The sequence below is a fragment of the Episyrphus balteatus genome, chromosome 2 (genome assembly GCF_945859705.1).
Source record: "Episyrphus balteatus chromosome 2, idEpiBalt1.1, whole genome shotgun sequence".
NCBI lineage: Eukaryota > Metazoa > Arthropoda > Insecta > Diptera > Syrphidae > Episyrphus > Episyrphus balteatus.
The window spans coordinates 14,033,568-14,177,746 of record NC_079135.1 but is presented as its reverse complement, the minus strand read 5'-3'; the positions used below and the strand labels follow the sequence as shown (position 1 = coordinate 14,177,746).

At 30.1% G+C, this 144,179-nt stretch overlaps 3 protein-coding genes and 1 long non-coding RNA gene across 5 annotated transcripts; 2 read left to right on the top strand and 2 right to left on the bottom strand.

Moving 5' to 3' along the window:
- Nucleotides 1-2,340: 2,340 nt before the first annotated feature.
- Nucleotides 2,341-4,437, top strand: LOC129909240 (adenosine deaminase 2-like). The gene is made up of 3 exons (XM_055986291.1): nt 2,341-3,237; nt 3,302-3,484; nt 3,546-4,437. Exons 1-3 carry the CDS (start codon nt 2,404-2,406, stop codon nt 4,176-4,178), a joined length of 1,650 nt encoding a protein of 549 aa, XP_055842266.1. The 5' UTR covers nt 2,341-2,403; the 3' UTR covers nt 4,179-4,437.
- Nucleotides 4,438-28,424: 23,987 nt separating this feature from the next.
- Nucleotides 28,425-142,032, bottom strand: LOC129910812 (CCN family member 4). Of its 2 annotated transcripts, none has more exons than XM_055988382.1 (9): nt 141,602-142,032; nt 61,492-61,584; nt 61,297-61,324; nt 43,699-43,778; nt 43,014-43,158; nt 38,501-38,718; nt 38,184-38,336; nt 37,863-38,045; nt 28,425-28,873 (listed from the first exon to the last, which is right to left on the bottom strand). In XM_055988382.1, the coding sequence occupies exons 2-9, from the start codon at nt 61,579-61,581 to the stop codon at nt 28,778-28,780; spliced, it is 993 nt and encodes a 330-aa protein (XP_055844357.1). In that variant the 5' UTR covers nt 61,582-61,584; nt 141,602-142,032; the 3' UTR covers nt 28,425-28,777. The 2 variants fall into 2 exon arrangements, with proteins under 2 accessions (XP_055844357.1, XP_055844358.1); XM_055988383.1 differs by having other exon boundaries at nt 61,297-61,321.
- Nucleotides 126,171-127,440, bottom strand: LOC129908179 (uncharacterized). The gene is made up of 2 exons (XM_055984525.1): nt 126,450-127,440; nt 126,171-126,295 (listed from the first exon to the last, which is right to left on the bottom strand). Exons 1-2 carry the CDS (start codon nt 127,438-127,440, stop codon nt 126,171-126,173), a joined length of 1,116 nt encoding a protein of 371 aa, XP_055840500.1.
- Nucleotides 140,205-141,752, top strand: LOC129910819 (uncharacterized). Its single transcript, XR_008771554.1, has 2 exons — nt 140,205-141,007; nt 141,082-141,752. It is a non-coding gene; the product is annotated as an uncharacterized LOC129910819 (long non-coding RNA).
- Nucleotides 142,033-144,179: the final 2,147 nt, after the last annotated feature.

The following is a 144,179-nucleotide window of genomic DNA, read 5'->3' as shown; positions in this document are numbered from 1 at the left end:
AATCGGGTAAATGTTGTACGAGATATTCAGAAACGAAAAAAACCGTTCTATGACAGGTACCATTAATAACGGTACAAAAAATATTTTTTTTATTTAAAAAGTTGGCTCTTATGTGTAGTACTACACACAAAAATTTTAACCAAAATCGTTAGAGCCGTTTTTGAAAAAAATTAACTTTTCTATTTCCGTTATATGGCAGGTACCGTTAGTTTTGGTCATAAAAAAAAATTTCAATTTCCCCTCTAGGGAATCACCAAAAACTGCTAACTACCAAGTTTGAAGAAAATTACTTCACTCGTTTAGGCTGCAGCTCCAGATAGAGACAGACAGACAGACAGACAGACAGACAGACAGACAGACAGACAGACAGAATTGCCGGACCCACTTTTTTGGCATTCTCTATCATCGTAATGTCATGTAAAATTGTTATCTCGAGTTCGATTTTTTTTACGAATCCTAAACTTGCCCTATAGTACCTATATCGCAAGTAAAAATCAACTCTTTTGGGTTAATTTGTAAGTTTTATTCCTGACCGAAAGTAATTTGTTTAGTTTATTTTTTGACCCAATTTGTTACACAATATACATTCTTCCAAAAGTGTCAGCGCAAAACGTCCTACTAAATTTCTTCGACAAACACCCTGTCTTTTAATGTCGAAATTTCCAGAAAAATCCTGATTTTGTTTGTTGTTTTAGAAATCCGGGCAACTAAAAAATGTATCAAGGCTTATCAATAGAATGGCCTTGATTAGAACAATAAAGATAAATTTATCTGGTAGCATTCTGGTGTGACCAACATGGCTTGAAATCGACCCAAAGATAATTTAAAAAATCAACTCGTTTGGGTAATTTTGTAAAATTAATTTCTAACCGAAAGTAATTTATAAAATTTACCTTTTGATGCCATTTGTTACATAATACTTCCAAAACATTCAGCGCAAAAAGTCAGACGAAAATTCTTTGAAAAACACCCTGGTAGATAATTTTAAATGTCGAAAAGTTCTTGCTCCTAACTTTTTAAGTTAAGTCATCTAAAGAATGTTTAAAGGCATAGAACTAGAAAGATCTTGGGGAGTTAAATAGGAATAAATTTAACTGGCAGCATTTTGGTGTGACCAACATGAATAAAATACGACCCAAATATGTAACAAAAATATGGAAACGTATTTTTGTTCATTATAAAGTGTGATTCAAGAGAAGAGTGCCAAATAGCTTAAGCGTGTAGGTTGGGCAATTTTCTAAAACATTGACTTAATTTAGAAAAAAAATATTTCAAATCAACGTTTATACCTATCTACAATAATGTGCTATACCTTTTTATAAAAAAAAGTGCAAGAGAAAATTTCAAATTATTTTGTTTCAAAATTTTTTGTAATTAAGTACCTCCTAATTTAGTTTTCCAAATTCAATGATCTTATTTGTTTTTAAACAAAAACAGAAAACTCTACCCAAAACTGTCTTGTCGTTTTCGACAAATTAAAAACCACAACTACTTTAAAAAAAAGCCATATATGTTTTTTGATTAATTTCTCAAAAACTGCGGTACAATAAACAGTACAGTGTTGTAACGTTATTGTTTATGAAATATAATATAATTTTTTTTCCAAACTACAAGATAAAACTGAGACAGAAAACTGTAAAAGCCTTTGCAAAAAGCGAAATTGCACGGGGTTCACCAAATGGCAGTGCAAACATCTCTTGCAGCCTTAAATAAGAAAGCGTACTTCGTTCGGAGCTGAAGTTCACTATTTCATTGTAGTTTGAAAGAATTTTTTTTCATTGCGTCCTCTTAGTTCATGAAATATGACTCCAACTCCACGTGTTGTAAATATTTACCTTTATCAGCAATAAACTTTGTTAACTTTGAATCCACAAATTAAAATAAAATATGAGAGCTGATAAAATCGATATCTCTATGATTAGGGGAAGACCTCAAGTGTGCCACTTAAGATAAACCTTTTGATTTAAAAACTTTTTTATCATAAAAAATGTAAATCAATGTCTAGACCAGACAGAAAGTTACACACGCAAAAGTTACATTCATTAATTTTGCAACAAAAACTAAAGCTGTTGGTTTTTGATAGGTACCAAGTGCAAGCTATTAAAATGTATCACAAAAACGTTTTTTTTTTTTTTTCATTTTTATTCCCTCAGAAACAATAAAAAAAAAAAGCTCATTAATAACCCACTCCAAAACAAATCAGTAGCAACATTTCGCTTATCACAAGTTTTTCAATAGTTTTTTGCTTATACATATTTAATTGATAAGTTTCTAACTCTTTTTATTATCTTATCACAAAGATCAAACTAGATTATAACCTTTTTTATTTTTAAATTCCAGATAAAAAGTCATTAAAACCCTCAACCATTTGGTCAGAAGAATTCCATTCAATAGTCTATCAACATGAATCGATCACTGTTGATCACATTCTTCTTCTGCGTAGTTTTTACACTCGTTTCCTCAAATCCATACAATACAAGTCGAACATTTCAAAATGCCAAACGAGACATTTATCATAGTTTTGGTTTTGGCCAACCAACTGTGATTGAACGTGCCACATCGAAACGACCATCTTTGGAAGAATACAACAAACTTCGCAGTCAATTGGTAGAAAATGAAGAATCACGTGGTTTCGGCTCGAAAATCAAACTTAACGCTGATGAAGTTTTGGCAAATAAAATCATAATGGCAGCAAAAACTAAAGAATTCGAAGAAGGTCTTCAAGTTCCTCATCTTTTTAGTCCATCTCAGCATTTTTTTACGGTTTTGGAAAAAATAAGGGACTCTGAACTTTTCAAACTTCTGGAAGCTATGCCAAAAGGTGGTGTTCTACATGCTCATGATACCGCTTTATGCAGTACAAATTATATCGTCAATCTGACTTATAAGGGAGACCTTTGGGTTTGCATAGATAGCGATCAAGATGCTAAGTTGTTCCTTTTTTCGAAAACAAAACCGGCCAATGAAAAAGGTTGTTCCTGGGATTTAACATCAAACGTTCGTGAACAACAAGGAGCTAAAAAGTTCGACGAATACCTCAGAGGCCGATTGTCACTATACCCGACTAAAAAGTTCGATGATGTCAATGCTGCATGGCAGGAATTTGTGAAAATATTTGGTCTTCTTAGTGGACTGCTGTTTTATGCACCCGTTTGGGCTGAGTACTACTATCAAGCTTTGACCGAATTCCACGCTGATGGAGTCATGTATTTAGAGTTCCGAACAACTTTACCTGTGGTATGAAACTTTTTAAAAGTCTAAAAAGTGAATTTTTGACTAATTTTAATAACTTCTTCGACAGCTTTATGATATGGACAATACCGTTTACACCAACATTGATACAGCTCGAATCTACGAGAAGACCTTAAAGTCCTTCAAGGATGCTAATCCTGACTTTATAGGTTCCAAACTTATCTACGCACCTCAAAGAAAAGTCAAAGCTCTCAACGTCAAAGAGTATATTGCAACCGCAATTGAACTAAAGGTAAGTCAAAAACCCCCTTTTTTCAAAAAGTCTTATACTCATGAATTTTCCATTTAATTAGGAGAAATTTCCAAATTTCTTTGCCGGCTTTGATTTGGTTGGACAAGAAGAACTCGGCAAACCACTAATCGATTTCCTCCCACAACTTCTCCAAATACCCGATGACATCAACTTCTATTTTCATGCTGGCGAAACAAATTGGTTTGGTGCAACCACAGATGAAAATCTCGTCGATGCCGTACTCCTCGGCACAAAACGCATTGGACATGGTTTCGCACTAATTAAACATCCTGGTGTCCTTGAACATCTCAAAGAAAATAATATCGCTGTCGAAGTGAATCCAATTTCCAATCAAGTACTACAATTGGTCACCGATTTGAGGAATCATCCGTGTTCGCATTTATTTGCGGACAACTATCCGGTGGTTATATCATCGGATGATCCTTCATTCTGGAGGGCTTCACCACTATCACATGACTTTTATGTTGCCTTCTTGGGTATTGCATCAGCTCATGCTGATTTGAGGTTACTCAAGCAATTGGCTATTAATTCAATTGAATATAGTGCCTTGAGTGTGGATGAAAAGGAGCAAGCATTTGCAATGTGGCAAGTGAAATGGGACAAATATATTGATTGGGTGAGAAATTCGGCTGGTTCAGCAGGAGCGGCAGCGTTGACAAATAATATCGATTGACTGGGGGTGGTGGTGCGATTCGTACCGCCATTGTTTATAATTGTTGCCAGGTCAACATTTTTGTACAAATAGAGAGAAATTACAATACTACTACAATATTTAATAGAAATTGCTGATAGATTAAGAAAATTGGAAAAGAAGAAGGACATTCCTGGGAGTAATAGAATAGAAACAGAAGGACATCCAGAAAAAGAGAGAATATATAAAAGGAACTGCATTTTATAAGCTTTAATTAAAAGAAAGTATTTTTTTTGATTTATTTCTACTTTTTTTTTTGTTTTATTGGATATTTCTGTTTCTTATTACGATGAAGGACATCACAGGACATCATTTTTGTGCAAAGGAGAATTTGCATTCTTCAGTTGGTTTGGTATAAATGCAAACTGGGTGGAAAAGATTTATACAAAAAAAAAAAAAAGTGGAACTATGGGGAATAAGTAATTAGAATGTCTTTGATCAAAGAGGATGTTTCTTAATTAGATTAAATACATTCATGGAGTTTCTATCTTTTTCTTCCTACACACTGTATCTTTTTATCCTGGAAAAAAATAAATTAAATACTTCAGGTGGCCGCATTTTAACTTTATAGAACATTAATTACAATTGGAAGTAGTATAAAAGTCAATTATATTGTTGAGTTGAGTTCGACGAATAAAGAAGAAAACGATTGAAGTGGTTTAATGGAAAAAAAAGTATCTTTTGAAATGAAAGTCAATTATAGGGAATTTGAATTCAAGTGTGTAAGGATATAATTATTGGAAAGAGAGTGTATTTTAAAAGCTTTGATTGAAAAGAACAGTAGGGAAGAATTTCTTATTATCTATTTGATGAGTAGCTACTTTATTTAATTTACTTTTGATCTAATTTTTACTTGCTCTATAGGGCAAGTATTGGTTTCGTGTCGAAAAAAAAAATTGAGGTTTTAATCAAAACCAACATTACGATGATGGAGAATTCCGAAAAAGTGGGTCTCGCAATTCCGTCCGTGCGTCTGTGCGTCTGTGCGGTTGTGCGGTTGTGCGTCCATCTGTACACATTTCCACAGCCTAAACGGGTGGACGGATTTTCTTCAAATTTGGTACAGATGATTTTTATGGAATTCTGAAAGTTGGTTTTTTTTTGTTTTTTTCTATCTCGTATAGAACGTATACCTCCCATACAAAAAAATACGATATTGCAAATTTCTCGAAAACGGCTCTAACGATTTTGATTAAACTTTGTATACGTAATATTTAAAGCAGTGGCAATAAAACTGCATTTTTATTTTTTCTCAAAAAAGTCAAATAACAAAAAAAAATTTTTTCATTTTACAAAATTTTGCCCTAAATGTCGGCTCTTCCCCAATATCTTTTTTTTTTAATTTAGAGGCAGCTTTTAAAATCTACAAGTAGACTAACATAAAAGTGCTTTGAACTGCAAGAGCAAGTACGTGCGACCCCAGTCGTGCATTTTATTTTTTACAGAGTTCAAGTGGGTGCAATTTAGGTATCTCTGTATGTGTTTCATGCATATGCAATAGAGATTTACTGGAGAAAAATCTTCAAAGAAATAATAGAAGCTTACTTTCGAGGAAATTGAAAAATGTAATTTTGAACAAGAAATATATTCATTTTTTTCATTTCTTTGGAACATTTTTAAAATTTTTTATTACCTTTGAGTCTTTTGATATTATTTGATTGATTGAATTAGACATTTCAGATAAAAAATACAGATGAAAAATAATCATCTTATCTAATAACTTTTCTTACCAAATTCCCATTCACTACCTACTTGACAAAAATCATTAAGCGTTCAGAAAAATAAACATATTTGCTAATAATATTAATTTGAACAGAATTCATTAAAATTCTTTACGGCAAAATCAATTTTTTTTTCAAACATAACACTGTCATTTTTGAAAATAGATAAAGTGGCATATTATGCACTAACTTCAAAAAATTAAAGGAACAAACAAAATTAGTGATTTTTTATAGACTGCATCTCAGTAAAAAATGATCGTATCATGACAAAACAAAAAGCTACATTCTTCTAGTATTAGGATGTTCTTTCAAATCTTAAAATAGTTAAATCATTGCAATTGTTCTAAAACAAAAATTTTTAATTTTTTTATTGTTTCTTATTAATTATTACAAGAAAGTGGAAAAATCAAAAATTTTCAAAGAAAGGATCAAAAAATGGTATGAACATTTTTTTTTCAAAATTTCAATTTTTTTTAACTTTTAATTTTTCTTTGATTTATCTAAAATTTAAACGATACATTTTAATAAAATGTTGAAATAAACTCAAAAGAATTTGATTTTGCTCTAGAAATTATACATTTACAGCTTGAAAAAAGTGGTGTTTTTTTTTTTTTGAAAATTGTAGAAACTGTTTTTTTTTTTATAGTTTTTATCAAATCAAAATTTTCAAAAATTATTTTAGTATACTATTTTTATGAAATTAATATTAAAGTAAAATTTCAAAAATATTATCAATGGGCACGTTCAGGAAATATTAGGGACTATATATTTAGGAAACGTCATTTTCTGAACGGAAATTTGAGTAAATTGACTAAATTAGTTTGGATGTGATGCTATTGTTAAATTTCAAAATTTATTTAAGAATTTTACCGGTCGCATTGGTAAGACACCAAATTTCACTAAACTGTAATGAATAAATTAAGTTAATTATAACCGATAATGCACTTTTTAGTTGTTTTTCACACAAATAAATTCAATTTTGATAAATTAATTCTTTAATTAAAAACAAACTGCTGTCATGTTGACAGTAAAACTTTCCTAAATTTTTAGGGACAATTTTGTTGCCTAACTTTCCAGTCAGCTTTCCAATAAAATTACATAAATTGGAAGGATTTTTTTTGACAGCTGACCAATCAGAGACCGTGTAATTACCTAAATATTTAGTCCCTAACGTTTCTGAACCTGCCCAATCTCTTTTTAAAAAAATTGACATTTCCAAAAAATAAAATTGAAACTTTTTCAAAAAATCCTAAAACTAAATTCATTTTTGAATTTTTTTCTCAATTTTAACATTAAGGCTGATAAAAGGTTTTTGTAAAAATTTTTGTTGAAATCGGTTAGGTCGTTTATGAGAAAGTCCGAAATAAAAAAAACGGTACTATAGCAGGTACCGTTAATAACTAAACGGTTGAAAAAATATTTTTATTGTTTCAAAAGTAGGACGTTGTTTGCCAAAATACACTACGCATACTTTTTTAATCTTGAGAAAAACAAGCTTTTCCATTTCGGTCCGTTAATTTTGGTAAAAAAAATTCAATTTACCCTTACTAGGGAATCGCCTAAAACTCTTAAATACAAAGTTTGAAGCAAATCGCTTCAGTAGTTTGGCCTGTTGTTCTAGAAAGAGACGGACATACAGACAGACAGACAGACAGACAGAATGGCGATACCCACTTTTTCAGCCTTCTCTAACATCGTAAAGTCATGTTTGATTGTTATCTCAAGTTCGATTTTACGAATCATTAACTTGCACCTATATCGCAAGTAAAAAACGGAACTTAGATTTTAAAACTAGCAGAATTAAGGTTTCAAATGCTTTTTAAAAAAAAATCAGTTTTTTTTCTTTGGTCTTTTAGTTTCCCAATTTTTTTTTTAAACCTTTTGTATGGGATTCAAATCTCTGACAGGTACTCAGAAAATAAAGTTGTGCAAAGAAAAATTATTTAGCTTTAATTTCATGTCTTAAGACCTTTATCCTTAATTTTAAGGCTTCGGGCACAGTGCATGAAACTCTCACAACTTTAACATTTCGTGCTAATTTGCTCGTGGCTCAGTTTCTTAAAAAAAGATCCTTGTATTAAAAATATTGAAAAAATTCAAAAAGATTTTACTTACTTACTTGATCAATTAGAAATTCTCTTCTTTCCTTTCCAAATTCCTTAAACACCTCAAACCTCACATTAATGAATAATCTTAATTTCAATATCAAAGACATGAAACTTGCCAAAAACATTCACTCGAGATACAACCATAATAAATTTCTCAATTATTTTGGGCCCGTATTTCATTTGGTCCTCGCTACCCCTCGCATATAGCTTAATTGAATTTTGTGAAGAAAAGTCATCAATCAGGATGCGTACGTAGGTATGTGTGAGTATGTTGGTTAGGTACAAATGTTCATTTATACAAATATCTATGCTTGTCGATTTTGAGCCCATCTATACCATCACAAAAACACCATCTTCCTTACCTCGGCACGCATCCAAACTCCATTTGACATTCAGTCTTCATCTCGATGTTTGGATATGTCATCACCATCTGACCACAAAATGTAGTAGTTTGTCTGTTTCCGTTTCCTTTTTTTTTATTGGAATAGTACAGACTTGTTTGGTTGATATCTTCCCGTCATCGATTGGTCCATATCGTCATATAGTCAAGTCCACAGTCAAGTCAGTCAGTTGGTCATTTCTGATGGACATTTATGGCTTTGCTTTATGTTTTATATGAGTTCTGTACATGCCATTTTGGACTTTTGTCTCCAGTTGTCATTAATCTTTTCTCTGTGCAAAGTTTGCTCATCTGTCTGACTTTTTGTGGGTTGTTTTTATGAAACTTGAAGTTGGTATGGGTGGTGTCTAATAAATCGATGTGAGACTTCTTTATCTTTGGCATTCAACCACAGAAAAGACAGACAGAAACATACACAATGAAAGTTCACAAAAAAAAAAAGATAAAAAAAACTCTCGAAAAAATTATATTTGCTCGCTATGTGGCTTTTGAACATTTGGCGTTCATTTTTCCTCCTGACTTTTGGCTTCATTTGGAATTCTGCCGAGTCTGCAATTCTACAATGGTTTTTTTTTTACTACTTTTGGGTTAATTTTGTAGCTGAAAAGAGAGTTGGCGGTTGTGACCTAATTAAAAATTAACTGAATTGTTGGGATTCTTTGAGGTTTGTCTTGTGTTTTTTTTGTCTTGTTTTAAACAAGCTGATTGCTAATTGAAGTGGAAACAATGTCTAGGAGGAATACAAGTCACCAGAGATGGCGTTTAGGAATTAAATAACACTGATATAACTGGTGAATTTATCACTTTTTCTTATTTGATGAAATCAGATAGTATTTCTATTCCAAAGTGGAACTGAAAGAGTTTGTTGAAGTTTAAAAAGTGCATTTTTTAAACATCAAATTGAAATAGAAAATGACTGATAATACAATCAAATAAGGTGAAAAAAGGGGTAAACCTCGGAATGAATGCTAATTTTTATTCTTAATGATAATGGATATTAAAACCTTCATGCAAAAATTTGGTTCCGCTACCATAACTTTTAAGGGTTTTTTGGTAGTAAGTTAGCAACTGTTATAATAATATGGGTTGAAAGATGAAAAACAGGTATAACTTTTTTCTGAGATGTCAGATAGCCTTGATTTTAGATTTTTTGGCATCAGCATTAAAAAATACCTTGAAATCATGTTTCATATGTGTATATATTTAGATCTTCATTTTTTGCTAATTTTGAAAAACCCCATTTCGCGATTTGACCTTGAAAATCGCGACTTGCGGACATGGCATTTTTCTAGACTTTTGAGGTAGGTATGTTATAGAATGCCAAAACGAAGGTATTGAGCAAAAAAAATTTCTAGTAGCATTCATTCCGAGGTTAAACTCTTATTTGATTGGAGGAGCTACAAAATTTAATGTTTGCGCAACAAATTTTGGTTTTTCAAAGCTACAATTTCGAGAAAAGAAAAAAAATTAAAAAATGCAACTTATTTGAAAAAAAATTTGACCGTTTCATACAAATGAGGTTGGGTCTTATTTTAGCGGAATATTGAATAACAAGAAAACTGATCGAGCTACAAAACTGAGGTTTTCGTGTTTTACATGGGTCTAGGTCACTTCAAATTTCTGCAAAAAAAAATTGAACTTCGCATTTTTTTATATTTTGAGAGCTTTGTTTTGAACTAATTTTTTTTTAACAAAACTATGAATATTTTAAAGAGTGTTGGAGCCTCAAAATTAGAATTTACATCAAAAATTTAAATTTTGCTTTCAAAAGCTTAAATTACTGGCAAAAGAAAAAGTTTAAAAAAAGTTATTTTTTAAAAATGTTTCCATTGGCCTGATCAAAATGGAATCAAATGCACTTTTGAAACATTAAGTTGAAATAAAAAAAGACTTAATGGAGCTACAAAATTAATTTTTGCATTAAGATTTTGAACAAAAAAAAATAAAATTTTCATATTTTCATCCGCTAACTTCAGTCTTATTTTAGCGGAATTTTGAATGGCAAAAAAATTGTTGAGGCTATCAAATCCAAATTTGTGGAATTAAAAAGCATTTAAAAAGCTACAAATTTGGAGGTCAGTCAAAAATATATCAGACTTATTTTGGCGGAGAATTCAATAACTCAAAAACCATCTTGGTATTAGCTACAATTAATGTCACAAAGTGTCTGCCAAAAAATTGTTTTTTTTTGCAAAAAAATTAGCTTCATCGAATTTTCACCAATTTTAGATTATTACCTATTTGTTCAAAAGAAGAAATTTAAGTCTTTTTAACAATAAAATATGTGGTTTGGTAACACTACCAAGATTGAATAAGCTTAAATTCCATTTTTTTTGTCATCTACCCAATTCCGATATCATTTCAAAGAATATATTTAAGAAACAACATGAAATATGTATTTCAAAATATATTCAAAAATAATATAGATTTCCAAACCAAAGTATTTTTATGAAAATCGGTCGAACATTGGTTATAACTAATAACTTATAAGAATAAAAAATTTAAACGATTTTTTTAATTCTGTTAAAAAATCTAAAATTAATGACATTTTGACGAAGCTAGGTAATAATTTGATGTCGATTTGTGAGGAAAAAGAAAGCTATAAGGTAGGTCGGATACGATTTTATAAGACGATCCTTTCAATCAATACTTTTTGTGCTTGTGAATACTCCCATTTTGACAGCACTGTCTACAACTACCAGTTAAATATCATAACAATTTAAGGACCAAATTCATGGGCGAGAAAATAAAAAAAAACTATGTACCGCTAATGAGGACATAGTCAAACTAATTAGTGAAGCTATTTAATTTTTTTCTATACTTGTTAAATATTATATAATTATGAGATTTTTTTGGACACCATCCGCCACCGGTCGGTAGTGGAATCTGTATAGTTCTTCAAATAAACCAACATAAAAAAAAAGTCACATCCATTCTTTTTAATGTTTTAAAAAGCAAAAATAAATATAATTGTGTTTTGGCCACTGTGATAGCTTTGTTGCAAATTATACTTCAAATAGGTCAGTTTGGGTGAAATTTGGTAAGAGTAACATTTTTGTGTCTGCTTTTTTTTGGCAGTTTTCCCCACATTAAAAGGAACTTCTTTGAATTCTTAGAAAATACAAATATTTCTCTATTTTACTTGTTATTTTCCCATCAACGAACTAATTTAATCAACACACTCAAAGATAATTTCAATAATAACTCGCCCTAATCCAATTTCAATTTAATCAAAGTCAATTAGTGCCAAGAATTTCCATATCTTTACCCTGCTGAATATATCTTACAGAGAGAGTGTATGTTTAAATTAACACACAGACACAAACCTACTACTTGTCTTAGGTATACTTACTCATCAATCGAAATAAATTACCAATCTCATTAAGTTCACACTATGTTACCATATATATGCAATGGGAATGGTGACTTCAAGGATTTTCATTTGGACACATGGAATCTCCTTGTCTGATGTAATGCATCTAATTTATCCATCTAATTAGGTAAATCTCTCTCTCTCTCTGTCTCTTTCTATACATGTGGGTGTTCTTTGATCAAATGCATTTCATTTCCAATTAAGGAATTTTCCTTTGGAAATTAATTAAAAAACATTCATTCCATTAGCAAAATGTAAATCCTTTTAGAAAGTCTCCAATCGTAACTGAGTAGGGGTAATGTTTCTCAATTGAAGCAATACAATTATAGTAGTTTGAATTAAATAAAATAACTAAACAGTTTGCATTGCACTGATTTTTTCCTTAATATCAAAATCTCTGAAATTTAAGACTGCTTCTAATTGGAATGGATCCTACATATATTTTGTTAAATTAATTGAGATGATAGAACTGGTTGACAAATTCATGAACGGCATTGTCAAAATTAACCAATTACATATTTTATTAGATCACACTTTTAACGTAACTTCTTTTTTAGATCCCTTCTTGTTCTTAGTGAACTTGAAATACTTAAAAAAAGGACTTGAAACTATAAATTTTGTCTGAACCTAATTTAAAGAAAAAAAATCTCATTTTTTCATATTTTTTTCGTTTCATTTTTTTTTATGAAAAAAAAAAAAAATTAAATTATCAAAGAAAAATTAATTTGAAAATTAAAAAAATAAAATGCACGACTGGAGCCGCACGTACTTGCTCTTATGGTAAAAGTAACTTTTATGTCAAAGCTTTTTAAGAAAAATATTTTCAATTAGGTAGTCAAATTTGATTTTTTAACTATTTTCATAAGAAATGCAAAAATATGTACATTTTTTGCATGGTATTTCTTACGCTATTAGCTATAATAAAATCACTTAAAGCATTATGTATGTCAGATTTAGTCTAAGTAAATCGTTAGACCCGTTTTCGAGAAAATTATAATCAACTTATTAACGATGTACGGGAAGAGCCGACATCCGCGATTAAAAAAAAAGTTAGTGTCATATTTTCACTATCCGCATTTTTTGAGAAAAACTAAAAACGCAGTTATGTTAGAACTACGTACAGCATTACGTGTGTTAAATTTAATCAAAATCGTTAGAGCCGTTTTCGAGAAATTTGCAATAACTCGAAAATTTTGTATGGGAGGTATATGTTCTAAGCGAGATATTAAAAAACAAAAAAAAACCAACCTTGGAAATTACGAAAAAATCATCTGTACCAAATTTCAAGAAAATCCGTCCACCCGTTTAGCCTGCAGCTTCATGTACAGCTTTTTTTGACGACGCACCGACGCACCGACGCACAGACCGACGGACGTCATGACGAAAACTACTTTTTCGGACTTCTCCATCATCGTAATGTTAGTTTTGATTAAAACCTCGAATTATTTTTTTGACACGAAACCAATACTTGCCCTATTGAGCAAGTAAAAAGCTGAAAAGTTTTCTAAGTTAACATAGTCGAGATAGTCGAATATACTAATTAAGTGGATTGCTTAGAATACAAAAGTTTTTGACGTGATAACGTCTTATAAATCGATGAACCATGGCAGCCACCACAAAAAAGTGACGCCATTTTCTAACGTTACACTCTCGCACTTTCGCAGTGCGGCAAAAAATTTCAATTCAAAATTAAAAAAAAAAAAACTATTAGAGATACAAAAATCTTCTATAGCTTATTTGAAAGATAATAACCTAAAGCTTAATCCGAATGAAGGATTTTTAAAAATTCCGTTTTTTTTTGCTATAGATAGATGAGATTAATTTAAGAATAACTGCATTTAAGGAAAAATTCTAAAAAATTTTGAAACTCAGCTATAACGTTTTGTTTGAACGTTCAAAAAATCTCAAACTTATAGAACATGTAGGTTTTAGCCTTATGCATACATGTGCAAAAATCGTTTAGTGAGTTTTGACGGAATAACGGAAGAAACAAGTTTTTAAAAAACACGTTTTTTAACCGTTTTTAACCGATTTTCATCGTTTTTATTTTTATCTTTTTTTCTTTAATAGAAACAGGAATAAAGTATATGGAGTAATGATAGACCATGACCTCAAATTTGTGCGAAGTTTCAATCATTTTCGTAAAGACAATTTTGAGATAACGGTAAAATAAATTTTTAGAATTCAACAGCTTATAACTTTAGACCAAGAGCAGATAGAAATTTAAAAACTTTTATGAGCATCCTGATACAATTACCTTTCATTTGGTATATCACACATAACGGTAGAAATTACAAGCTACACAATGTAAAATCAAGAAACTTGCGAAAAACCTCAAAATACCAGTGGAGATCTGTTGCCCATCGAACAGCCACCAGTGTGGGTAGTACCGTAATCTCAGTCTGGAAAAATCACATGGTTGACTTTAAAAAATTCTAACTTCTCTTGTAGGCATCTTTGAAATGAGATTGATACGTCATATGAAAGGTGAAATAATAAGCTTTCATAGGTATATATTTTTTATAGGTTGTCAAACAAATAAATTGATTACATAGCCTGAGAACATAAAAATAAATGTTTTTTTTTTGCTTTTTTTAATGAAATTTGATCGAGTTCAAAAAATTCTAGATCTTTTTGTAGATGTCTCATAGACCTGATCTATATATATATTTTGAGCTAAGACAATGAGCTTTCAAATGGTATAAAATTTTTAATATGTTGTTAGGGAAAAAAATGGAATTAATGACGTGAGAAGATAAAAATTCATGTTTTTTTTGCTTTTTTTGATGAAAATGATTGTTTTCAATAAATTATTTTTATACTTTTTGAGCATTGTAAAAATTTAAAAATGGTTTTATTCTTAAGAAGAAATACTTGGCTTTTAAAATGCATAATTTTTTTTGTAAGCTTTTAAAATAAAAAAATTAATAGGTATAATGAGAAAATAAAAAAGGTATTTTTTTTTAGCTTTTTCTTGTAAATTATGATTGTTTGAAAAAAGTAAACGCTTCAATTGACTCATTTTAAACAAAAGCACACAACCTGTTTTCTGACTACGTTATCACGTAAAATCATCGTCCGTAAATCGACTTTACAGACAACCTCTTTTTTTTATGTAAAGATTTATAAAAGAATATTTTTAATTTAATTTTATAAGAAATTATGTAAAAACTTAAAAAATAATATAAAATTTATAATTATTAATATTACAGAAAACATCTTTAGTACAAGTAAAATAGGCATTTAAAAAATAAAAAATTGTTACACTCATGAAACTTGGCAAAAAGTTTGATTTTGGGGAGAATGGCTAAAAAAGGGCTATACAAAAAAGTTGGGTGGAAGGGTGTTTTTTTTTTGCGGACAAGACTGAGGGGGTGAAGGTCAAAAATATAGTGAACAAAATTGTTTGTGGAATATCATCATATGACACATGTTTTTATTTTTATAATGACAGGGTGCTTGTTTTTTGACCTCAACAAGTAAAATATAACCTAAATCCATGTGAAAAACATGCTACACTGATAAAATTCTTGATGAAGGTTTTAAATAAAGCAGAGTTAAAGGGTGTTTTTTTTTTTGGGAAATAGGGAACATATTAAAAATGTTGTCTTTCCCATTGGAATTAAGAATAAAAGGGTGTTTTTTTTTAGATGTAGATGAGAATATTTGAAAAAAGTATTTAATACAAGGGTAATACTAGTGGTACCCTATTGAAATTCAGCAATTATGTTACTTTTGAGATTAGAAACAATAATGTAAAGTGTCTATAAGAATATCATGGGTGTGTGAATAAAAGGGTGTTTTTTTTTTTTTTTTTTTGAGTGAAAACAAAAATCATGGGTCACCCTAGTGAAATTTAGTCAAATTGTTGAATTTGGGATAGAAAGCAATAATAAAGAGTTTTAATAGAAACAAATTAGGTGAAAGGGTGTTTTTTCGAAGAGACACTAGAATCTGTAATTGGTCCTAAAATCCAATATTTCGTGTAAAACTTCTAAGAACTTAAGTATAAACGTTCAATTTGTCATTAAAACCAAAAATAAAATTAATCCTATATGCTTTTGCCTTTTATATTTTAACGTTTAAGAATTCTTAACTACTTCTTTAAGTCAATCTATGCTACTTAAGAAATTAAGTATAGAAAGATTCAAAGGATTCTTATTGAAATGGGGATTTCAAGTGTAAAAAAACATAGCTTGTTCATTTTAAATTTTTTGTTACGTAATTTTCCTTAAACAATGATTAAAAAGAAATTTCACATGTAGAAAAGACAACAAGCAATTTATTATTAAAAACTTCTTTTCATTAAAAAAGTTAAATTAAATATTGACTCAAATTACTAAATTCATTACTTTTGTTTAAAATTAAACAATCAATTTATCCAATTATGTTTGTCAACCACACAGAGCCTGCCTGCTTTTAAAACCAACAACAGTAGCAGCTAAGAGATCCTTTCTTATTTTAAACATATTCAAGCTTATCAACCAGAAGCATGCGAAAAAAATAAAGTGAATTCTTTTAATACAATTACCTTGTTAAACTCATTAAAAACGCACAATATCCATTATTCTGTTGTGTGTGGAAACAACATTGGACTTTCTGTGCTGACGACATATCCACCCACACATAATGTCCTTTAGCAGGGTTCTCTTTTTCATTTTAATTTTCTGTTTTTTTTTTTGTCAAAATATAAATAAGTTAAAAAATACGGAACTCTTGTTATTTGCCACATACGTTGTGGATGTGGTGGACATGTTGTAATATGCTTACGCAATATTTGCTGACATCCTCTCATCATAAACGTTTAATGTCCTTGTTGTTGGGGTTGCGTTTAAATTACACGCCCTCTCTCTGTCTGATGTCCACCAAAAGCAGCGCATTAAAAGTCTCTCCTTATTCCCCACAATGACTGCCTATATCGTCATCAGCATCAAATGCGTTGTGGGCATTCTGTGTGGGTAACATGTACACTGCGTGTATACATGGTGTTGTTAATGTTTGCCAAAAAATGTGAAAAATCATTTGCAAAACAAGCCCGGAGGCACGGACAACTTGACACTTTAATGGGCCGGGATTTACCACACCCTCATTCCCAGATACCATTGAAATATACACCTACACAAACACACATCCGCAAAACCCATCAGATTAAAGCCTTTGTAATGATTTTTTTACAGTGGGACAAATGAATTCAAAAGTTGGACTAAAAATAAAAATTTAGTTCAATACAAACATGCTTGAAAAAAATATAAATTTGAATTTTGGCCAACTATCAACATAAAACGCCCCAAAGTATTTCCTGCCAAGAGAACGATTCAAACATAAGAATGAAAAACAGATGGAGATCGAAAAGTGCTGTTGTTATCTTTGAATCGATATTACCCGTAAAAGTTTTTAAGTTTTTCTTTTGTTCAACAGGACGAATGAAATGAAAAGATGGACGAGAACGGGCAACATCAGCAGGATGTTAGGGATAAAAAAGGCTTTTGGATATGTATTTTCTTCAATAAAAGGCTAAGTGGCCCCTGTTTGGCACTGACCCGAAGAAGAATAAGAACAAAGTCGAATAGCAAAGTCCCCAACGGATTGACATGGGCAACAATTTCATTGAAAACTTTAAGTGCCAAACAGAGAGTGGATCTATAATTCAATTGCAGGTAATATCAGTGTCAGCACGAGAGAACAATCTACCTCTATATAGTGAGTTGGATTTGTCCTTTTTTTTTTTTAAGTTCCCTTATGTTGTGTTGATTCGCGCATGGTACGAGTATATTATTTCTGTTTTACCTGCTAAAAGGTTTTTATTTTATTAAGAGAGACAGACTCTTAACTCTTTTTATTTTATATTCGCTTTGTGGTTTGTCCCTTTTTTTTTTGCACATCATATATTTTATACCATAAGCTGTGGTAAAATCACATTTAAAAGGATGGAAAATTATTTTTGTAAATATAATTTAAATGTCTATGAAAAGTTAAATAAGTGAATTAACAAAGTCAAAAAATGTTAAAACTAGTTTATGAAAGATTGACAGGTTTTCACTTTTGAACTTTAGATATCATTTAGTTTTGTAAAAGGCTTTCATTTTGTTTTCTATTTTGGGTTTTTTGAAGGTATTGTAGTTTTTTTTTTCTTTAATAAATTATGAGGTGAAAGGTAAACTATTTTTAATGACATTTTTCCAACAAACTAATAAAAAATGAAAAAATATGTTTTAAATTAAAAAGGTCTAAAAAAACTTAACTGACATTTTAGTTCAACACGAAAAGGTTTTTAAAATATCTGAAATGAGAAAAAGAAAGTTACTCATTTCGGTGAAGGCTTTTCAAAATAGTATTGAGAAAATAGTAACAACGTTCACCTCTCAATATTTTGAATGAAATCAATAAAAAAACATATTTTTAGCATCAGTTCTCTAATTTTTACTGCATGCCCTACCATTAAATATTTGAAAAATTTCCCTATGCAGGTCATTCAAATGACAAATCAAACTATTTGCGGGTCACTGTGGTGTATACGTAACATTTTTTTGTATGGACTTGTAGTTCATATAATATTTCTGTCACTGACCCAATACCTAACTTTATGAATTGGTATGATAATTTTCCAATTTTATATACTCTTCATAACTTGTCAGATTTGATTGGTTTATATTCTTATTAGTTATAGAAAAATAAGATTTTTTGTGGTTATACAATAAATTAAAGTATAGATTAGGGTGTAGCGTGTCTACACGGCAGTTTTTACCTTTCGTGTAAACACACTACATCCCTGCCTAAGCATTCAGTTCGAAATGTACATAAAATACATACACATTTTCACTTTTAACTGTACGTTAAGTTTGACATGCCGCCATGGCATTTCCTTTTTTATTCATTCATTCATTCATCGTGGATTTGGCAAGTTGCCTTTTTCTTGTGCGCTAAAAACTTAAATCTAAAACTTAAAACTAAATTATATCTAATTAAAATTAACTTAAGAACTAATTAATATTTTAATAAAGATTATTTTATATTTAAAATTAATCATTTCGCGTTTCTTAATTATTAAAAGTATTGTGCCTATAAGAGGGCACAAATTGGTGACCCCGAAGAAAAAAATTCTTTTTATTAAAACACGCACAAGTGCACAGGAACAGCAGTCTACCTATATACATCTATATAGAAAAAACATACCAGCAGCCACAGCATTCAACTGGACGTCTTTGCTATATGCATCGGGTGTACATTGCTTTTTTCTATTTAAAAAAAAAAGCCACCACCTATTGCATCGCAAAAATAAGCCACCACCACCATCCACACAAAGTGCCACTCCAACAACAACCACGTGGGTCGTGTACTCAGTCCATCATCATTGCCATTCAAGATTGAACTCAGTGGTTTAAAAGTTGTGGGTACTCCTGCGTACATATATATAAATATATGTATGCATACATACATATGTACATCAACGTACGTACCTAAAATCATCATCATCGTCTCATCAGTCATCACTCGTCCAAACAACATCATCATCATCTTCAGTTTGTGTGTCGCACAGTTCGACATTTTTGAGGGATACAAAGTTTTTATTATCCACACGCAAAACTGAACAACAACAATACAACAGCAATCGCCTCAGCAACCACCAAAAGAACGGAAGAAAAATCTAAAAAAAAGTGCATACACATATGCATACAACAGCACCAGCGGTGTCATCCACCAGTGCCGCCTACGTATTAAAAAATTAAAAAAAAAAAAGTACAGTGAGTAATATTTCATACTTTTTATACATTTTTTCTTATTTTATTAAAATATATTATATTTTCATACATTTTATATAAAATTCATAAAATATATTATTTAAATGTAAAAAATTCTGAAATTTTAAATTCAAATTATTAAAATTTTATTTTCGACACGTGTTTGCGTAAGAAGTATTTTGTTTTTGCTGGTTGGATAAATTACGGTTATCCTTTTACGGTTATCATAGAATTTTATTTTACGGTTGTTTTGGAATCCCGTTTCTCTCCTCTCGAGCGTTACACATATATTTCGGAATAATATATATTTTGCCGCGGAATATTTTAACGGTTCGAGTTCAATTAAATTTCATTTTTATTAAACGAATTTTGGATTTAAATTTTTTTAAATGCCGGACGATGATAAAAGTACTGGTGGCACCGGTGGTGGAAACAACGGTGTTACCCCACCTGCCCCCCCAATTCCAGCCGCTACTGATCCGGTCCAACAAACGTCATTAATTTCTATAAAAATTCCACCGTTTTGGAACAATCGGCACGATTTATGGTTCCTTCAAATCGAAACTCAATTTCGATTGAAAAATATTACCGCAAGTAATACTAAGTACGATTATTTAGTGGCGTCACTAAATAATCAAACTATGGAATCGGTCGCTGACGTTTTGATTACACCTCCCGCGCAAAATAAGTATGAAAACCTCAAAAAGGTTTTACTAGAACGAAATCGGGATAGCGAAGAAAGGCGGCTGGACGCTCTGTTAAACAAAGTTGAGCTCGGGGACATGAAGCCATCGGAGCTGTATAGGAGCATGGAGAGTCTCGCAAGTGGGAACGACCTCGTAAATTCGCCATTAGTTATGAAGCTATGGTTAAATCGACTTCCGTCGAATATTCGCGTTTGCCTCATGGCAGTTGAGAACTCCCAGACTCAAAGTGAGCTTTTTGCCTTGGCCGATAGACTCCATCACTCCTCAGCAGCTTCGCATGTCGCCCAAATTAATTCTCAAGTTCCTAGTTCTGATTCCGAACTTTTACAAAAATTAATTTTTAAAATCGAACGGCTTGAAACAAATTTTTCAAGATCCAACAACAACTTTAACAGAGCGTCCAGAAGTCTTTCTAGAGATAGGTTTGGAGGTAGACCCCGTTCGCAGAGTAGATCCAAAAGTGGAAATAGTTCGATTTGCTGGTTTCATAAAAAATTCGGGAATAACGCGAGGAATTGTTCAAAGCAATCGTGCACATTTCAGTCAGAAGCTAATAAATCGACAAAAAACTAATTCGCCAGATCTCAAATGCGGCTTTGAGTGAGGCAAATTTTTCACGCCGTCTATTTATTCGCGATAAAAATACAAAGTTTCAATTTCTAATCGACACTGGTGCTGAAATTTCGATAATTCCTCGCAAATTCTGCCAGCAAATCACACAACCAAACGATTTCATTCTACTTACTGCGAACGGTGGAAAAATTCAGACGTACGGTTGCAAACGATTAACAGTTGACTTGAATCTTAGACGCGCTTTTGATTACACTTTCGTTATTGCCGACATCGATCACCCTATTATAGGAGCTGATTTTTTACACAAGTTTAATTTGATCGTCGATCTTCGAAGTCAACGAGTAGTCGATAAAAGCACTAATCTTCAAGTCAGCTGTCTTTTCAAATCCGCGAACACCAGTTCTCCAAAACTATTTTCGATTCCAAGTGAATTCGGCGCTATCCTTGATGAGTTTCCCGAGCTTAAAGCTCCACCAGACTTTACGTTACCGGTCAAACATGACGTTGTCCACCGGATACAAACAGATGGTCAACTCCCTGCAGCTAGTGCCCGAAGACTCAATCCTGAGAGGTTAGCAATCGCGAAACGTCAATTTCAGCAAATGATCGATCTTGGTATTTGTCGCGTCTCAAAATCACACGTAGCTTCACCACTTCACATGGTTCCGAAAAAGAATTCTTTGGACTTCAGACCATGTGGTGACTACAGATGGTTAAATAAAGCGACTATACCAGACAAGCATCCGATCTCCAACGCTCAAGATTTTTCCGCTAACCTCGACGGTTGTGTAATTTTTTCAAAAATAGATTTGATTCGCGCTTACCACCAAATACCGGTCGCAGAAGAGGACGTTCATAAAACAGCGGTTATAACACCTTTCGGGCTTTTCGAATTTTTACGAATGCCTTTCGGGGAGTGCGCAACGGTGCGCAAACTTTCCAACGTTTTATGAATAGTGTTTTAGGTGACCTTTCATTTGTATTCGTGTACCTAGACGACGTTCTCGTTTCAAGCAAATCAGTCGAGGAACATAAAGCGCATTTACGTGAAATTTTTCGAAGATTGCAAGAGCACGGACTTAACGTTAATTTAGCGAAATGCGAACTAGGAGTAAGCAAACTCGATTTCTTGGGATACTGCGTTTCCGAAAACGGAATAATTCCTTCGCAAGAACGAGTAAAAGCAATTAACGAATTTCCTAGTCCCAGCTCCATCAAACAACTTCAGCGCTTCCTCGGCATGATAAACTTTTATAATCGTTTTATGCCAAATATGGCTTTCAAAGCTAAAGTTCTTTACGAACAACTAAAAAATATCAAAGTCAATAAAAAAGAAAGTAAAAAAGCAATTTTTCAGTGGTCTGACGTGTGTGAAGAAGCTTTTCAAGTTCTCAAAAGAGATTTGTCCGAGCGCACTATGCTTTTTCATCCAAAGCCTCTAGCGCACATAAGCATTATGGTAGACGCATCTAACGACGCTATCGGAGGAGTACTCCAGCAATACCATAATAGCTTTTGGGAACCTTTGGGTTTCTTTTCAACTCGTTTGAGCCCGGCCGAAAGAAAATACTCGACGTTCGATCGCGAACTTCTCGCAATTTTCAGAAGCGTTAAACATTTTCGGTATTATGTGGAAGGTAGACAATTTACCGTTTTCACCGACCACAAACCGCTCACAAACGCAATCTGTTCAAAAACTGAAAAATCACCTCGTCAAACGCGCCACTTAGAATTCGTAGCAGAGTTCACTACTGACATTCGTTATATCAAAGGTATTCAAAATATCGTCGCCGATACTTTATCGAGATCGTATGTCGAATTGATCGATTTTAACAATGCCAGCATTCCAAGTCTTTTAAAAGAGCAAGAAAACGACGAAGAGCTAAAGTCAATTTTAAAACTGTCAAAAACTTCTTTTAAGCTAGAAAAAACTCACATCCCAATAAATGATGTCGAAATATGGTGTGAAACTTCGACTGGAAAAACTCGTCCGTATGTGCCTGAAATTTTTCGACGAACAATTTTTGACAATCATCACAAACTTTCACATCCAGGTTCAAAGGCAATGCGTAAAATAATTACGGCAAAATACTTTTGGCCTAAAATGAATAGTGATGTAAATAGATGGACAAAAAGTTGCATTTCTTGTCAAAAGTCAAAAATTTCAAGGCACACTACGTCAAAGCACGGAAATTTTCCAGTTCCAGAAGGTCGATTTTCTCACATCCATATGGATCTCGTTGGTCCATTACCACCATCTCAAGGTTTTACTTATTTGCTTACCATCAAAGATCGATTTTCTTCTTGGCCTGAGGCCATTCCGCTGAAAAATATGAACGCTCCTACTGTTGTTTCTGCTTTTGTTCAAAACTGGGTTTCAAGGTTTGGAGTACCTCAAACGATCACGACTGATCAAGGAACTCAATTCGAGTCAAGTCTTTTCAAACAAATCTCAGAAACCCTCGGAACAAAACGAATCAGAACAACAACATACCATCCTCAAGCGAACGGATCAGTAGAACGGTTTCACCGACAACTTAAAGAATCTCTTCGCGCTCATGAAGATAAACAAAATTGGTATTCCAATTTACCTTGGACTCTTCTCGGTATTCGTTCTACTATAATCGACGACATAAATGTTACTCCCGCTCAACTTTTGTACGGTCAAAATTTACGTTTGCCAGCTGAATTAATTGAACCCAAACCGTTAAATCCGATTTTGAATTCAACAACAGCTAAAGAAATTACTCAAGCCATATCGCAAACTCGGCCATGTTCTAGTAGAAATCGCGAGCAAAAATACATTTTCGTTCCAAAAGATTTAAAAACTTGCAAATATGTTTTCGTTCGAGAGGAGGTGAATCGCGGAAGTCTAAACCCACCGTATAAAGGCCCATTCGAAATTATAAATCGTTTTGAAAAAACTTTTTCAGTGCTCATAGATAATAAAGAGCAAATTATATCTATTGACCGAATAAAACCAGCTTTTTACGCAAAAGACAGTGATCCTCAGCCAAAAACCAAACATGTAACTTTCAATTTGCATTAAAATTTTTTCAAAAAAAAAAAAAAAAGAAATATTTCAGATTTTTCGATTTTGATTACTTATGAATTTATTGTTTAATCAATTATGTAATTCTCAAACCAAAATTTAATAAACAAAGTCAAAAATATTGTAAGGCCTTCTGCCAAAAAACTCACTGTACAAACAAAATAAAAAATGTACAAGAAATTTAAAAATACTAAAACTGTAATGAATTAAAAAAAAAAAAAAAAACTTTACAATTATATAATTTGAAAAAAAGTATTGTATTAGTAAAACTTTCAAATGTAAATTTTACAAATATTATCAGTTATAAAACAGCCACATTTGCATTATATAAATAACTTCAATTTTAACTTAATGTAAACTTTTGTACGGCGGGGAGTGATGTAACGTGTCTACACGGCAGTTTTTACCTTTCGTGTAAACACACTACATCCCTGCCTAAGCATTCAGTTCGAAATGTACATAAAATACATACACATTTTCACTTTTAACTGTACGTTAAGTTTGACATGCCGCCATGGCATTTCCTTTTTTATTCATTCATTCATTCATCGTGGATTTGGCAAGTTGCCTTTTTCTTGTGCGCTAAAAACTTAAATCTAAAACTTAAAACTAAATTATATCTAATTAAAATTAACTTAAGAACTAATTAATATTTTAATAAAGATTATTTTATATTTAAAATTAATCATTTCGCGTTTCTTAATTATTAAAAGTATTGTGCCTATAAGAGGGCACATAGGGTGTTTAAAAAATCTAAGTTAATACTTTGAGACTTTAAAGAAGTACATACTCTTCTATGGAGGCTCACTGCTGTACCGAACCAAGTCACAAAAAATGAATTTGGAGAAATAAAGAGTTAAAATTAATACGTTGTCTTTAATTACTGTCTGTGGGGTCACAAAGCCAAACAAAAAAAAAAAAATTATTTACTAAATAAATGTTTTATAATATTGTGAAAAATTATGAATATAGAAAAATGATGTTAAAAAAATAACTTTTTAGCGGGGCTAGATAAAGCTAGCAATACGCTTCAAAAGCTGTCGATTTTAACCTTTTTTTAATACATGGAAAAATAAACTTCCAACATTTCAAAAATTCAAAAAAAAAAAAATCAAAATAGGTAATTTCCTATTTTTTCGATAATAAATATAAACTGATGATATCTCATGTAAAGGAAAACTAAAAGTACCATTTCAATGGAAAACGAAAAATTTCAAAACAATGCCGTATTGGCAGAATTGATTAAAACATACTTCTAACGTTTCACTTTGGATTCCATCGTTTGAGAATTGGTAAAAGCTAAGCTTTTTTTTTGTTTATCTTTTTATCCATTCAAAGTTATTTTCACCGGAGCGGGGTAGTAAAAAAAATTATTTTTTTAAAAGAATTTGCCTTTCATTCAGATTAAATAAAAAATATTTATTGCAAGTAAAAAAAAAATTTGCATTACAAAAAATGCAAAATGTCTTTATGGGGAGTTTATATTTCACTCTGAAACCAAACGAGTAAGCCTAAATAAACTCAGTTCAATGTTCAATTTAACTCAAATTCACTGTGAAAAAGGGTTCAAAGATTGATTTTATTAAAACTAATTCGCAAAAATCTTAAAATTGAATCTCATTGAATGCAAGCTTACTATCTATCACTTTCAAATCGAAACTCAAACCACACTCTCTAAATGGGTGCTCGAAAAAAAAGGTAAGTTCAAAAACATTCCAAAACTTTTGTAAATATTTGATTTATGTGGTCCTTAAGTTATACATATTTCCTTATACCTAATTACAATTTGAAACTCAACTCTTCATTCCCGTTAATTGTTATCAAATTCTTTGAGGAAGTCGAATAATCGGTAAAAACTTTTGAATTATTGATTGACAGGCAATTAACAATTATATTTTTTACTGTTCCATCTAATTATACCTTTTAGAGTGGTCCTTAACAGAAAACTCGGAACGCCCACACAATTGGTAGTCTAATCCGTACCTATTTTATTTTTATTTTTTTTTTTTTTGTCTCTTTTGTGTCTCCTTCCTTATCCCTAACTCACCTTGTTTTAATAAAATTGCTATGCAATATTATTTAAAGTTTCAGATAATGGTTCTAGATCAGAAAAAGGTTTTTTAGTTTAGTTCTTTAAGTTTTACTTCAAAAAGACATTGATTTCTTTGTTTAGTTTTTTAACGCTAAAAGTATAAATGTGCAAATTGTAGTGAAATCGGTCTATGTTTTTATACAAACACTTATGGAAAAGGAAATACTTTAATACTAAATACTTCAAAATAAACTAATAGGTAACAATATTATCCAACTGAGAATTGGTCTAATGGTAAGGCACTTGACCTGTAACTCGAATAGCGCAAAATTAAATCCAATTTTTCGTTGCGTTGAATTGTTTTTTTTTTTATTTTTTCAAAGATGAAATACTTTTGATTTAAATATTGCTTTCGAGTAAAAAATTCACTTTTATTTTATAAATTTCACCTAGCAAAAATTTAGATTTGTCTGTAAGTACCTAATGTATATGATGCTCTTTCTCCAAACTTCGCTATAGTATACAAAGGAAATGAAAACACACTTACCATGTTACTCATTTTTATCAAAAAAATAAAACACATTTAAAATTTTCGTGCTAAAATGTTTTTCCATTATTCCATTTTTTTTTTTTAATTTTTATTTTTTAAAATTACATACGAAATGTTAATTATTATTTTTTATACAATCTTACTTGTCTACAATGTTTATTTTTTTCTTGTTGTTTAATATCTTACATTAAAAAAAAACCCTTTCATTAAATTGTAATTATTTATTTCCTTAATCATCTTTCCCACTTACAATTGAATACCATTTTTTATTTTTGTTTTTGAAATTTTTTATTAATAACTATTTAAATCACGTCCCTTTATATTTTTGTTTAACTATATGCAATAAGATTTACATTTAGAAATTCATTAAATTTTTTTTTTTTGTTTAAAATTTGATTTTGGATTTTTTTTTACATTTTTTTATTTAAGGTTTGCTTATATCGTTTTGTTTTTTATTTTTTATTTTGATGAAAAAAAAATATTTTTTGAATAGGGTGGTAAACAAATCATCATTTTTTCTAATAAAGAAACGACCTTTTGGAACGACCTTTTGGAACTCAAAAAAAAAAAAATTGAAACTAATTATTTCTATTTCTTGTCTTCTGAACTACAGGAACAAATTTGATAAAATTGGGTAAAATAAAGCAACAAATAACTAATTCTTCACTTAAAGTTCCCAAAATTAAAAAAAAAAAAAATCGAATTTGTTTTGTTGTATGTTTGTATTGTAAATTTTTAAGGATTAAATTTAATTTAGATCTTTACACGCTTTTTCCTGGTTTGGATTCAACAATTTACATTCATTTTTTTTGTATTTATTTTTTTTTATTTCTCGGAATAATATTGTGATAGCTTAAATACCTAATTTATTTTTTTTTTTTTGTTTGTTAAAATTTATCCATTTTAATTCTAGGATATTGTATATATAATTACATCTATTTATGTCCTTTTTTTTTGTTTAAGTCCACTCAAAGTGTTGATATGGATATCCTGTGATGTATTATGTTAAATTGTAACAATTTATTTTATTAATTTTTTTTGTGTAGAGTTTTTTTTTTTAATTTTTTTTTAATTTAAATTAATTTTATTAACTGTCGGATATGTTTTTGTTGTTTCACATTGTGCCCTTCAATATTTGAAAAAGGTGATATATTTACGAGGGGATAGAGTCCTTCCCGTTCTATAGATATGCTTTTTGTTGTTGTTGTTGTTGTTTTTTTTTTTTTTATTGTGAAAGCGAATTTTTCATTTTGCGTGTGCTGATATAAATAAAGCTTCGATACAAAAAAAAATAAATAATTAACTCCCCACGAATTCAATCTGAATATTTCTTCGCTCGAATCCTGTGCCTTTCCACTCTACATTGTTGCTCAACCACAATGTAATGAATAGAAAAAAGAAAAAAATCATTTAAATAAAAAAACCAATTCTATGAATGAATATACTCGAAAATGACCACTTTTGCCCCCTCATTAACGTTCCAAACATTCAAATAAGCTCATCCGCCCTTTTGCTTTAGCCACAATAAGGACCTTTTCCCCATTATTACTTTGCTATCTCCAAAAACATAATATAAACTCTCATCCGTCGTACACTCAACTTATACAATAAACTATAAAGAGAGTGTAACGGAGATTGTGTATAACTGTGAAATGAAAACATAAAACACACATCGAAATGGTCAATAATGACCACTAACACCCTGACCGCAAAACCATAGCTGCCACTGTTCGGTTCGGTTGCCGCACTACTCAATCCACTTCCACTTCCAGTTCCAGTTCCGGTTCAAGTTTCTCTCTGCTGTTGTTGTTGAAAGAATAGTGTTTTTTTGAGGGGGGGCGGGGAGATGTTCCGGGCCAGGCTTAATTTTCATTTTGTGATGATCCTTAACCGAAATATCCTGGTTTCACTTTTATGCATATACTCGTTTTCTAGTTGTTGTTGTATTATTCCATTGTTTTGTATCTCTGATGTGTATCTTTGTGTGTGTCTGTGTATAGGTTTTGTCGTCCTTGTGTTGTTGTTGAATGTTGAATTGGTTGCCCCTTGCCACAAACTATATATATATTTATCTATACAAAGCCATCATCGTGTCCTGGGTTTTGGATTCTGGTACTAATGGCTTCCTCCTCCTCCTTTAGAGAGTCCTTTTCTAAACTCCTACTCCAACACTCGAACTCCTTTTTCTCATCTCTTCTAAATGTCGATATAGGGCGTTTTGGTTTAATATATTTTTTTTATTTTGTTGCTTGTTGTTAGGGGCATAATGTAAATTGGAACCTTGAATGTGGTCGGTCCTCTATACCCGATGACGAGTATTGTGATGCTATGTTCGGTTGTGAGTCCTTCGACGATTTGTGGTCGAATCGTGGTGTGAATAGCTTGTTGTGCGATTATTATTGCTTTGGTTGCAGTATTCCGCCTGAAAGTATACACATAGAAAAAAAGGATACAATTGAGTATTATATAGATATAGACTATAGATGGATATATGTTTTGTGTGTGTGTTTTTGGAGAATATGGGATATAATATAATCGATACAAATATAGTTAACACAATCCTCCCAAAATTTTGGTTTTGCATATATACGAGCAATACGAGCATGTATTTAGATGTGGTTATGGCCAAAAAGTATCTGATAAATATTTATGAGAAATTATTTTTTGGGATTTTGAAGGAATTGTTGATATATCGATAAGGTTGTTTTATTTTGTATGCAGTTTTTTTTAATTTTATCCATAGAATCACATTAAAAAAAAGTGTCTGTCTAAATTTTTTAGAAATCATTCAAATTAAGGGTTGCCACTTTTTTCTTTCAACTTTTATCACAAGTTTATTATTTATTCATCAATTTTCTGTCCTCACTCTAAAACTTTGCAGAAAAAAAAAATACATGTAGTGTGTTAATTAATATCGTACTTTTGAAATATCAAAAAATGTTTTCAAGGCCGTTATTAACGTTACTTGCCATAGAACCTTTTTCTTAAAGTCTGATTTTCTAGAAAACAACACGACCGATTTCAATGAAAAATATTGTATAAAAACGTTTTAGTATCTGCAAAATTAAAATTAAAAAACAATTTCAATAAAACTATTTTTTGGATTTTAAGGGGTCTGGCCGCCCTAGAAGACCGAAAAATTAACTTTCTTGTTTTTAATTAATTAATTAAAAACTATAGGCAGGAATATTTTTTAGCTCAATATCAAAAAGGATTTCAAGAATAACATCAACATGGTAAAATTGAATTTAAAAATATTGGAAAAAGGCACCTTTTTATAGTAAGCCAACAATTTTTTTGTTGGCATTTTTGACCAACATTTTTCAAGAAAAACATTATTAAAAAAAAAACTAATGCAGCTATTACAAAAAATCTACTTTACAGTTTAGATATTTTATTCAAAAATATTTAGTAAAAATTTAAAAGCAATCGGATAAGTAGTTTTCGAGATCTCGAAGGTACCAGGTCAGAAAATGTAGTTTCGAGATAATCGAAAAGAAAAAAAGTCGACCGCCTGTTGTAGTGGCGCAATCTTCCTTTCGAAAAAGCCCAATTTTGAAAGTTTCGATACGCAATAGGTCTTAAAATGTTCATTACAGTTAAGGGGTTAATTGAAAATAAATTAAAAAAAAAAAAAATGAACAAAAAAATTATAGGGTGGCCTGACCCTTTAAAAAAGGTTAAAAATTTTTGTTTGAAATTTTTTGAAAACGGACCGAAGAATTTTATTGAAACTTTGTTTTTATGTATTTTACTAAATGGTGTATTTTTTTAAACTACTCTAACATTTTTCAAAAATGTTTGCTCTCAAAATATTTTGTTGTACAATAATTTGAAAATCGAAACCTTTTAAAGGGGTGTTTTTATAACTTTAAACAAAATTTTATATTAATTTTTAAGATTTTTTTGTTTAAATTTCTTTTAAAAAAAAACTTTTATGAATTATTATTAAAAAGCTAAAATATTCCAAGCATTTTTAACGTAAGAGGAAGGCTGTGCTACCCAGTCGTGCATTTTATTTTCTACACTTCTTAAATTAATTTTATAAAATATACATCATCTTTATAAAATGAATCAAATGCAACACCGAAAGCAGGTTGAGGAACCCATTTTTGGCTTTCAATTGATATTTTCTCAAGAACCTTGAAAAGCCAAATATCATATCTTACCAATTTTGAATATAATTTAATTTGGCTTTTAAGAAATTTTGGTTGAAGTGTATAGTGTATTTAAACATCTCCAACATCACATAGTTTTAGAAGGATACCTACAATTTTGTATTTAAAAAAAAAAAAACATTTAGAATAAGATTTCGCTTGAATAATCATCTTTTGCCCTATTTCATTAAAGTCTTTTAAATGTCTTACCTGAGTTTCCTTTATCCTGTTAAAAACTCACATAACTCTAACTCTCAGATATCCCATAAAACAATATAAAATTATTCCTTCGAACCCAAAATAATGTTAAGATCTTTTAAGACTGACATTCCTTCGCCCAAGAGAATATAATATATTTTCTATTGTCCTCTCAAAACAACACTTTACGAAAGCAATAATTTGAAATTCAAATTTTACTCTCTCTTTCCCATCATTGATCCAACAATCATAGAAATATTTTATACTTCCATCCCCCCAAAAACATCCTTCGCCCTTCTATATCTATTTCGAAATATGAAAAACAATAAATCGTTTGGCATGTTGAAATGATTTAAAATTAATAACACAACAAAATGCCAAGTTGTCCTGCCACTGCCACACCGAGAAACCATTATAGCCACCAAAACACACACACACACACAAAACAATATCTGAAGTCATAGCTGTCGCTCTGCAAACTGCAACTTGAACTGCCTCTGACAATGTTGCAGATCCTAGAAAATTGATTATAATTTTCTGTTGGTTGCTTGTCGGCCATCATAAATGTCTGTCCGTTCGTATTATAATTGTGTCGCAGGACTTCTCTGCTTCTACCTCTCTGCCATGAAACTATAAGGACTGCCCGGAATCATTAGGAGACCACTCTTGTACCGTTCCTGCTTTTTGCTATCATTACACAGATATTTGTTTCAGTTGCAGCTGCATTATGAGGAATTAATGTGAAACTATCCGAATCCGTATCCGGTGTTGCTTCTGATGGCGGGCATGATGGCGGACGGATGTTGATGGTGCTTCCATGACCACATTTTCACCTCTTTGCTTAGAAATTATCCTGAGTGGAATGCTTGCTAATGCTTTGGCACACTGCTACGAGTACTTGGCAGACAGTTGGTACCGTTAAGGACTAGGAAGGTAGGGAGGGGTGGTGTACAACAAGAAGTGAATAAAATATGAATATTTCATATTTTCGCTGTTGCATTTGGCTCTTTTTATTTTGTGCGAATGCTCTCTGCGATTGCCCCACGAACGAACGATTCTGATTCTGGAGCATCATGCACAAGTAATTTTGCGGTCATTCGTTAGAAAGGAGATTGGTGTTGCTTTCACCATCAAACCCCTTCTCCTACTCTTCTAGATTGAAATAGGTAGTCGTAGTATTATATCCTTTCAGCTTGACTTTGATGGGTTTTCTGTGTGCGCATTAGGAGTATAGTGGGATTTGTTAGTGTAGGAGTAAGGAGTTCTTATGATATGATGAATGGGAATTAATGAGTTGCTTTTGGAACGTTTTGCGGTTTGTGTTTCCATCAGGGATATGAACCTACCTCACAAAACCACCGCTAGTGTTGTGTTTTCCTTAATTAAAAAAAAATACCAAATGGAAGAACTATTGAAATAACACCGAGTAAAATGGAAGGAGGAGAAGAAAAAATTGAATTATAAATGTGAGAAATCTATGTGAGAACTCTTTTGAAGAAAGTGTAGACAAGTTTGAGTGTTGGCGTAAAGGAGCTCTCTGTTGCACTTCACTTGGTTATAGTTGAGGTGGTGTTATGTTGCACATTTTTATGGATGTTTTTTTCTGTTATTTTTCGTAGAGCATAAACATAGATTAATCTCGGAATGCGAAAACTTTAATAAATAATTAATGGACTTTGCTACACTGAGTGTCGGAGTAGCATATTGCTACGAAAGATTAATACAAAAATGAATTAAAATTTTTGATTTATTTGAAAATTTCTGAAATTTTGACATTTCAATAAGAACAAAATATACATATACACATTAGGGCGTTCGTTATTTAGGTTTTTTTCGGGAATCAAGTTCCTAAGTGGAAAAACTATTTCTAAATACCTAACAAAAAAAAATCCCGTAATTTTTTCAGATTTTTATTTTGACGCTAGATGGCGCCCCAAGAGGGTTAAAGTTTTATCTCATTTGAAATAGGTATATGTTGACTTATTAGGCCATTTTTTTAGATATAGCCTAAATTAAAAAAAATATTGATGAGGTTCTATTTTATATTAAACCCCTAGTCCTAGATAAATGATTTATACCTTTTTGAAAAGGGTGTTTAATATAGAATAGAGTCTCATCAAAAAATTTTACATTTAGGCTATATCTAAAAAAATAGCCTAATAAGTCAACATACCTATACCTATTTCAAATGAGAAAAAACTTTAACCCTCTTGGGACGCCATCTAGCGTCAAAATAAAAATCTGAAAAAATTAGGGGAATTAGGGGATTTTTTTTTGTATTATTTAGAAACAGTTTTTCCACTTAGGAACTTGATTCAAAAATAACGAACGCCCTAATACACATACATATTTGGTTCCGTGTCGTTTGTGACATTCTGTTTAGTGAACATTTTAAACATTGGCAATAAATATAAAATTGAAGCAATACAATATAGTGTGTGAATGAAATAGTGAATATGATGAAGGTTTTTTTGGTGTTAACCATCATTTCTTGTCAAGTGAAAATTTTCAAAGAAATAGTAATTTAAAAAATGCCAAACACACATGAAGTTCCTTGGAAATGTTTGAAAATATTTTTGATAAGAAACGAAATAGCTTTCAATATTTTCTTGTGATTATTCAAAATGTTTTTTTTTGTTTTTTATTTTAAATGAAGGTACTCATTTTTTGATGTTTAAGTAAAATCTGAAATATTCAGTGGAGGTTAGTCTTTCGTACACTTTTATTCTGAGGTCTTTTCTTTTGTTCTTTTATTTTGATGAAAGGGTGTTTTTTTTTAACATTGAGTGTGAGAATTTTAATTTAATTTTTTCTGTAAAATTTTAGTAAAGCAATAAATCATTTAACACAAACTACACAAGTTGTATAAAACTGGACTTAGAAAATCCTTTTTCTTTTTGTATCTTTTACAATATGCACGAAAAATACTTTTTTATCATATTGCACATATTTCATTCGTTCGTTTCGTTTGTCCACAAAACGAAGTGTTAAATTTGTTTTCTTTGATAATAATGAGTTAAAAAAAAAAAAATTTAGGCTTCTTATTGCATTTTTTTTTAAATAATAATAGGTACCCATAAAAAATTTTTTTTTTTAATTTTTTGAAAAGAAACAAAAATTGGTATAGCGGACCAGTGAAAATAAAAAAAAATTATAAGCAGCATATGGATGGTTGGAAAATTTAGGACAAATGGTATATGAAAGTGGAAACAAAATTGCCCACAAACAGATCAGGGGAAAGGGAGACGGGTGTCAAAAATCGTGGTTTCTTACGATTTCTGTCAAAAGTAGAACTTCTATCGCCAAAAAGTTTAATACAAAAGTTGTAGATAGTAAAAGTGTCTACAACTTTTGCTCAAACCATTTTTTTTTGTATTACCTGAAAAATATTGAGAAATATTTTTATCTTTTACAAAAATAGTTCTATTTTAACAAAATTTTGTTAAACATACTTTAAAATGTTTTGTGAGCAAAAAGTTAATTTTTGGATTTTTGACGAATTTAATTTGAAAAAATAGGCTATTTTTCAACCAAAAAAGTTTCCAAAAAATTGTTTGATTTTTGAAAAGTTTGGAATGCGTTTATTTATTCAATTAAAAACTTTTATTTAAGATTGTGTGGAATAACTATACTTTTGTTTTAGAAAATATTGAGAAAAGTTGAAAAAAAAAAACGATTTTTCGGTAAATGACAGTAATATTGGGGAGAAATAACTTTCTATAGAAAACAAATTATAGTTTTCTAATGGCCTTTGACCTTTTTAATTTGAATCTAACATAGCGCTAACGTGCAAGGTTTTTGAGTTATTGAATTTTGAACGTCCAAAACACTATTTTTTTGATGTTTTGGCATGATAATATCTTTAAAACGTGATTTGATAGAATTTTTTTGATTTCAGATTCGAGCTCAGAGCATAAATGCTATTAGAAAATATACTTTGATTTCCATAAAAAAAAAAAACTTTTTGACCAGTGAAATCGAACAAGGAATTCGATTTTTTCTGCCCTGTTCGATGAAAAAAAAAATCAAAAATTGGTACCGGTGGTAAATACCGTTTTTAAAAAATTATATTATCAACAAATTTTGTTTTTAAGTGTTGATTATTTTTTTATCCTACCTACATAAATAGGTACAATTTAAATTTTTTTTTATCCAAAACATGATTTTTTAATTTAAAAAAATTTGTTTAAATAAACATTAACATAACATAAACATAAACATTTGTAAATGCGTTAAATAAAAATGCATATTTAAAGAATCTGAAAGGCTTAAAAAACCATGATCCTGAACTTTGCAGACAATTTGTCTGCTGAGGTTTGGACAGCCACCAAAGTCGCAAAACTGGTCTGATTTTGAAAAATTAAACGGCATTCGCTTCGTTAAATAAAAATCTAGGGGCGATATTTTTTAGTTTTTTTTATTTGTCTTAACAAAAAAGTTATGGCCAAAAAACACAAAACCCACCAAAAAATTAATTTAAAAATTTTTGGACTTTCGTCACCACTGTAATAATAGACACATTTTTATAAAATTAACGCCATTCGCTTCGTTAAATAAAAATCTAGGGGCGATATTTTTTAGTTTTTTTTTTATTTGCCTTAACAAAAAAGTTATGGCCAAAAAACACAAAACCCACCAAAAAATTAATTTACAAATTTTTGGACTTTCGTCACCACTGTAATAATGGACACATTTTTATAAAATTAACGCCATTCGCTTCGTTAAATAAAAATCTAGGGGCAATATTTATTAGTTTTTTTTTATTTGCCTTAACAAAAAAGTTATGGCCAAAAAACACAAAACCCACCAAAAAATTAATTTAAAAATTTTTGGACTTTCGTCACCACTGTAATAATGGACACATTTTTATAAAATTAACGCCATTCGCTTCGTTAAATAAAAATCTAGGAGCGATATTTTTTAGTTTTTTTTTTTATTTGCCTTAACAAAAAAGTTATGGCCAAAAAACACAAAACCCACCAAAAAATTAATTTAAAAATTTTTGGACTTTCGTCACCACTGTAATAATGGACACATTTTTATAAAATTAACGCCATTCGCTTCGTTAAATAAAAATCTAGGGGCAATATTTTTTAGTTTTTTTTTATTTGCCTTAACAAAAAAGTTATGGCCAAAAAACACAAAACCCACCAAAAAATTAATTAGGAAATCAATATAGCCATGGTAAAATATGACTTAAAAAATTAGACAAAATTATGGAAACCTTTGTTTTTTTTTTGAGCTCCCCATCCAAACGAAACGAATAACTCAGCATATACCAACATATACATACATATGTAGGTACCTATCTCGCAAGTAAACATATTGTCAATTTTTTGTTTATAATACGATATGAAAAATAATAAAAAATTTCCAGCAAAAATCTGGGAAATTAAATATAATTTGAAAACAATTTAAAATTTTCTGAGAACTCAAGAAATATGCATAAAGTGTGATATGACTCTGTTTTTCATTTAAACTCATTAAAACCATATCGACTGATTTCCGACAAAGTCAACACATAATAATGAAAATTCTCAACAACAACCCAGAATCAATAAAATCAAACAATTTCCAGAAACAATTAACTAGAAATTCCCTTGATACAATACAAACGTGTTTTGTATTGACAAAAAAACAAAAATAATTAGATTCATTTTCAAAACCAGCTGTCAAAAATCTCATCTCATTACTTTCAAAATTTAATTCCTTCCAACCGCACAATTGCATTTCTCGCATTTGTTTATACCCACAAACAAAATAATAATAGAATCTAAAATTGGATCTCATTTTCCTTATTCTCATCAAAAACACCCCCAATTCACCTCCTTACCACCCTCCCTACATCCCTTTTCTAAACTTAATAAACAGAATTGAAGATTTCTCTAACAACAGCAAACTTCCTTCGACAAAATTCAATTTTCCGCCAAATTAAAATAAGCTTAATAACTTTGTTCGAAGATTATACACACATAGTTGAATATAAGTAGAGTCCCCCGTTATACTGGAAAATTTCTATTCTACTAGTTTCGAAAATTCAGCATCATCTCGATGCTAGAAGGAAGAAAGTAAAGGAAAGGAAGAAACAACCTTCATTTCAATAATTGGAAATCAGGAAAATTGAACCACATTGAGTTCATCATTTTGTGTTCAAACAAACAAAACGCTCGCAATTCTCGGGAAAGGGCACCAATGCATATCAAAGAATGACTCAGAGAGAGAGAACTATTAGGGTATATGCAATTGCATGAGCTACATTGTCGTACAGTCATCGTACTTGGCATGGTTAATCTCAGAGTGCACCCAGGAAAACAATGATTGCGCGTCTAATGACTTTTAAATTGATATTTGCTATCGTTTTACAGTCAACGCCCGCAAATTGCTCCATCCCCAAAACCCTCCAATTTCTACCCATTAATATGAACGTACACATCTACCGCAACAACCTCATCATCATCATTCGGATGCATCACAAACAGATGATGCAATTTGAAGCAAGCAAACTAATGCCTCGAAGGACCCAAAGCAAGCAGAAAATGCTTACAAAGGCGAAAACTCGCGAATATACTGGAGGAGGATATAGGGTTTATATTGTTGCTACGAAACGATGTTAAACAGAGTACCCTTTTACACACACACACACACATACAAAAAAAACACACAAATTGAATGATTTTGCAGAAAGTGCACCCAGGAATCTGGGAAAAACTATTATTTCAGCCAGATGCTGACTGGCAAAACACAGGTTCATTACTTTGGAAAATACGAACAGAAACCAAGGAACCATTGGGAAATTATTTCTGAATCTAGCGGAAGGACTCTTGAGTCAAGGACCTCTTTTCCCAACCAACTTCAATGTCATCATATAGAGTAGGAATGGAGAATTTTGTTGCTGCGCTCACTTACATTCATCGGTAATCACGGTGGAAAATGTCAGTAACAAAGTAGTTTTCTGCAAAAAAAAAACACAGCCCCAAAAAAAAACACACACACTCCAATACACCGTCAAGGACATTTTATACTATACTTTTATATAGGTTTGATGGGAGTACTTACATTCGTCCTGCATTCACATTTGAGGACCCACTGAACCGCAATGAATTTATTTTCGATTTGAATTTGCCGAGACTGCAGCATTTCCTGATCGATTGGCTCCAGTGATTCACTGTCCCAAAGATCCTGTCCACTTTCAGCAAATCTAAAAGGGTCACCAGCTTTAAGTGGACATAAGACTTCAACCTTGATAAAATAGAAGAAGAAAAAAAAAATAAAAAAAAAAATCAATTTGATTTCCTCAAAGGACATTCAAAAAGGATGTCATATAAGATAGTATGGATTCTATGTGGAAGGTAAAAAAAAAAGGACGAATGTACTCACTTGTATTGTAGTTGACACAGAAGGCACACAACATTTGTTTGAATGATGACATCGTCCGCATGTCTTTGGACGATACAATTTCCTTGAGACACATGGTCCCAAGCGAATTCTCGCAGGACCTAATCTTTGTATACTTCGGCACTCGTGTCCTTTCTAAAAAACACAAGAAAAAAGGATGAAAAAACAAATAGAATTTCAAATTGATTTAGTTTTTTTTTTTTTTTTTGTTATTGAAATTTACATTTTTATTGGGATTATAAAAAGAAAATGTCCTTAAGGATATACATTTTATATAATTTAGGTACATATTGTCTTACCCTTATTCTATGCTCGTGCGTTGTCAGTGCAGCAAAACTACTATCGACTAAATTACTAAATTTATTGTCATCACATTTGCGGTTCTCACAGAAACGGATATTGCTCAACTTGTGGCATCCGGCTGTTGTGCTAGTCACTCGAGTTGATATACCAATGCCGCAGGACTCTGAGCATGGTGTCCACGGACTTGATGATGTGTTGTGGCATGTTGCGGTAACTGGTGAAAAAGAAGATAGGAGAAAATTCTATACATACTTTGAAAGAAAAATCAATAATTTAAAAGAGTTTAAAGTTTAAAGAGATTAGGAAGATTAATTTCAATGCATTTTGGTTGGATTAAGATGGAGTAAAATACTTTAAGGACTTAAATTGAATCGTCAGTTGTAAGAACGGAACAAGTCCACTTTTCTCCAAAATTGACTTTTTTAAGAAAATATCATCTTTAGGCCTAGACATATCTTCCAAGTTGAAAAAAATAAAAAAATTATTTTGGGTGTCAAAGTTACAGGGGTTTGAAAAATTTTATAAGTTGGAAGAACAGAATAGATACAGGATTTCAGGCTATTGATTATGTCTTAACTAAGACGTTCACGAGTTTTGATTTCAGAAAACGTTGAATGGGTTATAAGAGAAGATAAAACTGCGGAGTGCTATTAAATGAGAATGTGGAAATTGAACATTTTGGTTTTTTCAATATATCTCGTAAGCAAAACATAATTTTGATAAATTGATTTTAAAACTTGTTGTAGAGAATCAAAATGTTTTTAAAAAATTGAAACAAAAAAATTCCATACCAAAAGAGGCTAACAAAATATGAGAAAAAGTCAAGAAAAGCGATTATTTGAGTTTTTTTTTGCTTTTTTAACGGTTTTTTTTTTCGGGCTGAGATAGTCATATGTATTGCTCTAAATAAATACAGAAGATTGAATTTATTTCAAAATGCTGGGCTGAAAAAGTTTTTTCATTGAAAATTAACCGAAGAATGACCTTTCGAACCTATCTCTATTTTCCTATTTGATTATTTTATTTTTTTTTGCGCCCTTCACCCATTACAAAAGTTCTAGGGTTATCAATTTTCAACCGATGAAGAAGAAAGAAATGTAAAAAAAATTGTTTAAGAAAAAAACAGTAGGTAGGTACTTTGAAGTCGTTGCAATCATCATATCTCGCGTGTGTTTACATTTCAAAAACTGGGTTAGAGAATATTGAAAGCTTAAAAGCCAAGAAAATTTTAAAATCGGTCGAAGGAATCAGCTAATACAGTTAGTCAAAGTTACTTTCTTTTAAAAATCAAAGAAATAATTTTGTTTATGAATTTATTTTGTTTATGACACCAAAAAGTTTGGCAAAGTGGGTGCAAAATAAACATGTGTCAATATGCTGCACCCATTTTTTTGTTTTTCGATCGTGTCTTGCTAAAAAAATGAGTTCAAAGTTAACTGTTACATCTACCTCATTTTTATTTGAATGCGAAGTATTTTGGTAAGTGTTATTCTATATGCGATATCGATTAGTGTTGTGATAGAAATCTAAAAAAAACTAAATGGAGAATTCTTCTTCAGTTATTTATTAACGATATTAATAAAGTTTTGAAAATATTAGATGGTTTTTCTATTTTATTTCGGGCTAAGAACTATTATCTAAAAACTTGATATTTTTGGTAAGTTATTATTTGAACTTTAATGATTTTGTTTTAGTATACCCCGTTATTCTGCGATGAATTGAAACTTATGAGTTAGTTTATATATTCTTTAACACAATGCAACAAAAATTGGGTGCTCTTAGGTGCTCTTTAGAGAATTGAAGATCAATTAGTTTTTCACTTTCTGATAGAAAATACTCCTTAGTTTATGCAACGTTTTTTTATTTTTAAATTAAAATTACTGATGTTATTATTGTGTTTTATTTTGGGTGATCTTAATTAAGGTTGGGGAAGAGAGAAAAGAAACTGAGAATTGCGTATTAGAGATGAGGAAAAAAATTTGCGAAAAATAATGTCGACAGTTTTTGGTAAAAAATAAAAATAACAAAAACTAGGTTTATATTGTATTTTCTTGTAGGAATACTCATTTTAAACAGAAATAATAACAAAAACCACGAAAAATAATTATGGCCAGGTTTTTGATGACAATACTCCTATCCGATTTTTTTTTTTTTTTTTTTCAAAAATCCCCCCAAAAAAAATATAGGTACATATATTCGAAACATATGAAGGTGCATAGCACACCAAGGGCAAAGAGACTTGATTTTTTATTTTTAAGTTAATAATAAGTAAGTAGTAATGTGTCTGACATCTGTAAAATTGAATGACAATATATCAATAAATAGTTGCTTTTTTATCGACAAAACGTGAATTATGCATTCCATTTTTATAATGCCTGATTTTATTGGGGGAGGAAGTTGCTGAAAAATTTGACAGCGAATTTTCGGGTGCCGCAACTGTTTCACAAGGTCTTTGCCGACCAGGTTCCATCAAAAAAATTATAAAATAAATAATAGGTATACACAATTTTCAAAGAGGTTTTTCAAAAAAAAAAAAACTCGTTCAAAAAGAATTAAAAAATTATTATAAATTGAACTCGTAATTCAATTACTCGATTCAAAAACCATTTTTTTTTTTTTTTCAAACAAATATTTCGAGAACAGGTTAGTTTTTTAAAAATTTGAATTTTTCTTTCTTTGTTTTAAATTTAAACTTTTTGTTCAAAGAAGCTAGAGTTCCATAAATATCTACCATTGTTACTTGAGCTGACATGACGTGATAGCTCCGATTTGTATGAGTTGTTTTTAATGTAAAATATTAATTATTTGAATTCCGAATAATTAAATTTCCTAAACTAAAATTTATTTGTATTAAAAAAAAAAATAGTTACAAAATTTTTAATGAAAATATGTAAATATGTACTAGGTATCTACTAAAGCACTATTCACATGAGCACCAACAAGGACCAACGAATGCCGAAATATTCGCGGTTGAAGATTGAATTTGATACCGTTCACCACCAAAACAAGAATGGTTTTTGAGGTTAAGGACGCGTGAACATTTTGTTTGTTGTAAATGCAGATTGTGTGGAACGCAAATTTAGTTCGTACCAACTAGAATTTTTTTCGCGACGAATACATTTTTTTTCTCAAATTTATTTACATTTTATATTAAAAAGTGAATAAATGCACCATAAAATCAAATATAAACTATATTTCTATTGATTTGTTGAGAATTTTTGGGCTTGAAACGTTCTTAAAATCACTTATTTTCATTAATTTGTAGATCGTTGGTCGTCCTCATATGAACAATGCTTACCTAAAAGTTTTTTTCTGTGTTTAAATAAAAGAATAAAATCCAAAGTGGAAAACGGATCTGTTAACTCCTATGTTTGAGTGGCAAATGCAATTTCATCAGAATTTAAAGATTTTTAATGTTAAAGGTTTTTTACATAAAATTCAAAAATTATTTGCAAAATAATTTTGTTAATTCGAAACTAAATAAAACCAAATTCACCTTATAAAAATCAAATTCTTGAACTTTTCAGCTCATTCATATAAATTCGCATTAAAAAATTTAGGAAAGAATTTTCTCTCAATTGCCCTTAGCCCGAATACGAATACCTCAATCTTGGTAAAAGAAGTCAAGATATAAGCTTTTTAAACGGATTTTCTTGGTTGTCTTGAATGATTTTTTTTTTTCGAATTTCAAGAACATTCATTTAAGAAATACACTTATCATAAAAACTGGCCAATGTCAACAAATAAAGAATATTGTTTGGCTATGAAATCATCGATTTTTTTCTGTAGGTGGCAAGAGTTTTAATGTAAAACCAACTTCACAAATTCTTTCATACCTGATGCCCCTTTCAAATGTAACTGTTTTTCAAAAACATCCATTTTATCAATGTAAAAAAAACCCAACCTTAAATATTGGCAAATCAATGCAAAACCTTTCACAAAACCCAACCTGCAGCAAATATTCACCTTCAATCTGTCAAAGCATACCCAAACCACACACAAACAACACCTTTATAAAATATCCTTTTACCACAACTTTACTCCTTTGCAACTTTAAATTGAGTCATCCTTGTTCATAGACCATCAAATCATATAACTCTACCAACAAGAACAAAAAATCTGTTGGATATTTTTAGGAATTACTTAAATCTCATCCAAACAAAATATGACGTTGAGGTTATGTAAATACACCAAGAGCTCCAAGCTACAACAAGCTCTCCTCTAGCTACTAACTACACATGTATGTTTTAAATCATAAAATGCAGACGGTCGTGTCGGTTATGGTGTGTTCTATCTAAGGAACAGAGTGCACGTTCCTGTGTAGCTAGCAACTAACCATCATGTTATTCCACAAATACGCCATCTGGTGTGAGCAGACCATTTTGATGCCAAAGCGTGTGCATGCATTCAAAATTTAAGCACCCTCTTTTAGGGATACGGGTTATTTCCCAGAGAAAACATAGGAACACAAAAAAAAAATGAAAAAAAAAAATACTTTCTCTCTCTTACCATCAGCTGTTGGATTCTCACAGAGCCACATTTTACAACAATGGCCAGGCACTTCGACAAGACGTGGTGATCTGCATGAAATTGTATCCTCCGGCGCTGGCAGTTGCTCCTTTGGACATAGCGACGAGCAAGCATGTCGTCCATTCTGTACAGGAAAATATAAGTATACACAGTATAAAGTAAAAGAATGAAAGCAACAAATTACAGTAAAGGAACAAAATAAGGAACACTCTGTGTACTCCATAAAGGACGCAATAAAAACGACATCTATCGAGGAGAAGAGCTCTCTCTTTTTCGTTGAGAACTCTGTGAATATGGAGACAGACGTTGTTTTTACTGCCTTTAGGCTACCCACATAGCCAGAACAACAGAGTGTGCAGGAAAAAGGATACAAAAAAGGACCAAACTCAAAATGTTAAGTCAATCCAATGGTTGAAATGGCAATGGGAGTGGTTTTTTGTTGGGAAGATGGTTTTGTTATTCAAGAACTCAAAAAAAAAGGAGTGATTTCTTCACGCGGAAGACTACAAATTCATAGAATATCATACCATGTTAGAGAAGGACTTTTTATAATAGGAGAGAATATGGAGACAAAATAAAAGAAGGAAAAAGAACATAAGGATTGGAAGGACGACGACTCTTTTGGCTTTTGTCCGTTGCGGAATTGGCTGCATATAAATCTTACCTCGCAGACACATTGTGTTTTACAATCCAATTTGAATGTCTGTCCATGTGAATAGGTGATGCTTCCAACTGTGCAGTTCGCTATTGTTGTTGTAGTTGTTGTCCAGGAATCCACCGAGAAGAAAGACAAAACAAAAAAAAAACATACAATAATAAAACATTTATATACCATATGATGCGAGTACCGTATAGGGGCGACAATAATATGCAAATTTTTTGTGAATAAATTTCTTAGTCTTCTACAAAAAAAAAATAGAACTGGAACACGAGACGATAATTTAGCAGTAAATTGGCCAACACCACAGAATGATATGTGGAGTTGAAGGTATAACTTAGAGATATTGTGGAGATGGTAATAGATGAGAAAATTGGTTATTTTTTTTGTTATGACCATATGAGTCTCGGGCTGTAGGGAGATTGTTATTTAGATATTATTTTACCAATTTAACAAAATGAGAACTTGGGACTGGAAAATTGGAATAGTTGTGTGTCCACAAATAATGTTAATAAAATAGTAAGGAGAGAAAGTCATCAAAATTATTCTGTGAGTATCAGCATGAGTTTAATAAGATACTCCCATTTTCTACAACACAAAACTTGATTTTCTATATAATAGTATACCTTGTTATGGACATTGGGTGGCTGATAATGCACATACGAGCGCATAAATTTTTCTTTTATAGCAAGCAATAAACTTAAATACCACATAAGATCAGGTTCGTATGTCAGCTCTTTTGTTTTCTTTCCAAACTTTTTCTAATGAGAGTAAAACTTTTTTTATAATGTAAAATTACTGCCTAAAACAAATTGATATCAAGATGAAATAACATTATTTCTGTTGATCTACACAAAATATTGCTAAAAGCTTCAATTTCCATTCTATGGTTGTTTTTTAATCGAGTTCAAACCTATTTTCAGTGCAAACATAGTTGTATTTATCTAATATATTCAACTAGTTTAAAAGATCAAACCAAAAAATTTAGCAAAAATTCAAATTCAATAGCGTTTAGCGTGGTTATTAGTCTTTCAATTCAAGTGTAGTTAGTTTGTAAACAGGCATAAAGTATAAATATTTGTTAACTCAAATTACTGTAGAGAGTTTAGCTTGTAAAAAAATAACCGTCAGTACCATGAAATCAACAAAATTGAAATTTTCGTGTACTCATTTAAGTTCTTAAGATATTTGCAGAATTTTGAATTTTTTTTTATTATCTTTTACTACAATTTTAAGCAAACATTTGAAAACTACTTATTGTTTAAAGATATCTTGTATGGAAACATTGAACATTTTGCTCAACATATAGTGGAAAACCTGATAAAGGTATAAAACTATGTAGCCTTGTACAAAATTAATTTCTTTTTAAAATGCTTCTTGAAATAGGATTCAATAGCCAGATTTAATTTTAAATGACTTAGACCTCTTTTAAAAAGTGTCTTTAAATATAAAATTAGTTATTATTTTTTTTTTTTCCTAAAACTACCGATGGGTGTTTAGCCCTCTGTAGGCACACCTCTTTTTTGCGAATTTGGTTTATACTTTTTCATGGAGCTAGAACTTTTTTCGGTCTCACTATTTTATGGAGAATCATACATGAAATTGATGTAAAATTTTCCGAGGAATTCGAATACCTACTGTATTCACAATTCCAAAAAAATGTATTTTCACTCTTATAAAGACACTTTTCTGTGACCACTTTTCATTTTCGTCCTGCCAAATTCGCACCCGTGTGCCGACAGAGGGTTAAAATAAACGTTTTTAAGAATAGACTTCACAAAATCACCTATCCTGTGGTTCTAGCTGAGTCTAGAGAGAACTAATTCATAGGACTCCTTAGAAAGTTTGGACATCTTGTAGAATAGCTTTATGAAAAAATATTCTCAGCAATTTTTTTTGAAACGTTGGCTGATGACAAACAGAGTTGGAATTTTTGAAAAAGAAAGCAATTTTTGAAGAAAAAAAATAATTTTATGGAAAAATATCAACTTAACCCTTAAATGCATGAATTTTCCAATTTTGAAAAAAAGTTACTCAAATAACACTGGTCAACAAAATTTGACTTTTTTTTTTGCCACAAGAACCAACATATCCTTCTCTAGTAGTTTTTGGGGTTCTGAATCCGTATCTGAAAAATTTTATTGGCCTCCGTTTTTGAAATATTACAGTTATAAAATGCTAAAAAACGTCATTTTGGCTATTTTCGAGTTTTTTTTATGTGGGGTAATTCATTATAAACAGATTTGTAACAGTGATTATAAGAACAGATATTCTTCTTTCAAAAACTGTTTAAATTTACCCGATATCTCTTTTATTGCTCGAGATATCTTAAGTTTCAGTTAATAAGCCAAAGAGAAACTAAACTTAATCTAAAGTTTGAGTCACTGGTCACAGAATTTATGCCACAAGAACCAAAACATACTTTTCTGAAGGTTTTTGGGTTACTGAATTCGAATCCGCAATCAGAAAAATTCTATTAGCCTCCGTTCTTGAAGTATTACCGTTATAAAAAAAAACCTTTTTTTGCATTTTATAACTGTAATATTTCAAAAACGATGGCTAAAAGAATTTTTCTAATTGCAGATTCGAGTTCACCAACCCAAAAACCTTCAGAAAAGTATATTTTGGTTCTTGTGGTAAAAAATGTTTAATTTGGTTGGCCTGTGTTTTGTTTCTGATTCAAAACCGCTACTTAAATTTTAAATATCTCGGGCTGTAAAAGAGATATCGAAAATATTTAAACATTTTTTGAAAGAATAAAACCAGTTCTTATAGGCAAATTACAAATTAATTCATAATGAACTACCCCACATAAAAACAGAGCCTCGAAAACAGCCAAAATGACGTTTATTGACATTTTGTAACGGTTATATTTCAAAAACGGAGGCCAATAACAATTTTTTGACTTCAGATTCGAGTTTGGTTGTTGTGGCAAAAACCTTGTTGACCAGTGTAATTAAAAATATTTAAAAAATTATTTCGCAAAATTTCATTTGTTTGCCCTTTTTATGACCTTCAATAAAATTCTCTTGCATTTTAATATTTAAAATTTTTTTGTTTCCATATTTAATAGGTTATATATTTACGATTTTTTTTCATATTTTTGAATTAGAAAATTACGGATAAAATTACTCTTTTTAAAATTTACAAAAAAAGTCTGGGTTCCAAAATCAAAGCGGTTTTAGACAAAAATCGGTTTAGGTTGCTTAAAAATTAATAAAATGTTTAAAAAATAATTAATAAATGTTTTTTTATCAACAATATATACCCCAAACAATTAATTCATTCACAAAAAAATGATATATTTAATCAATTTTATTTTAAATTACAAAATTAATTTTTTAAAGAAAAATAAAGTTTTTGAAGAATACCAATTTTGGAGAAATATGAAAGTTTGAAGAATAAATTAAGTTTTGGAAAGAAATCACATTTTATGACGCAAAATGAAATTTTTGAAGAAAAATCAAGTTTTTTTTCGAAGACAAATGAAATTTTTGAAGAAAATCAAATTTTTGAAGAAAAACTAAATTTTTGAAAAAAAAAAAATTATGCTGATTCTCCGGAGAACTCTCAAAGAATAAAATCAAACATTCGCAAAAGCACTGTCGAGAATGGATGTCGAATGTTAACATAACTAAATCTAAAGCAATGGTATAGGTCTAAGAAGGGTAGTAAGAAACGAAAAATCGTTTTTTTTTGTTTTAAGAAATTATGAGTTGGAAACAGATAAGTCTTTTGAACATTAATATCAGCAGTAATATAATTATGAATGAAAAAATGTAAAAATTTAAAGTTCTGGACACAGATAAATATATATCACAAGATCTGTGAGAATAATTTTTTAACGAAATATACTCAAATGAAACAATTCAATGCTTTTTAGAACTAGAGCTGAAATATTGATATTGAACTAAAAATGTAAAAGAAAACCCATACAAAAATAAAAAATTCTTTTTAAAATTAATACACTTTAAGTGAATTAAAAACAAAAATGAAAAAATACAGATGCCTTCAAGGACTTTATCCATATTTTCGCATTGTCTGCTTAATATCACAAAACACTTGTTTAATTACTATATAAATCACATCTCTCACCAAAATGCTTCAATTAACAATTATGTTGCAAAATTCTAACACTTTTATGGCTCAAAGTTTATAAGAACCTTTAAATCTAAAAAAAATGAACCCTTAAACCCTTTTAACTTAAAAGATTCAACCATAAAATAAAATAAAAAATGTCCTGCGAGTATTCTCATAAAAAAAAAAAAAACAAAATTCCTTATTTTTTTTTTTATATTAACTTAACTCCAAGATTATAAAGTGAGACTGAGAGAGAAAACCCAGTCACAGCATATTCATTAACCCCTTTTTTTTTGTCCTTAATAATGAAGAAATAAGATGAAAAAGTAAATATAATTCTTGATTTGGCAGTCAAATTTTTGCTGTTTCCAGTGAAATTTTGGTTTAAGCAGATTTTCCTTTTAGAATCATTTTGCCAACAAAACTTAAAAACTTTTGCAATAAAAAATTTATTTTTATTCTAATTTAATTATGAAGTTTCTTTTGCAAAGTCCTTTAAGCTAAAAGAGAGAAAAACGGGGCCAAGAGTGAAAATTGTTGTGTCGTAAAAGGCCTCTCAGAAAAGAGACTTTACATGATGGAAAATCACATCTTGTCCCCTCCTCCGTGAATGTAGCAACTTTATTAAAGTGCTAAACTGCAAATCACAGTCTCATACCTATAACACATAAAAAAAGGTCCTTCCATGGATCACACAGAAAGGAACAGAAATTTGTACGTTGATTTGTTGTTTATGTGAATGATGGTCATAAGAATCTGCCATAAAACTTTAGCCATTGATGCCCTTTACGTTCATTCCTTATATACCTACCTACCTCCTATACATTATACCCAAGTGAATTTGTGTATAGGGAAAGATTAAGATGAGAAAATGTGTGTAAATCTTCTTCCAGGTCATGCCTCTCCAGCATGTCATCATCATCGCTTGTAATTTTGATCCTTTTACTTCGTTTTTGTTGTTTTCGACTAAGGACCAAGACGAATAGGTGGAGGAGCAAAAAGTTCGCATTTGATATGCGGACGAGGTCATCACTTCACTAAACTTTTTACATCGAAATCTTTTACGTATATAACGGTACATACGTTATAACTTATAATACAACATGATAAGTTGCTGTGGACTGAAGAAAATACAAGCTTTACCTTGCCTATACTAGTACCTCTATATTGAGTTCCTTAGAGAAGCATAACACACATCACACAAGAGATGGGGCTTTAATAAAAATTGACTGGCATCCGGTATTCAGGACATGCACAATGAATATATTCCCTGCATGACCAGGATAAAGATTCCTTCTTTTTGTTTTCGGTTTTTTTTTTTCTCAACATTTTCTATATCTCTTTACACCTTCGACACACACACTACTGATAGGCATTTCGTGTCCTCTTATAATGTTGTGGTCCTTAAAAAAAAAAACGAAGAAAAAACATAAAAGACCAGATATCCTTTGAGTTACATTGAGAAGAAATCCTTTCACTGCGGCAGAGGAGATCTAATGTCCTGATAGAGTGTTGGAAGGACTAAATGGAATCCCACGTGAGAAAACAAAATAAAAAAGAGTTACCTTTGATAGGCAAAATGCATATAGATATGATTTCTAAGAATTTTCTAACAAAGGATTCGTGACTTTATGTCTTAAAGACCACTTGGAAAGAGGACACACACTTGGTTCAATATTAACTTTGTGTATCCTTTTCTTGGTCATGTTTTCTTTTTTTTTTAGAAAAATTGCTTTGAAACGCATTTCTTTCTTTACTCCTACGTAAACCACTTAATTTTATAACACACGCAACTTTTGTATTATAAGATGTAAAAAGGATCGTATTTATCCTCAAGATTCAGACAGAATAGTATGCTTTCAAATGTACCTCTCAGAGTGAAAGTAGTTATTATTTCTTTTTATATCTGAATAATAACCTCTTAAAGTCCTTAAAGCCTTTCATAACATCCTTTTATATTATTAAACAGACAAGTAGTAGCTCTCTATATGTAGCAAGTGTAATTTTTATCTCCTTAGACACATTTCCTATTTTTAATATTATATGAATATTTAAAATTTATTTTTTTTTCATTCACAATTTTTTAGTTTTGCATCATGTAAGAGTAGATACTTTATCCCTGGGCTGGCGCACTTTGTGTATGAGTTACAAAAGGATATACAAAACTTTTCTACATAATATTCTTGTGTTCCCCTTGAGGCAATATCCTTTCAATAAAAACCTTCCAGCTCCATCACAATGTTCTTACTAATACTTATCCTGTTTTCTTTTTTGTTTTTAATTTTTTTTTTCTTCTTCTTTTACTTTTTCTTTTGTTTTTGTTGCTACTTCTACAAAGATATTGACAAAAAGGTAATTTCCGGATTGTTAAGACATGTAAACGACTTTTCAAGTAGAGAATTCTTATTAGAAAAGGATTTCTTTTTTCTTAAGTGGAAGTACTAAGACGAAGAGGAGAGTATTATGTTTTGTTGAAATGGCATTTTTATAGAAAAAACGTGTGTGTTTTGTTGTGTCATAAAAAGAGTAGGTAATTTTTATTAATATAGTTAAAGGATTGTACTAGATTGTTTTCATAGTGCAATTGAAAAATAATAAAACCTTCCAAGTAAAGTGTTTTATAACAATTTTGAAAAAAAAAAAAATATATGGACTTGACAGCTGTTTTGACTGAAGGGGTTAAGTTGAAAAATTATGTGCTTTAAAGTTTTCATAATATAGAGAGGAAGTCAGTTGGCTTTATGTAGGTAATATTCAATTGAAATTCTTTCAGTTCAAATAAAAATATACCTACTATTTAAATTTTTTGGTTTCTGAAAATAGATGATATTTCCTTCAGAAAATTATTTAAATATTGTGATGAACATTTAGCGATAAATTGCTTTATAGCCATTCTAATGGAAGTTAAAGTAGAAATATAAAAGATAAAAAAACAAAATCAAATAGAAATAATTTTATAATTGACAAGATATATGATTAAATATACATGTAATATTAATGTTATAAAACTTATATCATAATATTTGAATATGTTTGTTAACAATCAGAAAAGAAAGATACAGCCTGTTAACCAAAATAACATAGAAATGGGTCACTATGGTGTATGTGGAACATTTTTTTCTATGAAAAAACTTTAAATGTCAAAAACTTGGAAAAAATATTTAATCCAGTCAAATAAGGGTTTAACCTCGGAATGAATGTTAGTAGAAATTTTTTTTGCTCAATATCTTCCTTTTGCCATTCTATAACATATCTCAAAAGTCTAGAAAAATCTCATGTCCGCTTGTCGCGATTTCAAGGTCAAATCGCGAAATGGAGATTTTCAAAACTTGCAAAAATAGGCTATGGTATTATATACACATATGATACATGATTTCAAGGCATTTTTTAATGCTGATTCCAAAAAATCTAAAATCAAGACAATCTGACGTCTCTGGAAAAAGTTATACCTGTTTTTCATCTGTCAACTCATATTATTATAACAGTTGCAAACTTACTGCCGAAAAACCCTTAAAAGTTATGGTAGATGAACCAAATTTAGCATGAAGATTTTAGAATCCATCATTATTAAAAATCAAAACAATCCATTACAAAAAATATATATACCTACGAATTAATGGTATTTTTTGATGGAGCGGCAAATTTTGGGATATGCACTAAAGAAGATTCTTGTTCATCTTAGGAATAAGTGCAAATAGGCTAATTTTTTCATTTTAATCTTTGTTTGGATATTCTTTAACTACCCTCAAAAATCTAAAAAAATCTCATGTCCGCAAGTCCTAATTTTCTTGGTTTGAAAATAAGGTGCAGATTTTAAAAAATTAATAAGAAAAGTTTAAATTTTTATATGTATACCAACATAAGCGACATGATTTAAAGGTATTTTTTAACACTTCTTCCAACAAAACTCACAAACAAGTCAACCTGACCATCCCTGAAAAGTAATGCACCTTATTCATGTTGATCTGACACAAATATCTGAAGTGTAGTTATTCAATTTTTTAAAATCTGCAACTTATCTTCAAACCAAGAAAATTAGGACTTGCGGACATGAGATTTTTTTAGATTTTTGAGGGTAGTTAAAGAATATCCAAACAAAGATTAAAATGAAAAAATTAGCCTATTAGCACTTATTCCTAAGATGAACAAGAATCTTCTTTAGTGCATATCCTAAAATTTGCCCCTCCATCAAAAAATACCATTATTTCGTAGGTATATATATTTTTCGTAATGGATTGTTTTGATTTTTAATAATGATGGATTCTAAAATCTTCATGCAAAATTTGGTTCATCTATCATAACTTTTAAGGGTTTTTCGGCAGTAAGTTTGCAACTGTTATAATAATATGAGTTGACAGATGAAAAACAGGTATAACTTTTTCCAGAGAAGTCAGATTGTCTTTATTTTATATTTTTTGGAATCAGCATTAAAAAATGCCTTGAAATCATGTATCATATGTGTATATAATACCATAGCCTATTTTTGCTATTTTTGAAAATCTTCATTTCGCGATTTGACCTTGCAATCGCGACAAGCGGACATGAGATTTTTCTAGACTTTTGAGATATGTTATAGAATGGCAAAAGGAAGATATTGAGCAAAAAAAATTTCTACTAACATTCATTCCGAGATTTACCCCTTTTTTCTCCTTATTTTACTGTATTAATTACAGTTTTCAGAATTTGGCTCAATATGAAAATTAATACAAAAACATAATATTTGTAGGAACTATTAAATCGTTTGAAAACAGTTCAGTTTAATAGAGTAACTTTAGAGAGGAGCTGATTTACTGTAGTGCAATTCTCATATTTTTTTTTAATATTGTTATTTAAAAATATAAAGCATATTTTAAAAATATCTTCCTAAAACTTTGAAATGATACTCGTATTAAAAGCAGTTTTTCTGAAAAGCTGCAACTCTATAGATATAGTTTTAAAGTACTTTATTTTTGACGTGATAACGTCTTATAAATCGATGAACCATGGCAGCCACCACAAAAAAGTGACGCCATTTTCTAACGTTCCACTCTCGCGGCAAAAATTTCAATTCAAAACTAAAAATAAACTATTAGAGATACAAAAATTTTCTATAGCTTATTTGAAAGAAAATAACCTAAGGCTTAAGCCAAATGAAGGAGTTTTAAAAATTCCGTCATTTAATAGGGTAAACAGGGGTAAAACGGAAATATGAAATTTGGGCTAAAATCTAAACGCGAAGTTGTAGAGACTTGATTTTTTTGTTAAAGATAGATGAGACTAATTTAAGAATAAATGCATTTAAGAAAAAAATCTAAAAAATTTTTGAATTAAGCTATAAAGTTTTGTTTGAACGTTGTACACGTGTTGGGGCTATGACAAAATGATGATTTTGGGTAGGGAAAATTTTTTTGACAATTCTAAAGGTGCCAGGTGAAAGATGAGGGGAAAAAAAGTAGGCGTCTGATACGGATTTTTTTTCCAACACTCTGCGTCTCGAAATATGAATTTTTGAAAAACACCTTGTTTTTTAGGGGTATTTTTGGCTAGTTTTTGATTTTTAGCTTTTTTTGGAGCGTTCAAAAAATCTCAATCTTACAGGACATGACATGGTTTCGGCTTTATGCATACATGGAATCATTTAGTGAGTTTTGACTGAATAACGGAAGAAACAAGTTTTTAAAAAACACGTTTTTTAACCGTTTTTAACCGATTTTCATCGTTTTTATTTTTATCTGTTTTTCTTTAATAGATTCAGGAATAAAGTATATGGAGTTTTCGTAAACAAAATTTTGAGATAACGGTAAAATAAATTTTTAGAATTCAACAGGGTATAACTTTTGACCAAGAGCCGATAGAAATTTAATTAAACTTTTATGAGCATCCTGATACAATTACCTTTCATTTGGTATATCACACATCTTTTTGTAGATGTTTCATAGACCTGATCGATATATTTTATATATATATTTTGAGCCAAGACAATAAGCTTTCAGATGGTATAAAATTTTGTACAGGTTGTTAGGGAAAAAAATGGAATTAATGACGTGAGAAGATAAAAATTCATGTTTTTTTTTACTTTTTTTGATGAAAGTGATTGTTTTCAATAAATTATTTTTATAATTTTTGCTCATTGTAAAAATTTAAAAATGGTTCTATTCTTAAGAAGAAATACTTGGCTTTTAAATTGCATAATTTTTTTTTTGTAAGCTTTTAAATAAAAAAATTAATATAATGAGAAAATAAAAAAGGTATTTTTTTTAGCTTTTTCTTGTAAATTATGATTGTTTGAAAAAAGTAAACGCTTCAATTGACTCATTTTAAACAAAAGCACACAACCTGTTTTCTGACGGCTTTACAGACAACCTCTTTTTTTCCATAATTATTATTGTCCACAAAAAAGTTCAAAGTTTTTTTTTTTTATTCTCTCCCAAATTATATGCTCTCAACTTATACCTACGTGTATTAACTCAACAAAAAAAAAACACAATTTTAATCTAACGACCTTACATTTTCCCAAAAATTTAACCCAAAAATAGAACTCAAAATTGTTCTATGTTTTTTTTTTCTATCTTTTATTTTTATTCTAAACCACTACCTCTCTTGGTTCATTTCCATTTACAACCTCTAGGAATTGAACACTAAAAACAAAACAAAAATAATAAAAACAAAAAAAAAAAAAAAAACTAACAAAAATTCCATTAAATCCCTAAATAAGGAAAAGAGTGGGGCTAACTTAAAACAACCAAACCTCATCCCACACTCTGGAGAATAAAATAACATAGAAACGGATATGATGAAAGGAAAATACCACCACAGAGAGCCAAAGAGAGTGAGATGAGGTAAAACGGAAAGGGAATTGAAAACTTTCATACATATCCCCCACACAGTGACCAAACATCTCCATGTCCTATATATGGTACCTCTCTCTCTTTATACAAAAGGATAATCCTTAAGAACACACTAGAGGTGGAGATAGAGAGGTTTTATACATTTATCTATATATTTTTTGGTATCTTGTTTTTTTTCTATGTGAGAGTGTAACCAAATTCATTTGAGCCTTTTTACACACAAAAAAACCTTCATCCATAGATGAAAGTATATAGATATAGTGGCAAATAGTGGCTTGTAAAGGTTGTGATTTAAAAACCATCTACATACCAGAATCTTCTGAATCTCCTGAATCTCCATGACACGCAAATGAACAAAACCTTGGTGTTTCTTTGAGTAAACTTAGGCCACGTCAAAGTATAAAGAGACAACGTGTTTTCTATGTAAATTGAGTTTTCGTCCTTTTTGCCAGTCAACTTAGTATATTCTAAAAAGGCATCTCATTCGTTCCCCCCCTTTTCTAAAACCAATGGCTTATCGGCGTAATACACAATCAACATTATCATTAGCCTTGGTTCTAGGTATCGTAGAGGTGTGTGGTATGGCTGTGCGGTGGGTTGGTTAGGGATTTAAGTGTCACACCGAGAGAGAGAGAGTGCTTGCAATATTATTAAATTGTATCGAAGAGATCTTTAGGGAATTTTCGTCCTTTTTTTGTTGTTGTTATTTTTTGCAATTTGACAGACTTTAAAGTTCACAAACTATCAACGAAAATATCTAAAGAATTTGAGCAGTTAGGATTTCGACAAGTGCCTTTGCTACTTTGAAACAATATGAGTAAAGAAAATGGTTTAAAATAGTCCTCCCCCCGCAACGCTGAAATGGAATTCCTTGTGGAAGGATGTTCAATGAACGAAAACTAACTAGGTTTCCGTTCCATTTTCATTTTAGCAGTCAAAGACAGGAAATTTGATTTTTCAATTCGATGATAAAGTGGATCGAACACAAAAGTCCCCGAAGGAATGTGTGTGTGTGTTTAGGTCCTTTTTGATTGAACCATCATATAGCACGATCCTTATTTACTGTATCCTCCGAAATTCACTTTGAGTCTGTCGTCGCGTAAGTTAATGAAAATTAAATTAGAAAGTGTAAATTGAAAAACACTGGAGCAGGATGTTTTATGGGAGAGGGATAGTCGTCCTCTCCTATCTCGTGACTCATAAAAAGGACGACAAACAATAATGTCTTTTGAGATAAAAAAAAAATAATAATAAATATATCTGGTGGAGATTAAAGGATTCCCTAACGCGACAGTATCTAAGAATTTATGTGACTTGAAAGTGTGGATTATTTCGTATTTTATTGTTGTTGGTGTTTTCTTTACAATTCAGCAGGAAATGTTTTAGACACACGTGCATTTAAAAAATGATTTAAATCCTATTAAGGTGTTTTAATGGTTCATTTTCTTTTCTTTTTTTATAACAAAAGAAAAGGATTATTTTGAACTTTTGAGGATGTGGTACATAAGTTATGGTAGAAATTATTTTATTATTTGTTTTTTTTTTCTCTTTTTTATTTTTTCTTTATCTAATAAATAAATAAAACACTTTTATATTAAGTGGAACACTTTACTATAGGTGACAGAAAAAAGTGATTTATTTTGTTAGAGATAAGGAAACACAAACAACAGAGAAAGGATAAAGAAAAAAATCAATTAAGGGTTGAAAAGAAGGTTGATTTTCTATAAACAAGAGGTTAAGTGAAAGGATTGTTCTCCTTAAAAAAAAAAGGGTTATAAGTCAATAAAATAAAAGAATATTATTTCGATAATAGAGATATAAAATATTTATGTCAGAAAAAAGATTAAGTACCTACTATGACAACAAGAGACTGCTAACAATTCATTTTAAGATAAAAAGGGAGAAGCTTAATTGACTTCCTTTTAAATAAGATATAAAGCAATAATACATGTGTTATTTTTTTATTTGAAAAGTGGAGCAAAGAAGCTCGAAAGAAATCCACAAAATAAACATTTTTTTGTTTTTAACATTTTTCGATCAAAACTAGACTTGTGAGTCAAAAGAACACATCGTCATAAAAATCATGATAAAAACCTGGGTAATTGATTCAATAGTAGGTACATACCAATAATTTTCCTTTATGAAATTATTTAATAAAAATTTAATTTAGAATATTTGTATTTTAAGTGTTCACTAGGGAGATCATTTTGTTTGAATTTATGATACTTTCTCATTTCCCAAACGGACTCACAGAAATAAATGGAATATGTATTTAGCAATAACGCAAATATTTAAATTTAAAATGTTCTTTGAAGTTGAACAAATAATTTTTTATATACGAAAGCATTTTTTTGTGCAATTTGAAAAAAAAGTTAATTTATAAATAGTGTTTTGGTATACCTACGGAATCAAGCAAATTAACTCGGGCAAAAATAAATTAATGCAATAGGGACAAAAGCATACACACATACAAACAGCTCCGATTTTGATAATCTTTATCTTAAAACGTCAAATTTTTGGCTTTTTTTAACAATAAAAATATTTTAATTATACTTATTTAAAAATTATTTCTACCACTTAAATGCTGCAAAATGGTCCTGCATTTTTCGAAAACAAATCGTTTTTGTTCACAATTTTTTTAATTTTAATTTTTCAAAACAAATATGGCCAGATCATTGGATCTATTGATCTGTTCGGGTGGGTTTCGAAATGATTTGTTTAAGTTACAACACTAACAAACGTTTTTATATAAAAAAAAAGATGTTGTTTGTAAAGCCGGTTTACGGACGATGATTTTACGTGATAACGTCTTAAGAAAACAGGTTGTGTGCTTTTGTTTAAAATGAGTCAATTGAAGTGTTTATTTATTTCATAATTTACAAGAAAAAGCTAAAAAAAAATTTCCCTCTTATTTTCGCATTATATTAATTTATTTATTTTAAAAGCTTACACAAAAAAAATGATGCCATTTAAAAGCCAAGTATTTCTACTTAAGAATAAAACCATTTTACAATGCGCAAAAAATTTTAAAATAATTTATAAAAAACAATCATTTCTTATAAAAATAAATTGCACGACTGGGGTCGCACGTACTTGCTCTTATGGTAAAAGTTACTCTAATGTTAAAGTTTTCAATTGAACAAAATAAGGGAAAAATTAAAATTTGATATTTTCACTGAATTTCGTTAGTGGTGCAAAAAAATAAAATCTATTTTTATAAATAATTAAATACCGTTTTAAATGCTCTTTTACAAAACACTAAGTATGCCATTTTATTTCTAGTATAAAAAGGAATTTTTAGAAAAAAAATTTCGAAAATCGTTAGAGCCGTTTTTTAAAAAATTAATTTTTTATATATTAAAATTTCCTAACATTTGTCAAAAAAAAAATTGATATGCAATATTGAATAAATAATTAATTTACACATAAAAACGAAATTTCAAAATTTTTCACCAACCCGTTTCCAAAAAATTGATTTTTCAAAAAAAAATTTTGAAATATTTTTTAAAAATCCAAAAATGTGTTTTTTGAAAAATTAAAAATTTTTTTAAATAATGATTGTTTAAACGTTTCTGTATTAAAAATTTGGTCGAAATCTGTTTTGTCGTTTATGAGAAATTCATAAATCCAAAAAACCGTTCTATGGCAGGTACCGTTAATAACGGTACAAAAAATATTTTTTGTATTATAAAAGGCGGTTCTTATCAATAACAGTAAGCATAAAAATTTTAATCAAAATCGTTAGAGCCGTTTTTGAAATAAATCAACTTTTCTGTTTCCGTTATATGACAGGTACCGTTAGTTTTGGTCCTAAAAAAAAAAATTCAATTTCTCCTCTAGGGAATCACCCAAAACTGTTAACTACCAAGTTTGAAGAAAATCGCTTCAGTAGTTTAGGCTGTAGCTCGAGGTTCTTACAGACAGACAGACAGACAGACAGACAGACAGACAGACAGAATTGCCGGACCCACTTTTTTGGCATTCTCCATCATCGTAATGTCATGTAAAATTGTTATCTCGAGTTCGATTTTTTTTACGAATCCTAAACTTGCCCTATAGTACCTATATCGCAAGTAAAAAGTGAAAAAATCACTTCCATCACCCAAAAATTCATTTTTTTGATATAACATAATTTTATCTTCTCACGCTATTGAATCAATTTTTTTCAATGACAACCTTTACAAAATTTTATGTCATGTCAAAGCTCATTATTTCACCTTTCATATGACGTTTCAATCTTATTTCTGCGATGCCTAGAAAAAAAGTTAGAATTTATTAAAGCCAACCATGTCGAAATTCCAAACTGATATTACGATACTTCCCACACTGGTGGCTGGTCATGATCAACAGATCTATACAGGTGTTTTGAGGTATTTCGCAAGGTTTTTAATTTAACATTGTGTAGCTTGTAGTGAATGTACAGTTATGTGTAATATCAAATGAAAGCTAATATCACCAGGATGCTCAATAATGTTAAATCAAATTTGTATCTGCTCTAGATCAAAAGATATAACTTGTTAAAAAATTGAACTTAATTATACCGTTATCTCAAAATTATGCATACAAAATTGATTAAAATTTCGCGCAAATATAGTCCTGTCTATTATCTATCTGCAATATGAATTTCATTCATTTATGTGTTGAAGAAAAAAAAGATAAAAATAAAAAACGGTTATACGGTCAAAAATCATTTTAAAATATCAATTTTTTGTACATGTATGTGCACGGTCATAGCCTACATGTTCTATAAGGGTTGGGGTCAAAATTCTTTTGTCAAAATTCTGCTTTCAAAATTCTGCTTTACAAAATTCTGCTTTCAAAATTCTGCTTTTCAAAATTCTGTTTTTCAAAATTCTGTTTTTCAAAATTCTGCTTTTCATAATTCTGCTTTTCAAAATTCTGCAAAAAATTAAAAAAGGGTTTGGAAAATGTTAAAAAGCGCGCGCTTTTAAACATTTTCCAAACCCTTTTTTAATTTTTTGCAGAATTCTGTAAAATCATCTTTTTGAAAAGTTATCTGCTTATTTGATTACTTACCTACATAATTTGTCATTTTTTAAATGCGAATTAATTTTTGTTTTATAAATGAATAAATTTGAAAATATTAAGAAAAGGTTTTTAATATTAAACATTTCCGAAAATAACTAAAAATTTATTAATTTATCAAATAAAGATGAATATTCAAAAATTTGAATAAGAAAAGGAATGTACAACATCGGTTCCAATTAGTATACATATTTTATTTGAAAGAAAGTCAGTATATGCATTTCAAAAAATATTTGCGACACTTAAATAAAAAAATTTAGGAAAGTACCAATGTTGAATTACATTAATGAGGTGTATTTTTCTTTAGCCAGCGCATATGCTATAAAAAAAAAAAACAGAATTAGCAGAATTTTTTTGTTCAAATATAATGCTGGCAGAATTTTGAAAAGCAGAATTTTAAAAAGCAGAATTTTGAAAAACAGAATAGAAAAAAGCAGAATTTTGAAAAACAGAATTTTCGCTGAAAAAGCAGAATTTTGAAAAGCAGAATTTTGAAGCCAGAATTTTGACCCGATCCCGTTCTATAAGTTTCAGATTTTTTGAGTGCTACGAAAAATTTAAAAAAATAAAAACTTTAGAAAAAAATTTATTACTTAGTTTTGAAATTTTTTAAAATTTTTTTCAATACCATTGTTAATCTTGCAATGAATTTATCTATCGATTAAAAAAAAAATTCAAAAATTGTCGCGTTTAGAAAATATCCAATTGTTTGCAATTTTGTTTTACTCCTTTTTACCCTATTAAATGATGGAATTTTTAAAAATCCTTCATTTTAATTAAGCTTTAAATTAATATCTTTCAAATAAGCTATAGAAGATTTTTGTATCTCTAATAGTTTATTTTTAATTTTGAATTGAAATTTTTGCCGCACTGCGAAAGTGGGAGAGTGGAACGTTAGAAAATGGCGTCACTTTTTTGTGGTGGCTGCCATGGTTCATCGATTTATAAGACGTTATCACGTCAAAAAATAGGACTGATTTCGAAAAAATGTTTGTTTTTCTAACATAATATATTTGTATTGTTAAATTTATATAGCAATTCAATTATTACAAATAAAGTAAAAATTGTAAGCTTTAAAAAAGGAAACATTAATGAACTCATAAAAATACAGTTTTAAAAATGGATTTTTCAAAAAAAAATATTTTTTTTAAAATTGTTTGGTCTTTTCCAGTCATTTTTCAATATTTTTGGAATTATTCAAAAAAAATTAGATTTGCGATTCCATTCAATACTTTAAAATTGTATACAAGAAAATAAGTAGGAAATGCTTTAAAAACTGACCTAAAAAATCGAAAAAATCATTTGCATTTTAATATTTAAATGTAAACAAAAACAATCGAAAGAAATATTCAAATACAAAGATATATGTAAGTTCGGGAATTCAGTCGAATTAAATGTTTTTAGATACCTAGATTACACCCAAACATATTTTGTAGTAATAACCCGCGAACCCAATAGGTCACATTTTTTCACCTCAAATTAAATAAATTCACACGTCTTATTGTATCAAAAAATTATCATAATTCGCTATGTTCCAACAGTACATTTTAAAGTACAAAGTACGAAAGAATCACCTTCTTGTAGTTTGCAAGATCAAACCTTTTAATATTAAAGTAAATCTATGTAATTCAAATAATTGCCATCTCCTTACCAGGATAATATCTTCCATCTGGATGCTGCTGAAAAGAAAAAAAAAAAACAAAAAAAAATCAAACTATATTTTTTATACCAATTTGTTTCGAAATCCTAATCATAAAAATATATTATACAATTTTTTTTTTTCTGAACACACATATGTTCCCAAAAAAGTAGAAAAAGAAGTAAAAAAAAAAACAAGCAATCTTACCTTAATGTCCTTGCCGCTTATCACATTTGCTTCAGCCCAATTCAGCAAACTGTTGAAAAGTATTCCAATCAGTGGCAGAAGTATAAGCATTTTCTGCAAATATATGAAAATAGAAAAAAAGTGTGTGTAAAAAAAAATTGGATACAAGAATACATAAAACCTTTTTATAAAAAATAAACTCTAACAAAAAAAAAATAAAAAGAAGAAGAAATAAATGTATCTTAAAGCTTTACCAAAAAAAAAAAACGTGTTAAAAGATAAAAATTCTCCCTCTCCTCAATCTTTACTCGGCCCCCCCTTTCTAAATGTGTCGTGTAGGTATTCTGCTGATGGTCCTTGTGCCTTCTCGAATTTATTATTACAAAACGAGTCACAAAAGAGCTGAAGTAGAAGAACTTTTTTACTTTGGTTTCTTTCTTGTTTCTTTTCAAATAGAATAGAAAGCTATAACTATCCCTCAGGGAGTAAGAGACAGCCAGAGACCATTACCAATACAAAAATGGCTAAAAATAAATTGCTTACGTTCAACAAAAAAATCAAAAAAAAAAAATCTTGGTAGCAATGGCGAGAAGAAGGATATTCAGTTGGTTTAGGATTAACCCCTGCGGAAATTCTAACCACCACCATCGTCTCCCGCAATCTCCCAATCCAATCCACTTACCAACCTAAAAAAGGAAACTTCTCTTGAATGGAATTGAAGTTTCTGGTCGAACGCCCGCCATTCCTACCGTACTTCTTCTCTGATGTTTGCCTTATAATTTCTAAGAAGACATTGTGCTGGCTGGTACTATTTTCTGAAGGAGGACCAACTATTATGGTGCCTTGAGGGAACTTCTATGAATACCTTTGGTCACGGTAGAGTTGAGAGTATATCGCAAAGGGTGTTTCATAATTACCCCTAAAAATAAATACAAAACTACCAACTTTAAAAAAAAAAAATTGAAATTTTGCAACTTTGTTTCTAATTATCTCCAAAACTACTGAACTGATTTTGATAAACTCTCCAATCATCTCTCCATTTTGACTCTAAGAATGATATAGGTTACATAAAACACCCTGTTAACAGGATACATAGGACACCCTGTCAAAAAACTCACGTACTCTATTGAATAGCTCATTCTTTCACCTCTTCTGCACCAATTTGGAGAGATGTTCCTTAATTTTAAAACATTCAAAAAAAAAACTACAAGCGTTTGACAAAAAATCGAAATTTTGCAACTTTGTTTCCAAATATCTCCAAAACTACTGAATCGATTTTGATAAACTCTCCAATGATTTCTCCAATTTTAGTGTAAGAACTATATAGGCTAACTAAAACACCCTGTTAACAAAAAATCACGTGCTCCTATTGAAGAGCCCATTATAATATTGAAAAAAATTAGCTCTGCTCAAGCCCATCAGATCAACCTTCGTTGAAGTCGATATAAAGATGATGGCCCAAGGGTTAGGAGTTTGTTATGGCTTTCATTGAATCCAATGTATTCCCTGTCGATTAATGGAAACATCTTTTGAAGCACACAGCTCACCAAAAAAGAAACTTATATTTCGCATAAATATTGATTGTTAGGAATCTTTTGTACACCAAAAGCAATGGGTGAGCTCTATCGTCAGCCGCCGCGCCGCACGCTTGATGGAAGAAGGAGTAAGATGTTTTATTTGAGGAAGTCGTCATCGTCCTTGGAACAAACATCAACCAACCACCAACAACATTGCGTTAGCGTTGTATAAAATTTGATTGATTGCCTGAACTTTTCTCATTTTGACAGACAAGCTAATGGAAATATTCATGACGATGTCCGATTGGCAACAATGATTGGCTTAACACACACACAAGCAGAAAATCCCAGGTAAAAACTTCCTTACTCAAGTATACAATATGAAGTTTCCGATTGATGATGATGCCGGGCGTCAAATCCTTGCAAGGAAGTATGGCAAGTCGTTAGAAGAAGAAGAAGAAGAAGAAGAAGAAAAAAAAAAGATTTGCAAGCAACTAATGAGACTATTGTGATATTGATTTTTATCTTCTGATAACGTGTGATAGGTATTTGGCCTTGTCGTTGTCAGTCATAAAGGATTTCTAATGATGGATCGTTATATACTTACACATACACAAGCATATCCCTGTTTATAGAATTGAGATTAAGAGTCTCTATTATTTCCGTATTTCCGTGCCTCGAAGACACGGCGGCCGACAAGTTAGGCTTTTTTGGTTGATGTAGCCTTAAGCAGGAAATGTGCTTAAAGTTGAGTATTATAGACGTGTTACTTGAGGCTTATTTTAAATTAGTAAACATTACTACACACACACTCATAAGCCCATATTCACATATATATAATGTTACGTCAGCAAGAAGTTTTCTCTGAATGGTGTAGTAATGAGAAAAGTTTATCCAGCAAGCAGCTTCGATGTTTTGAGAGAGGGGATTTATGTTACTGATAATAATATTATAATGCTCACATCCTTACTTTTGGTTTTGGTTAATAATATAAGCAAAGCAAATGTTTGTATGATGAAAATATCATATGTGAAGATGGCTGATGGGTGTTATTGTAAAAAGTAATGAATGTTGGTTTTATCAAATATAGAGCTTTGTAATATACATAAATGGGATTAGATGATACAGGGTAGGTGTAAGTGGAGGTACTTTTAGTATAAATATTAAAACTGCTTAACGTAAGTTTAATAGCATTACATTATAAGCCTTAAAATATAAAATCACTGTGAATAGGAAAATGTAAGGATTATTACAACTTCAAAATTGTTATTTTGATGGGTGTTGATATGGAAGGTTTTTTTCTTTTACGCTTTTTAAATGCCATTTGAACTTTCAATTATTTTTGTATTGATTAACGTTCTGCTTTAAACATACATATATCAGAGTTTGAGGCATTAACAAGGAAATCCAGTTATTGTGTAGAAAGTTGAAAATGTTTTTTTTTTACTAACCTACAATATTTCAATGGTTTTCAAAATCAGGAATTTATCTGATTTATTTATTGAAGTCATCGACTGTACACTACATTTATATAGACAGGAAATCATTAGTTAAACGGTTTTAATAATAATAATAACCTAGTGAAAATTTTCAACAACACATTTTAATGTAAACTTGGGGCACCATGGCGTATGCGTAACATTTTTTTCCTTAGAAAAACTTAAATGGTTAATACAAATTTCTAGTGCTAACCGATTAAGCGAATCAATTTAGTTAGGTATACAATTGATCAAATACATTTATTTTTTTAAGAAATTTTTTAGTTTTAAAAATTTGTATGGGTACATTTTTATATTTTGTTAAAGATGGCGAATAAGAACTCAGGTGCTATTATAGAGAAAAATACTGTCGAAAATGAAACAACCAAGAAAACGCATTTTTTGATTTTTCAGTAAATTTTATAACAGAATATTATTACTAGTCCTAAAAATTACAATAACTATTAAAATAAAATGCACGACTGGGGCCGCACTTGCTCTTGTAGTTCAAAGTATCTATATCTTAGATAACTATTGGAAATTAAAGATTTTCGTTAAATTTTGAAAAAAAAATAATAAAAGTAAAAAAATTCCATTTCAACTTTTTTTTTCAAAACATTTTAGATTTTTTTTTACATTTTACACTTCTAAATGACAAGAAATATCTGTCTGCAAATTTTGAATAAAATTGGCTTAGCCTTTGATGAAATATACGACATTAACTAAAAAATGCATCAATTTGGCAGAAAACGACAACTCCATACCGTTCTAGGAAATTTTTGTGAAAAACTAAAAACGCAGTTTTGTTAGACTCATTAAGACTATAACGAATACCAAATTTAATCGAAATCGTTAGAGTCGTTTTCGAGAAAATTGCAATAACTCATTAACGATACACGGGAAGAGCCGACATTAGCGATTAAAAAAAAAGAAATTGTCATATTTCCACTATCCGTATTTTTTGAGAAAAACTAAAAACGCAGTTATATTAGATATACGTACAGCATTACTTGTGTCAAATTTAATCAAAACCGTTAGAGCCGTTTTCGAGAAAATTGCAATACCTCGAAAAGTTTGTATGGGAGGTATACGTTATAGGCGAGATATTAAAAAAAAAAAAAAAATTCACCTTGGAAATTACGAAATAATCATCTGTACCAAATTTCAAGAAAATTCGTCCACCTGTTTAGGCTGCAGCTTCTTGTACACCTTTTTTTGACGACGCACAGACGCACCGACTCACAGACCGACGGACGTCATGACGAAAACCACTTTTTCAGACTTCTCCATTATCGTAATGTTAGTTTTGATTAAAACCTCGAATTATTTTTTTGACACGAAACCAATACTTGCCCTATAGAGCAAGTAAAAAAGTTGGAAAATATTTCATTTATTAACGGAGATAAATCATATATTTTGTCAAACCATGTTTTCAACCTTAAGGCGATTTAAAAAGTTTATCGTCATCAGACTTTTTTAAAGTTCTATAAAGTATGTAGTTTTTGTTACTAACCTAGACTTCATAAAATGAAGAATTTCGAAAATACAGCTTTTTCTTCATTTTTTCCACTTTGACATCTTAACGATGTTGAGCTTTAACATTTTCTTTACAAATTTTTAACCGATTTTTATATAAAAAAAACACACACATGTTCTAGTTGAATTTTTGTTAAGGATACAAAATAATTTTGAAATTTTTTTTTAATTCTTAGGCAAAAGTATAAAATGATCCAACTCCAAATGAAACTACAACTTTTAGATATATTTTTTGCAATAAGGGGGGTACTTTTTACCCTCACCTCTTTCCTTCACCTCTTATATCCCATTTCCAACTTTATGTGGCGAGGTGCAATTCAATAGATTCAATAAATGCTAAATTTTCTAATTACTGTTTTTGGCGAATAATTTTTTAGTTTTCTAAATTTATAATGGCTCTAATATAATCTACAAGCATTGATCAATTTGATAAAATTTTTTATATTCATACAAATGAACGATTTTCTTCAAACTTGGTGTTAAAGCGTCTTTCAATTAACTATTTTATGACCAAAATTAACGATACCAGTTATTTTTTGATTTTCTCGTAAACGAACTTAACTGATTTTAATGTTAAAATTTTGATAAAAATCCGCTTCTTTTAAAAAAGGTATTGAAACTTTATATTTATTTGTTTTTATGTTTATTTGTTATAACATAACAATTTTTTTTTTATTTTAATATTTTTACCTTTTTTTTCTTAATTATTTTTTATACAAAACTTAAAACCATATTTAAAAAAATGGTTTTTTGAGTTTTATAAACAAATTTTTATATTTTTTAGGATTTGTCTGGTAATTTATTTAAAAATTAAATAAAAAAAAATAAATTCATGAATTATTATAAAATTAAAACTTCAATATTCTAAACAGTTTACCCTATGGATCAAAAATATGCGACCATTTCGTCTACTTTATTTAAAGGATAAACTCGAAAAAAAAATACCTACTATTTCTGACTGGACAAACGTGGGCATACACCTCGTTATTTATTAGGTAATGATAAATCGAGATGTCATGGCAATCATTCTTTAATGAAATCGCATTATAAAATTTAATAGAGCTCTAACCAAATGCTGAAAATTCTAAAATCAATTTGATATTTCCGACAAAATAACCAAAAAAAAAAAAATCCAAAATTATAGAAATTTTAAAGCAAAAAAAAATTATTAAACAGCATGGCATTTAAAAGTGTTTTAACTTTGTTCTTTATTAAGTATATTACAGTAATTCAATTATTTTGTTTAAAATATTTACAAATTGACAGTTGAAAATCACTTTCTCATAACAAAAAAAAAAAAAAAAACACCCACCAAACCTAATGTAATTAATTAAACTATTTTATTGCTCCATACATAGTAATTTATATTAATAATAATAATCAACAAACATTTCTCTCTTGCATTAAATTCAATTAAATTTCATTCATATGTATATTATAAGCATTGTATTCAGCAATGTGATTTAATTGAATCACTATACACACAATTAAAAGCATTCATCCGTATTTTTGCACAAATTTGAAATTGATGAATAAAATATAGATGAATAGAGACCATTACACATATATGTATGAACGAATGAGAAACATGAATACCTATATCATAAAATCCTGTAACAATTTCAATCATGAAATTGAATTGGATTTAATACATTTTTGTAAGAGCTATTTATAATCCCTTTTACATTCAGTTAGGTTGAAAAAAGTAGTAAAAAAAAAATGAACAAAAATAATTGGAAACTTCCAGCATAATTGGTATATATAGGATATAGCCCATGAATGGACTCCTTTTGGGGTTTCAAATTTCATAACCGAGTACTTACTAATTGTTCAATGTATCAAATTGCTATAAGTTCAAAATAAACACCTTCAATATTTCTCATCTGAATTTAACTTATGCTAATACAAATACCCCCACTTCCATAAATATTTCAAACACAATGTTTATCCTTATAGCCCACCCACACTTGAGTATAATACGTTTATGGCTTGTACAATTACCACACACAAGCACATACACGTACAACCAATTAATGTGGGATTAATTCGTCCTAGAGCAAGGTATTATCCAATTATAAATGCCGCAGGACATATTTCCCATTTCATCACAGAGTTTCACCAGAGTTTGAGAGTATATGGAAACCAAACCAAACCAAAAACATGGAATTAAACCCGACTATGTAATTATGTGTCACTTTGATTCATCGTCATATAAATCAAAGATTTTAATTTCAACACATTGTAGCTGTTTCCATGATGCTTTTGTATACCTAAATGGTGGCATACTGTCATGCCAAGGTGTTGTCCTTAATTGCAAAGATATAATCTTCACACGATTAATTTCATTTCTCTCGCAAGGAAACCGAGTATAAGTATACTTAACCTTTAAATATCAGCCAGCCAGGACACACAGGACTCTGTGTTTGGTGTGTGTGTGTGGTGTGTCGTAAACAACTTATACTTTTGGCCAATAAATTGCCATCTATTCGGGCTTATATAATTAAGGCCACGTTCATATAGTGGCCCATTTATATACCAGAGTTAAGTAAGTGCGTTTTATTATAACAATTTTCGATGGAACCCTCAAAATAACATAAAAGAGTCTCTTCCCTTTTTTGTTACCTTTTTTTTATACTTGTTTGCTGTGTCCTGGGCTAGTTAAAAGGACATTTTGATTTATATCCCACATCAAAATTGGCGATTTTATACCCAAAACAGAAAAGGAGAGAGAGAGATAGGTCCTGGCCCAAAAGACTCACAACACTGTTAAGGCCAGATTTATTGCTCCCCATTGAGGAGGAACTATATACCGAGAATAACGGTAAACTGCGTAGGTTTTTTTTTGATGAATGCGTCAAGGATTTTCTCTCTTACAAAAAAATACCAGGAAGGTTGATGAAAAAAAAAGAAGAAACGTTCATGTTTCCTTCGATGTTCGATGAATTTAATGAAAAATACACACATGAGTTGTTGTTGTTGAGGGAGGATGCAAAATGAGTTTGGGAGGCAACTACTCCACTCTATTGTGTCAGATTTGTGTATGTGGCCCCTTATCAAAAAGGGTAACCATGACGAGGACACGACAAGATGAATTCACACAGATAACTCCGAGAAAAGTCAAATCAAATACTAGCAAAATGGGGTGAAAAAAAATTTCAGTGAAGAAAATGTTTTGGGAAAGCAAACAAATCATCCAAAAACGACACAAGGATAAACAGCAAAATCGATGGAGAAAACATTTTACTTTGATAAAAATGACATTTTTTCTGTTCGTTGGCATTCTATCGAGGATCAACAAGGATGTTCTATGAATAAAAAAAATAGTCGAAGATAGAAAATAAGAAAAGAAATTGTAAAGTCAACGTGTAGTTATCGAAATCAGAAGAAAAAAATATCTTGAACTGTTGGAATATTGAAGCAATCTTTGATGCGCGTTCAATAATTGAGAGGTTAACTTGTGTTGAAGTTCGATTATCATGTACATTATATTATTGAGGATAAAACGTGCCATTTTTTATTTGGAAAAGCATGACTTCTCTATCAAAAACGGGTTTGAATTTAAAAACAAAAATTCGAATGAATGCCTTGAAGTACGCAGTCAAAACCTAATATTTGAAGTTTTTATTTTATTTTGCTGCGGTTTAACTAGAATAACTTAACTCGTTAATGAAACTCGCTGAAGTCGCCGTAAAAAAAGTTGAAAAAATTTTATATCAAAAAGAATTGATTAGGTTAAGGATTAATTATTTTATCGGAAAAATTAGATAGTTGCTGATAGATGGCTCAAAATGAGGAGGGGGTTATGAGAAAAGTTATGTGTGAATATTAAAATATCCAAAAATTTTCTTTTTTTCATTTTTAAAACCTGTCAAAACTAAATTTTAAATTTCTTATTTAACAAAAATAGTTGGATTTTCATAAAAAATGTTTATAATTTTGAATTTTGGTTAAACCAAACATTCAATTTTTGATAATTTTTTTTTTTAATAACTTAATTTTTAATCAAATACGTATGTAGAAAAATATTGTCAAAAACGGGAATATAACCAAAAAACGCATTTTGGTACTAGATTTTTAGTAAATGCATGAGTTTTTATAACTTTTAATATATTTTATTTTAGCATCATAGAAAGTCCTAAAAAATACCAAAATTGTTCACTTTAAATAAATGAACAAAGTTGGGAAATTTTCGGATTACACTAGTTGACACTCCGTTATACTTTTCGTATAGATTTGACCCCAGAAAACAGAAAAATCTTATCTAAAAAAATATTTATGGATAGGTTTTCGAGATATGATTTTTCAAAGCTGAAAGCTTTGTAAATAAGCAACAAACACTATTACAACTTTTCTGGGTCACTTCAGATGTTTAATGGTAAAGTATTAAAACAAAAAAACTTTATTACTGAAAGAAAAAATCAAAATCTTTCGAATCCTCATAGTTTTAAATTTTCTGTCAGAGATTTCTTCAAAATCTATGCATAAAGATAAAAGATATGACCATTTTGGTAACGATCAATATTTTCGACTTTTTCTGTTACTTTTTGAGTTTTTTTCTATTTTTCTATTTTTTGTAGATAATTAAACTTTCTATCGATATGTATCCTTTTAAAAAAAAATTAAAATTGAAATATTGTAAAAAACTTAAGAAAAACTATTCATAAAAGAGAAAAAACTAAATTTTTGATCTTTTTACTAAATGGTCTATTTTTATCATTTGAGCATTTATAGATCTTGAACAAGTAAAGTAGAAAAGAAGATACTTTATCTTTCAACATAATGGTCACAAAAATTGAATACGGCTAAAATTGGATAAAATATGGACTTCAAAATCTAGTGTTTTTGGTGTTTTTGAACCATTTTTCTTTAAATTTAACTTTCTTTAAGCTAAGGTTCGTTACTAAAAATGGTAAAAAAAAAAAACAAAAGTCGATTGAACATGGACGTCGCTAGAACTTTTGCAATTGCTAAACACACTAGTTTTTTATAATTTAAAAAATCTTCGTATTATAGTTTTAAGGATTTTGTATGATTTTAAAACAGTTTGGCCATTTTTCTCAATTTGAGATTATGTAAATAGGCACTGATCCAAAGAAACGAGAAGTACTTTTGCTAGAAATAGATAAAAACCCATTTTTTCTACAACGCCCCCTTTTTAATTATTTAATTAAAGCTTTTACTGAAATTCAAAGTCAACCCTCTAGCAACAAGTCTTTAATAAAAAGGATTTTCCATTTTGTTTGTGTAAACCTTTTATTCTGAACAAAATCCTAACAAATCTTCTATATGTTCATAAAACCTCCAAGTGTCTTGGTCTTTTGTTAATTTTTTTTTTTTCAAAAACATTCTCTCATTCAATAAATAATAATACAATACCTGTCCCGGAATCTAAAGGTCTTTTCTCTTTTTTTTTTCATTTTGTGAAAAGACCATGAACTGAGTCTACTTACATGCTAACCACACCGGAAGTAATCGTTAAACCTTTCCTTGGTTTTCTCTGGATTTGTATTCAATCAATTGAAAAAATAAAAGATTAAACGTGACTCAGCGTTCTAGAAGAAATGAACAAAAAAAAAATAAAAAAAAAAAAAATATGAAAAACCTATATACGCAGAGGTACTCTCTATTATTTCATATATTCGTTCATAAAAATCTCATAAAAAGCCCTTTTTTTCTACCACACATTGAATGGTTTGATTCCGGTGTTTACTTCAACAAAATAATAAAATACTCCTTCTCTCTCCCTATGGAACCCATTTAACATTAATCTCGATTGTTCACCTTTTTTTTTATTCTTCTTTTTTTTTTGGATTTCCGAAATGAAATCATTCGACAGAATTCACAAAACAAATTGTGCATAACAAAAATCTCACTTCAAACATCATTCGCATCGATAAGGATATATCCTGAGCTATACTTCCAATACTGCATCATCGGTCCAATATCATCAATCAAGTTCTGCTTGGAAAAGAAGAATCAAAAAGAAGAAGGAAAACACAAACAAAAAACATGAACCACGACGATGAAGAAACTAAATCAAAATCAGTTGCTATCAATCTGATACATCTTCATTCTAGAAGGAACCTAATAGATTTACAAAAAAGTGAAAGGAAAACGTAAAAAAGAGTAAACAACGTCTTTTTTGCATATGTCAAGGAGCGAAATTGTCAGAAAGGATAACACCAATGACAAAATGACAGAGTATCACTTTTTAAGTCGTTCATACTCGCTTACGACTAAAATATGATAATATAAGGAGAAAGTTTTTCTTAGCCCTTTTTCTTTAAAATAAACATTTATCCCCTTCACCCACCCCAAGTGAAGTGAATATTGAACATCTCTTCCACTCATCTTGAATTCAAGGACACTTGTGTGGATATCCTTGTTTAAAACAAACAAAATGTGTTTGCATGTTTTCTTCGCTTCTGGTCGATATTTCGCACACACTTCTGGAAAACCCTTGTGACAATAAGCAAAAAAAAAGTAAAAAATAAACAGTCAAAATCAAATATCAACATTTTGACAAAAAAATATTTCAGACCTCGAAGAAACTATTGGGTTTCATGTATGAATAGAGTTTAGAGAGACTTTTCTCATGATGTCTCAATCCATGGATTTGGAAGAATTTTTTTAAAATGCATTTTTTTCAATAAGGGGTTAACAGTAATAATTTTATCAAAATTGAAATTTAAAAAAAATAATTTTTATTTGTTCAATTCGGAATCTATCTTAAGACTAACATTTGTATTTAATTTTATTGTTCGTTATACTTCGGTTTTCAACGTGTGATATGCAAGCTTGCATTAACAATGTGCAAGATTGCATTCACATGTTGAAATAAAATATTTCTTAGAATAATTATTATAAATTGTGTGAATGGAAAATAAAATGCAAAATTCTAGGAATAATTGATATTTGTAACATTAATATGTAGTTCGTTGCAAAGTGCAATGAACTTGTTTATTAAATGATATTTTTATTGGAGGCATGTGTAACACCCCCACCGTCAGATTGAGGCTCCGACGAAATTTTAACTTTTGATTTATTTTGCATTTTGTGTTTTATTAAAAGACTAATTACAATACAAAAAAACAATATCATGAAAATATTTGAAGCTAATGATGTAATGTTAAAAGTTACATTATTTTTTTTTTATTTCTTGTATTATTTCTCTATTTTGAATATGTTTGAGATATAATTCTTCAATATTTATTTGAGGTATAGTTTTATTTTTACTAACTTTAATGAAGAAATTTGACAAAACAAATTTGTCATGAATAGATTTAATAAAGTTTTGATAAGTTACATTTTCAATGTTCAATTTACAATTTTGAAATTTTATTAGATAATTTCCTTTTAATATTATGTTTTGTTTATTACAGTTTTGAATAATTTGTGTTTCTTTAATATTTTTTAACAATATTATACCTGTTGTTATTTCTTTAATTTCTGATGTGTTTGATTTCATTTTATTACATGTTTCAATTGTTTTTCTAGGTTTAAATATTTGATGAATACAATATTCATCCGAAATTTCGACGAGATTTCTTTTTATATTGTCTTTTACAGGAAATTCAAAAATATTATTATCTTCATCTAACAGAACGTTTTTAAATTTGAACATAACCGCCATGTTCTCTTTATCCGAAAGTGGTTCTATAGCTATTTGAGAAAATCTATGATCAGATATTTGTGGAAGTAGTAATATGATAATAATTTGGTCTTGATATGTTGCAACGGTTAGCTTGATTTCTGCTAAGTTTTCTATGTCCGGAACTAAAGCTAGTTCTTCTGGACTCAAAATGTTTCTAGTTAAGATTCCTAGTTTACTTGAAAATAAAATTTGCTCTATGTCGTCAATGTGGTTTCTGAGGAGTAAAATGTTGTTGTTTATCTGATATAAGTATTGCATTATTTCAAGTTCGGTTTCGATTGTTTGTATTGTTCCTATTAGTTTTTGGTTGTATGTGTTTAGGTAAGTTTCTATTGATTTTTGTTGTTTATTAATGTGGTTCGTAACATTAGTAATTTGTTCTGTCAACAACTTATTTATGATAACTTGTTTATTATTTTCATTAATAAGTTTCTTATTTTCGGAATTTAATTGATTAAGTTTCTCTTTAATTTGGACCTCATCTTCTTGGTCCATCGTGCCTGCAATATATTTTAGTCCTGTGCCTAAAATATTTACGAGTGCTCTCTTGGTTTTGAAATGCGGTTTAATATTTTGAATTTTTGCAGTTAGAAGTAAAAGATTTTGTTTTAATGTCATGAACATAGGTCCTAATAATTCTGTTTTGTCTTCTAGTTTTAAAATGTTGTTATGTATATGTTCCTTAGTAGTCTCGAATTCTGTAATATTAATTATATGAAGTACCTTTACGTAATTTTTAAATATTTTAATTTCTCCCAGATTTATTGTTATATGTCCGTTGTTGTTGTTGAGGTCAGTAATTTGTATGTCTTGGGTTTTTGTTATGGTCAATATCATGAGCAATATGAGTATCGAATTCCATTTTAGTGCAGTCATCTTTATTTCCTGTAAATAAATTATGAGTTATATTTCGTTGTTGGTTCGTCTATGTTTGATATTTTTTTCTTGATTTAATATGAGTTCTATAATACTTATTTTGATTTTTTAAATCAATAACATGGTCTTCATCTATCTTTTGCGTATTAAGTTTTCTGTATTTTGTATGGTTTTTTCCTCCTCTAATTTCTTTTATAAAGTTCTCTCCACTTTCTAGAGTTTCGTCTTGTCGGTTTTCGTTTAGTTTGTCTATGACTTTTTGTTTTTTCTTTAGAATGGTGTCATGAATGTCTTTATATTCGTCCTGGTGTATTTGTCCATTAACAAAGTCTATGGGTTTTCGATTTGTTGTAGAATGAATTGAATTATTGTAATATGTTATAATCTTTAAAATTTTGTCTTCGGTTGTATCGTCTTCCGTTCTGTCATCATGTTTTAGAAGTCGGATATGTTCGTTAATAGTATTGTGTAATCTTTCAACGTCAGAGTTTGATGTGTGGTTGCTGTTGGATGTATAATGGATTTCTACGTTACAATGTTCTAGATATTCTTTCATGGGAATTGCTTTAAATCCCAGTTCATTATCTACTATAATTGTTCTTACTTTTCCGAATTGGCTAAAATAGTAAGAAAGAGCTCTTTTAAATTCGATCCACGTTCTACTAGAAATTTTGATTGCACAAGCGTGCTTTGTGAATTTGTCTATTATAGTTAAAAATAGTGATTTTTCTAAGGTATAGAATACGTCTATATGGATTATTTCATGCGGTTTTTCTGGAGTTTCCGTAATTTTAAATAACGGCTTAGGAGGGTTTCTTACGTATTTTTCAATATTACACACATCGCAGTTGTTTATATATTGTGTTATTCTTTTAAGCAGTTTTGGGTTGAAATAACTTAATTTTATTTCTTTGTATACTTCTGTTATACCTCTATGATTATTTCTTAAATGTTCTTTCTCTATTATTTCTGCTAGTTTATTTTCATCTGTTACATCTTCTAACAGTTGAAAACACCGAATAATTTTAAATTTATCATTGTTTGAGAAGTTATCTTGAAAAGCTTTTTCAAAGATATTATAAAATTGATCATCTTCAATGAGAATTGCATTTAAACCATTAGGTTTAAAATGATTTTTTAACAATATTATGGCATATTGTTCATCTAAGTTTTTTAAATGTATCGTACATCGATTCTTATCAAATACTTTTAAATGTTTAATTCGAGTTGCTCCTGATTGAGATTTTACTATTATTACTTGATTTTTAAAAATATTAATACCTGATTTAGTTATAGGAATGCAGTCATTATTACTTATAAGGTTTACTTCTGTATTTACGGGTATACGGGAAAGTGCATCAGCATTACTGTTTAGAGTTCCCTTTTTATATATTATTTTGAAATCGAATTCGGATAGTCTCAATCTCCATCTTACAAGTTTTGAATTGGGTTCTTTTATTGAGAAGAGCCATGTTAGAGGTTTATGGTCGGTTTCGATTATAAATTTTCTACCAAATAAGTAAGGTCTATAATACTTAGTGGCCCATACGATAGCTAACAATTCTTTTTCTATCGTACTATAATTTATCTCGTGTTCGTTTAAAGTACGACTACCAAATGAAACGGGACGGTCGTCTTGCGATAGGACAGCGCCTATAGCAAAATTGCTAGCATCAGTGGTCAAAGTAAAGGGTTTGGAAAAATCCGGATAAACTAAAATTGGATCGTTAGTAATGAGAGTTTTAAGTGTTTCAAAGGCCTTAATGTATTCTGGATTTAAAATATTTATCTTAGCATCATTTTTTAAATATAATGTCATAGGTTTAGCAATCTTAGAATAATCTTTAATAAATTTCCGGTAGTAACCGGTTAAACCTAGAAATTGTTTAATTTCTTTAGTGGTTTTTGGTATGGGATATTTTTTTATGCACTCAATCTTTTTTGGATTGGGTTTTATGCCTTCAGGGGTAACAACATGGCCAAGAAATTCGGTTTCTTTCTTAAGAAATTCCGATTTGTCCATTTGTACTTTTAGATTTACTTCTCTTAGGCGTTTGAATATTTTCTTTAATGAATCAATGTGTTCTTGTAATGAAGTAGAGAACACAATTACATCATCCATATACACGAGACAGATTTTATTTATATAATCACCTAACGCTTCATTCATCAGCCTCTGAAACGTGGCTGGGGCTGTTTTTAAACCGAATGGCATACGGAGAAACTCATAGTGGCCATTTTCGACGCTAAAAGCAGTTTTATGAATATCATCTTCGTGAATTTCAATCTGATGAAATCCTTTTGCAAGATCGAGTGTGGTGAAGTATTGACTTCTGCCAAGTTTTTCTAAAATTTCGTCAATATTCGGGATCGGATATTTGTCATCTACAGTTACTTGATTAAGTTTTCTGTAATCGATCACCATTCTCCACTTTGATTTTCCGCTGGCGTCAACCTTCTTAGGGACGATCCAAATGGGGGCTGAATATGGAGAATTACTGTGCCTAATTATTTTGCTATCCAACATTTCTTGGATTTGCCTATTAACTTCTTCCTTATGTATATAGGGGTAGCGATATGTTCTACTCTGGATAGGAATGTTATCTGTCGTTCTTATTCTATGTTTAAGACTGGGTTCCCTTTTTCAGCAAAGTCAAATCTCATGTAAAAGCATTTGTGTGTATTAGTGAATGTGTTTCGCTCTCTCGCCATCGAATTCTCTGGTTTTTTACTCTCAGGATGTTGGTTATGGTTTTCATTCATTGTCTCTTTGTGAGATCGCCATCGCACTCACGCGTGCGGGGTGACATGCAAATGGATGTACAGTAGCGAGCAAAAAAAATGCAAACAATAAAGACATTTGCATTTTTTTGCTCGTCTAAAAACGCATATTTAAGTAGACTTTTGACCAAATTATGGTTTTGGAATAAAATATTCCACAAATTGACTCTGTTTAATGAAAATAAAACAGTTTCAATATGCCAAATTTGGTAATTTAGACCTTGTTCAAAAACTCTTTAAACCTCTTTCGTTTGCATTTTTTTTGCTCGCTACTGTAGGTATACTACATAGATCTTTATATGGATATGGTGTTTGTGGACGAAAACTGGTTTGAAATTCAATATTTTCATGAAAGATTTCTGGAGTGTATACCTATTTATTTTTGAAATGAAAACTTGTTTCCATGTTGCTGTTGTGGATGGCATTTGAGTTTTTTGTGTATCAGAGAAATTTTTTGCATTATAATAATAATTATAGTTGTTCAGCGGAGAAGCAGGTAGAGGATGTGTTATATGGGTGCATTGATATAATATACTTGACAGTATCCTTTGTGTAGTTTGTATAAAAATATGAGTAGATGCGCAGAAGGATTGGTTTTCAGGTTCTTGCTAACTTTTCAGTTGTTCTTCGTTGAGCAATTTTTTATCTCGCACACGCGCGTGCCGGCTGACATGGAAATGTATTTACCTACTTACAATATATAGAATGTTTAGGTTCTTATCTATATGTTGTTTGAGGATGGACTCGATATCAATCCAATTTACTTTCAACACCTTTTTAATAAAGATTTTTTTAGAGTCACCAATGCAATGAACTCAGTTGAATCAATTTTGTTTTTTATTTACCTATACCTACATTATTAGGAAACAAAAATAAGGCAGCAAAAATAAGGTCAACAAAATTGAACTTTTTTTTGCCACAAGAACCAAGATATACTTTTATATAGGTTTTTGATATGCTGAACTCGAATCTGAAGTCAAAAAAAATTTGATTGGCCTCCGTTTTTGAGATATAACCGTTATAAAATGCTGAAAAACGTCATTTTGGCTCTTTTCTAGCTTCTGTTTTTATGTGGGGTAATTCATTATAAACAAATTTGTTGCCAATAGCATTTTTCTGATTGCGCATTCGAGTTCAGCAACTCAAAAACCTTTAAAAAAGTATATTTTGGTTCTTGTGGCAAAAAAAGTTTAATTTGTTTGGCCAGTGCTATTTCTAAGTCAAAGACCACTCCTTAAATTTTAAATATCTCGGGAAGTAAAAAAGATATCGGAAAGATTTAAACATTTTTTGAAAGAATAAAACCAGTTCTTATAGGAACCGTTACAAATTTTTTCATAAGGAACTACCCCACATAAAAACATAACCTCGAAAACAGCCAAAATGACGTTTTTCGGTATTTTCTAACGGTAATATTTCAAAAACGGAGGCCAATAAACATTTTCTGACTTCAGATTCGAGTTCAGCATATCAAAAACATATAGAAAAGTATATTTTGGTTCTTGTGGCAAAAAGCTTGTTGACCAGTGTAACTTATAAGTTACTTTTTTTTAAACCTTGAAATTAATTTTTCAACTATGTAATCAAAGTTTAGGGAAGTTTTCAAAAATAATTTTCAAGCTCAACACTTTGAAAAAAAAAATGATCTATTTTTTCAAACTGATATTTTATTTATAAATTCAGATAGGCATTAGCTACTTTTTTGCTTGTTTCCTCAGTAGGTGTAATTTTAAAAACTTTGTTTTTGCTAAGGAAACATACTGAGCATCTTCACCTATTCAAAACTATTTCTATAAATACCATCAGGTGCATTCTAACCACAAATACACTTATATAACCCTTTACACATTCCCCCGCGAAAATATAACTATTATACCTACAAACCTACAAAAAAAAAACCGAATCCGCAACATATAAACAAAGACTATGAAAAACAAAACGATATATTTATATTATATAACCCCGCACGCACGCGCGAGTGTAGTATAATAAACAATACAACCCAGAAATCAACCTAAATATAGAAATCAATCATTGTGCACAAGCACATGTCAAATGTCAATACACATTTTTACACACAAACAAATGCATACCACATATCTAATCCTTTACCTATATCCCCGCACGAGCGATGTGAATATTACACAATGCAAAGAATTTCGCTGACACCAAAAAAAAAAAAACCCAAAAGTGTCAACTCGCAACCGCGGGTGCGATATTATAAACACGAAATGAATTGTTAGAAAAAACCCAAGAGTCAACAAGAACAAAACAACCCTTTTTGAAAACAAAAGATAATGATCTTGCAAAAAATATCTACTATCTACCTACTCTCTGCAGCATCTTCATAATTTCATGAATGATTTCTGCCTGCCTGAGTGAGGAAATAGGAAACAAAAAAAAAACAGTACATATTATGTAAACACAAAAAACAAAAACAAAATATAACGAGAAAATGAGAGCGCAAGAGCAAGTTTTTTTTCAATAAATAGAAAAGAACAGAAAAAAAGAGTTCATCAGCGCCAGCTTATGCGTGGCATTCTTTTGAACTAAATTTGCATGTGTGCGTGATCAATGGAATTTTCAAAGTAAAAAAAGCTAAAATAGACACTTTTTCAACAATTTATATTAAAAATACTGTGAGCAAAAATATATATATTTTTTTTGAAACTGATTTGAAATATTATGAAAAAAAATAATAAAAATAAATTGTGGATGCTTTGACTGCCCCTTCCTCAAAAACAGAATGCAAATATTGGTTTATTAAAATCAAATTTTTAGTGTGTAAATAAAAAAAATATTTTTTTTTGGCAAACGGGTTGCATGAACAACTTTATTAACTTCTCATTAAAAAATACAAAAACATTTTAAAAAATAATCACGCTTTGCCCCACGACCAAAATGCTAAAAAAGTGCATTTTGACACCTTTCCTTCAAATTAACCGTTCAAACTAACTTCAAATTAAATTTTAGAAATTTTATTGGATTCTCCTAATTTCCCTTTATTGTTTTCTTTTTGTTTCATCTAAAAACACTAATAAACGGTAAAGTTATTCTAAGAAGAGTGAGTAAAAAAGCATGAAATTACAACAAATTAACGAAGCTTTTTTTCTAATAAAAAAAAAAAAAAAAAAAAAATCTGTTTCACGTGTTGCATGAAAACACATTTGATCATTATAAAACAAAAAAAAAAAAAAATAAAAAGTTTATAAACAACGGTGCCCCAACCACAATTCTGATTCAATCTAAATTTGCAGGAAAAAAATCATTTTCGACCCATATTAAAATCGCACAAGAAATGTTTCTAAAATTTAAATGATGCAAAAATATTCGTACGTTTATTACCTTTTCAAAAAAGTACGTTTCATAAGATTATCTTATAAACTGCAAAAGTTATACAACAATTAGTCAACCATCTTCCATTAAAATGCTATGGAAACCCCCCCTTAATAGCATTTGTAAACGATAGTTTAGTATTTTCTTCATAGAAAATATCATTATATTGTTTGGTTAATTTTAATATCTCTCTTTTCTCTTCACTATTTAAATGACTTATTCTTATTTGTTTTAAGAAAGATAAATTTTCTGAATCTTCGTCTATAATTTTGAAATTTTTGGAATCCACACTTTCAATGTCCATTTTATCTTCAAAAGGGATCAAATCTGTGTTACTTCCAATTACCTCTGCATTTGCAATCATGACATAATTGTCTATATTATAAATTCCTTCTTTTATTATTAAGTTATCTCCTAATATGGTTTCATTTATATATCCCAGTCCTTTTTCTTGTTTAACAGGTACATCTATTTCGGTAAGTTTAACTGATGTAGGGACTTTATTATTAAAATGCAATTCTATGATTTTGTCTTTTGTTTTTATCAATTTATTTTTATAGTCTATATTTACTTCTAAAGGTGTCAATATGTTATTTCCTATTAATCCGTCAAATTCGGTATGGAATTGACAAATTAAGAATTCTGTTCTTATGTTGCTGTCACCTAATTCGCTAAATAGAGGAATCTGTGCCTTTTTATTTATTTTAATATTGTGACTGAGTGTTTTAAGATTAAGTGGTTCTTCTAAATCAATATGCCATTTAGGGTGGCATATTTCTGGGTTTATAATTGAATGGGTGGCTCCAGTATCGATTATAAACTTTAATGGTCTAGTTTTAGATGACACTATTATATAGGGTAGGTTGTATCCGAGGCTAGTAAGTGAAAATTTGAGGGTTCTATATTATAGTTTTGATTTTTTTGATTAGTATCTTGCCTTCTTTGAGCAAGTCCTATTTCCATAGGTTCTTGAGTGTTACGATTATTAGAATTGTTAGAATTCCTGAAAGGGTTTTGATTCTGATTGTTACTGTTGTAGTGTTGGGTATTATTATAGTTATTTGGATGGGGTCGATAATGCTCAAATGGTGGTTTTATGTAGTTATTATTATTAGGTTGCCTATTTGCATTATAACTAGTATTATTTGATCGATAGTGATCGAATGGGGGCTTTATATAATTATTATTTGTTGTTCTAGGTTGCCACGATGTATTAAAATTGTTTGGTCTATAAGACTCAAATGATGGGTTCATATATTGGTGGTTAAATGATCTAGGTTGCCAAGATGTGTTTGGGTTCATTGGTCTTTTCTTTTGTATAGCAGTGTCAGTGTCTTTATGTTGTTGTGTATTAAGTTTAGGAGTAAGGGATTTATTATAAGGATTATAATGTGCGTATCCACACTCATGTAGAATAGTGATTGCACTTTCTAAGCTTTGCGGATTCCTGCAACATATCAGTGAACGCATTGGTTCGGGAATTTTATTTCTAAAAATAACTAGAGCGGAATGTTTATTATTTTCTATGTTTGTTTCGATTATTGTATGATCTTCTTTTTCAAAAATAAGTTTTGTTTTTATATTTAATCGTCTCAAAGTAGTTTTTATTTCATTAAAGAAGTCTACGCTGTTTGTTTTAAATTGGACGGACCTAAGTTCGTCAAATAGCTCCTCGAGTGTAAGTCTGTCACCGAAGTTGCTAATAAGTGTTGCCTTTATGTCAGGCCATGAAGTTATATGAGAGTTTATCTCTAGTACTTCCCTCGCTTTACCTTTTACTTTTGATTTTAAGTAATCAGAAAAGATACTTTGAGAGAGTTGATCATATTTGACCAAAACAGGGTGGATCTTGTCTACCAAATCTATAAAATTTTGTAGTTCTCTATAATCTCCGTTGAAATCAGGGAGTTTTGAGATGTATTTTAATGGATCTATATTTAATGTTAGCATTTTTTCTTTATTATTATCTGTTCTTTCTGAGAAAAAATTTCCTAATATATCGGAAATTTGACTACTTCTTTCTCTTAAATCTTCTATGTGTTTTGCTATCTCGTTATTTTCTTCTAAAATATTTTCATCTAAATTTCCTGTATTAGACATGTTATTTGAATAGTAAAAGAATATTTAATATAGGTCATAATTATATATAAAAAATCAAATGGATTAATAATAATAGAAATAGTAATAATAATGATAAAAATAATAAAAATAATAGTAATCAAAGTTAAACCTTGTTGTTGAAAATTTAGTTGATTGTTGCTTAAGAGGTGAGGTGATTTTGTTGGGATGATTGTTGATTTAGAGATGAGCTGATTTTGTTGAGATGATTGTTGGTGGGTTAATTCACTGAATCCACTTTTATTTTTCTTCTTTCCTTTGATTGTTTTTCAAAAGTCTTAGTTTATGATTCTTTTTATTTTTTTTTATATTTAATTTAAAAACTTCAATTTTCAATTTTTTTTTTTTATGATATAAGTTCAATGTGGGTAAATGTAGACAGTTTCATGTCTTTTTTTTTTTTTTTTTTTTTCTTTTGACTTTAGATTTTAATATGTTTTCACGGAACAACTTATTGACAGGTATTTTTTTGTTTCTTAGAAATGTATCTTTATCATTTCATTTCACACTAATTGTTTTGTAGGTTTTGCGGTTCAAACGTAAAAACGAACTATTGTTTCTTTTTTCTTAAAAAAAAACAATATACCACAATCCGTCACCGACTGCGCCAGTAATAATTTTATCAAAATTGAAATTTAAAAAAAATAATTTTTATTTGTTCAATTCGGAATCTATCTTAAGACTAACATTTGTATTTAATTTTATTGTTCGTTATACTTCGGTTTTCAACGTGTGATATGCAAGCTTGCATTAACAATGTGCAAGATTGCATTCACATGTTGAAATAAAATATTTCTTAGAATAATTATTATAAATTGTGTGAATGGAAAATAAAATGCAAAATTCTAGGAATAATTGATATTTGTAACATTAATATGTAGTTCGTTGCAAAGTGCAATGAACTTGTTTATTAAATGATATTTTTATTGGAGGCATGTGTAACAGTTAACCTTGGATTTTTTTTTCTACAAATTTTCTCATTAGGTATGTCAATTTTTGTATATGCAAGAGTATACAAAAAAATTATACCTTAATAAGCCTTATATTTTTTTGTAAGAATTAAACCATAACTAAAGACTATATGTTTTGTAAAAAGTATTAAAATGATTTCTTGAAATCACACACTTTTCATGAAAAAAGCAAAAAAAAATACTTTTTTTACTTTACACATCATTTTGTCAATATTTTTACATGACAATCTATAATAAATTGTATATCATTGAAAAGCTTATCATTTAACCTTTTTAAATATTCAACATCCATATCTGTACGATACCTACAAAAGAATTTAAAATTTTTTAAAGACAACCATGTCAAAATTAAAACTGAGATTACGGTACTTCCCTCACTGGTTGCTGGCAAACTCTCTCTTGAATTTGATATTTCGTATAAAAAGAAAAAATGTGTATTAAGACGAACATAAAAAAAATACTTTGTTTGTCCCAAAAACGTGTGATTTGGCCGCCATTTTGAAATATGCGTTTTTGTGATTTTCTCGGCTCATGTTTATCGTGGAACGGAATTTTTTTGTCTTGTTTTGTAGAAAAACGTATTCTAAAATATACGGACAGATTTAAACAGATTTTGGAAGAAGAAAAGCAGTTGTTATAGACACACTACAACTCAACCTCAAAAACAAACAAAAAAATAACGTTTTTTTTTTGTTTTATAACGGTAATATTTCAAAACCTAAGGCAAATAGCACCCCAAAAATATTCAGAAAAGTATATTTTGGTTTTTCTGCCAAAAAAAAGTTAAGTTTTTTTGAGCAGTATTATCATTGTAGCTAACCAAAATATTTAATTCGTCACGTTATAACTGAAATAATTTTGTACGTACAAGATAACTTAATATACCAAAATGTAGGAAATTTTGAGTTATATCAATGTTATTATAAGAAGTTCTTCGCTCAGATGAGCCTAAACTAAAAAATTTTAACTAAAAAATTTTACATGTTTTCGTCAATAACTTTTTATTGAGCAACATTACAAAAAAAAATTATTTAATAATAAAATTTTAGAATACGTTTTTCTACAAAATAAGACGAAAAAAATCCGTTCTACAATAAACAGGAGCCGAGAAAATCACAAAAACGCATTTTTCAAAATGGCGGCCAAACCACGCGTTTTTGGAAAAAAAAAATATTTTTTTATGTTCGTCTCAATGCACCTTTTTATATGAAATATCAAATTCAAATCCTTTCCAAAAATTCACAGATGATTCCTTAATGCCTAGTATAAGTGTTTTCTAGCATTTGAGTAGGGTTGCTGAGTACTTGTTCTTTTTTTTTTTTAAAGACAACATACATTTCTGAGATAGATACTTTGAAAATACGGTTGCCACAAAGAAGAATCCATTATAAAAATGGCAAACCAATTTTTTTTCATTTTCAGTAACCTTTTTTAAATTATATACCAACACTGGATTCTGAAATATCCACTTGAAAATGAGTGGTATCAATAAAAAAAAACTGCACCCACACTCATTCAATTCAATAAAAATTTCAGGCGCTAACGAATAATTATTTTCTTTATTGATTTATTCAATTCAAAACCAAACAAAACTACGAGAGAATACAACACAATTCCATGTGAAAAGCAAATGTCCTTTATCCCTTTTTTTTTTGTTCTTTGTTTTCGTTTATTTAATTCAATTATTCACTGTCTTCCGGTGTGCTATAACGATGAATGCTTTCATTGCAAAAAATTTTCTTTCACTATAATAATAAAGCATTTTCATTATCCCTGGAGGAACAGAAAAAGTATTTACAATGCGGTTCACTTGATTAGACCCAATTAATATTTTTTTTTTATAAAAATTACTTGATTTCTTCAAGTAACAAAGGGATTTTTTCCAATATTTTTAATAAAGTGAAGGAAATTTTCATAATAAATAAGTTCAAACTTTCCTTTAAGTTTAATAATAATTTTGGTCGAAATAGTCATAAAGCAGTTTAATAGATTTCAGATATTAAAAAGTAAAATAAAGCAAATGTACCTAATTTATTGAACCGTAGTGTGTTGCTTTTGAAAGGTAGTGTATTGTACTGGTGTGCTCGACTTGGATGATTTAATTAAAAATTAATGAATGTCTATTATTTAATTGAATTAACTTCAATTTAGATGCCAATTAATATTGCTGTTTGGTCGAATGATAAGTGAGAAGTTTTTTTTTTTTAATGAGTCAGTATTATTATTTTCACTTTATTTCTTTTATCGCTAATAATATTAATTATAAGCATTTTATTTTTTTTGTTGATTATTGGTATTCTAGAGGATTAATTTCGAACGAAAAAATTTCTCAAAAAAGCATTTAGCGATTTAAGTGGCAGAGTAAGTGAAAAACAATTTAATTTATCAAAAGAATACCACTTAGCAATCCTTTAAAAAAAAACTGAAAGGATACTCATATTTAAACACTTTATTTATTTGATCCCAAAAAGTAGGTAACGTAAAGTGCAAAAAAGATGAGTGATGGCTCTAAGTTTCGTGTTAATGTGTTCAAGTTTTATTTATGATTAATCACTGACAATTCCATCTCTAACCTATCTCTTCACTTTCAGTTCTAAAAAGCAAATTTATAAACATACATGCCATCAACAATGTCCCGCCCTCCCCCCCCCCCCTTAAACAAAAGTTTATTGAAAAATAGGTCAGAATGATAAATAATTGTGCCCTCCGGACAACAGACAATATCGATTCACGCAAATCTCTCCCTATCCCCACACCCAGCATACCTATATGACCCATTTATATATAGTTGTTGTCCGGAATCCCCTTAAGGTGGTACAAGTACAACACAAAGGGCGAGAGAGCATCATTAAGTCCCCAACCAAAAGCTATGCATCATTTTTATTGCTTTACTTATCTTTTCTGTTTTTTTTTTTTTTTTTTTTTGAAATGTCGAAAACGGGTAATGGTGTGGATATACTCTTATAGTGTCTGGTCCTTCTTCTACTGTTTCATCATTTTCACTCCAGTCACTCTCCATTGAAATGTACCAAACTTCAATAAGAAAATTTATTTGGAAAAGTGGGGTTTTGGTATGAGGTAAGTGTGACTGTGTGAGACAGAGGAATGAACGGTAATCCTCCTCCAATCAATCCTTGGTTTACCATCAAATCAACCATCACCTACAAGAAATACGAATTTCGTGATTTTGAAAACGAATTTTTCGTTCTTTCCAATTATTGTAAAATAGTGAAGACCAACAAAATGAAAAATGACAATTCAGTTGAAAAATTGAATAGTTTGAAAGTATTTATAGGGTTGCCATATAATAATTAACATTAGAAATTTCGTTTTTTTGAATAGTTTTTCTTAAGTTTTTACAATATTTTAATTTAATTTTTTTTAAAGGATACATATCGATAGGAAATTTAATTATCTTCAAAAAATTACTTGATAAAAATTTTCAAATTCGGCTTAATTTACAGGTTATAGGCAAAAACTCAAAAAGTAGCAGAAAAAGTCGAAAATACTGATCGTTACAAAAATGGTCATATCTTTATAATTTATTAATAGATTTTGAAGAAAATTATCTTTTTATCTTTGTCAGAAAGCGTACTACACATGATTTTGAGATTTTAATTTTTTTCTTTTAGTTATAAAGTTTTTTTTTGCAAAAAATTTTCATTAAAAAATCGATTTTTTTAAAAATGTTTTAATACATTGCACTTAAAAATCTGGAGTGACCCAGAAAAGTTGTTCAAGTGTTTGTCAGCTTTTAGGCGCTGGCTTTTCTGTTCAGAAAAGTAGTTTATTACTCAAGATATTGCCCGAATACTAAGTGTTCTGGAAAAAAAACAACGACATAGTGGAGTAACTAAAGCTCAAAAATTGGTATTATTAGGAAACCCGGCCGAACAGCTTAGATTTTGATGATCTTTTTTTTCAAACGTCGGTAATTAAAAATACTTTAAAGTTTATAGATTGAAAATTGCCGGTGTTGCCGTTTTGATTTTTTAAATTTAATTGAAGATTTTTGTGAACAACAAATTTTTCTTAAATTTCATAAATTAATTGATGCTAAAAGATTGTCTAGGAAATTCAAGGAAAAAAAATATATGGGAGTGAGGGACAATCTTCCATAGTTCAAGCGATAGATGCAATTTTCTTATTAATTGACTTCAAACACAAAAAAAAATATTTGAACACAACGGCAACACTTACAATATTCAATTATACATTTTTTAAAAGCTAGAAGCTTAGTCATATATGTAAAATTAAAATTAAGTTAATTGAATGAACGGCTTTTGAAAGAATGGTAATTGAACTCAGATTTTTGAAAAAAAAAATTATTGAAAAAATTTTAACATGTCGTTTTTTAAACTTGGTCGTAATATAAAATGCATTTATTTTCAAATTTTTTTGGCCGCATTTATTATGATTTCAAATTATAAAAGGAAATGTCAATATGTATTACGGTTTATGAAAAAAATTAAAAAGTATTTCATTTTCGAAGAACTTTTTTTAATAAAAGTTTTGAAAAAAAACGTAACTTATTTTTTTTTTAAAAGTTCAACATCTAAACGTAAAATTATTTTTTATTCATTTAATAACCCTTACTGTTGAAAGTTATATAGCAAAAATTTAAAGTTCCTATTTACCACAGTCTTTGAGAAAATGAATTATTTCAATGCAAAAATTCAGTTTTAATAAAAAAAACCATTGAAATTGAAGTAATTTTTCATTTTTTTTTTCAAAAGTGTGATATATTTTACCTTTTTTGCTTCGAAATTCAACTGATAATATTTATGGCCAAAAATTTTTTTTAATAAATTCATATTTTATTAGAAAAAGTTTGGGAAAAAGTAATTTTAAATTTTTCTAATAACATTTTTTTTCTAATTCTGAGTTTGAGGACCATTTTTTCAAAAAGTCTTGATTAAATTTAGTGGATTTAAATTTAAGCAATAAGAATGAGCTTCTGGCTTTTTAAAAATGTATATTAAAATATTGTAGGTGTTGCCGTTGTTTTCAAAATATTTTTTTTGTGTTTGAGGTCAAAATGTTAGAAAATTGCATTTATCGCTTAAACGATGGAAGATTGTCCCTTACTGCCTTATATATTTTCTTTAAATTACCTAGAGAATCATTTGCTATCATTTGTTTTATGAAATTTAAGCAAAAAAAATGGTTTTGTTAAAAAAAAATTAATTTTAATTTTAAAAAACAATACGGCAACACCGGCAATTTTTAATCTATAAACTTTAAAGTATTTTTAATTACCTACTTTTGAAAAAAAAAATCGTCAAAATCAGTGCTGTTCGGCCGGGTTCCCTAATAATTTGCTTTAGTTACTCTACTAACAAAAAACTTTTGAAAAATCATTATCTCGAAAACCTATCCATTAATATTTTTTTAGATACAGTTTTCTGGGCTCAAGTCTATACGAAAAGTATGATGGAACTTGGTGTCCTAAAATTTTTTAATTTTTTGTAAACTATTGTAATAAATTGATATAACATTTTGAAAAATGTATTGCATACTAATCAACAATCATTAAAGGATACAAAAAAATTCGAATTTTTCGGGATTTTTCAAATAGCCCTTCTTAAAAATGTTCACCTTAAAACAAATTATAAATTTTGTTGGTTCTTGTTTTTTTTTTTATCTATTGAATTATTCTTTGATATATCATAGTATAAATTGGAATTGTTTGATGAACTTCGGGATAAACTCTAGGTTATCCGCCCGCTTCGTTGTGGGAATAATGTTTTATTATATTTGGTTGTTTAAATCTTCAAAGTCAAATATTATTTACTTGATAACTACAAGGTTTTAAAAATATAATATAACTCGTAGGTATGTTATACATTCTTTAAACAATTTTTAACTCCTTCTTATTAAGTAGCTTATAATATAATTTATAATAGATAAGATATACAAATTGAATGAGAAGAAAAACAAACACGAACAAATCCGTATATACTTCAAAAGTGGTACAAGACATAATACGATTGTTTTTTTTTTTTTTGTAAATTTTAACCACAAAATACTTTTGACCTCAACAATCAGCTCATTCGATTCTATTTATAGATTAGATTAAAATTCAAAGACTATTTCCACAAACCTATAACTTTCCAATAAAATAACAAATTTCCTTTTAACCAAAAATTAACTCTTTCAATGAAATAAAGTTCCTGGATGCTCTGCTTGTCCATCCTTGAAAATATAAAATTATCTTTTCCTGTTTCAATTCATAACCACTTTATCTAATTTATCATCCTATCCGATTCGTTTTCCTCTTTTCAATACTACCTTTCTCTATAACCCTTCTAAAAAAGCCTCTTTAAAGTGTCATCTCCAAGTTTATTCAATATAAATTCACTCATCCCTTTCGACCTATATAAAGTGTAACTTCATAGAGAAATTCAACCATTTTGACAGGCAAAAGAAAAGGACAAATAATGTTGTTGTCTTTGGCATACTTTAATCCTTTTGAAATTGGACAAGAATAAAAAAAAATAGGAGTTACCAAGGACAAACCTTCGGGGTATGATTTGTTAATTTAAATCAACACAAAATCAAAGGGAACATCATTTTAACCACAAAAACCAAATAGAAACAAAAAAAAAATAGATAAATAAATCAAAAAGGACACAAAATTTTATTTAAAACTCAAAAACCCTTTTTCCATTGACGTGAGACAAATAAAATGTTGAATTCTGTTCAAAAAACATTAACATCAGAAAAAAGAGCGAGAGAGGGCAAGCACCATGAATCACGAATTAGATTCAATCTGTCTCAACACGGAAGTAATTCCGAATCATAAGAATCTCAATGAATACATTAAACTGACAGCTTGACGGTCGTTGGCGGTGCGGTGGAGGTGGAGAAGCTGGCGCTCCGCAGCAATGGTGACAAAAACTCGATTTCCATTTGGTATTCCAATCGTGTGGCCACAATGGGTAAGGCCAGAGCACCTCTCGTCCCTTAAGAGCTAATATCACGTATCTCTGAATTTCAATAAGCCAATTTTAATGTAATTCTCTTCAGCCCCGTTCGGAGCTCTGCTGCTGGCGATGGCACAACCTGCAAAATGATGTTCATTTTTCTGCAATTCCCTTTCTCATCCCCCACCATTTTCCAGCAGATTTTTCTCTCCTTTATATTGTTGTCCTAGTGGGAAAAAAGCTAACGGTGGTGTAGCAAAGGTAACTACATCTTTTTCTTCTTTTTTTTTATAGAAAGGTACTCGAACCTTTTGTTAGTTACTCAGCGCCATCGTAGTGTTCAGTTATGTGTACGTGACATAGAAAATTACATATATTCGTACCTAAACGAGCCCCCCCCGAGAAGAACTAAAAGAATGGAATATTGCAGCTGGTAGCATCACTTACATGGTTCGGTGGTGTTAAAACAACATGGTCGTTGTTTGTGGTATCATTTTGGTGCAACAGCAGCAGCAGCATGCATCGCTCTCTGACTCATCTGAAAACCCCTCCCAGCACTCAATGAAAGCACCCCAAACCTAGATGGTCATTGAAACAGGATCAATGCCAATAAAGTGGGTTGTGTGGTTGAGGTAAGCAAAAGTTGCTAATGCTGATTTTGCTGGGTATATATAGAAGAGATATGTTGGTATGCGCTTTGGGTGATTAGAGTTGGAGTGTCCTTTTTAGAGGATGATGCAAGCCATGGTAGAAATGTATGGTATATATCCTTTTTGGGAGGGTGGATGGTGATGGCCTGGATAAATGCGGTCATAGATATCAATGTTTAAAAATAACTCAAATTGAACAGAGCAGCTGCGGTTTTTTTTTTCAGTCAAGGATCCACCCTAAGGATCCACCATATATTATGTGGTGCATTTGATAGGTAGACGAATTGTGGTCATTGGTTATGTGGTGTGCTGCAGTCATCAATGCCAGATAATGAGAATTCACCTAGAAGCTGCTTTTTTAATTAAGCTAAAAATCAGATAAGATTGTTTAAAAAAAAATGAATTAAACGACTATGTTGTGAGAACTTGCATTAAAAATCATTTAAAATAATGGCTGTTGATATTGTTTTGTGAAATTTGTCAAGTATATATCTTTTTAAATAAGTGTGGTTCACTATGGTGTATGCGTACCATTTTTGTTTCAATAAAAATAACTAAAATAGTTAATAAAACTCAATTAATCCAGCTTATTGATTTTGTTTTGCCATATGACCAAAAACTTGCTCTTGCAATATAATAAAAAAAAAATACATATTTTTGGATCGTTACTATTTCTTAAATGATACGACAGATTTCAATAGAAAATTTTTTACAAACATTTTTAAGAAGGTAACTTTTAAATTAAATGATCCTGAACTTTGCAGACAATTTGTCTGCTGAGGTTTGGACAGCCACCAAAGTCGCAAAACTCGTCTGATTTTGAAAAATTAAACGACATTCGCTTTGTTAAAATCAAAATCTAGGGGCGATATTTTTGAGTTTTTTTGTGTTTTTTGTGTTTTTTGGCCATAACTTTTTTGTTAAGACAAATAAAAAAAAACTAAATTAGATTTTTATTTAACGAAGCGAATAGCGTTTATTTTATATGAAAACGGGTAAATTATTACAGTGGTAATGAACGTCCAAAAATTTTTTAAATAATTTTTTTGTGTTTTTATTTAACGAAGCGAATGGCGTTTATTTTATGAAAATGGATCCATTATTACAGTGTCGACAAAAGTCCAAACATTTTAAAATAATTTTTTTGGTGTTTTTTTGTGTTTTTTGGCCATAACTTTTTTGTTAAGACAAATAAAAAAAAAACTAAAAAATATCGCCCCTCGATTTTTATTTTTGGTGGCTGTCCAAACCTCAGCAGACAAATTGTCTGCAAAGTTCAGGATCATTAAATTAAATTATGAAAAAAATAAAATAAAAATTCATATTTGGATATTTGGATTTTTTTGAAAAATCAATTTTTTGAATGAACTTTATTGAAACTCTGGTTTCTATGTGCCGATTGGCATACCAATTTTTTTTTTTTTTTTTAATATGTGAAAATTTCTTTCATAAAAAAAACTATTTAAATTCATTGTTTATTTAATAGTATTCTCCGTTAAGATTTCAAAAAGGGACGTTTTTGTAACTTTAAACCAAATTTTATATTATTTTTTAAGTTTTTGTTGTAATTTCTTAAAAAATATTGTTTTTATGAATTTTTAAAAAGTTTAAATATTCGAAGCAACTTTTAAAATAAGAACAAGTACGTGTTAAGTAACTTATCAAATTGTAATAAATAATTGATACTATTGATATACTCTACAATAATCTAAATTCAATTAGTTTATTTAAAATTTGTTAAATAACTAAAAAATAATTCTAAAACAACTGCTTTACCAATTTATTATTTATGGTAACGCAGTGAACTTGATTAAAAAAAAAATTAAACGTCATAACTATCCAAATTGTTAGTACTCTGTATAAAAATAACAATAATGCATATCTCGCAAATGCGGCAACGCAGTGGTAACGCAATAAACACTCGTACCCTTTTTTTAGTGACTTTGAAGCTATTAATTTTTCTTGTATATTCCATCAGACTAATTGCTTTTGCTATCTTTTATTTAAAGAGTTACAACACGTCGAACTTAACGAAGAACATCAAATAAAATTTCAGTAACTTTTAGTTTTTTTTTTTTGAAGTGAAAACAAGATGAAACGAAAAAGCGACACGAAAAATCAATTGATCATAACTTTTTTGTTTTAATATATAGATGAATGAAATTTATACAATAGGTAGGTAATAAAATAAATTATGATTTCAATTAATTTCATATTCAAAATTCTAAGATAACGGTGAAAAGATGTTCTTTTTCTAAACACGTTATATCTTTTGAACTAGAGCACATACAAAATTTATTTAACTTTAATTCGCATGCTGATAATATTACCTTTCATTTAATATATCACACATAACAGTACGTGCTCTACAAGTTACAAGTGAAGATCTGTTGCCGATGACCAGTCACCAGTGTAGGAAGTAACGTAATCTCAGTTTTAAATTTCGACATGGTTGGCTTTAAAAAATTCTTACTTTTTTTGTAGGCATGGTAAAAATATGATTGAATCGTCATATAAAAGGTGAAATCATAATGATATAAAATTTATCATAGGTTGTCTTTTTAAAAATGGATTTAATGGCGTTAGAAGAGGAAAGAGATTGATTGTTTTGCTTTTTTTATGAAAACTAATTGGGTTAGCAAAATTCTAGCTCTTTTTGTAGATGTTGTTTAGACATGGTCGATATAAATATTTTGAGCTGAAACAATAAGCTTTCAGATGGTATAAAATTTATTGTAGGTTGTCATATAAAAAAAGTGATGGAATAAAAAAAGTTATATTTTTTCAATTTTTTTTTTTTAATGATTTTTAAGGTTTCACTTCAACCACTTGTGAATTGCACACATGATTATTTTTATCACATGGTAACGTAGAGTAGCTAAGATTTTATTCCTTGCTGGGGAAACAATTCATTTTTATATCATGAGACTTTTTATATCATGAGACAGCCATATTTTGTATGAAAAACAACTGCGTTACAAAGACAGATTGCAGTGTTACCGTAATTTACGATTTATCAAAAAAAATGTTAATATTATTTTTCAAGAAAAGTGAAAGGTGAGTTACGTAAAGAATTTTTTTTTTTGTTTGAATTGATGATTGCAATATATCTTCAAACTGTCCTTGAATAATAAATTTTGAACAAAAATCGATATGAACTAAATTTAACTTTGAAAAAAGATTCATTTATTTTTTGTTGTCTTATGTTTTTTTTTTTTTGTTCTTATTTCAAATCTTCTAAGCGATTTATAAATTCGTTTATTTCTTCATTACATTTTTTTTTTATATTGTATTTCATGTTAAACCAACAGTAATTTGTCATTTGAAGAAGGCAATCGAAAGACGCAAAAAACAAAGTTAATATATATTTTTTTCCAGCTTATATAGAGGTTATTTTCTTGTTTATACCTATATTTATCCTCCTCCCTATCTCAAAGTATAACAAAACCACACTATAAATGCTTTTTTATCCTACAAAATTACCTCGAGGGCAAAAACTGTATTACAGGACATAAACTCCCTTGTGTTTAATGGTCTGTGGGTTGTGGTGGTAGAGGGGGTGGGCTATCAGTCACCCAGTCATTTTGTAAATTACAAATAAAACAATACCACCCATAGCGATAGTAAAAACCAAACCCACCAAGTCAAACAAATACAAAAAAAAAACAAAAAACAAAAAAAACACCCACACCCTCATGTAAAAAAAATGTCCTTGCTAATAGCACCTGTTAGGGATATGCTATGCCTTTTTGTTTTAATTCTTGCGATGCGACTCAGCGTGTAAACTCAAAGAATCGCACTTTTTCATTACCGTTAATATAATTACACGCTATACTTGCCTTTTATGGAGTAGGTTGTCATTTGTGTGTGTGTATATAACCAGCAAACTATGTAATTAAAGGATATTCTATATGAAAGCTTCATTCACATACGAGAGTCAGTTTTCCTGTTGTAATTTGCTCTGCCAAACAAAAAAAAAAAAAGTGATACAAAGTCGGTGACTTCTTTTTCTCTTGTGTGTATACCCAACAAAAGCTGCTACAAGGACACTGTAAGTTTTTTTTTTTTTCGTTCATAATATTCCTCCCTTCATAGTCCCACGCAGGACCAAGTCGGGTGGCAGTGTGGTGTAATTTTTGATGTAGCTCCACCAGAATAACTCGGTTTACTTGTTATTTAAGTATCATTCATCCGTGGTAGGTTGTGTTTTTTTTTTTTATTTTTTTGTTGAATTTTCCTTCCGCACAAGGATATGGTGTCGCATTAAATTGCATCACAAATAAAGGGCGAGAGTAAGAGAGAGATTCGAGCTTTGCTTTCTTTATTTTTTTTTTTTAAGAAAAAAATAAAAAAAAAAAAAAACATTTTCATTTTATGTAAATCTCTCGAGAAATTTTGTATATTTTTGAACCTATTTTCATATAAATTTTTTTTTAGGAGAATGAAGAGCCTCATTAAAAATGATGATTCGACACTTAGTTAAATTCTTTTGAATGGCGTTTTGTGTTGGTTCTTGGTTGGGTGCTTTTCTTTTATATTTAGGCGAAAAAGGTTATAGAGCAGCTTTAGTTGGGGCAAAAAAATATTTAATGAGGATAACCATAAGGACGACGATGGTTCAATAATAATAAAAATACTTCAGTTTGAGTTCTTGTTTGTTTTTCATTTTTTTTTTTGTTAGAAATCATATTTTGTGTTATGAAAGAAGGACAGAGGGTGAAACGTTTTGTGAATAAAAATAAAAAAAATATGGTAAACTAAAAGGCGAGGTCCTCTTAAATGGTACTTCATGACAAAAGAAAAAAAACGGTATATGAAGCATGAAATTCATATTTCTGTCCCTTTCCCCCCGGATTTGCTATCTAAGAGCCACTTGAGGGCTTGAGAGTATAGAGAATATTATGAACCCCTAAAAAAATATAGGTACCTTAGGAATGGTTGTTGTTTTTTTTTTTTACATTCTAAGAAGAATGTTTAATTCGGTACACACAGTTTTGTAATTATGTAAAATTTATAATAAGGGGTTTGGAATTTTTAGTTTAAGTATTCATGTACGTTACCAAAAATGACCTGTTTTGCGGGGGCAATTTTTGTATCTTAATGTAATTAAAATTTAAGTTCATTTGGGTGTGTTTTTTTGGGGGGGGGGGGGGAGTAATGAAATTATTATGTTTTTGTGCAAGTAAGCTTTTCATTAATATTTTTTAAAATATTTAGGAAGCAATTATAAATTTTAATTAAATTATTACCAAAAATTAAGCTGGGAATTTATATAAAATGAATGAGTAGGACACAACATTAATACAAAATCTACAGCGAACACCTTATTTGATTTGTACTTTTTTATAAGCCTTTAACCTTATTGTTAGGGGAAAATATTATTCATTACCAACCTTAAATGAGGTATTGAAAATCAATTTTTTAAATGAATTAACTGAACTTGGTACCTTTATCTCTTAGTGGAAGCTGGTATTTCTTTTTTTTTTTTCAAAACGAAAAAAAAAAAGAAGAAGATGTATTTTCATATTTGAGTCCTTTTGACTTGCGATATAGGTCTTGGTCTCGCAATTCGGTCTGTGTGGTTTTAGGGGAAATTGAAATTTGTTTTAACCAGAGACCAGAAATAACAGTCAATTTTATTTTCAACATTACTTTAAATAGTTTCGGTTAAGGTTTGAGATTTATTTTAAAAAATCAAAAATAAAGGTTATCGGTTGAGATTTATTTTTTATTTTTTTAAATATCTCTCAATGGTTAAGATTTTTACAAAAAAATAATTGGAAAAGATCAACCTTTAACCGTTTTGGCTGAAAATAAATCAAAAGTGGTCAATTCAAAGGAAAATGTCGAATTTGTCAAGAATGTCTTTATATATTGCAAAAATAAATATGAAAAGGATGTTTTTTCTTTTATGTTTATGTATTTAATAATGTATGAACTAAATAGACTCTCAAAGTTCTTTAGACCCAAGATTATATCTCTTTTCCTTTAATTTGTGATTTGAGTCGCTGTGACGACAAGCATAACCAATGCGATTTCAAATATTTCAGGACACCGATGTTCTAATATCTAGGTCAAAGCGTTTAGCTTCCAGATGCGTTTTCGCCCTCCCAACTTCAAATGGCAATATCTCGGAATTAAAAAAAAAAAAAATGAAAACAATTTTTTGATGCCAAAAGGTAGCGGGGACTCTAACCTACATTTGGGTACAACTCCCATCCCTGTAGGTGCACGCGTTCTCAAACCGGGAGAACTTAAAAGTAAAAAAAAAGTTAAGCCCGATTCTGAAAAAATAGGCATGATGTGGCGGTTTAACATGGAAGACGATTTTTTAAAAATCTGACAATGTGCAAAGCGTAGGCCCATGGCACAAGCTATCATTTGGCATCACTCTCAAAAATTGCTCTCAAGCTGTTTAGCTTCCAGGAGCCTTCAAAGAATCGGGGATTTTTGGAAAAAAAATTTTACCCCAACTTTCAAACGCGATTTTCTTGGAATTTTGAAAAAAAAAAATTCAAAAACCCGATTAAACCACTATCGGGTAGCTGAGAATATAAGCTTTCATATGGCACCACTCTCATGTCTCTAGGAATTGATACATTTGCAGATGAGATTTATGTTTTTCTCTCAGCGATAAATCTCACTGGTTGACCGAAAGAAACATAAAAAAATACAAAATAAAGGTTTCTCTCAGACCTTGACCGAAATTTTTCTTTTTTTAAAATAAAGGTTATTTTATGACCTTTATTGAAAATGGCGATAAATAAGAGTTATTAAGGAACCTTTCAAAAGGTTGAGATTTATTTCTGATCTCTGGTTTTAACAAAAATTAACAATACTTGCTATAGTACCATTTTTATTATTTCAACACTTGTCGTGAATCATTTACCCGTTTAAAAATTGCTTTTGTAGACTTATTTTAAAAAATTAAGAAAAATTTCAAAAATGTCAAATTGGGTTTTATTTTATTTAAATTTTTTATATCAATTTTTGTTTGCAAAAATCGATTTTTTTCAACAGTTTTAATTGAATATTCATGAAATTTTGCTTAAATTTTTGAATGAATGAAACGGAATATCAAATTTCAATTGAATTTTTTTGCAAATTTAAATAAATAAGGAAAATATAACTGGTGTATATTCTAAGAAAAATATTGTTTCTATCTTCAAAGTTAGTATCAACTTTTTTCTTATATAAAATCAACGTTTTAGTAACTGAAAAACTAAAACTACAAACATTTTGCAAACTTAAAAAAAAAAAAAACATTTTTGGATTCAAACAAAATTCATTTGATTTTTTTTAAAGACACATCGACTATTTTTTTGTTTTAATTAATTTTAAGTTTTACTTTATCTGTTTTTATTTTGTTTAAAAATTGAAACATTCTAAATTTTGTAAGAAACGCTCAAAAATTAATAGCGAATAAATTAATCTTTCATAGTCAGAAAAAAAAATAAAAGTACTTAATAAATCATTTTTCTTAATAAAATGATATCCAAAAACAGTTATTAAAAAAGTCGTCAGGTTAAAATGGTAATGAATTTTCGTACAAAAAACTTTAATTTTTAAAATCTGTTGTAGATTTGTGAAGAAAGGGTTATTTAAAGAAAACGTCACCCAAAAACATAAAAACTCGAAGACGAAACCGATAATTGTAAGAATAATTTTATGAGCTCACGTTTTTTTTTTTTTTCTTTGGCTGTGACTAAAAAAAGTTAATTCAAATACTAAAAACATTGATGTTGATAATGACCATTGACATTAAGAGTGTTTCTTTGGGGTTTTATTCCATTCAACATTATAAAATACTTTTAAATTAATTTGTCATGTGGCCAGATTATAGGAACTTAATTTGTTTAGTTTGAGCAACCTTCATCTGCTTCCCTATTTTTGCATATGCAGTTAAAAACAAAAAAAGCATGTGCATGTGGGACAACGTACAAATAATTTGAATTACAACTTTGGATTAGATACTAACACACCCTAATCTAAATTAAGTAAACACTTGTACTCAATATTTGAAAAAAAATTTCACGGAATTTTTTTACAAGCAATATTCGAAAAATAAAATATTTTAAGGGCTGTTTTGCGAGTACTGCTTATGCATTTTTTTTTAAGTGAAAACTTCTTTAATATCGTAGTGATTTAAAACAAGATGAAACGAAAAAGCGACACGAAAAATCAATTGATCATTACTTTTTTGTTTTAATAGATAGATAAATGAAATTTATACAGTAGATAGGTAATTAAATAAATTATGATTGTGCAAAATATTAATTAATTTCATATTCAAAATTCTGAGATCACGGTGAAAAGATGTTCTTTTTCTAAACACGTTATATCTTTTGATCTAGAGCACATAACAAATTTATTTAATACGTAGTATGCTGATAATATTACCTTTCATTTAATATATCACACATAACGGTACGTGCTCTACAAGTTACACAATCTCAAATTGAAAAACTTGAAAAATACCTCAAAACACCTGTAAAGATCTGTTGCCGATGACCAGTCACCAGTGTAGGAAGTAACGTAATCTCAGTTTGAAATTTCGACATGATTGGCTCTAAAAAATTCTTACTTTTTTTTGTAGGCATGGTAGAAATATGATTGTCATATAAAAGGTTAAAAATAATAATCATATAAAATTGATCATAGGTTGTCTTTTAAAAAATGGATTTAATGGCGTTAGAAGAGAAAAGAGATTGATTGTTTTGCTTTTTTTATGAAAACTAATTGGGTTAAGAAAAATTCTAGCTCTTTTTGTAGATGTTGTATAGACATGGTCGATATAAATAATTTGAGCTGAAACAATAAGCTTTCAGATGGTATAAAATTTATTGTAGGTTGTCGTATAAAAAAAGTGATGGAATAAAAAAAAGTTATATTTTTTCGATTTTTTTTTAAATGATTTTTAAGGTTTCACTTCAACCACGTGTGAATTGCACACATAATTTTTTTTTTTTTAATTTAGTAAGGATATTTTCAAAAACCTTAAACCAATTCAAAAAAAAAAAAAACAACAACAACAATTTCGCCTTACGCTTAAATAAAACAAATAAACAGAATGCGAGGACTTACTTTATTGCTTAAATGTCAAGTTTTAATTTTAGTATACACTTGAATTCATGTCCTATAAGAACCAATTTTCAATGTAAAATAACCTATTTAATATCATGTCTCTTTCCAAAAATTCAGAAATCGGCACTCACTTGTTTCGCAACAAAAAATTAATGTAGCATCATTAGATCCACTCTGCTGACAATTTATTTTTTTCTCGTCTCACTTCGTCAAAGATTTAATACAATTAAATGGCTACCTTCTTCCTACACCCGTATTATATTTATCCGCATCTGTACACAGACAATAATTAGGATATCAAGAGATTCGTTCATCAAAAATCTCCCCTATCCTCTTTCTGTCTCTCTCTCTATAATCCAAGCTGGGCAATTAAGTTATGAAAAAAAAAAAAAAAATTAAATAATCTCCTACAAATGAAGTCAACCAAATTAAACAGGATCCTAGAGGACTTTTATTGAGTATGAACAAAAAATAAAATAATAAAAAAAACATCAACCATGAACCAGAACCAGATTCAGAGCCCAGAAAGAAAGACAAAATAACAAATGTGAAATTAGATTGGGTTTTTTTTTTGGGGGGGGGGGCATGTGGCAATGAGGGGCATAGAGAAGGTTGAAGGTTATGAGGTCGATTGTGATGAAAGCAGCCTCTGTAGATGAAGAAAAAATAAAACCCCACACACACACACATACAAAGACACACGTTTGTCAATTTAATTTCGCAAAGTGTAGGCCAATAAAAACAAAAGTGCTTCATTAAGATTCTAATGAAATTAAGAAGAACACACGTTCAACATATTCTCGCATAAGGATACGCGTATGGTTTTGTTATACACAAAAGGCTTGCTTGCTTCCAAAACGATAATATATAGATACGGGTGATGTCTTCTATAATCCCCTCCTACAACTCTCGTCTTTCACGACTAAAGTATCAAAAAACAACATTTATAATATCTGGTATTTAGGCAGCGGAATGGGATTATGGAGATTGAAGAGGTGTATGCTAAAAGATGATTCCAGTTGTTGTCAGCTTAAAGCTTCTTTAGGTTCTGGGGATTCAGCCAGAACCAATGTGCGGAGTGGCACTCATTTGAAAACTTCATTTCTAAGAAATTAGGCTCCAGGGAAATCTGCTTTTACCACTTGTGCTAGTAATTTCCGTGGGTAATTTTGTTAAATCTACCATGCGAAAATATATATTTTATTTCCCCTTCATAGAAAGTGTCTGTTTGTGTGGATGTTTAAAAGGACTTTTCATTTTTTTGTTTGTTCAATCACACACACAAACAAATCCAATTTATAGGGTAAATTATTTTTCGATCTGTGTGTCCTTTGTCGTTAAAATAATTTTTTTGGAAAATGTTGTCTGCTTCGTCCTCGAATATGGCAATAAAATCTTTGATTGTACAGTTCAAGGATTCTACTTTATATAATCTAGAGACCGTTCTTGATACATAAAAAAAATAAAGGATTATTTTATTTTCCGATAAGTGGATATGAATATTCGATGGGTAAAGTGATTTAAGTTTTATAATTTGGGTTAACATTTTATTTGAGTTTATCCTTAACACACACACAATCAAAAACAACAAAAAAAAGGATCAAAAGGATTTTCTATAGAATTTAAGTGAGAGGATTTATATATTCTTCTTAACCTAAATATTTTTATAAATTTTTCACCTTTTCTTTGGAAATCAATTGTTTTCGGCTTAATCACTTTGATAAAACTATGGCATAACCATGATAGACATTATTCGTTTATATAGAATTTTTCCCCATCAAGGACGACGACGAACGACCATCACTTTGTGAAATTAAAGGAGAGAGAGAGTTAAGGTAAAAAGCAAAAAGGATGCTGCATGTTAGAGAGTATAAGTATATTTTTCTATAGTTTATCGATTTATATTTCATCCTGATGGTGAATTTTCTGTGGTGTCGGCTAGATGATGAAGTTATTTTTGGAAATTCTATGATGGTATTTTATTAGAAAATTTTCAAGTTTGAGATTATATTTTATATTATGTGTTGGATTTTCAGGTAACTATTTGTACATATACCTACTTGTTAGAGTGATGGTCCATGGTTCTCTTATTTTTATTTTTGTATGGAGAAAATAGTTTAGTTTATAGATGTGGTAAAGTTTGAAATATTCAAGGTAAATGGTAAAATTTCAATAAACTGAAAACATGTATGTAGGTACTGACATACACGTACCTAGCAAATATGTCATTCAGTTTTGGAACTTAGCACAAGTTTTGTGTTGAAATTCTTTTATGATGGTCAATACTCAAAATCCACAGCATAAACACAAATATTTGTTAAAGTTTGGTAACAAAATGCTTTATGGTTTTCAAAATTAAACAACGAGCTCAAACTTAAATTGGCTGTAGGAAAAATGTTGGTAAATTTGGATCATAGGACCATATTTATTAGGTGGCCCCAAGTCGCACATCAAAACATGAATATTACATGTTCTATTTTGGTGTGGGTCACGATTTACTAGTCTCCTGAAACTAAGTAATAGAAAATACAAGTTAAGGTAAATCAATAGAAAAAAAATTACACATACACCACAGTGACCCACTTTCAGCTATACGATATGTTAAAAAAATTCAAATAATAGCTTTTAGGCAAAGTCTATCATTTGATAAATTTTTTTTAAGAAACGCTAGCGATGCAGTGTGTGCGATTCAAAGATAGAGGAAAATATTGAACAAGAAGTTCTTCGGATTTTACAGCAAATTTGTATAAGATTTCTAATTATAATCATTAGCTTGAATAAATTCATATCCGCTTGTATAATAGAGCTATAGGCTTTAAGAGGCCAAATTTATATTACCTAGTAGCTTTTCTATAAGAGGTAAAAAGTCTGTTTTTTTGCCGCATTTTATTTCTTTTCAATTGTTGATTCCTAATGAAGGCATTTGGATATTCATTCTATCTTATTCCGGAAACAGAACCATCAACCTCGACTTTATTTTTTATTTCTTCTAAAAAAAGGAGAAAAAAAAAATTTAACTACGTGACACCATAAGCAAAACGGCAAACACAGAGGATTTGTGGTGAAAACCTCTTTCCGGGGATTTTAATGGCAAAACCAAAATCCTGCGAAATGCATTGCTATTTGTTATTCCCCAACACACACATTAACTCACATACCAACAAAAATAAAAAAAAAAAGAAAATAAAAAACAAAGAGAACACCACTGTCGCCGCCGCCATTTCATTTATTTTTGAAATACAATAGAAATAGCGGTCGTTTGGCGGTGGAGTCGAGTCGAGAATGGCGGTGTTTTTTTCGGCGGGTTCAAATAAAGACAGAGTATGACTAGGGAAATTAGGAGTCTGTTTGGTTTTGGTTTGGTGGTTTTTTTTTTTTTTGTTAAACAAAAAAAAACAAACAAACCCAACAAAAAAAGGCAACAGAACTGGGTTAAAGACGGATCAATGTTATGGTTACACAAGATTATTTCGTTCGGAGCGAGCGTGACAAACAGCCAAAGTATTTTAGAACTGAAGTTAATGTTTTATTTTTTTCCATACTCTGGATGATGTTTTTTGTGTAGAACGGTGTGAGTAAGAAGAGTATGTGTGATTGTTTTTTTGTCAGGGAAAAAGCTTTTTCGAAAATAAATGGAAACAGATTATCTGCGATTTGACGTGTATGCATTACTTTTAGAAAACAAAAAAAAAAAACACTAACAAAAAGTATAGAAAACAAACCACAGGAAAATAAAAAGAACTTTGGGAAAATTGGAAATGACAGTTAGGTACTTCAAAGAGTAATCCATTTTTAAATTGTTTATTTACACATACTGGTGGATGAGTGAAATCTATTTTGTTGGAAAATAGGTAGGTATACCTACCTTGTTTCTATAGTTAAAGTTTTTTTTTTAAACAAAAACACAGCATTGAGCTGGGTTTTATCTGGTATCAAGCATATAGGGTGGGATTGATCTAAAGTGAATAAAAACTTTTATTTGGTATGAGGATTTTTCCTCTTATACCTTCTTAGTGAGATATTTAGAAAAAAGGCAATAAACGTACTGAAAACTGAATACTAATACACGGAGAAAAAAGTGTCACCTTAAAATAAGATCATGCGCACATTAAATTTCACCACCTTTTAAAATAAGGTGATATCCGCTTAAAATAAGGTGATTCCACTTAAATTCAGTTAAATTTAATGTGAACTTCATCTTATTTAAATGTGAATGTTTATCTTAAAACAACAATAAAAATTTTAAAATTATAGTCACACTTTAGCTTTAGTTGCAGTTTACCATACTCATTTCCAACAGTGAGATAGCACAGTGGTACGGCACTGGCCTAGTTACCCAACAGTTATAGGTTCGATCCCCGGTGGCTGCCAGTTTTTTTTTTTTTTTTAATTTGCGCATTCAAGAAATTAATGTGACTTGTCACCTTAATTTAAGGTGAAAGTCATCTTAGCAAAAAATCATGCAGAAATCCGCTTAAATTGAGGTGCGATCCGCTTAATTCTATGTGGTCTGTTTTCTCCGTGAAGATAAAAATTCTTCAAAATTTAAAATATAAATGGGGAAGTTGGAATGGTATTTTTGTTCCCTTAGTTATTGAAATAAATGTAGGGGAAGTGGGGGCAAGACCGCCCCTTTAGTGTTTGATTGTCATAAAATTAAAAAAATTAATTAAAAACAGCTTATAATTGAAACAAAGTCATTATTCATTTAGGTAATTGTTTATTGTAGGAACTCTCATTATTACAAAAAAAAAAATATTGAACAAAAGATAATAAGTTTTGAAAAAAAAAACGTCTAACAAAAAACGGTTCGCCCAATAAAGGTTTGTTGGTAGAAAGACTGTTTCTTTTGTTTTGAATGCAGTCTATTTGCAATAAAAACACACTTTGCTATATTTTGATTAGTTCTCACTATAGCACAAGCTTTGTGGTACCATTTGGTAAACATTTTTCACTTAATCCAACAATATTTTGGACTGGATCTTGAAAAAAGTTGCAGGTAGAAGGTACAAATAATACAGTCTGCAAAGTCCTCTTCCTCAGAATCATCACTTACAATATTATTTGGCTCCTGTCACTAAGATACAACTATCTTTTCACATGAACAATAACAATTTGATGAAAAATCACAAAATTTACCGTAACTCTTCGGCGTCAAAACTGAATTTGCTAAAACTTACAGAAGTGATCGATCACACCAAAAGGCACCTATTTTATATTGCAAGTGCTGCCAATTTCATACAAAATAGTACAAAAATGGTCTTGTCCCCATAGGCGGTCTTGCCCCCACTTCCCCTACTTGTTGAAACATCTAACTATCGGAATATTATTTCTTTTGGTTTATGACATGAGTCTTAGTTCATGCATTTTCTTTGATATACCACAGGGTAGTCATTAAGACCGTCTTGTGTTTAGTTTATTTTTTAATGTAAAATCACAAATATTCAACCTTAAGAACTAACTTATTCACATACGTATGTAAATTTTAAATTAAACTTCTTTAAAATATTTTTTTAAAAAGAAATAAAGTTATTAGTTTGAATCTCAAAGGTTTTCTTAAGATACGAAGTATCTTGTTCGATGGTCGACTTAAGATTTGAAGTATGTTCTGCGACAGCCAACTTAAGATTTGATGTATCTCGTCCGAAAGCCAACTTAGATTAAATTATAATTTTGATATTTGGAATGATCCAACTGGGGATCGTTACAATGTTCTTTGTTTAAAAATGATGACACAGCATCTTACAGTTGCTCTAGCGGATGCTTGGGTGTCGAAGTTTATTACTACTTAAAATGATGACACAGCATCTAACAGTGGATGCTTGGATGTCGCAGTTTATTATTACAAGATAAATATTAGAATACACCAGAAGAGTATATGCTATGATTCAACATTGTAGATCGATACAATGTTGTATTGTTTATTTGTTTAGGTCTCGCTATTTTGTTTTAATTTATTGTGGAGGCGCACAAGTGATATCGGATAAAACTTGTATATAAACTAAAAAAATAGTCAAACAAAATTCAGAAATTGAGCAAATAAAACAATTTGTAGATAAGATTTGAAAAACAAAGTAAAATTGAACCATAAGCTACTAAAAAGAACTTCAATATTTTTAAGAAGTAAAATACAAAGCAATCCACTGTGGATTGTAAACAATAAACATGCTACTGTAAAATTTCTAGATTAAAGTTGAGCTGTACTAAAAAGCCTTTAAAACCAACCTGTTTCTAAGCTAACTTTCTCCCTTTGGACATAACGATTGAGGTTCTATTTGACGACTTCAATGTTAAATATATTTACTCTAACCTTTTGCCCGATTTGATGATGTTATGTTGGGCTTCCTATAATGACACTATAAAAAATAATTTATGCTGGACTTTTTGCACAATATTTGTTAGTCTTAATTCAAACTTAGAATCAGCAACCGATACGGCTCTTTGGCTAAATCAAACTGACAACATGTTCTGAAAAAAATGTTCAAACATTAATACGCAGAAAGAAAAACAAGCTGTTAACCTGCGAATCGATGACAGCTATTTATGCCAAAGGTTCCAAAATTGATTAATACTATAGGATTGGAACAGAATTTTTGTCATAACTCATTCAGACTTCTCAAATACTTCCATTTTCGACAAAGCTGAGATTATGGTAGTGCTGAAAGCAACTAATTTGATAGATAGCAACTGATATTACCTTTTTGATTATAGTAGCCAAACAGCGATAAAGTTTATCTCTGCCATAGAAATTGAAGCTTGTAACTTTTCGCGACCAAGAGCTTAGGATTCTTGAAACACAACACAACATTTAGCTCTGTTTGATGGTATGGCAAAGTCACTGGCAATAAAAGCGTTAAGCTTTTTATATAATCTCTGAAAAGTTTAAAAGCCGTTTAACATTCATTGAATTTATTTTACTATGTGATATTAAGACAAAAAAAAAGTTACCAAAACTAGGATGTTCATGGTGCTACCGGAGCCAACAATGAACCATCATATTATAAACCTTCCCAGAATAACAATGGGTCAAGTTAATTAACAATTTCATTGGATAGTTGGTATTGAAATAGCTTTAATTTTGATAAATTCACTTAATATCTAAAACAGAATTTACCTTCAACAAATTCCAATATTCTGAAAGCCTATTATATGTAAACCCAAAATTCCATCAACTTGAATCAACAAAACTCTATACTCCATACTCTCTATAATTTTCTGAAACGTGTGCATATTTATGAAAAGGTCTTAATGACTATTTGTGCACCATATAATATCCACCTAATCTATATGCATACCTATAGTTACACAAAATATCCTCCACCAGATATACCATATAATTTACTCACAATCCTAATTAAGTTTGACCCTCTTAAAAGAAACTTACCACAGAATATAATACCTACCCACCAATACCTAGATATATTTGTGCTCCCCCAATATGAAATCAAAACAAAAGTGTGTACAAGAAATGAATATTTAATTTATATGATGAATAACTGATGACTAGGATAATGCTCATAAGATTACACAGAAGCACAATGAAATTAAGCCTATATAAAGCCCCTCCCTTTCTCAATATTTGAAAAAGAGAGAAACCAGATAATTCAATTCAACGTATAGGTAATATAATCTCAGATGAATCAAAATTCAAAACCCGTGACGCGAAAAATCCTTCAAAATATATTGTTTCCTTATATTTCTTTATTCCCTCTCTCGTGCTTTTTGCTCCTCAAATATATGTCCATTATCATCCGATGATCAATTTCACATATTTTCTTTTTTTCAATCATCAATCTTGCTCCCTTATTCCATTACCATTTTGTGAAATTTCAATCTCAAATAAAATCATCACCATCAAAAGCCTCCCCTCTTCACCACCTCCCAAAATCAGTCTCTCCCTTTCACCTTAATATTGCACAAGGTAAATCATTTCACTTACCAAATAAAATTCCCATTCTCTTCATTCACTTTTGTGTACCAGGATATAAGTTACCGAGAATCATCCCTCTTCCTCTCATCAATATCATTTGACTGTGTGAATAGAAAATTGGATACTTGTTTATATCTACTCCCTCAGAGGGAAGCTTTAGGGAACCTTTAAAATGTGACTCAACCAAAAAAAAAGAAACGTTATTTTTTACCTTGCTCATTATCCAATTACTAATTTCAGAGAACGTGTCTTATCTTTATTAAATGTGTAGCAGAAAATCGAAGAAAAGAAAAACGAATTTCCAGAAATACCAGAATGAAAATTCACACAGAGCATAGATACAGAGCTATTCCAAATAAAACCCAACACCTTATGCAAAGAATCTCTCTTTTCTTGTGTAAGCTTTGTGTATGCTGAAAATTCCTATCATTTTCCAGCCTGTGACAGTGACAACATCGTCACCGTACAGAATCATCATCACCCTTCAAATACTTGAGTGCGTATTTCTTAACACCCATCCAGAGACAGAGCCACCCAGAGTCACTCTGCTCATCCAAAGACCCTAACAAATAGGATAACAAAGCGAATCCAACGAATCATACTCATCCCTTAAATGCGTAGGGATGATGCAAAAAAAAGCAAATTAAAGTCGACAAAATTTTCATTTGATTTTGTTGCCTAACATCATTTGCACCCCTCAACCCGCTCTCCACCACAAACCACCATCATCACAGCAAGAGAGTATAAACCCACACAAAGGGAAACCGCGAGACAGCAACATCACAGGATAAGGGCTGGGAGGTGGTTTTGCTAAAAATTGCGGAAGGCAAAGGCCCCGACATTTACTCAGAGCCTCCATCATCTCTCTCATAAATGGAATGAAAATGTTTTGCCAAGGCAGCTTGTTGAAGTTTCTTCTTCACCAACAAGCATTGTCTCAATGTCCAATTGTTTTCTGCCTCTTCGCAGAATTTTTTTTTTGGAATTCCTAGCTATAATCCTGGGGGTGAAATTTTTAAACAGAATTCATGGGTATTTTTTCTTTTTTTTAATTCTTATGAAAGTACCCGAGGGAACTGTCAATAGCGGCAAAAGTTGTTGAAGAAATGTAAGAAAAAAAAAAATATATGAAAAAATATTCAAAGGATGAGAAATTACGTTGAGTTTTGAATGTTTGCCACAGCATTTTGGAGTTAGTGTGACCATCTGTAAAGGTTTTGATCTGATTTAAATTTTTTTGTATTGTATAATCTACATTGAATATGCCTTGACACTTTGTCAGTGCAAGGACCTTACGCAAAATTCTACCATGAAGCTTAGAGAGTAATTTTGGTGTTTGTTTGCACAAAAGGGTCACACTAGGTCACCATATTGAGAGGAAAAGTATATTGCACTATACAAAACTTTAATATGATTGAATGTTATTACCAAAACCCTCAGCAAGAATTTCATTAATCGTGTGTTCCCATTTTTCTGCATGGCAAATAACACTCTATTCGACTGAAAAAACTACCGAATAAAAAAAAAACGATTCGAATAAAAAAACTATCGAATGAAAACACTCTTGGAATGAAAATAGTAACTAAGTGAATGAATGATTTAAAACTTTCGAATGAATGAATATGTTACAACAATTGATACTTTCATAGTTTTTATTCGATAATTCCCATCACTAATTGTGACCATTGTGAGCATAACGCCTATTATGTGTGCAAAAGTCTTCGTAATTCTTCAACTGTTGACGGCTTCTTGTAGAAGGTGAAGCCTTTAACTTTGGGTGGAAATAGTTGAATCCCATCTTCAATGACAAGATCAGCCAAGAAACTTGCAAATGAAGACATTCTAGTTAGGATTTATGAAAAGTTGAAATTCTTCGATACATTCGAATTGCACTTCTATGAGACCAAGATTGAGTGACATTAACTGTTCTCGTTGAAGTTTTAGTTCCATTAGATGTAGAGAGAAAGCAGTTATTTTAAATCCTTTGTTTGTCTATACTTAAAGGTGCTATGACTGATATTTTTGCTCGGATACCTATAAGAATACTCTATTTTTCCCATTCAGTTAAAGGTGACTATATAATGACGTTTTCGTTATGTCTAAACGCTACACTGAAAATAATAAAGTTCGTAAAATTACGAAAATCGTTTTATACACTACATTTTCGTTGGCCCAACGAAACTTTTGTTGGCTCAACGAAAATATGTAATTTTTCGTAATATTAAAACCTTCATAAATTAATTAAAACGTTTCATAAACTTCAAATCCAATTTAGTGAAAAGATTCATCACTTAACGAAAAATTTCATATACTCATTTTAAAGAATAAAAATAAGAATTTTTTCCTTACTTTATCAAAGTTTCCATTATGTAACGAAAAAATTCATTAACTTATGAAATTCAACATAAACTAACGAAAATTTTCATAAGTTTATGAAAATAAATAATTGTCATATACTAATGAAATATTACATCGGCCTATGAAAAAATACATCAGTTAACGAAAAAAAATCGTTGCCTTACAAAAAAAAACGTAGACTTGGGTTTGGGTGCATTTCTGTTTTAATGATTAAAAACTTAATCTTGCTGCATATAGTTCGCATTAGGTTTTTGTTTAAAAATCTATGTAAGTTGAGCTGAATATACATATACAATATATGCGTATTGACAAGGTGTCTCACGATAAGTCAACAAATGAATCCAAGTGAGCTCTACTGGGATGAAACGCCAATTTTTTGTTTGGACTAAAGGCCATAAAAAGCTATATTAAATTAATAATTTAACAAGTCCAATTAGATAAAGTGCTTATTCTTCTACTTTACTGATTTCAGTAAATTTCAGAATTAGTATTATAAAACCAATCTTCTTCTTAAAAATTCAAAATGTTTTTCTTTACCTATGTATAAAAATTTTCTGCGGATTTTATGCATTTCATTTTTTTTTATTACTAAAGGGAAGAATGAATGAGAAAGAATGAATGAAAAATTTCGTAGGTTAGCGAAAAAATTCGTAACCCTACGAAAAGAATGTATAAAGTATAATCTACTAAAAAAATAATTAATACAAAGTTTCGTTATTTAACGAACATTTCTTCGTAATTTAATTAAAATATTCATAAAATTTACGAAAAAATTCGTTAGCTAACGAAAGTTCTTTTCATAAATTAATCAAAAAATACACTGACTAACGGAAAATATCACCGTGTTTAATTAAATTTAACGTTAATCCATGAACAAATTTCGTAAAGTGATGTAAAAATTCATTAATTCTCGATCAAAAATTTCATTAAATTACGACAGTTTTCGTTGATTGATGAAGTTCTTCATTAACGTATGAAACATATTTCGTTGAGCCAATTAAATTTTTCACTGACTGAAAATTAATTAAATTTTCGTTGGGTCAACGAATTTTTTCGTTGTATTTACGTAAGGAGTTGGTTCAGTGTAACTGTTAAAATTCATGCAACCTCCTTGCTCTTTTGCACAAATCCACAATGCGGGTTACTTCTTGAATAGGTATTTCAAACGTGAAAAACGATGGAATATGAATCGAAATGTTTCTAATTTGGACTTTTCTGTCAACGATCAGAGGTTTTCGTCTAAACCCTTAAAAACAGGAATATATTGTATTTGGCACTTGTTTCATCTTAAAGGTTTTTAAGATGTCTTCAGAAGTTATTGTTCAAGAAAGCTCCCTAATCTGAATATGCAAATGAGTCTTTAAACAAAAGTGATACTGCTGAATACTGTCGGATGTATTTTTTTGTTGAAATTCGGATTCTTTAAATGTTGGCTGAAAACGAGTCATCCGGCTTATCCTTGTTTTCTAAGCACATCTACTTCGAAGTTTTCAGCTGGGTGTACTACTCTCTGACATTGGAAGTCATTTCACTAATATGGAACTGCACTTCAAGCTGGATCAGTAAATACCGTGTATTGGTGATATTATTCCAGGTTATTAATATGCAATTCTGACTAAAACATCACTTTGCTGCAGCAAGCCATAAAAACAATATACATAATTACAATAGTCGTCAGTTTCCTTTTTCGATTGAGTCTTTTCTTTACTTCAAAGATGCACTTAAATTACCACAACTATCGTTTTGGGTCTTACTGAGATCAAATTACATCCGAAATAGTTTATCGCAGGAGAAATTTATTTTTCTAAACAAACACAGTGTGAATTATAAAAAAAAGTTAAAAACAAGGTTACGGATACTTCAGTCATGTGAGGTTGACTCACATCAATTGATGATGAATGGGTAGCCAGTAAAGGGTTAATTCGGCTGCGTATAGCTTTTTTTTTTAACGGTAAATTTGAATTAACTTAGTACTTAGAAACTATGCATGGTGGGTATTGAAAATTATTTTGAACTAAGAATTATTTTTTTATACCGTTTACATAAATGATTAATAGAAAAGAATTTCTCATTGATGAAAAATAATTATGCATGGTCACCCCATTTTATAGGCCACAAAGAACGACGACTACTCTTATACGATGACGGTACACAAAAAAATACCAAAATGCCAACAAACACGAAAGAAAACACTCTCTTTCTTCACTAATATTTGCTCAGAGTATTTTAATTCCTTGTATATTTCTTTCTATTGCTGCTAACAGGTCCTTTATGATATTTGTATTTATTTTTTTTTTTTTGCTTCTCCTTCTCTTTAAGAAATAAACTTTAAGTAGGTATAAACTCTATAAACTAAAAAAGAAATGAAAGAAAAGTTGTTGTTGTTTTTTTTTTTAACTTTTTCTTTGCTTATTTAAAATATTCTGCGCTAAGGTAAAAAAGAGAGAGAAGGAGGGATATTTTATGAAGAAACGAAAAAAAAAACGAGTCCTTTAAAAAGGATTGCTTTGCAATGAAAACTTACTTTTTTTTTAATTTGGGGTCAAGTCATTTTGATGATGATGATGGAGGAATTTGGGTCAGGAGAAAGGTGGAGGTGGAACAAAAAAAGACTTTCATCAAAGTTTAGTTTTCTTTTTTTTATATTGTAGAATGTGGTGGCTGTTTTTTAAATTTGATTAGATGCCATTTAAGTTAGGTAACTAAATTGATGTTTTGAAGAGACGACGTCTAAGAAAAAAATTGAGAAACTGAAACTTTTAATATTATTCATAGAAACGTTTAAATTAAAGAAAAGAAAATGTTTTTTTTTTTTTCTGCACAATAAGTCTTGGTTTTAGTGTCTAGTTTTTTTGTATTCTATTGAACCATGAAAGATGTTTCACTCTTAATTTAAATAATTTCTGTCAATTAGTTCAAACGATTGGTTCGCGATTGAAATTGTATTAAGATTTTCTATAGAAAAAAAATGTTACACATACGCCACAGTGATCCAATTTTACAAAGGTATTCAAATAATATTCATATAAAACTTTTTTCTAATAAACATTTGTAACAAATTCACTCTCATAATTTGTAATGAGCAAAAGTTCAGAAATAATCCTTAAACTACTTGAACCTAATAAACCCCTTGAGGAAAAAAAAAGTCCTTTTTTCACTCCAGAGAAAAATGATCAACACAAAGCAAACAGCACTTTAGGTTTTGAAACAGTTTATTCATCGTTTAGTGTTGTTGTTGCTGCACTTTTGATACTTGCTTGCTACCATACCAAACTCATTTAAACTTAAATCCTTGAAAACGTCAAGCCACTTGTAAAACCATCTCATACATCTTGTCTTGAAAAAAAACTAAAAAAAAAAAAACAAAATGTGATTTTTCATCTACCGACCCGACCCAAACTCGACCGACCCACAACTTGTGTTTGATTTTGTGTGAAATTTTCCAACCCGCCCTTAAGGGCTATGTAATAAGTTTTTTTTTTTTTCTTTTTGTAGTCTTTTGTCAACGTCGCAAAATCAGCAAACTTAAATGGTTAACCACACCAAGAGCAAGCATAAACCGCGCTACCCTAAAAAAAGGGTTGAAAAACTTGCAAAACGTTGATTTTTCTATATTTTTTTTACTGTTGTGTATTTTTTGGTTCTCTACAGGATTCTCCTTTTTTATTTTAACCCTTTTTTTTGCACTTTTTTGTGCAAACATGAAATATATTATAAACGTTTCACCCCCACACGCATTACTCTTTTCTGGTAACAGTGTTGTAGTGTAAAGACACAGCCAGGACAATGATGGTTAGGACATAAAAAAATATGTTTCATACTCGTCGTACATTCATACTTTATATGGAAAAAAATATATTCACTAAAAATTGTTAACCCTTAAGGCTGCCAGTGAAGCCACTCATGCGTTTAATTAAGAGATTTTCTGTGAAAAAAATGTAAAAAAAAAAAATAAATAAATACCTCTACAGCATTTATTTATATATTTTTTTTTTTTCATTTTTTCGTCCTGCTGTGTTGTTTCATTTGTGTGTGTGTGAGTATGATGAGTTTTTATATGAATTCGGTCTTTTTTTTCTGGCTGCATCTCATGCGTCTGGCTGCTTGCTGATGATGATGATGAAAGGATTTTTTTTCTTTATTATATATTTTTTATACTTTTTGACGGCGAAACTGACAGAGAATTCATATATTTATATATCTTGTGATGGCATGATGGGATGCTTTAGAGAGGTTTTTGAAATTTATTAGAACAGCTTGATGACATGGACCATGACGGATGTTGATATGCATATGGGTTTTTCTTTGAAAAAAAAAAGAAAAAAAAATATTAGCGGCTGAAGTTGGCATGCTATTTGCAAATTTGATGAGCGCTTTTAGTCCTTACGTGAAGATACACCTACCTTCTCTATATACGTTATGAATGAGTAAATTGAAATGAATATTTTGAGATATATATGATCAATTTGTGTTGAATGTCATTTCAGTTATGCCCTTTTAAATTTGATTTGTTTGATTTTTGTATTAATCAATTTAGCTTTTGAGCCCATTTAGTGATTGAATAAAATTGAAAGGGAAATGATAATATTTAATGAATATTGTTGGTTAAAGTTGGCATTGTATTTAGAACTTGATTACATTTTTTATTATGTATGTAATCTTGAAAACATTTCAATATTAAAAACATAAATTTTAGAAAAAAACTCAATATTTGAAGAGCTTAAAAAAAAAGAAAAAAAAAGTAAAACGAATAACGGAAGTATGGCATTGCCGTTTTTCATGAAAATCGACATGAATATGAAAATAAACTGAAATGCTTACAATAACAAACGAATCAATTTTCAAGTCCTATAAATTGACAATGTGTATTCATTTTGGGTCCAAACGTTTCCACTTTCTTTATTTTCTGCACAGAGCCCTTAACAAGTTTTTACTTCTTATAACTAAACTAACGTTAGACATAGTAATTTCACTTAAATTATTTTTTTTTTTTTTGACGTGATAACGTCTCTGCGTTTCGAAATATGAATTTTTGAAAAACACTACTTATTTTGTGGTATTTTTTGGTGAGTTTTTATTTTTTTAAATTTTTCGTAGCATTCAAAAAATCTCAAATAACTTATAGACCATGAAGTCTATGAAAAAATTGGTATTTTAAAATGATTTTTGACCGAATAACAGGAAAACAAGTTTTTCTGTCAAAAGTTTTTTGACCGTTTTTAACTGTTATTTATTTTTATCTTTTTTTTCTTCAACAGATAAATAAATTAAATTTATATTATAGATAGATAATAGACAGGACTATATTTGTGTAAAATTTCAATCAATTTCGTAAACACAATTTTGAGATAACGGTAAAATAAAATTCTATTTTTTAACAAATTATATCTTTTGATCCAGGGCAAATACAAATTTTATTTAACGTTATTGAGCATCCTGATGATATTACCTTTCATTTGATATATCACACATAACTACACAATCAGTACAAGCTAAACAATGTTAAATTAAAAAACATGCGAAATACCTCAAAACACCTGTGGAGATCTGTTGATCATGAACAGCCACCAGTGTGGGAAGTACCGTAATCTCAGTTTGGAATTTCGACATGGTTGGCTTTAAAAAATTCTAAATTTTTTTCTAGACATCTCCGAAATAAGATTGAAACGTCATTTGAAAGGTGAAATAATTAGCTTTCACATGATATAAAATTTTTTATAATTTTTCATTGAAAAAATTGATCCAATAGCGTGAGAAGATAAAATTATATGTTTTTTTGCCTTTTTTGACGAAAATTTATCGAAATTAAAGAATTTCTTTTTGTATATATATACCTTGAGCTGAAGCAATAAGCTTTCAGGTGGTATAAAATTTATTATAGGTTGTTATATCAAAAAAATGGATTTTTGGGTGATGGAAGTGATTTTTTCACTTATTTCATAAGAAATGATTGTTTTTAATAAATTATTTTAATACTTTTTGCTTTTTAATGGTATAATTTTTTTTTTGTAAGCTTTTAAAATAAAAAAATTAATATAATGAGAAAAGAAAAAAGGTAATTTTTTTTTAGCTTTTTCTTGTAAATTTTGATTGTTTGAAATAAATAAACGCTTTATTAATATTAATTTATTTATTATATTAATTGACTCATTTTAAACAAAAGCACACAACCTGTTCTCTTATCACGTTAAATCATCGGCTTTACAGACAACCTCTTTTTTGTTTTATAATTTTTATCAATTCTAGATTTTCTCAAATAAAAATTTTCTCACTATCCCTTCATTTTAAGTGTATTTTTTATATGTCACTTTAAATGTGTTTTTTTTTTATGAAAATCGTTATATAGTTGTTTTTGAGAAGAGAAAACTTTTCCATTTCGGTCATATGATAAGTTCCGTTAATTTTGGTCTTAAATATAAAATTTTTGTTTAATTAACAAGATATGGAATTACATATGCCAAAAAGCTGTGAACTTTATTTTAGGCTCAAAACGAATTTATAAACTTTTAAGACTGATTGACCTGCAATTTAATTTGATATGTAAGCTGTTAATCTGTGAGAAAAAATCAAAATTTCAAAAAATGTCACTCAACACCTTCATTCTGCCAAATTAATTGGCCTAGACCCTCGATTCTCAAACTCTGTTTTGCAGAAGTCTATAATAAATATTGGCCAAATCGGGCATAAGAAGAACTATTATGAACATAATATGTATAGAAAAAAGTTTAGTATTCTGTCTGGTATCATCTTTTCGAAAAAAAACAATACATACCTACTAAATCTACTTCCATCTAGGTACTTAATAAGACGAAAAATATTAACCATTCTTCGTTATAACGAAAAAAATCTATTCAAATTTAATTCGTTGTAGTTATTTAAAAGTAAAAATTATATACCTCATAAAAAACACCCTTTAATAAAAATGAACAAAAAATATTACCTCCGCATACAAATTATCCTTCAACCATCTACCTACCTATATACCTAACCTACTACTGCTGCTTTACCATTTGATATATCACTTGAAATTTGTTCATAAATTCTTTCCGTATTATTACTGAAAAATTTGTTAATAGGCTGCTCATAAGCAAAACGTGAACAAAACTAAGCCCCGATACGTATATCAAAGGTTAAAAACGTCGTGAATATAAATGCCCCACAACTTTTTCCTTATGTTTTATCGTCTACTATAGCTCTAGAGATGGATGGAAGGATACGCCTTTGCCCTAGCCCTTATGCTATGATGTATAATAATAATGTCGTCCCACCAAAAATAAAATAAAAACTCTCTCTAAGGCATATCGTGCCTGTTGGTTCTTCATCATACTTTAAGCCCAACCTAGGAACAAATTGTGAAAACAATTTCATGCAAGGATGTGTCTTTTGCTTGACCCCCAACCACAATTGTATAAGTAACGTAACGTTAGTATTACGTTGGAATGAAATAACAACAAAAACAAAAATACGACTGCCATTATTAACTTTTTACAAAAAACCTAGCGGCACCCATAAAATGTCATTAACCGCATAATTTTGAAAAGAATATAATTCCGTGTTGGTTTATGTATTTTTGTACTTTTTTGTTGTTGTTTTAGCCAAAAAAAAACAACTGGCTTATAAAAAATAAAATTAAACCAACAACAACAACGCTGAAGAAAAAGTTAAATAAAACTCTTGCAAATGACCCTGCCTCTACGAGCGAGGAATAGAAAAAAAAAAGAAAAACAATTTTGTTTCCTGTTGTTGTTGTTGCCAAATAAATGTAGGTACCCACTCCGAGTTGAGAGGTATAAAAATCAACCAACCCCAAACTCATAATTTTGTTACTTTATTTTTAGGAACTTTTTCCTTTTTGCATTTCCCGCAAAAAAAAGGACATTTGTTATTCAAAATTGCCTGCGATCTGATTTATAATCATTCGTCTCGCTATAAATCCATTAACAGAGGCTTTACGTTTATGATTTACTTCCTGTTTTGTTTTCGTCTTAGACATGTTTGAAGTATTTATAAATTAACCTTCAATTTATGTATATTTTTTTGGCAATAAAAAAAAGTGTGCAAGAAAAAAAAAAATAACCACAATAATAACAAACAACCGAAAACAAAAACAAAGAAGGAAATAAATATACACAAATAAGCAGAAAATTCCATTATCCTTGTTTTGTTATGTATTTCTCCCTGGTGTGTGGTTTAGTATGATCTTTGAAGTGTGGGCGCGCCTTTAATAAACTTCAACTCAAGCGTAAATAACAGAGGGAAATATTCTCTTTTTTTTCTAACAAAACAGAAAAAAATATGTAAACAAAAAAAAAGGGAACAAAAAACAAGATTGGAATCCTCCAACTGTGTACATATTTTCTTGTTGATGTCCCCTAGTTTCCCTTCGACATGTTTCTTCTTCTTTATTTTTTTGTCTCTCCATTTCCCGACAAATCCAATATTATTAGGAAAAGCGAAAAAGAAAAAAAAAATTGCACCCCAAACATCAGTTAATACAATAGATTTGCTTTTTTTTCAGGAACCATTGGCAGAGGAGTCGGAAGTCACAGTTATAGACACAGAAGCACATCCTTTTTTGTCTGTGTTATTTCATTCAAAGGATAACAGTGTTCCCGAGAATTTCTCTAACCCAACCCCACCGATCCTTTTTTTCTTTTTTTTTCGTTCATTCATTCGTTCGTTCCACACAATTCGACAGAGATACTTTTTCTTTGTGGATTTCCTTCGTCCTGTGTAGGTACTGTTATTGTCAATGTTATCCTCATAGATACTTGTTACGACAGGGCAATAATTTTCTATCTAACTCGGTTGGAATGCAATCGGTATCGTATAGTGTAACGTGGGAAGACCGAAATTCAAAGCTATACGCGCTGTTAGTTAGCTGAGTTGTTGTTGTTGTGACATGTAAAGTTTCATAAATCTTTTAAGGGTCCTGAATGTTAACACATTAAGGTTATGTGTGTGCCCAAGCGTTAGGTAACCTTGTACGTGTTTTTAGACGGTGAGAGCCTACTCATATGAAACCTCTATCACGCAGTAATTTGTTGGGTGTATTTTACCAAAATTTTGTACAAAAAAGCAGAGAGCTGAAATGTCTTAATAGGTTCGCAATCAAGTCCGCTAAGTCCACTAATCAAACTAATTTAATTATATAGTTTCTATGAACTTGTATTCAAAACCCATATACAACAACAAGACTAAAATCAAAAATTTTAATGAAACTGCTATTATTCAGTATTACCTAAAACAAAAAAAAGAGGGCAATATGAAAAGAGGGCAATATGAAAAAATGGCAACCATTTTTCTCTTAAAAATTCTTTAAACTGATTTTGCTAGAATAAAATGGCTGTAAACATCAGAATTTTTGCATTGCAAACTATTTCCCTTTCTTTTTAGCTTTTTGATGAACAGAGACTAAAATAAAACAAAAAAATTAAGCTCTTACAACTGACAGACGAGATTGAACAATATAAAGTATCATTGAAGTAAAGGCATTCCGTACTGGCATTCTATGAAATTTCTAGGAGCTATGCATATGAGATACATGCTATAATGCGAAATAAAACTACAGAGAAAATGTCCTCTGATTTTCGATGGTAATCCTGATGAACTGAACATGTGTATACAGACACATACATAAGCCCATTTAAAATGAAACAAAAAGAACAATATTTCCAGAAATTTCATTTAAATCAATAGTTCCCACTGCCAGAAATCATTTCGAAACTACTTAGATCGATACATGACCTTGAACTATTTTTTTTTTTTTTTTTTTCAACTTTTGATTTAATAAATTTGACAGCAAACTTCAAAGTTTAATGAGTGATTATATGCCCGCTTTAAAAAATTACAGAAAAACAATTTTTTTATTTTATTTTCTGACCAAACCTAAAAATTTGAAAAAGGTTAGAAAATTCTACTTACTTACGTTTAACGAAATCAAGTGGAAAGTTCGCTCTATATTTATGTATATAATTGAAACGCTTGGTGAAAGTGACATTTTTTTTAATTTTGCTTTTTTTTCTCACAAATCAAGAAGTTTTTAAATTCGTTTTTAACCTAAAAAAAAACTCACTGGTAAAATAGACTTTGTATGGGAGCAAAGAAATTAAAACACTGATTTCTCAAATTTTTTTAAAATGTCACTTAACACATTCATCCTCTAGGCGCTGAAATTATAGATCAAGCATCGAGTCAAAATCAGAGGGCTGATATGGAAACCTTGTGGAACACCAGAGTTTGAATGACTGGGCTGTCAAATAAATGACATCTTTAAACGTAGTCAAAAGGTGTCTTGTGATCAATTGCAACTCAAACCCAAAAGTTTTTTTTTTTAATGCTGTCTACGAAAACCTTTCCAAATATTTATATTTGATGAGTCGAAAATCTTTCAGATAGAAAATTATTGTGAGTTTCACGTGAACAGATAATTTCACATAAAAAAAATTGAATTTCATTTATTGTGTATTCCGTTTTTGTTCATGTTCGGAAAACTCCTTGCTTTTAAGTAGTTTAATTGGGCTTTTTTGGTCAAATTGATTTGTTTATGTAAATAAAAAATTAAAACATAAATTTTTGTCCCGACGTTTCGCTGGAGTTTCTCAGCATCTTCAGGGGCGCTTTATTATTACGTCTATATACATTAGAGTGACCGCAACTCCCATAGAAAAAAATTTTTGTCGAATTTTTTTCGGGGGAACCCCATAAAATGTTCCGCCTTTGCAGATTTTTAGATAGCCAAAATTTCAGCTCGATTGGATAAGTCTAAATGGTGCCGACACTCGCTCAAAGTATCAAAAATCTCTGTTTTTTCACTGTTTTTCGAAGAAAATTAGCTCTAGCTCCCAAACAGATGGGGTTATTTTCACTTTTTATATATTAAATGAAAGGTAGTGTTATTACACATAATTCAGATTCAAAATTTGTTTAGTTTTACAAAAAAAAAAAAATATTGTCATCAATTTAAATTTTCAGTACTTACCTCAAAAAGAGCTGAAGTGCAAACTCGATTTAAAATAAAACTTTCTATGTTATAGATTGATGTTACCTATCTAATTGAAATGCTTCTCGTATTATATATAATAATATATAATAATTTTATCAATTATAGAAGCACAGAGTAAAATTGACTGAAAAAAAAAAAACAAAACAAAAAGGGCACCTAGTGGGGGTTGAACCTGCTATACCTGGATTGATAGGCGAGCGCTTTAACATCGGGCTAACTCAATGTTGACAATTGAATCATTTATTTGCAAAACATGATAAGTCCACTTTTTTTCAAAATTCGTTTTTTTGACTAAATTTGTACTCCAGGGATAACCACGTCTGTCTTTAAAATATCAACTATCTACTCCATCTATATCCGATTTTACAGCTACGCGAAATATTTTTTTAGCATCAAAAACAGAATAAGTCCCGGACTTATCATCTTTTGAAAATAAACAACAGCTTCTTTTTATGTAAATGGTATATTAGATTAATGGCTGAAAATCTGAAGTTTAAAGCTACTTTAAAGTTAAATTAGCAGTCCGGACATTGTATTTTATTCTCAAATACAATTGTTTGATAGACTGGGGCTAAAAGCAAAATTGCATATCCATTTAAAAACTAATTTCACATCCGTTTATTTTCAAAGTATGATAAGTCCAAAAGCGTTTTTATTTTTTATCTTTTGAGCTATCGCTCCAAAAATTAAAAACGAAACGGTATTTTGTAGCTAGGCAAGAGTTCTACAGAATATATTTTTTATAAATTTTTCTACTCATATCAAAAGAAAATAGAACGTTTTTTTCTTCTCCTGAAAAATTTAAAATCATGGACTTATCATGTTTTGCAAATAAATGATTCAATTGTCGTGACAAACTAAAACAAATCTTAAGATATTCAACGAAGTGTTATGGAATTTTCAGGATTTAAGCTTTTAATAGAAAAAAAATTAAATTTTAGCCCTGATTTTTCAATCGTCAGTTAGACTATTAGAAGAATAAATGTCAATATAAAAAAAACTTTTATTCCAAGGAATAAGCTCTAACTGAGGTTTATCTGACTATTGAAAAATTGACCCTTAGAGAAATAATTTTTCTGTTTATTTACGTTTTTTTTTATAGAAAAAAAATAAAATGCAGTTGTAAAATACATATTTGTTGTTTTTTTTATGAAGTTTAAGCTTCACGAGTCGTTTCGTTGGTAGTTCAATAATTTTATTAAGATAAACTCTCGCTTTTTGCTTATTTTCCTTTGTATATAAAATAAATTAACTTAAAATAAAATGTGAGTATTAATTCTGTTGCGTTTTTGTTTTAAGATTAAAAGAAGTTTTAAGAATTGTTAGTGTTTTCCAGATATATTTTGTGTTCGTTGATATGGCATTGGCAGCAAACACCCGAGAAAAAATTTTTCTTGTAGGCTATCCGTCTCATCAAATTACAGGGTGTAAATTACCCTCAAATCGTCAAGTTTTGTCAACACTATTTTTTAATTTGCGAATTGTAAAATTAAATTTAAAGGAATCTGCAAGACTTGTCATTCGAGAGGTACTTATTTTTTGGGAAAAAGCCAGAATTCAAACAAAATATGAAAAAGATGCCATTGTTAAATTAGAAAAACTTTACAATGAGTGGAGAAATCACCAACGAAATAAAAACAAAACGCTTAAAAGCACCAAAAATAAAATAAAAGAATTTGCGTTGAAAATGGACGATCTCTTTGATATAGCACATCGAGATGCCTTGACCATTACTGAAAAAAAACGCAGAATTGAAGAATTCAGATTTGATATTGGTAAGCTTTAGTATTATTATCATTTTAATTAGATCTTTGCTAATGTTGACTGATTTTAAAAGATACTGAAGATGACGCGGAAACACAGGGGACGGAGGAGGAAGCTCAAGAAGAAGTATAATATAGCCAGAATTCTGCGGATTGGGATAGAATGGATGTTTCTCTATCTCAGGCAACCTCTGGGCCATCGGGTAGCAGGAAAATTTGGTATAGTCGTGGGGTGAAAGAGCTGTTAACAATGAAACTTTCTATGTTATTAGATCGATGTAAGGTATCTGATAGAAATGCTTCTCGCATAATTATTGCTACGATAGAAGCATTAGGGCAAAATCCAATGGACTTTGTAGTTTCAAAATCAGCCTTACATTCAAGAAGAAAAAACTTTAGGGAGAAATACACTGCGGAAATCCGAAACCGAATACAAATATCAGAAAATGAGACATTGGTTGTTCATTGGGATGGGAAATTGTTGCCAGGTGTTCTTAAGAGAGAGCAGAATGAACGCATTGCTATAGCTATATCTTATGGAGAAAAAGAACAACTTCTAGGAGTGCCAGTTATAGAAAATAGTACTGGTGAAGAGCAGGCAGCAGCTGTGTATGAAATGCTGGAACAATGGGGAGTTTCAAATGCTGTAAAAGCAATGTGTTTTGACACCACTGCTTCAAACACTGGAAGACTTAAAGGATCTTGCAAAATTTTGCAGCAAATGTTGGATAAAGAGTTGCTGTACCTGGCCTGTCGTCACCATATTCTCGAAGTTTTGCTAAGAGGTATTTTTGATTGTAAGTTGGGTTCAACCACTGGACCTCAACCAGATATTTTTAAAAGGTTCCAAAATGAATGGTCAAAAATAGATTCAAAAATATATCACACGGGTATCAGTGATAAAAATGTAAATAAACACCTAACCCCTGAAGTTATAACCCAGATATCAGGTGAATTAAAAGAAAAACTACAAGAATGTCAGCCTAGAAATGACTATAAGGAATTTCTTCAGTTGGTTTTGATTTTTGTTGGAGTTCTAGATGGAAGCCTTCTTAAAGAAGGCTTTAAGAAAGTGAAAAAACTTAAAGTCGTAAATGACATGGCAGAAAGAGGAGTCAAGTTAATAACCGATTTTAATAATCTTTTAACTAAAGATGAGGAACAAAAACAATATGTACTTCAGGTAGTCAGTGAGTGCCGAAAATTATATCCTGATGCTTCCAAAACTACTTTAAGTAAGTCACTTGATTAAATTTTTTAGTATTTACTTCAATAATTATGTATAAGAAATTTAACACGATGTTAAGTTTTTTGTTTTTTAGAAATCTGTTAAATGTTTCGATTTTTTTTTTAAATAAAACAGTAAAAAAAAAGTTTCATTTTAAATCGAGTTTGCACTTCAGCTCTTTTTGAGGTAAGTACTGAAAATTTAAATTGATGACAATATTTTTTTTTTTGTAAAACTAAACAAATTTTGAATCTGAATTATGTGTAATAACACTACCTTTCATTTAATATATAAAAAGTGAAAATAACCCCATCTGTTTGGGAGCTAGAGCTAATTTTCTTCGAAAAACAGTGAAAAAACAGAGATTTTTGATACTTTGAGCGAGTGTCGGCACCATTTAGACTTATCCAATCGAGCTTAAATTTTGGCTATCTAAAAATCTGCAAAGGCGGAACATTTTATGGGGTTCCCCCGACCAAATTTCGAAAATCGATTTCTTGCGGACACTCTAATATACATATATAAAATAACAATTCTTTAATTCGTTTGAATTTTAAAATTAGAATATTTTTAACTTACATTATTTTTTTATTTTTATTCCATTTTTATATTTTTTTATTTTTAATCAAAATTTAGTTTTATACTTTTAAATAAATTAACATAAGATTTAATAAATTAAAAACATCACAATTTAACAATAAAAAATTTTTTAACATCTTAACGCACAACATAAATATCACAGAATGGCGGTGTTATATATCGAGTTGGTACTGTCGATGTCTTCTTTCAAATTCATCGAATATGCTCTCTTTTACAAAAAATTATATTTAGCAAAGGCAACTTCCTTTATTGACTACAAAAAGCAAAAATTTTACAATAAAAACACGAAATTTAAATGTTTAACAAGTAACGTATTTTTTATTTGCAAAATTTAAAACACCGAATGCATTTCGAACTGACATGCAGCTCATCATCAGCGAAACCTCGATTTACACTAAAACAAAACAACAAGAAAAAAAACAAAATAACCCAAATATTGGGTATGTGGGTGTATGTAAACAAAAATTCAAACAATTCAATTAAAGTTAATGTTACAATAATTATTACATTTAAGTTAATGAGAATAAGGGAGATAGAATGTTCCCATTATCACTATTCATTACATTCTTTGTTTTGTGAATTAAGAGAGACTCAAATGCATCAAGCTTTCTTTCATTTCGCACGCTCTTCAGCAACCGTACGCTCTCTTCAAAAGGGCCAATGTGGTGTGGTGGTTCGTCGTTATCGCACGACGCGAAGACATGAGCAGCCACTGATGATCGATTTGTTTGCTTATGCTTGATGCAGTTGATGTGTTCTTTGAATCGTGTTTGTACACTCCTCTTCGTTTGGCCTATATATTTTTTGTTGCAATCTCTACAGCTGATTTCATATATACCACTTTTCTCGCTTGTTGGTGTGACATCTTTGGTTGAACCGAGAATGTTTTTTAGCTTGCCGTTGTTGTTGTAGGCGATGTGTATGTTTTCTTTTTCCAGGGTCTTCCGCAGTTGATTTGTGATCGCTGGTATATAAGAAAATGATACCCGAAATTTGTTGGTGGATTGATTTTGACTGAAAAGCGTGGAGATTTCATTATTTTTTATTCTGTTTGACTGTTTTTTAACAATATTTTCCACAACTGTCTTCTCAAAACCATTAACATCAGCTACATAAACGATGAAATCAAACTCTTTTTTGAAACTGGCAACGGAAAGTGGGAGCTTACACAATCTGTACGCCATAGAGTGGAACGCTGCTATTTTATGTTGGTATGAGCAAAAAGAGTCATTCGTGATGTAGCGATCAGTTGATGTATTTTTCCTGAACACTTCAAACTCTATTCTTTTGTTGCGTTTCATGCATAAAACATCTAAAAACGGGATGGAATTGTTGTCGTCTTCTTCCTCATACGTAAACTTGATGGAGTTATACCTGTTGTTTATTGTGTTTAGAATTTCGTTTACAGAATTCTTCTTTACAACACTGAAAACGTCATCAACATATCTAAGCCAGATTCTGGGCAAAAGGCCCTCTTTTTTCAAATCCGTCTCAAATTTAGACATGAAAGCTTCGGCGATGAGCGGGGACAAAGGGTTACCCATACTCGTTCCGTTTTTATTTTTGTAGAATTTGTCACGGAAAACGAAACAATTATGTGACATACACACTTTTGCTGCTCTCAAATACACTCTCTTATGACTTTCGTCTACATTTTTCGCTTCGAGATGTAATTTAAGAGATTCTATTGCCACGTCGACAGGTATACTGGGAAACAATGCTTCTACATCAAAGGAGACAATTGATTCATCATCTTCTATGCTTATCTCTTTCACTTTATCGACAAAATCAAATGTATTGAGAACACTAGCACTCTCAAATCTCCCATACAACTTCATTTCGTCAACAAGCCATTTGGACACTTTGACGAGTGGCGAATTCACATTTGAAACAATTTTCCGCATTTTTTCTCCTGGTTTGTGGATTTTCGGTAAACCATACATCTTCGGAACTTCGGGATTAGAAATCATGAGTTTGAACTTGTTAATGGAGAAAGTTTCTGAAATTTCCTTGATAATTCCTCTTGCGTCTTCTACCATTTTATTCAAGGGTGATCTCTTAAGTACGGTAAAACCATCTTCAGCGATCGACTTTTCCATCCTCTCTTCATAGTCTACTTTGTCCAAAATCACAATGTTGTTGCCTTTGTCTGCTTTCATGTAGTAAACTTCTTTCTCTTTCAGTTCTTTTATAAGAGTTCTTTGAGAGTGCTAGTGTTCTCAATACATTTGATTTTGTCGATAAAGTGAAAGAGATAAGCATAGAAGATGATGAATCAATTGTCTCCTTTGATGTAGAAGCATTGTTTCCCAGTATACCTGTCGACGTGGCAATAGAATCTCTTAAATTACATCTCGAAGCGAAAAATGTAGACGAAAGTCATAAGAGAGTGTATTTGAGAGCAGCAAAAGTGTGTATGTCACATAATTGTTTCGTTTTCCGTGACAAATTCTACAAAAATAAAAACGGAACGAGTATGGGTAACCCTTTGTCCCCGCTCATCGCCGAAGCTTTCATGTCTAAATTTGAGACGGATTTGAAAAAAGAGGGCCTTTTGCCCAGAATCTGGCTTAGATATGTTGATGACGTTTTCAGTGTTGAAAAGAAGAATTCTGTAAACGAAATTCTAAACACAATAAACAACAGGTATAACTCCATCAAGTTTACGTATGAGGAAGAAGACGACAACAATTCCATCCCGTTTTTAGATGTTTTATGCATGAAACGCAACAAAAGAATAGAGTTTGAAGTGTTCAGGAAAAATACATCAACTGATCGCTACATCACGAATGACTCTTTTTGCTCATACCAACATAAAATAGCAGCGTTCCACTCTATGGCGTACAGATTGTGTAAGCTCCCACTTTCCGTTGCCAGTTTCAAAAAAGAGTTTGATTTCATCGTTTATGTAGCTGATGTTAATGGTTTTGAGAAGACAGTTGTGGAAAATATTGTTAAAAAACAGTCAAACAGAATAAAAAATAATGAAATCTCCACGCTTTTCAGTCAAAATCAATCCACCAACAAATTTCGGGTATCATTTTCTTATATACCAGCGATCACAAATCAACTGCGGAAGACCCTGGAAAAAGAAAACATACACATCGCCTACAACAACAACGGCAAGCTAAAAAACATTCTCGGTTCAACCAAAGATGTCACACCAACAAGCGAGAAAAGTGGTATATATGAAATCAGCTGTAGAGATTGCAACAAAAAATATATAGGCCAAACGAAGAGGAGTGTACAAACACGATTCAAAGAACACATCAACTGCATCAAGCATAAGCAAACAAATCGATCATCAGTGGCTGCTCATGTCTTCGCGTCGTGCGATAACGACGAACCACCACACCACATTGGCCCTTTTGAAGAGAGCGTACGGTTGCTGAAGAGCGTGCGAAATGAAAGAAAGCTTGATGCATTTGAGTCTCTCTTAATTCACAAAACAAAGAATGTAATGAATAGTGATAATGGGAACATTCTATCTCCCTTATTCTCATTAACTTAAATGTAATAATTATTGTAACATTAACTTTAATTGAATTGTTTGAATTTTTGTTTACATACACCCACATACCCAATATTTGGGTTATTTTGTTTTTTTTCTTGTTGTTTTGTTTTAGTGTAAATCGAGGTTTCGCTGATGATGAGCTGCATGTCAGTTCGAAATGCATTCGGTGTTTTAAATTTTGCAAATAAAAAATACGTTACTTGTTAAACATTTAAATTTCGTGTTTTTATTGTAAAATTTTTGCTTTTTGTAGTCAATAAAGGAAGTTGCCTTTGCTAAATATAATTTTTTGTAAATTTTGACTACAACATCGGTTCGCTACTTTTAAATATTAAATTTGAAAGTTTTAACATGCTCTCTTTTGTTGTATTCTCAGACTTTCTAGTGTAAATCTCGTACTGCTCTTTCTTTCTTTGTCCAAGATCTTTACGTTTTCGATGTCTGCAGCATGTCCCGTTTCCAATATGTGTTGTGATAGTCCAGTTGATTCTCTTTTATTTCCTTGCTTTTAATTTTTTTTTCAGGTATTATGCGAGGTATTCGACAGCTCTTTTCTCACTTAAATTTTGGTGGCAGAAAAAGTCAATTATTTTCATGTCGGGGATATGACCTCAAAGTTATGTTTAAGTGTTGAAAATTCTTCCGAAAGAGCCAAAAAAAACGTTTAAATTGTATAAGTCAACTTTACGATGATGGAGAATTCCGAAAAAGTGTGTCTGTGCGTCCATCAGTACACATTTCCACAGTCTAAAACGGATTTTCTCTAAATTTGGTGCTGATGATTTTTAAAGAATTCAGAAAGTTGTTTTTACCGACTTCCAAAGAGGAAGTATTTTTTTTTTTTTATATTTGTTACAACATAACTTTGGACTGAGTGAACCAATTTTGATAATTCTTTTTGTATTGGAAAACTGCCCAGCTCATGTCTATAATAGAATATACGAGAAAACCATAAAATCCAGTTTCAGGCCATGGAAGTCGGTTTTTTTTTTTTTTTTTTTTTTTATAAAAATGATTATTTTTTTATGTTTTATTTGGGCTTTAATACGATTGTGATTAAACTTTGCAGACGTAATATTCCAAACAATTGCAATAAAACTGCATTTTTAGTTTTTCTTAAAAAAGTCAAAAAAAAAAAACAAAACAAAATTAATTTAACAAAATTTTGCCGGAAATTCAAAATTATGGATTCGACTTTTGGATTTCGGAATAAAATTTTCTATTTGTGACTTCATTTATCCTCAATCCAAAGCTTAGATAAATTAAATTTCTATCTTTATCTCAAAACTTTAACTACATACATTTATATATTGCTTATGAAATTCCCCTTAAAATATACAAGAAAACGATTAAGGAAGAAGCAAGCACAAGAACAAATAGAAAAACACATACATTATATAAATAAATTCATATGAAGATAGAGCTAAGAGAATAGAAATAAGTCTGGTCAAAGGATTATAGGGGGTAATTGTTTTGGTAAGGTCTTAGATCCCTTTCAAGACTCTGTATGTATTTGTATACATTTGTCCTTTAACAAATATTTGTTGTCCTTTGAACCAGATGGCAAGTCCTTTTTTGTTTATCTCTCCTAAAAACAAAATCGTCCACTTTATTACTTATCCTAGATAATAATTTTATCTAAAGCAATTGAGCAAAAGCAACATATTCAGGTTAATCGGAAGTAATGGTTTGAATAGTTTCATTTTGTTTTATTTTTTTTTTTTCTATTTTTTTTTTTTTTTTTATTCTTCTGTTCTAACAAAAACTTTTATATAGAACTCATGTGGTGTCCGGGGCAAATGATGACCATATAAATGAAACAAATGCGAAAACCCATCGATTACAATATACTTTCAATGTGTGTTGTGTCTCTCTCACTTTATTCTCTCTCTATTCTTGTGTGTAATGTCTGTGTTTTGGTCATTAATTGATTAGTTAGATAGTTTGTTGTTTGTTTGTTTTGAAATTGAACTATTATGTGGAAACTTATTAGCACCATCTGTGACATTACACACATAATATGATTGTGTTTATTAGTTTTAGTCATAGTCAAGGACATGGAATAATTTTATATATATTCTGTTTTGTTTGGCTTAATAATGACATAATAGTTGAAAATTGGTGCTATTTAGATGTCATAATTGAATGAAGCTATTGTTATTCATATGAATTGGATGTCATTATGGAGGATAATTTTATAAATTCACAGGGAAATTTAGTATAAATTCATAATCAGCAATAATGCATGAATGCAGAGTGATTTTTAGTTTATTTTAAATTGAACGTGCGTTGGATTCGAACGCTTATCAAGGGGCACGGTAGTGCCCAGCCAAGTTCTCTAGAAACTTTGGCACTACACCCTTATTTACAGGAAACAACTGAGGCCATTTTCGACCCCCCTCTAACTTCCACACCAAAGATGTTAGAAATTTCAAACTCGCTACATTTGTTGAACTGGTCAAAACCAAACACCTCACAAAATTTCAGCCTCCTACGATGAGTAGTTTCTGAGATATAGGGCTTCAAAAATCGCAAAAACCGTAACTGACTCAATGACAGATCATCAAAATTATGAAGAACTTCCCGATATCGTAGAAACTTGAAATTTTACACGGTGATAGGACTTGTGGTCTATACAAAGGAAAAGATCGAAAATTTGAGATTTTCAATTCAGGGGGCGTGGCATCCGCCCATTTCCGCTGAATTTTCATCAAATATTATAGAGCACTTCTGGTTATCGTAGAATCTTGAAATTTAGTAGAATGGTAAAGATGGTAGTTTATACAAAGGAAAAAATTTAAAGTTTGAGAATTTCAGCCAGGGGGCATGGTAACCGCCCATTTTCACTGAATTTTCATCAAATATAGAGATTTTCAATTCTACAGCCAAACCTTGCAAAAAGTAGTGAAATCACAACAAAAACATTACTGTTAAAAAAAGAGCCAAGTTCTCCAAGTTCTCAAATTCGTATCAATAAAATTTTAATTGTTTACTTAGCAATTTTTGAAATAACTTTAAAAATCGGTAAATAAAAGAAAAATTGTCAAGAGAACAATCAAAATTTTATTGATATCTACAAATTTGAACCCAAACTTTAGAACTTGGTACACTTTTACATCTCAATACTTTTTGTGCCAGCGTAATATCAACATAGGAGAAATTGGTTCTTTTTTAACAGTAATGTTTTTGTTGTGATTTGCTTTACAATAAACAACAAAAATTACAAAAAACAGCACTTCAATTAACTAGCGATATATCATAAACACAGCCATCACCTATACTTTTCCGTGGAGACTACAGCTTATCTCTACCAAATCCGGAGTCTCAAATCAGGTATCATCGAGTTAACTGAAAGCATTTAAGCGATGACACTACTTAACAAACTTAACCAACATCGAAATTGACGGAGCGCTTTACGCACTGGAGTGTACAGTCAACTACATCAGCTGCATCAGCGACTTCGAAAATCAATTGTTGAGTCTAAATGTCGAGAAATACTTTTTATGGTCTAAATAGTGCAAATGTGCAAGATCGAGAAGATCCGATAATTGTTTAAAGTCGTTGATGTAGCTGTGTAATTGATGTAGTAAGCTGTGATATGGGCTCCAGAAGACTTAGAATATACCAAGGGATAAACATTATTGCATCGGGCCTACAAATCCCAAGAATGAGGTACATATGTTACAGAACCTATTCGATGCACTTCTGTGTTGGTACCCAAGTTATGTTTCACCAGGTGATTAAACATTTCCAGGACTCCCAGATACAAAAGTAGACTACAAGATATCATCAAACCTGGCCAGACTGCTTCAAGAAATGAAATGCCATCGTAATAAAAAGACTAAACGTTCCGAATGCTATTGGCCATGGACAAACAACAACACACACTCTAAGAGAAAAATCCGAAGTACCTACTTGTAAACCACTTTTGGGAAAATTTCACGAGTAATGCACTAGTTTATCTCCTAGAATTCTTGATGGAAGTTTAAGCAAGAGCACATGAAGGACACCAAAAATATCAAACGGTTTTCAGCGAAGAGAAACCTGTTCACAGCCCCAACAACGACGAAGTTTTTACCAATACAGAGGAAATATGTGAGACCATAAGTGCAAAAGATTGAATAATGTCAACTGGGCCGGACGGCATCGCCAACTTTGTTTTGAAAAAGTCGCTGGGCATCGTCCTCTTCCTGTTGAAAATTGCCCAAATAACTGCTATTTTCCGACAGCATGGATTGGACAGCAAGAAATGTTCCAGTACCTAAGAAGACATACAACGCAGGGATAATTTTACTCCTGGTATATCTAACATTATATCCGGTATATTTAACTAGTTTTTGGTATATTTAACAGGCCTATCTTAATACTTTGCTGCGTTGGCAAAACTTCAAGGCTAAACACTCATCATTCAATGGACTCATCTACAAGCTAATGAGACTTGTCTTTCCAGGTTACCTACGTGGTTTTTTATTAGTCTTTTTTATATATATTTTTTATAGTATATAAAAATTTTCTAACATTTTTCAAAAAAAAAAGTTGATATGCAATTTTGAATAAATAATTAATTTACACATAAAAACAAAATTTCAAAATTTTTCACCAACTCGTTTACAAAAAATTGATTTTTCAAAAAAAAATTTTGAAATATTTTTTAAAAATCCAAAAATGTGTTTTTTTGAAAAATTTAAAATTTTTTTAAAGAATGATTGTTTAAACGTTTGTGTTTTAAAAATTTGGTCGAAATCTGTTTTCTCGTTTATGAGAAATTCATAAATCCAAAAAACCGTTCTATGGCAGGTACCGTTAATAACGGTACAAAAAATATACCTATATCGCAAGTAAAAAAAAACATGTAAGTTTTTAAAAACTACCCAAATTGTATAAAATAATAAACAAACATTGTTTTCTAAATGTTAAACAAAGACCATAAAAACCCCTGAAGAAGTCGTAAGTAGCGACGAAACTTTGGGTAAAAGATGAAATAAAGTTTTTTATTTGCATTTAAAATCAATTGACCAAAATTTACTTTTCTCTTTTCAATAAATATACCTGAGTGAAAACTTCACAAGTTCAACAAGTTCTCGTTTCATCTTATATATCGTCTACTAAAGAAGAAGTATGGACTTCGCAAGAAGACAAAATTACTCCTTTACATGAAAGTCATCAGGCTCGTCATTACATAAAACTATTAGATCTGATTCACCGTCAGCTCAGAGTTTGCATTGGACTTCACCGAAACCCCATAGCCAGAAAGTACTGGCCAAAGAAAAAATTGCACGAGCCATCTGATGTTGTACCAATTGGCCAACACAAGATAGAACTTTCCAGTAGAATTTTGAGAAACCTAGAAAAACATCTAAACCCGAAAGTGCAACAACTATTACAGGAAGGAGAAAACTCTATACACAAAAGTATTTTTTTCTTAAATTCTATATTTAATGCTTTTTAAAGATACTTTATTATTCTTGTCTTTTCTTCTAAAAAAGAATAATTTCGTTTATTGAAAATAATGTTTCCTCGGTAAACTGCTTTCCCACAAAGAAAATTTGATTTAATTCTTGTAACAAATCAATCCATTAATATTCATGAATTTTTTTTGTATTCGAAAATGCAATTTATTAAAAAATTCAATTTTATTGAAAACTAATTGCTTCGCTTAAATGACTTGAATTTTCCACTCTACAACGCACAAATGCAAAACAAAAATCCTTGATTGCTGAAAGAACAAAAAAAAATATATTCAAGGATTCAAATAAAATGTATTTTCTTCTTTTTTTTTTCTTAATTTTATATCTCTATTCTCTGGTATATCTTTTTGTATTTAAATTTTCAATGTTTTCTTTCTTTTCAAATAAGATAAAAAAAAAGTAAAGACGTTATGAATTTGCATTCGAAAATCCTTCAAAACTCATGGCAATTTTTTGGCTTATAGAAAAGTAGGATTCTATGAAAAAAAACATATTTTTTCCTTCTGCATAATCGTAAAATCAATATAAAACAAATTATCAGAACATCCTTCAATCCATGTCCTTGAAACAAAAAAAAAAAAATAAATAAAAAATTTATAACAAGCAAAACCTTCAATTGAATACCGCAGCACAAAAATGGATACAACAGAATAAAAAAAATTCCATATCATTAAATGCGAATTTCCTCATCATACTCTCACGCGTAATGTTTCCTTTGAAATGAGATACCTAGTTATTTGATTCCGGTTGCGACGAATGCGGCTATGGCACGACGGCAGGCGTTTGCCGGATGTGTCTTATATAGTTAAAAGTGAAATAAATGCTCTTTTACTTAAGTTATTCACACACTCTTGACATTTTGATGAAAGAACACACGGTATTTTGTAAAATGAGAACACAAATAAAATGAAGTACCGACAACATTAAAAAAAAAATGTTCCACATACGCCCGAGTGTACTACCAAAAGGCTTTTTATTTAATTGTTTTTGTGCTTTTTTTTCATCTCCTGCTCCTGCTGTTGTTGTTGTTGTGATGTTGTTTTATGTTTCGTAGGTGGGTTTTTTTCTTTTATTTTTTTTTTATTATTTTCACACAATTTAATGTTTTTTTTTTTTGTGTTTCTTTTGGTAAGAGACACAAGCGAGAAAATGAACATCATGTATCTTCTTTCATTTTGAACATACACTGACAAGAGAGTGCTCGAAGGTATTTACAAATGGGAATGCATGAATAAATTATTTTTTAAAGTGGGTAAAAGGAAAAAGGTGGTGTTTCGCATTTCGGGATGTTGCTGATTGCTTCCGTAGAATGATGATTGTGTCTTTTGTTTTTATCTTCAAAAATACAAAAAAAAAATACAAAAAAAATGGAAAGGAATAAGATATAATACAATGAATGGGGCTCCGGTTTAATTTAGCTGTGCTAGGTGTTTTTTTTTTTTTTAATTTTTTTCTTGTTAAAGGAGAAAATTAATGCAAAAGAATACGAAATTATTTACAATTTATTTATTTATTTATTTTTTTTGTATAAAACTTTTTAATTGTATAGAACATTTTTAAGTATTTGTAGAGAAATGTATGACTCTCAAAAGTTTAATTTATTTTTTAAATGGTTTTTAGTTAATTAAAATAAATAGGGCTTTTTTGTCTAAGAAATACTAAATGGAAGTTTTTGTGGGGACAAAAATAATTACCATAAATTGAGATGGGTAAAAAGGCGATTAGTAAGATGTTATTTAAATTACTGGCCTGAATTTATAAGTTCTTTAAGAAAAATAAGGTCTGTGTACTAAATAGGCCATTTTTTGTTTTTTACTTGCTCAATAGGGCAAGTATTGTTTTCGTGTAAAAAAAAAAATTCGAGGTTTTAATCAAAACTAACATTACGATGATGGAGAAGCCCAAAAAAGTGGGTTTCGTCATGACGTCCGTCGGTCTGTGCGTCGGTGCGTCGGTGCGTCCGTGCGTCCATCTGTACAAGTAGCTACAGCCTAAACGAGTGGACGGATTTTCTTGAAATTTGGTATGGATGTTTTTTTCGTAATTTCCAAGGTTGGGTTTTTTTTGTTTTTTAATATCTCGCTTAGAACGTATACCTCCCATACAAAATTTTCGAGTTATTGCAATTTTCTCGAAAACGGCTCTAACGATTTCGATTAAATTTAGCACACGTAATGCTGTATATAGTTCTAACATAACTGCGTTTTTAGTTTTTCTCAAAAAATACGGATAGTGGAAATATGGTCTTTACATTTTTTTAAATCACGGATGTCGGCTCTTCCCGTACATCATTATGGAGTTATTGCAATTTTCTCAAAAATGGCTCTAAGGATTTTGATAAAATTTTGCATACGTCATATTCAAAGTAATTGCTGTAAAACTGTGTTTTTAGTTTTTCTCAAAAAAGTCAAGTCAAATAAAAAAAAATTTTACTTAACTAACATTTGGCCTCCATGCATGCCGGCCGGCTCTTCCCCTACATCAACCAAATTTCTTAAAAATGTATATAGAGGCAGCTCTAATAACCTACAAGTAAGCTAACATAAAAGTGCTTTGAACTGCAAGAGCAAGTACGTGCGGCCCCAGTCGTGCATTTTATTTTTTTTTGCCTAACGTAAGAATCGAGTTGTTTTTAAGGCACATCCATTTTTGTCCACAGTTATGGTTTCATTTGATTGTTGTTCTCAAGAAATGTTTAATTTTTGGTTTGAAATCTTAGTTTTGTGATAAAAAGTGTGAAAAGATTTGTAATATTTCTTGTACCAAAAACCCTTTAAAAAGTTGAATAACAGTTTTAAATTAGGAAGAAATTTTTATTGCAAAAACCATGTAATTAATTTCGAAGAAAACCTATCTACCTAAAATAAAAACAAATTGAATGTAAAAAAGTGAAAAGAAAAATAAAATAACATTTCAAGGCAAAAGGAAGAAAATTAAAATTTTTTTTTTTTTTTGACTTTTGAATTGAATTTTGAAATTTTCCACGATTTTACATATAATTGACGTCTGTGTTTAGTTTTAAACATTCAATAGTTTTCTTATATGTTTAAATACTGATAACCGAAGGACAGAATGACAAGAATACTCTTGGAGGGTTTGTCAATTCATCGGAAGAGGCGGAATTTGTCAAAAAAATCATTATTTTTATTTATTATTCAGTAGAATCTTGTTTACTCGTAATATTTAGCGGAATTTCCGTTTTCATCATATTTTTTAATCATATTTTTATTTTTGTATGCTCAATATCAATAATTCAATGATATAAAATATTAAAAAAAAAAGTACGTATACGCCACAGTGAACATTTCTGATTTCTTTTATTTTCTTCATACATATGACATACTCGTATTGGATTCAACTTAAAAATTAATTTAAATTTTTAATTAAAAATAAAATTTCGTTGTGTGCTTAAGCGTTCACGGTTGTTTTTTATTATTAAAAATGGTTTTATCGATTCAAACTTTCTTTCTTATATGTTTAAAGTCAAATACTGATAACCGAAGGCTAAGGACAGAATGACAAGAATAGTCTTGGAGGGTTTGTTTATTCATCGGAAGAGGCAGAATTTTTCAAAAAAATCATTATTTTTATTTATTATTCAGTAGAATCTTGTTTACTCGTAATATTTAGCGGAATTTCCCTTTTCATCATATTTTTTAATCATATTTTTATTTTTGTATGCTCAATATCAATAATTCAATGATATAAAATATTAAAAAAAAAAGTACGTATACGCCACAGTGAACATTTCTGATTTCTTTTATTTTCTTCATACATATGACATACTCGTATTGGATTCAACTTAAAAATTAAATTAAATTTTTAATTAAAAATAAAATTTCGTTGTGTAGTTAAGCGACTACGGTTGTTTTTTATTTTCAAAAATGGTTTTATCGTTTCAAACTTTCTACATCGTTTTTTTTTCAATGCAAACTCAAATTCTAACCAAAAATTAGTATTAATTAAAGATTTAGGTAAGAATAAGTTATTTTTTAAAGTCAAAATACAAAAGTTTTTTGTTTTATTTGACATACCTAAATGAAAAAAAGAAACCCAATTGACAAGTTTTTTCGTAAATAGTACTTAAAATATTTTATTATATTACAACGGCTAAACCGATTTTGATAAAATAAATCTATGGACTTCGGCAAATAAGGTCATACTATTATAAAAATTTGTATACAACCGTTTTCTTGATTTTTGACTTCCTTAAATAACTTAACGAAAAATTTTAATCAGAAGCGTTTGAGTAGCTGTAATATTTAAAATTTAAAAAATTGGAATTTTAAAAAATATTTCAATGTTTTTTTTTTATTTTTTTTGTAAATTTTTTTTTATATAAAAGAAAACCGTTCTTTAAAAAGCAAAAAAACAATCTCAGTAAACAAAAGGTTAAATTAGGTAATTCGTTTGGAGGTTAAAATCATTAAAATTATGTTGAAAACTTTGACTATTTTAAGCAACTTTTTCTATAAGAGGAAGATTTTTCTTATTTTGGTTTGGATCCAAATCCATGATTGGACGATTCAGGATCTCTGTTTTTGGTTTTGACTTTTCCAGTTTCAGGATTTTGAGAATTAAAGATTTCGAGGATTTTTAAGTTATGAAGTAAAATGTCTGTAATTGCAAAGCATTTTAAGCATTTAATTTTCGGGGTTATTTTTTTTTTCAATTACCTATTTCTGAAAATTTTTCGGAATTGTTTTTTGATTTATAAATTAGGAGAAGGGAAATGTGCCGATTTTGGAACAAGAACATCAATGAAACAGGTATCAATATTTTAAAAAATCTGTTTTCAATTTCAACAAAGCCGAAATATTTTTTTTCTTAACTTTCCATCAAGTTACAATTGCACCAAATTTTCGCAAAATGATATGGAGTATAGAATCATGCATTTAAAAAAAAATCAATCGATCATCAACATATTTATTCTGAATCATGTTTTCTGCAAACTCTTTTGCCCTTCCCGGCATAGTAAAATATGAAAAAAATCATTTCCGTAGTATCTGCTGAATTAACTTTAGTTTCCTGTCAAATTATATCAATTTTTCTTTTATTTTGGCAATCCATCATTAAACAATAAAAAAAAAAAAACATCAATGAATGTTTGAACTCATAAGTGAAACATAATTGATCATTTTTCATCTTTCATAAAATAAATATCTCTTTTAAATCATAAAATTTTTTTGGAGAATTCTGTTAAAAATGCGAACTTCTCTCTTAAACTTTTTATATTTTTGGATGTGATTTTATCTAAGAATCATTGAAAGGACTATTTCCAAAAAATTTTATCCCTTGTACATAAGCAAAAAAGAACGGAAAAACTAAATGAAAGTTACCTGTCTACAAAAATATATTTTTTTTTTTGCTTTTTTATTCTATGAATAAAATTATTCCCAGAATTTTTTTTTTGATAATTTTTTTGGGATTTTTTTTTCATTTGTATCCTTGAGAAAGACAGTAGATTTCATTTTACATTTCCAAGAAAAACATAATTGACTTGTTATTTTTATCTCAAGTTTTCCTACAATTTTTTAATATAAATCTATTGAAGTCCTACTTAAAAAATAAAAATTGAAATATTTCTTTGGAAAATGTACGCTATACTTTATTTACATTTCAAAAGCTTCACATACATATATTAATATAAATCTCAAATTTTTATTATAACTAAGCCATGAAAAAAAAATATCATCTCGATATTTTTGAAAAAAAAAAATATTTTTTACATATTTCCCACTAAATGTGGAATTTAATTTAAATTCTTCCTACAATTTGTTACAAAAAATGACTTATTTTTGTGCCTTTATTATGTGAATTTAAAAATCTACAACAATATCCTTATTTCTCCTTTAAGTCAATTTAAAATCAATTGAGGGTAATTTTTGTGTGTACTTTCTTTCTTCCGATAAGCCCTCTTTTATCTTCAAGAAAAACCTTTATGGGAGATATATTTCGTGTTGAAAATGTGTCAAAAAAAAAAACAAAAACATTTCAAAATTCCATAAAATCCTCTTTTACGGTAAGAATTTCATCCCCCAAGTCATACATGAATCATGGTATCCAGTGATGAAATCCTCAAATTTTTTTTGTTTTTTTTTTATTTTTTTCTCAAGCTTCAGGATTCAACTTCCTTGTACAAGTTTTCATTGAAAACAACCCCACCTGAGATAAAAACAAAAAACACTCAAAGAAACAAGTAGTGACAATCAAGAACTCAACAAAAAGTAAAAAAAAAAAAAAACTTTCATGAATCTTCTTCTGATGAAAGACACAACAACAAGAAAAACCCTGCAATTTAATCCCCGCAATAAACAAAGAAAAAAACTTGTTCAACAAAACAATAAAATTAAATTGGCCTAAAAGAAAATCTTATAAAGGAGAAAATTCATCCTGCAACAACTCTAAGCAAAGACATACAAAAAAAAACTAACTAAAAAAAAAAGAGACACAAAATGTCACGGTGAAAAAGAATGGAATCATAATTCATATCCTTGACACTTGAAACTCCGTTCTGTCTCAAAATCATCTCTCACTTCAAACAAGAAAAAAAAAATAACAAAAAAAAAAACTTTTAAAAAAAATCAACCTCCAGCTGACTTCGTTCGACTGAATCCTGGATTCAACAACACAATCAAGCAAGAAAAATCCACTCGCTGATGCTGCTGCTTTAGCTTTATCCTTGTGCTTCTTCTCTCCTTCATACAATAAAATATCTGTGTGATATCCCCAGGGCGGATATAAGTTAGTTTTGTATATATTCTCTATTATTTTATAGTCATTGTTTGTTTTATACATACAACCCAACCTCGCGCAAGGACTCGACTCGAGACACCGTGTACCTAGTACCTACCTCTGCTGCAGATGATGACGATGACGAGGATGATGATAGTGATGTTATATAGGCGCATTGCACTTATAATACTCTCAAACTTGCATAGTAATACGCTGTATATACAACAGGGCCACAAGAGGAGAAGAAGAATATACTTTAAGGACAATACCGCAGAGTTAACCCCGCGACAACTCATCCCCCTTTTTGAATAATTCAAAATAAAAACTTTATCCAACGGATTTGCCTGCCCCCTCCCCTTTTTTTTGAAGCTCTCCATGACAGAAAAAGCAAAAATACATAAAAGACACACCAAGGACCTACGCGAGACTAATGCGGATTGCGATTGCGGCAACCTCTTGTTCAGCAGATGATGATGGGCTGTCTTCTCTTCTGTATAATGACGAGTTCACTTGTTTCCGTTAGCCCCAAGAGCGTGTTGTACAACTTATACCACACACTAAAATGACGACAAAACACAAAAAAAAAACAGTTTTTGTACTTACATTAAATTTCTTGTAGTGCTCCAGTGTGGTATCCTTTTTGATGTCCTGTGTGTTGATTCCGCCGGCAACACTTCAAATCCGAACATTAAATTTCCATAACGTTTTGAATATTTGACGATTGACTAATAACTGTCAACATTGGCTTTCCAACTGTTACAAACAAAAAGGGCAAATCTATTTTAAAAAACACACACACAGACACAGGTATGGTACATATATGTACAATGTAGTAACTTTCAAGGACCTTAACTGTCCTTTTAGTTATTTTTGTGCTCTTTTTTTTTTTTGTGTAGTTGTATAGCTGCACTATGGTTGGATTTTGTGGTAAGCTAAGTTCACTTTAGGTAGTACATTTTTTTTTTATGTCATGGTACAGGATTAGGTAAAAGGATAGAGAACGAGTGAAAAAAAAAACCTTAAGGACGACGGACGACGAACGACGACAGCAGAAAAAAAAATCTAACAAACTAACCGTATTAATTATTCAATGTATACATTTGTGTTTAATGCAGTGTGCAAGTTTGTGTCGTGTAAGTATATAAGGGATATCCTGTTGGACGATATGAGATTACGTGTTTTCTGTTTGTTTATTAATATTTCATTCGTCAAGGACTTTTTATTATATATATTTTTTTTTATAAAAAACAAAAACAAGTACCAATACAATATTAGTGAAGGACTTAGTTATAATTTATTCGTCGAATATATTTTTTAAAGGACATTCACATTTTTTTTAGTGGATAATTTAATATATTGCTCACTGACACACAGAAGAAATAAATAAATACAAAAAAAAACCCTTTAACAACACTTTACCATTTAAAATTGATTTATAAAATTCAAAAAAGACCTTTTTCTTTTCGTTTAACTTTAAGCCATTAAGGATTTATAGCTGGTATTTAACTCCTTCTACTATCACTGTTGAATTGAGAAAGGATATATTTCGTAAAGCCGGTTTGGGTTTTTATATTAAATTTCCTTTGGATGGAGATTTCTATTACCGTTATGTTAAACCGTAGAATTTCAACTAAATTTTACTGAATTAGCCAAAACAGATGAAACACAGAAGAAAGTTGAAAAAAGCTTTTGTGTGAATGTCCTTTTTTTTGTCTATGGAAAAATATCCCAAATTGTGTTTTCGGAAATATCCTTTTCTCTTAAATTCCGGATAAAAAATATTCATATAGGAATTATATGTTGGTGTTGTTTTCGGAGTAGGAAATTTTTTTGATAGAACTTTAGAGCTTTGAGAAAGATAAAAAGAGCTTTTAAGGGAAATATAGTAACTTGAGTGTGGGAAATTAACAATGAATTGTTTTTTTTTTTTCTTTATGTTCGTAAAATATTTTGTGAATGAAATCGTGGGATGTTATATATAAATCAAGTGCTTCTTTAAAGTCTCCCCAAGGAGATATGAAATTGAAATGACAAAAATATTAGATTTGGGGGAAGACTTTTTAAAGGACTTACAGGAATATAGCGTAGAGATTTTTTGTTGTATAGAAAGATGTTTGACATGCGAACTTTAAACACAAACTTTTAATATATTTTTTATTAATTTTTTTTCTTTAACTATTAATTAAATTAAAATTTAAGTCACATTGTTGAATGCGCTTAAGTTTGCATCGCACTGTAATTTAAAGTAAACTCAAATTCTGTAGCATAGTCCTCTGTTTTGTCGATAGTTAAAAGATCTGAAATATTTGTTTCTGCAAATTTGTATTTTTTAAAGATTCTAACGTTGCATTTTGAAAACATTAAACATTAGGTCCTTGATAATGCAATGGATTTAATGTGGATGGCGTTTGAAGTTATTACTTAAAATCGACTTGGATTTTGGATATTTAAAAAAAAATCAGGAAATTCGATGGACACTGAAAGAAATATGGTGTAATGCAGATGAATTCCACTGCTTGTCTTCCTGTTCCTCTAGAAGAGAAGGTTTTCAAATTTTTAAAATCACAGATCGCCCCGGTAAAATCATGAAGTGGCCCGGTAAAATCACGGGTGCCCCCGTTAAAAACACACACTTGTCTGGTTAAATCACGGGTTGCCTTGGTAAAATCAAGGATCCCTACCGTAAAATCACAGGCTTCCCCGCTAAAACCACTAGTCACCTCGGTAAAATTATGAGCTGCAGCGCTAAAATCACGGGTTGCTGCGATAAAATGAAGGATTGCCCAAAGTAAAATTATGAGTCACCTCGGTAAAATCACGGATTGCTCCGGAAATATCACAGGCTTCTTAGTAAAATAAAGAGTTGCTTTGATAACGGACTGGTAATGGCAATGGTAGCTTGGAGTTTCTTTTTCGTAGTTTTTATCTCACACGGTTGTTATTGAAATGATTGATGAAAGTTATGAATGTGCAGTTCGTTTTGGTTCGACTTTTGTATTTTAATTCATAAAGGCTGATTTGTCAACGGCGTATTTGAATAAATCGGATAAAGGGCTGCATACGAGGAGAAAAAAAAACACATAAAATTAAGCGGACTCCACTTTAAATTAAGCGGATTTCTGCTTGGTTTTTTGCTAAGATGACTTCCGCCTTAAATTAAGGTGACAAATCACATTAATTT

Excerpts from the sequence above, each read along its gene's own strand:
- LOC129909240 (XM_055986291.1), top strand. The coding sequence starts at position 2,404 with ATGAATCGATCACTGTTGATCACATTCTTCTTCTGCGTAGTTTTTACA. Across the intron at positions 3,238-3,301 it reads TCCGAACAACTTTACCTGTG|CTTTATGATATGGACAATAC; the intron begins GTATGAAACTTT and ends CTTCTTCGACAG. Across the intron at positions 3,485-3,545 it reads CAACCGCAATTGAACTAAAG|GAGAAATTTCCAAATTTCTT; the intron begins GTAAGTCAAAAA and ends CCATTTAATTAG.
- LOC129910812 (XM_055988382.1), bottom strand. The coding sequence starts at position 61,581 with ATGCTTATACTTCTGCCACTGATTGGAATACTTTTCAACAGTTTGCTG. Across the intron at positions 43,779-61,296 it reads AGATGGAAGATATTATCCTG|CGAACTGCACAGTTGGAAGC; the intron begins GTAAGGAGATGG and ends CAACAACAATAG. Across the intron at positions 28,874-37,862 it reads AATGTGAATGCAGGACGAAT|GCGGAATACTGCAACCAAAG; the intron begins GTAAGTACTCCC and ends GTATACTTTCAG.
- LOC129908179 (XM_055984525.1), bottom strand. The coding sequence starts at position 127,440 with ATGAAAGCAGACAAAGGCAACAACATTGTGATTTTGGACAAAGTAGAC. Across the intron at positions 126,296-126,449 it reads CTCTATGGCGTACAGATTGT|TCAAAATCAATCCACCAACA; the intron begins GTAAGCTCCCAC and ends CACGCTTTTCAG.